The 144,179-nt window shown below is 38.1% G+C and overlaps 1 protein-coding gene across 21 annotated transcripts; it reads right to left on the bottom strand.

Annotated features, from left to right (window-relative positions):
- Nucleotides 1–48,907: 48,907 nt before the first annotated feature.
- RBM26 (RNA binding motif protein 26) lies at nucleotides 48,908–135,368 on the bottom strand. 21 transcript variants are annotated; one of them, XM_051850561.2, is made up of 24 exons: nucleotides 134,818–135,368; nucleotides 113,007–113,125; nucleotides 112,259–112,395; nucleotides 107,909–107,997; nucleotides 107,026–107,243; nucleotides 104,585–104,845; nucleotides 102,646–102,885; nucleotides 102,060–102,230; nucleotides 101,589–101,744; nucleotides 95,459–95,570; nucleotides 94,215–94,374; nucleotides 90,289–90,453; nucleotides 88,606–88,737; nucleotides 87,319–87,390; nucleotides 80,272–80,397; nucleotides 79,853–79,927; nucleotides 77,454–77,621; nucleotides 74,857–74,961; nucleotides 70,678–70,878; nucleotides 67,865–67,951; nucleotides 59,204–59,317; nucleotides 56,385–57,585; nucleotides 55,704–55,762; nucleotides 48,908–51,989 (listed from the first exon to the last, which is right to left on the bottom strand). In XM_051850561.2, exons 1-22 carry the CDS (start codon nucleotides 134,886–134,888, stop codon nucleotides 57,496–57,498), a joined length of 3,069 nt encoding a protein of 1,022 aa, XP_051706521.1. In that variant the 5' UTR covers nucleotides 134,889–135,368; the 3' UTR covers nucleotides 48,908–51,989; nucleotides 55,704–55,762; nucleotides 56,385–57,495. The 21 variants fall into 21 exon arrangements, with proteins under 21 accessions (XP_051706521.1, XP_008258301.1, XP_008258302.1 ...); XM_008260079.4 differs by having other exon boundaries at nucleotides 88,606–88,728; XM_008260080.4 differs by having other exon boundaries at nucleotides 101,589–101,729.
- Nucleotides 135,369–144,179: the final 8,811 nt, after the last annotated feature.

The following is a 144,179-nucleotide window of genomic DNA, read 5'->3' as shown; positions in this document are numbered from 1 at the left end:
GGCTCCTGGCTTCGAATCAGCATAACTCCGGCTATTGCAGCCATCTGTGAAGTGAACCAGCAGATGAAAGACCTCTCTTTCTCTCCACCTCTCCTTCCTAACTCTGACTTTCAAATAAATAAATAAATCTTTAAAAATAAACTTAGAATAATTCCATTTAAAAAGATAATAATAATACAGCTGATAGGGATCTACAACTCACTGCCACTTTCTGGCATCTTAAGAGAATTTAGTATCACATATCACTAACAAAGTACAGTTTCTGTTGAATTCATACAATTTTGCACCATGGTGAAATCTAAAAATCATAAACTGAACCATTATAAATTGGAGACCATTAATACTCCCTAAAAATCTGACAAAATGTAAACCAAGACAGAAGACTTAAAATTCAGGAATCAGCCGGCGCCGCGGCTCACTAGGCTAATCCTCCGCCTTGCGGCGCCGGCACACCGGGTTCTAGTCCCGGTCGGGGCGCCGGATTCTGTCCTGGTTGCCCCTCTTCCAGGCCACCTCTCTGCTGTGGCCAGGGAGTGCAGTGGAGGATGGCCCAAGTCCTTGGGCCCTGCACCCCATGGGAGACCAGGAGAAGCACCTGGCTCCTGCCATTGGATCAGCGCGGTACGCCGGCCACAGCAGGCGGGCCACAGCGGCCATTGGAGGGTGAACCAACGGCAAAGGAAGACCTTTCTCTCTTCTCTCTCTCTCACTGTCCACTCTGCCTGTCAAAAAAAAAAAAAAAAAAAAAAAAGAATTCAGGAATCATAGGATCAAACAAAGGAGAAATAAATAGGATTTCAGAGAGACAATAAAAGGAGTCCCCAATAAGATAGAATTAAATAGTTTAAAGAGAGTCTTAGGCTGGAGCACATTGACGATGGGCTGCAGGAAGGATGATGGGATGGGAGAAGGGGAAGAATGGACTTTTCAGAACATCAGATACATTTTCTAAATATTTATTTATTGATTTGAAAGGCAGAGTTAAACAGAGAGAAGGAGAGGCAGAGAGAGAGGGAGAGAGGTCTTCTATCCACTGGCTCACTCCCTAATTGGCCGCAATGGCTGGAGCTGCACCAACCCAAAGCCAGGAGCCAGGAGTTTCTTCCAGGTCTCCCACATGGGTGTAGGGGCCCAAGGACTTGGGCCATCTTCTACTGTTTTCCCAGGCCATAGCAGAGAGCTAGATCAGAAGAGAGCAGCCGGGACTCAAACCAGTGCCTATATGGGATGCCAGCACTGCAGGCAGTAGTTTCACCCACTGCGCCACAGCACCAGCACCGATCATACCCATTTGATCATTTTAAAAATTGTATTGAGACACCATTAACACTATCGGGAAGAATTTATGAAAATAATGGAAAACATGGTAAAAGAAAAAACTGGAAATTATTTACATCAGGAAAATAAATTTTATTGCAAGAAAATCAACAGCTACAAATAAATTTAATATCTTGGAATAAATTTAATATCTTGGAATAAAAGACCTCTACAACGAAAATTGCAAAACACTCATTTAAGAATTGAAAAAGACACATAAAAAATGGAAAGGCTTGCTCTGTTCCTGGATTAGAAGAATTATTATCATCAAAATGTCCAAACTACTCCAAGCAACTTAAAGATCCAATGTGATTCCTATCAAAATACCAATAGAATTTTTCCTAAAATTAAAACAGAAACCCAGGCAGAGTACAGAGGGAGCTGCTGCTCTAGTCTAGGAGCAGATAGTTGAAAAAAGTAGAAAGAGTAAAGTCTCATGGAAGAGTTAGAGAGAAAACAGCAGAGGAAACTCTACACAAATTGGAGGGACACAGTGGACCTTCGTGGAGGGTGTAGAGGTGCACACCTCAGGACCCCAGCAGCTGAGAGCCTCCACACCAACATTGGAGAGTGAGGTGAGACCAGACTGCAACAGCCCAAGCCATTGGCAAAAAAAAAAAAAAAAAAAAAAACACCTGCAGGAAGAGCCTAGAGGGAATGCAGCTTTGAGCCCCATGGGGGATAGTGTAGCTGCCAAACTATGAAAGAAAAATCGAAGAGGGGAAACACGTTTCTCTTTCTCCAATCACCCTGCATTTGGCATCCTATAACAAGCTGATAGAGAGCAGATGCCATTTTAGACAATGCGTAATAGCTGCAGAAGCCCATGTCCATGTCTAGCAACCAGCTAAGTGGAGAATCCTGAGTCTGGTTGGGAGAACAGAAAGGGGGCTGGATGCCCGTGACTGGGAGGTTTGTGTGCTAGGACTGTGCAAATACTGAAGCTGAGTGGGAGGACTCAGGGTGTGGCTGGGACATTGGGCAGTCACTGTGGGAGCCTCCACACACCCAGAGCTCCCTGGTGAGGGACATTGCTGGGGAATCTGAGCTTACACTGAGGACTGAACAGATTCTTTGTATAGTCCTTGTGGCAGAGCTGATGAATAATATACCCACTGGGGCTAGCTCCCAGGCACTGGTCTCCTTTGAGGAGAGGAGCTCAGCTGAGTCTATGCCAACAGACAAGAACAAACCTCCACTGTGATTTAAAAAAAAGAGAAAGAGATTTACCATGCTAAAACTGGGTGTGTCACCTCAGACACATCCTTCACCCTGCAGAACAGAACAGAGTTCCCTGGCCACACCAACCACACACATCTAGGTATTCACTGAAAGCAGACGCTCCACTAATCCACACAGACATAGTTCAAAGATAAAAGCCACCACAGCAAAAAAAAAAAAAAAAAAAAAAAAAAAAAAAACCACAACAAGTATCTCCACAAATGCCAAATAACAAACACACCTATTCAAGAAATGAGAATAAGGAAGACAATTATGATGCCCCAAAAAGAGCACAATACCTCAATATTGTGAAGATTGTGAAGATGATAAGATTGAAGAAATGCCAGAAATGCAATTCACAAAATTGATCATAGGATTACTTTGAAGTAATCAGAAGCAAGTGCATGAACTAATGAAATCTGTACATGAAATGAAAGAAAATTTCTCTCATGAAATTGAGATCTTAAAGAGAAATCAAAATGAAATCTTGGAAATAAAAAATTCAATAGAATGAATGAAAAACACAGTGGAAAGCCTTAACAACAGAATGGGTGAAGCCTAAGAAAAAATATCCAACTTAGAAGACAAAGCACAGGAAATTATACAGTCAGACAAAACACAAGAAAGAGAAATTAGAAAATCAAAAAACATTGTTGGTAATCTACCGGATACTACTAACTGACCCAACATATGGGTTCTAGGAGTTCCTAAAGGCATGGAAAGAGAGAAAAGATTATAAGACCTTTTTAGTGAAATAATAAGAGAAAATTCACCTACTTTGGAGAAAGAAAGGGACATCCAAGTACAGGAAGCACATAGAACTCCTAATAGACCTGACCAGAAAAGATCTTAACCATTACACATTGTAATCAAACTCTCCACAGTAAAACATAAAGATAAGATTCTAAAATGTGCACAAGAGAAATGCCAGATTACTTTCAGATGATCTCCAATTAGACTCATAGCAGACATCTTATCAGAAACCCTACAGGCAGGGCCGGTGCTGTAGCATAACAGGTAAAGCCGTCACCTGCAATGTTGGCATCCCATATGGATACTGGTCTGAGTCCTGGCTGCTCCATTTCTTTTTTTTATTATTTGACAGGTAGAGTTACAGACAGTGAGAGAGAGAGATACAGAGAGAAAGGTCTTCCTTTTCTGTTGGTTCACTCCCCAACTGCCCGCTACGGCCGGCGCTGCACCAATCTGAAGCCAGAAACCAGGTGCTTCTTCCTGGTCTCCCATGCGGGTGCAGGGCCCAAGCACTTGGGCCATCCTCCACTGCCCTCCCGGGCCACAGCAGAGAGCTGGACTGGAAGAGGAGCAACCGGGACTAGAACCTGGTGCCCATATGGGATACTGGCTCCGCAGGCAGAGGATTAACCAAGTGAGCCACAGTGCCGGCCCCACTGCTCCACTTCTGATCCAGCTCTCTGCTATGACCTGGGAAAGCAGTAGAAGATGGCCCAAATCCTTGGCCCCTGAACCCATGTGGGAGACCTGAAAGAAGCACCTGGCTCCTGACTTCAGATCAGCACAGCTCTGGCCATTGTGACCTATTGGGGAGTGAACCAGTGGATGGAAGACACCTCTCTCTATCTGCTTCTCCTTCTCTCTCTGTGTAACTCTGACCTTCAAATAAATAAAAAAACTTTAAAGAAAAAAAAAAAAAGAAATCCTACAGGCTAGGAGAGAAGGGAGAGATATATTCCAAGTCATAAGGGAAAAGAACTGTCAACTCAGAATACATACCATAAGCTACAAAGCTCTCATTTATGAATGAACATGAGATTAAGACCTTCTATGACAAACAAAAATTAAAAGAATTGTCACCATCTATCCAGCCCTGCAGAAAATGCTTAAGGATGTGCTGCACACAGAAACATGAAAGGAGGTAAAGTAGGAAATTCTCCAGTAAAAGAACAAAGGAAATCTGAAAAAAAAAAAAAAAACAGGAATATTTATGGAAAACTGGAAGGGCAAAGTCTTTACAGATCAATAGTCACCTTGAATGCAAATGGCCTCAACTCTCCAGTTAAAAGACACAGACTGGCTGAATGGACTAAAAAACCCATCTATTTGCTGCCCACAAGAAACACATCTCACCAACAAAGACGCATGCAGACTGAAAGTGAAGGGATGTAAAAAGATAATCCATGCTAACAGAAACCAAAAAAGATCTGATGTACCCATCCTAATATCAGACAAAATAGACTTTAACACAAAAACTGTTAAAAGAGACAAAGAAGGGCACTATATAATGATTAAGGGATCAATTCAACAGGAAGATGTAACTATTATAAATGTATATCCACCTAATAACAGGGCACATGACTATTTAAAAGAAATGTTAAGGGACCTATAGGGACACATAGACTCAAACACAATAGTAATGGCGGACTTCAATACCCCACTTTCAGCAATGGACACGTCAGACAAAAAATCAGCAAGGAATCAGCAGAGTTAATTGACGCTATAGACCAAATGGACCTAAGAGATATCTACAGAACTTTTCATCCTCTGGCTACAGAAACCACATTTTAAAAATGTTGTGGTAACATATACTTCATTATTAACAAAAATATAGAAGGGGTGCTAGATGCCATCACTATAATGAGTATTTCAGAGGAGAGGAAATTGGGGGGGGATGGTCTCTGGACCCTTGTGAGGACAGTTTGATGGATGTGGCTTAAAGCTGATCTCAGCCAAGACTGGGAGAAAAGGCCACTTAACTTTTGAAGGTAGCGGGGTTTGTCTGTAGAGAAATTCTGAACAATCATACAATATTAAGTGGGGGAGAGGACCATCAAGACAGTTCCCAAAGGTGACAGTGGGCCAGAGGTCAAAGCACCAAGGACAAGAAGGGGAGGTCAGAAGACCTGATTTTCCTGTCTGGTTTGCTAACAACTTAGGAAAACATTTACCAGAAGGTCCAATGCCTTCTATAAATTTTAAGAATACATGTATTTGGAAACATCTCTTAAATATCTGACATCGTGTAGCTTGTTTAACCAGCAAATTCAAGCACAAGCATATAAAATATTTTTAGTTTCTTTCTATCAACAAATTTAAAACATTTGATAGAGACTCAGGTCACATGAATCAAAATGTATCCTTGAATAATTTTAGCTGCTTAAATATTTGGGCAATCTTTTATCTACAAGCCAATTAAAATAAAGTTCTTAATCAATTTTCCCATTTAGATATACAATATGTATACACATATAACATAACATAATAGAACAATATAGCAGTTTCAATAATAGCTTTTTAAACTCTATAACTGCTTTTTAATTTATCAATTGATTCAAATTACTTTCTGTTTTTAGTAACCTCAGTTAACCATACCTTCTCTCAGTTGGTACCTTTAATACATTATTGGCTTCATCTGTTTACAGAGTCGTCCCGAAATACTGAATACAAAAGATGTGGCTGGAAAAATTCCGTTAGAACCTATACAAAACTGTGGATGACAAAAGACTTTAGACAGCCATGTTTAAAATTATAAAGTTATTATAAACTCAACAAGAGGCACTTGCTTATTTCACACAGCACTTTTTAAAGCACCTGTAAGATTTTACAGAGCATTTAACCCTTTTAGGCCTCTGGAGCTTTTTCATTAAGATAACCATCATTTCTCGTAACACAAGATCATTAGACTTTTTAACTCTCAGACATTTGTATCAATATCAGCTCAGAGATCCCCAAGGGGAGAGCGAAGTCACTGGATCACCAATGTAAGATTTTCCCAGCCCATGCACCAAGGTTAGGCCTTCACAAAACACACCAAACACTGGAGTAAGGGAAAGAGTTTATTGGGGAAAATCCAGCAGACTGGAGGGAAGGGGCAAAGAGGGAAAAAGGGAGAGAAAGAAAGTATAAGAGAGAGACAGAGAGGAGAGGTGCTAACCAGGAGAGAAGAGAGAGACGAGAGAAGAGGAGAGCAGACAAGAGGTGCCAAGAGACTAAAATTTTTTTTTTTTGACAGGCAGAGTTAGGCAGTGAGAAAGAAGGACAGAGAGAAAGATCTTCCTTCCATTGGCTCACCTCCCAAATGGCTGCCATAGCCAGTGTGCTGCGCTGATCCAAAACCAGGAGCCAGGTGCTTCCTCCTGGTCTCCTATGCAGGTGCAGGGCCCAAACACTTGGGCCATCCTCCACTGCCCTCCCGGGCCACAGCAGAGAGCTGGACTGGAAGAGGAGTAACCAGGACAGAACCGGCACTCCAACCGGGACTAGAACCCGGAGTGCCAGCACTGCAGGTGGATGATTAGCCTAGTGAGCCGCAGCACCGGCCTAAAATTGTTTTTAACCATCATTCTTTCATTCTCCTAGATTCTAAACACCCATAATCACAAGCCCTAATAATAAGAAACACAGGATAGGAAGGCAATCATCATAGAGGTTACTTCTGTAGCACACACTCAACGTTTGTTGAGCTGGAATGGGTGTTACCTTCATTTTGTAGATTTATATTACTTATGAGATTCTTAAGTTCACATATTTACTCTAAAAATATGGAATCTGGCAGATATGAAAGTGTCCATATGTCAGGTGAGCTTTCCACATCTCCAGGATCTGAAATGCAGTAGCAACTTCAATCCCAAAACTAGGTCTGTACAACATTAGATCACTCAGTTAAAGAAAATCTAAACATTTGTTTTAATTTGACAGGTAGAGTTAGACAGTGAGAGAGAGAGACACAGAGAAAGGTCTTCCTTCCGTTGGTTCACCCGTAGCTACGGCCGGAGATACGCCAATCCAAAGCCAGGAGCCAGGTGCTTCTTCCTGGTCTCCCATGCGGGTGCAGGTGCCCAAGTACTTGGGCCATCCTCCACTGCCCTCCCGGGCCACAGCAGAGAGCTGGACTGGAAGAGGAGCAACCAGGACTAGAACTGGAGCCCATATGGGATGCCGGTGCCACAGGCAGAGGGTTAGCCAAGTGAGCCATGGTGCCGGCCCCAAAAATCTAAACATTTTAACAAAGGCAGTAACATCATACAGCAAGTGCAAAACTCACCAAACACCTATTTTCAGATCTCCATAGAAATGTATTTTCATATGGGGCCAGGCTTGGGAGGCAGTGGGAACTGCCTGTAATAACGGTATCCCATATGAGTATTGGTTCAAGTCCCAGTTGCTCCACTCCCAACCCCTCTCCCTGCTAATGTGCCTGGGCAAGCAGTGTTCTGAGGGCCTGGACTCCGGCCATCCACATGGGAGACTCGAGGCTCCTGGCTTCAACCAGGCCCATCTCTGGCTTTTGCATCCAGAGAGTGAACCAATGAGTGGAAGATTTTTTTTTCTGTCTCTCCCTCTCATACTATAATTCTGCCTTCCAAATAAGTAAATCTTTTTAAAAAATATGTTTATTTTTACAAATCAACACAATCTAAAAGGGAGGCCTTGGTTCTCTCCATGGGCGGAAGCTCACCAATATTATGAAATAAGATGAAGAATGAAGCAATAGGGCTTTTGTCTGGAATATCATTTCCTTGAATCTGAAAACATAAAGTGCTGTTAGTGTCTTAGTATTAATCAAAGCAACCTACATTTGGATGCCGGAAAACACATGACAGTTCTTTCATAAAGAGAAAAAGTCATTCCATACTTCATCCTCCCTAGATCTTACGGGGGATTTTGTTTTGGTTTGCTTTTTTGTGGTTGTTCAGGATGCTAAAAAGCATTGAAAACTGGTAGCAAATCAAGTCAACCTAATTTACAGTCTCAGAGTTAACTGACATTACATTAAACAGATGATCAACCATCAAAATTACTACAGCAGTGTTTATTTTCCAGATCATATTTTGTAGTCTTTGAAATGTCAAATATGCACTCCCACTGAGAGGCAAATGTGGCTATACATATGCAAAGATGTCATCAACATGGAGAAGATTGAAAGGAAGTTTACAAGGATTCATCACGGATGTAATCTTTCCTAAAATTCTGATTAAACAAGGGATAGCAGACAGCTTGTTTGATTCTAGGGGATTCTGGTTACTAATTGACTGACGTAGGAACTAGAGCACCTGAATTATTTGACCAAATGGAATTTGGACCTGAATGTGACTTCCTCATAAAGGACACCCATCTACGCATATTTTATCCAAACCGATGTCATGTACTTCCTTCCGACCTGCAACACCCCGGGAACTGTCACCTGAAGCACTGTGTTCCTTCCCATCACATTAAAGAACAAAAAGTCACAAACATGCCTGGTAATGAGTCTAAGTCTCTTGGATACACACAAATGGTGTAGAACTATGACGGGAAATGTTATTCCAGACACAGTGCCAATCACTGATGTTCAAAACTTCAACTTGCCTTAGCTTTCTGGCTTCCGCAACTCCTCCTCAACCCGCATCAGTGACACACACTGTGGATGCATCACCATGACACCCGGGAGGGGCACCTCTCCTGGTAACCACCCTCCTTAATGTACCTTCCCTGCTTCCCATCACAAAACACGGAGATGTTATTTGAGAACAACGGCTGACCTGCCTTCGCACTCCTCATCCCTTTGTCTTCACACTTGGATAGAGAAGGTCACATAGTTTTCTCTTTGAGGGACTCACATTTCACCACAAGGAAACAAAACCAGCCAATGGCCAGGTAATGGAGGAGGACTAGAAAAGATGCCAGCTTAAGGGAGGAGTAAAGAGCAGATAAAGGATGAGAAGAAGAGAAGCAAGCAGGAGGAGCAGAGGAGGGACAAAGGGACGTGGACAAAAAGCACGGGAAGTAGAGGTGCCGCGCCTGCCAGGGCTCCTTGCAGAGCCTCATTTGAGCCAGGCTGGAAGGGACTAGGAGAGCAGTGGGACACAGAAAGCCAAGGGCCGCATTCCCACTCAGGGAACAGCATTTGGAGAGTGCAGCATTTCCTGCAATGATGATGCCGGTCGGAACATACAGGTGGGTTTTACATCACTGAGACTGGAGCGTGTTCGTAGCAAATTTCAGGGATAAATTACCAAAGGTCTTCCACGCTGACCTGGGAATTGTTTTAAAGAATTTCATTCCCTAAGTAAGAAATTATAGTTTTAGAAGTTTCTAAATTAATCTGTTTGTGTTTTACCACATATTCACCTAAGACCATGAAAAGGCTCTTACCTTCATTTGAGAGTTTATAGTATTCACCAACCTATGCAAATACCTTTATTAACCTTAGCTCAAAGGCCCATAAAAGGAGAGAATGCATCTATTCTAAGTATTTTAAGCCCCCTCTAACTCACCTTAGCCCTCAGCAAGTGGGCTGGAAGTGCAAGTTAAATCTGTTCCTGGATTTCTCTGAGTAATTTGCAGCTTTGAGTTGTCTACAAGTAATATTCACCAGAGAAACCTTTAGAAGCCACTCCTTTTTTCTGTTTCATTTTAAGATTTATTTATTTATTGGAAAGGCAGTTTAACACTGGTTCACTCCCCAAATGGCTGCACTAGCTGGGGCTGTGCCAGACTGAAGACAGGCACCAGGAGCTTCTCTGGGTCTCCCACGCAGGTGGCAGGGACCCAGACACTTGGGCTATCTTCTGCTACTTTCCCAGGTTTATTAGCAGGGAGCCAGATCAGAAGTGGAGCAACCGGGCTTGAACCGGTACCCACATGTGATGCTGGATATCCCAGGCATAACACTGGCCCCAGAAGCCTCTCATCTTAGTTCTTCATATTCAGTCATATTTTAGGACAGATATCTCCAAATAAACAATGTTCATATATTTGGACCTTTTGTCCTGCTTTGTGGTTGTGCAGTGTGATGACGCTTCCATTCCTTTTCCATGACTGCCGTCAAGTGGTGCTAGCACTTGATTCTGGGTACATCTGAAACACAGGTGAAGATTATTTTCTTGCATTCCTATGCAAAGAAAGTCTTTACAGAAACTCAAATGCTCAAAAATGTATTCTCCAAGTGCCTGGTTCGGGAGAACTTTCGGCTAATTTCAAAGTAAACAAAGGGAGCAGCATAGCTTCAGACAAGGCCACCTTCCTGGAACAGATCTGACCACAGCACACAAAAATCAGCAGCACGAAAATGAGTCTCTGCAGGTGCTGTAGCACAGCAGGTTGAGCTGGTACTTGGGACACATGCATCCCATATCGGAAAGCTGGCTTCAATCAGAGCTCATTTGAGTTAGAGCTGGTTTGTGCCAGAGAGCAGGCACATTTGCTTCCATTCCAACTTCCTGCTGATGCCATGCTGGGAGGCTGCAGGTGATGGCTCAAATGCTTGGGCCCCTGCCACCCGCATGGAACAACCAGATAGAGTTGTTGTCCTCCCCAGTCCCAAATGTTGCAGGCATTTGGGAAGTGAACCATCAGATAATAGAAAATCATTCTCTCTCTCTCTCTCTCTCTCTCTCTCTCTCTCTCTCTCTCTCTCTCTTTCTCTCATCTGTCTCTCTCTGCCCTTCAAATGGATGCAAATAACTAAAGATTTTTTAAATAAAGAAAGAAAATCAGCCTTTGCTTTACTTCCAGCTGGAGTGAGTTCTCTGACATCGTGGCACCAGGTCCACAGATGTAGTTTATTCTGAAAACGTTCCAGAAGGCCCCAGGAGAAAATCTCTGCTAGGGCTCAGAAGAGCACTGGTGCAGACCTGCAGGTCACAAGTCCGAGGCTAACGCAAGCCACCCTGACAGGCTGAGCTTTTCAGCAACTCCTACATACGCCGCAGCCCCTCTAAGTCAGCCACCGTGCGTCAGCAATGACCTGCGGCCCTGTACTGATGGAGCTGAGGTTCTATCAACACAATCACTCCACAGCTACTGGGTTTTCAGCTTAACGCAGGGTGGCTAGGGAATGGAGCCACTTTCTAAAGCACTGTTCTCCGCCCATCCCATTTCATCCTATTTCATCCTCACAGTGCCCTCACAGCAAGCGATGGCAACCCTGGAGCTGACGAACACGCGAGGCTGAGGAGAGCAGTAACTTGCCTGTCCTGCAGCTTTGAAGGCATGCACTCAGAGCCACCTCCTAGAGGTCTGCCCTGCCCTGCACTGCAGTGTATGCTGAAGCAAGGAGGGCTTAGTGAGGGATCCAGGGCGATGCGCAATTTTTTTCCTCCTGGAGACAGCTTTCAGGTGTGTGATGGGCAGAAGGGAGCAGGAGAACTGACGAAGGGAAAGGCATGGGAGGAGAAAGGAGTGGAGGGAAGAGGAAAAAAGAGGGGAGTTTTCCTTGCTGATTTCCATGTTTCCAAGTAGGCTATGAGATTGACTTGTGCAAAATTGAAAGCACATTTCATTACTGGAAATGCGTCTGGCTTCATGGGGTGCGCACTTGACGCAGGGGTTACGATACTGTTAGGGAGGCTCACATCCCTTATCAGAGTGCCTAGGTTTGATCCTGGCTCCACTTCTCACTCAGTTCCCTGCCAGTGCACTCTCTGGGAGATGACAGGTGATGGCCCAAGTACTTGAGGCACAGGCACCCACATGGGAGATTCTGGGTTCCTGGCTCCTCGTTTTGGCAGTATCCAGCCGCACTATTATAGGCATTTTGGAGAGTGAACCAGCAGTTGGAGAACTCTCTCTCTCTCTCTCACCTCCCTCCCCCCCCATATAGTAAATAAATATTTTAATAAAATGTTAAGCTAAAAGAAGTATGTGTGGTTTCAGACAAGGGCGTAGAGTTTACAAAGATATCGGAGATTTTGCCTATTGATATCCCTCCTTGTCTGCCATGCTGATCTGGTGGCCCTCAGTGACTCAGGGGCAGGAAATTCATGTGACATTCAGGGCTCAAGGCCTTGAATGCTGTGCCCTGCTGGTAGGAGGCGGGGATTCTGAACAATGATGGAGTTAAGACACTAAGACAGGGAAATTGAAAAAAAAAGTCATTAAATTTATCTTTTGCTAGCTAGTTCCTGCAGAAATTTCATTTTCTCCATAACTCCGTGTCTATGAAAAGGGCCACTTTTTCTTCTTTTTATTTTTTATTTCCTTGGAACCCAGGCCTTTTGCTCACGTTGCATCCAGAAATATTTGTAGAGGGACAATTTCACTGAGGAAATACTTTGTGAAGCACAATTGAGACATCCCCACCCTGCTCCATACACGATGAACATCGGAGATGCATCTCAGAACCCTCGTGTTTGGCCTTGCAGCCTTTTGATTCTCGAAGTGTAATAATTAGATTACATAGAAATTACCTTAACTGTGGGGCCAGCAGAACAAAATAACTGGTAATTGGTCTCAACCAGAGTAAATAATGCCCTTCTTTTTACTTACATTTGGTTTTCATATAAACTGCCTACTGGGTTGTGTGGAACTCAGAGGCTAGCAAAAAACTGAATCCCCATCCATCAGTATTAATCTCACACTTTACTGTGGCTCCATCCATTTATCTTTCCGACACAAATTAGAAATTCAAGAGTTTTAACAAATGAGCCTGCAAATGTAAACTTATTAGGCCATATATTTTTACTACACACTGTGCAGTGCCCTCCACAAAGCTGTCCCTTCAGAGAGCATTTTCCTATTTTGTGTTATTGATGGCAGCTAACTAATCACATTTTTAATGTTGTCTTTGGGGAGGGCGGTTTGAGTGAATGTGCAAGCTAAACTACCCAGAATAAATCTACCTTATTAAATGCTTGAAATTATGTGTCTTTTACGATAAAGAAACTCCCGAGCATTGTTACATTTGCTAACCTTCTTTTTGCAGGAATCAAAAGACTGGGATTAATTAAAATAATACATCAAAACTGGGGTGTTGTACAGAATGTGTCTGCACATGAGGAAGGGCCAAGAAAAATTGGTTAATTGGTCTCTTCATCCCTATTCACTCCTCTCCATCTAAATAGCGTTAAGTGTTGCTTTCTGGAATGTTACTACAATAACATGTGCTGGGGAGGCAGAGTGGCTCTTCCTGTATGTCAGACAATGGCCAGTCCCAGCCCTACCCCACCCCTAGGAAATTGGTTCTGGTTCACACAGTGCCTCTCTGATTAACAAAGAACACCAAAATGTTTGGTCCCTAGACCTAGATGCTCTAAAATATATAAAAGGCATAAGTATATTGGGACTTCAACTTGGTATTTCATCTAAGCAAAGATGCATGGATTTAAATGCCTCTGACTTCTGTCATTTTTCACAAGTGTCAAAAGAAAACATCTGGCAGGTAAATAAATGCTTCACTCAAAGCCTAGGTCCTCCTTTCCTGGGCAATCCAACAGTGGGCCTCCCTCAACAATGTACACAATCACTTCATTATTCTGAGATGTTTAATTACTGGCAGGTCCTTTATGACTGAGCTCACGGGCTCATCTGAGCCCTGAGAGCATCTGCTTTCTATTTCTTTGTAAGTTTTGCACTCTCAGAAGCAAAGGCAAACATGGCCACAACTCCAGCCTGTCGCATGCATTTCAAGGATGAAGAGTGATGTGTAAGTTTGAAGAGAGGGTGTGGGGATCATTTGGGAACCAGAGCTCTCAATGGCACAAGTACTACAGAATTTGGAATCCACATCATTACTTACCCTTTAGGACATAAAGAGGTGTAATATAAATCTTTACAGAAGAAAAAGAAAATGTTTGGAGGTTGGAAAGATAAAGCAAGAACCCAATTTTTTGCAAATTATTTTCCATTTCTTGACCATCCCGCTTGAGATGTATAGTCTTTGTGAAACTGACATTGATACACAATAAACATATGCTTTTCATAGACATTAAAGCCACAAGCATTGCAAGCTGATGCAATAGATGGTTTTAGTGTCCCCCTGCCAGCAGAGTCCTCTTTTACTTAGCTTGGAGGAGAAACATAAACTTGATTAGTACTTAACTAAAGTGTGATGGCTGATAAATTGTCTGTAATGTTTCAAAGCTAGACAACTAGGGTAAGGTTGCTTAGAATTTATTTCTTGACTACACAGGCAGGCTCATTTTTCTCACTCAGTCACAAGAAATCAACATTTTAAGGATGCATTGGCTCTCTTGAAGTGCATTTCTTATTTATCTGGGATTATTTGATCAGAGTGAAGATTTAACTCTTACATCTAGCAAAGTTACACTCCAAAGACAAGAACTAATGGACTCATAAGAGTGTCAGGGATCGCTGAGGTGAAAGTCACTGGGCAGGTCTTTTGCATTGGAAGTTGGTTGAAAAATGCAAGAAGGTTTTATTTAGTCACTCAATGAATATTGATTGAGCACCTAGTAGGAGCCAAGCTAGAAAGATAAGGACAATATCCCCGGCCCTCTGGGATTTACTAGAGATGACAACATTTTATAAGCAGGTAATGAAACACAGTGGGCAGTATTTTAGAAACATAAACCAAGAGTTGGGGAGCCCAAAATCATCACAGAACAAATGGTCCTGCCCCTCCAAATTAAACTTACAATGTGCTTAGAATCTAAATTACACTTGCTTTCACTGCATTCTCAGGGAAAAAAAACTATTTGCTGTTATTATTAATGGAACCAATATTCACATTTTAAATAGTTATGTTGGTAATTTCATTGTAGGCAGGTGAAACTCCACAACACAGAAGAGTTTCTACAAATTAACTATAAACACCAATATGTATTCCTTTCAAGTAGGCCATACCAAGGGCTATTTACCCTTAAGGAACACTCTGCAATTAATCCTTTATTTAAGCAAAGACTGCTTTTGCAATAGGAATAATCTGCATATTTACAGCATAAGCCTGGATTTTCATATATTAGATTTGAATGCAAAAATCTTAGTGATAGGTCCCCAGGCAACATGCCTCATTGTCTTCTTAGGCTCTGACATTGCCTGTGCTAGCAATGAATAGAACAAAAGCCATTAAAAGCACTAATCCTCTTGCCCTCAGGATAAGTTCCACGGTCCTTAACCTTTCCTAGATCTGGTCTACACTGCTTAATTCTCCAGCCTGTTTTTGTGTGACATAAGATGATAGTGGGGCCTGCTGTCAGCTGGTTCCTGAGTGACCACATGGAACAGAGTCACCCACACCTGGCCACTGCCCCCTCTTGTCACATTGGATTTATAAGATGATCCATAAATCAATCATGGTTGTGAATTCTCTTGATTCAGGCATTGTTTGTCACGACAGCACAGCCCAGTCCTTCCTCAGCCCTTGGCCAAGCCATAGGGTAGTGTGGTCTAGATCAAGGGTTTCCATACCTTGGGCACTCAAGTACCATCTTCACAAGTTTCTACCTATCTGAATAGTTTTCACTTCAATCAACTTAATTTCATCCACCAAAATATATTTATTTTAAAATAAAACTACATATCACTCCCAATAGGTAGAAAACTAACTGTAAAAACCACAACTTCTAAAAGGAAGTATTTATCCATGTACCCCATTCAAATCTCTAAAGTAACACAGATCTAACCCACTTTTAAAAAGGCTGGCATAGAAAAGAAAGGCATAGGTCTTGATGTCCACCATAATTCAAGTTGAATCCCAACCCTACCACCAACCAACTTACATGAGGACACATGGTTGGTGGTAGGGTTGGGACTCAACTTGAATGTTAAATGAGAAATCGATATAAAATGTCTGACATGTATTTTAAATGCAAAATTCTATGGTTTTTAGTATACTAGTCTAGCACACCTTTAATGCTCAGTAACATTAGATGTGGCTGTTAATAATGTCACATAATCAGAAGGTGGTGGGTGCCATCTCTTAAGGTGCTTATTTATCTAAATCCTCATTTCCCACAGCGCTGCCTTTGCACGTCAGTGGGACTAAATAAATGCTCATTGAAAAGGTCTGCAGAATTAAAGATTTGCCATCTTCCCCAAGGGGATTGTTTTCCATCTTCTCTTGTTTACAATCAACCAAGCAGTTAATTGGTTCTCAAGGTTCAACTGTCAACCCACTGTGTCAAGGTCTTGCCTGCTTCCCAGCTAATCAAGGATTCTCATCTTTTATGAGCTGCTCTCATCCCTAAGAAACAAAAAACATGCTATCTGTCTTTTAGTTTGAAGATTTACTAATTAGTAGCAGAAAATATCTCAAATCTGAAGGTTTACTGAATGTAATTATAACAGAAGTCAAAGCCAGGTTCTACTTTGAGAAGCCACAGGATCCATGACATTTAGTGTCAATTACTGCTTCCCTTTCATGGACACACTGGTAAGCCATTCTGTAGAGTTTGAACATGTGGAATATAAAACCAGACAAGTTTGAGTTTGAACCTTGAACCCACCATGGCCAAGTTTTACTAAACTGCTCTCAAGTCCTTAGTTTCCTCATCTAAAATACACAGGAGCCTCCTCTTTGGATTGTCATGGGCTCAGAGGTGAAGGCGAACAGAGTTTGGATGGGTTTAGGACAGGTAGTGGCATACAGCAAGAGCTTAATAAATGTTAGCTGTTAGTACTATCCTGTTTGTATGCCCAATTCTTGTGATTATAAAAATTTACATTCTGACAAAGTATAAGGACTCAGACTTCGATTCAGTATAAGCATTTCAAGTGACTAAAGAGGCAGTTTTGGGCATCCTACAACTGCCTCTCTCTTATATTTTAGTGTTTCAATTCAGCTATTAATCAAGATAAGCTAGATTATCCTGTAGCAAAAGAAAGAGAGAAAGAAAGAGAGAGAGAGAGGGAGGGAGGGAGGGAGGGAAGGAAGGAAGGAAGGAAGGAAGGAAGGAAGGAAGGAAGGAAGGAAGGAAGGAAGGAAGGAAGGAAGGAAGGAAGGAAGGAAGGAAGGTCCGTCCAACAAAAGTTGTATTTGATGCCCCAGATTTCACTGCTGTGGTGCAGATGAGACAATACACCAGAGTAGCTAGTCCCTCCGTGGGGCCTTTGCTCTCAACTGCTTCAGACTTTGGGACACCTCCACAGCAACACCCAAGTCCGTGACTGATTACTGTGGGAGGGAAGAACAAGTTTAGCAGGAGAGCAAAGAGTCATCACTAACACACTCACTCACCTGGGCCAAGAATACTGCAAGCATAACATGACAATCTTTAGGGGCAGCAGGTGGGCAAAAGCAGCCCACTCAGCTGCAAAAGGTAGAAAAGAAGCAGAAAGCGAAGATGTGTGGTGATACCCACCTTGTTTGTTAATGATCATAATAATCACTCATCCGGTCTTTCAGTCTTGATAGTTATAATGTATCAAAGCTCATTTTTTTTTATCTTTTATTTAATGAATATAAATTTCAAAGTACGACTCATGGGTTACAATGGCTTCCCCCCCCATACCGTCCCTCCCACCCACAACCCTCCCCCTTTCCCACTCCCTCTCCCCTTCCATTCACATCAAGATTCATTTTCGATTATCTTAATATACAGAAGATCAGCTTAGTATACCTTAAGTAAGGATTTCAACAGTTTGCTCCCACACAGAAACATAAAGTGAAAAATAATAGATGATTTTTTTTAAATGATGATGAAATCAGATCAGACCTATTGTCATGTTTAATCCCAGTGAGAGTCAAGTTGGGAATTGATAATTTCTTTTTTTTTTTTTTTACAGAAGATCAGTTTAGTGTACATTAAGTAAAGATTTCAATCGTTTGCACCCCCATAGAAACACAAAGTGAAATATACTGTTTGAGTACTCGTTATAGCATTAAGCCTCAGTGTACAGCACATTAAGGACAGAGATCCTACATGAGGAGTAAGTGCACAGTGACTCCTGTTGTTGACTTTACAAATTGACATTCCTGTTTATGGCATCAGTAATCTCCCTATGCTCCAGTCATGAGTTTCCAAGGCTATGGAAGCCCCTTGAGTTCTCCGACTCTTATCTTGTTTAGACACGGTCATAGTCAAAGTGGAGGTTCTCTCCTCCCTTCAGAGAAAGGCACCTCCCTCTTTGAAGACCTGTTCTTTCCACTGGGATCTCACTCACAGAGATCTTTTTGCCAGAGTGTCTTGGCTTTCCATGCCTGAAATACTCTCATGGGCTTTTCAGCCAGATCTGAGTGCCTTTAGGGCTGATTCTGAGGCCAGAGTGCTATTTAGGACATCCGCCATTCTATGAGTCTGCTGAGTATCTCACTTCCCATGTTGGATCACTCTCCCCTTTATTTATTCTATCGGTTAGTGTTAGCAGATACTAGACTTGTTTATGTGCTCCCTTTGACTCTTAGTCCTTTCATTATGATCAATTGTGAACTGAAATTGATCACTTGGAATAGTGAGATGGCATTGGTACATGCCACCTTGATGGGATTGAATTGGAATCCCCTGGTATGTTTCCAACTCTACCACTTGGGGCAAGTCAGCCTGGGCATGTCCCAAATTATACATCTCTTCCCTCTCTTATTCCCACTCTTATGTTTAACAGGGATCACATTTCAGTTAATTTTCAACACTTAAGAATAACTGTGTGATAATTACAGAATTAAACCAGTCATATTAAATAGAACAGACAAAAAAAAATACTATGCAAAGCTCATTTTTAAAAAGCTGGTACTGCATGGCAAATCCTATATGACACAAAATTCCATAGCAGATGTTAAAGACTTTTAAAGAAGAATCCTACTAAAACATTTTTAACAGTTAAAACATTTTTAATTATACCACAATTTCAGGAATTTATGGTAACTTCCTTTTGCACCCCAAACATCCCCTCTTTGCTCAAATTACCTCTTTGGCTTACACTTGCTTTCATCTTCAAACTACTGAAACAAATTATATCCTCTGATATTCTTGTTGGTTATTTTCCATTTCCTTCCATGTAACTTTCATATTGGATCTCCAGATTTGCAGCTCTAGTCTCAATAACCCATTGAGACACCCTGCCTCACTTTGAACACCTTACTTCACATATTTGGAATCACACTCAGAATCCCAACTCCCCCAGTTTTCATTGTTTCTTAGTTCATCTTTTGCCCAAGTGTGAAATATTGGTGAATGTTGACACCTCTCTTTTAGCCCCCAAATGTATCTGTCCTCAGAAGTATTGATCCTTTTTATATGATGTTTCTTTAATGTGGTTTTCTCTTTCAAATTTTCACCACCATTATACCTAGTGTGGTGCTTATTACCACTTGGACCACTGAAGTCATCTTCTAACTAGTCTCCCTTTCTCTAGGCCACTCTCCATCTTGCAATTTCAGCATGCCACCTGCACAAACACCCTAAGATGTTCCTTTTCTTATTTTAATTTTAGGGGATGGGAAGCTCTTTTGTAGTTGCCACTGCATACAGCATCAATACCAACTTCTTTTCATCATTGGGGTTTTCATCTTGGACACGAGTTTCCTCTTCAATCAAATCTCAGGCAGGATCACCTACCTTTTTCTTCTGACTTTCCCATCCATCACCTCCATCTGGCATATGGCCTCTCACCTTTACTTAGCTAAGCCCCACTAGCCACATACAGTCTAATACCAATGCCTTCCTAATCTTTCTGAACTGCAGTAAATATAATGTAACTTGTATGCAAGTAGTCACAGAGTAGCTTCCCATAGAATGTCCTTCAGAAGTATCTTGTTTGGTCAACACGGTGCTGGTGTTTTGTTCTTGTTTAAAACTAAATTTTGGGGCCAGCACCATGCCAGTGCCGTGACTCACTTGGCTAATCCTCTGTCTTGCGGCACCGGCATCCCATATGGGTGCCGGGTTCTAGTTCCAGTTGCTCCTCTTCCAGTCCAGCTCTCTGCTGTGGCCCGGAAGGGCAGTGGAGGATGGCCCAAGTGCTTGGGCCTTGCACCCCATGCAAGACCAGGAAGAAGCACCTGGCTCCTGGCTTTGGATCGGCACAGCGCCGGCTGTAGCAGCCAGTTGGGAAGTGAACCAATGGAAGGAAGATCTTTCCCTCCGTCTCTCTCTCTCACTGTCTATAACTCTACCTGTCAAATAAATGTTTAAAAAAAAAAAAAAACAACTAAGTTTTAATGCTCCTAGGGATCACAAATAGTCTTCAGTTCCTTTAGCACTTGAGTTTGAAAACCCTGGTCTGTGCCATATCATGCTGGTATTATTGTTTATTTCCTAATCGTTGTGACTTTTTTAAAACAATATGTTTTGTTTATTTTGCCTACTAACTTGCAACTCTCTTAAGGTCGGGGAAATGTTTTATCAAATTAAAAATTTAAGTAGCACAAGAAGAGTAGAAAGCACTTTGTAAACATAATTAGCCAAAGAGGTATAAATAGCTCCACGGCTTTTATCCCAAGCCCTGCCAGCACCAAGACCCGAGGGTATCTCGGAGTCCCTCAGGTACAGAAATGCTTTTATTCACTGGGGAAAGAAATGAACCCATCAATGTCTCTTCTCTTCTTTTTTCCTCTCCCTACCAAACTGAAAACTTTGATCTCCACATTAGTTGATAAATTCCTTCAACCTGTTACCCCTATCCAAGCTTAATACTTGAATAAAAATTTCTTCCTGTTGAAGCATGCACTTGGAAGACTTTCAGATCTCAAATAAAAGAAGAAATTTTGAAGCAGGGAGGTTCAATATAGGGAAAAAAATGAGGAAAGATTACTTCAAAGAACAAAATCAAATTCAGCACAGAGAAAATATTATCTCAGTTGTTTACAATGCTTTGGAAATTGAAAAAGAAAACCACCTGCTGGAAATGTTTTAGAGAAAACAGCAGAAGAATATAGTAATGGTTGAAACAGTAAATAAATGATTATTTAATTGAGTGCCTAATGCCAGCCAAGATTTCACATGGCTGATATCCCAGTAACCCTGCAAAGTTAGTATATGTGGTTGTTCTTACCCCAAGATGAGGAACTGAAGTTCTCTGAGTTTACACAACTTCGTAACTAGTAGCATCAAGATTCAAACTAGGAACTCTTTGACTTGAGGACCTACATTTTTGGAACTAGGCTACAACATCTCACAATAGAATGAAATGGAAATAGTGGGCTTGGTAGATGAAAGCTGGTGTAATAGTTTATTTGCACTCATAAAAACTCAGGGTGAGGATCTGGCATAGTAGTTAAGACGGTCCTTGGGAAGCCTGCAACTCCTATCCCACTGACTGGGTTCAGGTTCATGGCTCCTGCTTCTAACCCAGCTCCCTGCTAATGCACATCCTTGGAGGTAGCAGTTGATAGTTCAAGTAGTTGGGCCCCTGCCAGACATGTGGGAGAAGCAGACTGAATTCCTGGCTCCTGGCTTCAGCCAGGCCCAGCTCTGGCTGTTGTAAGCATTTGGGAAGTAAACCACTGAATGGAAGATTTCTCTCTCTCTCTCTCTCTCTCTCTCTCTCTCTCTCTCTCTCTCTCGTACCACACTCCATCTTTAAAGATAAAATGAAAATAAATCTAGAAGTTTTTAAAAACTCATAACTTGGGGCCAGTGCTGTGGCGCAGTGGGTTAACGCCTTGGCCTGCAGTGCTGGCATCCCATATTGGCTCCAGTTCGAGACCCAGCTGCTCCACTTCCAATCCAGCTCTCTGCTATGGCCTGGGAAAGCAGTAGAAGATAGCCCAAGTGCTTGGGCCCCTGCACCGGCGTGGGAGACCAGGAGGAAGCTCCTGGCTCCTGGCTTCGGATTGGTGCAGCTCCGGTCATTGTGGCCTATTGGGGAGTGAACCAGCAGATGGAAGACCTCTCTCTCTCTCTCTCTCTCTCTCTCTCTCTCTCTGCCTCTCGCCTCTGTGTAACTCTGACCTTCAAATAAATAAATAAATCTTTAAAAACTCATAACTTTAATCAAACAGATTTAGAAATACCGATGAAGAAGAGCAATTTCATTAGATAAAAAATGGCAAAGAAAAATTATTTCATAGTGAAATGAAGAAGAAAGGGGTGTCACACACAGATAAATACAAAAGACCATTATATTATCATAGTTTAGAGTTCTCAACCTGGCCTGTGACTTTGAGATGATGAAGACCAATGGCAGGAAATTCTAGCAAGACCAGCCCTGGTGAGGACAGAGGGTACAGTCGGAATTGTCAGGTGGCTCAGTGCTTTCAGATGATGGCTTTACAGCATTATTCAAAAACCTAAGATGATTATGCCAAATGAAGCAGGAAGCTCACCTCTGAAAATGATGCAGTAAAATGAAAGGTAAGTAAAGGGGTAATATGAAAGGGGGGAGTGGGAGCAAAGGGAGCCTGAATCCAGAGAGCTGCATTTATTTATAAAAGAAAAATTAGGGAGCCTGGCACTGTGGCACCACCTGCAGTGCAGGCATCTCATATGGGTGCCAGTTAAAGTCCTGGCTGCTCCGCTTCTGACCCAATTCCCTGCTTAACGGCCTGAGAAAGCAGTGGAAAATGGCCCAAGTTCTTGGGCCCCTGACACCGACATGGGAAACCTGTATGAAACTCCGGCTCCTGGCTTCGGCCTGGTTCAGCCTTGGCTGTTGCAGCCACCTGGCGAGTAAAACAGAGGATGACAGATCTCTGTCTCTCTCCCTCTTTCTCTGTAATTTCACTTTCAAATAAAATAAATATTTTTTTAAAAACAGTAATATGAATAGTTGGGGAAATAGTAGGTAAACTACAGAATACTAAATGAAGCCATTAATATGGTCAATATGATTGTTTAGAAATCTTAGAGGGGCCAGCGCTGTGGCATAGCGGGTAAAGCCACCACCTGCAGTGCCAGCATCCCATATGGCCCCAGTTCAAGACCAGGCTGCTCCACTTCCAATCCAGCAGTCTGCTATGGCCTGAGAAAGCAGTATAAGATGACTCAAGTCCTTGATGGCCCTGCACCCACGTGGGAGACCTGGAGGAAGCTCCTGGCTCCTGGCTTCAGATCGGCCCAGCTCCAGTCATTGTGGCCATTCTGGGAGTGAACCAGTGGAGGGAAGACTCTCTCTCTCTCTCTCTCTCTCTGCCTTGCCTCTGCCTCTCTGTAACTCTCCCTTTCAAATAAATAAATAAATAAATCTGTTTTTAAAAAAATAAATCTTAGAGAAGTATTGAAATTTGGTAAAGAAAAATGTAAAGCATTACTCTTGAATGCACTGTATTAATAGATACTGTTTTTGAATACTGCTTATCAAATTCTGATCTAAACTATCACACACATTAACTAATTTGAGCTAATAACTTCTCTATGAGAATGGTGTTATTATCACCTCCATTAAGTCGAAGAGAAATCGTGGAGAAGTCACAGCAAGGTTGCCCAAGATCACACAGCTACCATGAGAATGCGACAGGGTTCAAACTCACATGGTCTGGCTCTGAAGTTCAAACTATTAACAACAGTGTTAATTCTACCTTCATACGGATATGGAGTTAAACCAGTGCAAATGTGAAATATCTGTGGACAAGGAATAAGAAATATTGCTGAAGTGGAATTAGCATGACTTGCAGTAGAATGAAAATCGACCAGACTAATTTTGTGGTTGTTGCTCCTACTCTGTACAGGGCTTTTGTACTAAATGTTTTAAGGAGGAATTTCTCTGCTAATGGTTTCATTCAATCCTTCCTGAGGTATTAAATTAATTTTTGAAGAATTTTCTGGGGGCCAGCGCCGTGGCTCACTTCGCTAACCCTCCGCCTGCGGCGCCAGCACCCTGGGTTCTAGTCCCAGTTGGGGCGCCAGGTACTAGTCCCAGTTGCTCCTCTTCCAGTCCAGCTCTCTGCTGTCGCCCAGGAGGGCAGTGGAGGATGGCCCAAGTGCTTGGGTCCTGCACCCGCATGGGAGACCGGGAGGAAGTACTGGGCTCCTGGCTTTGGATAGGCACAGCGCCAGCCGTAGAGGCCGTTTGGGGAGTGAACCAATGGAAGGAAGACCTTTCTCTCTGTCTCTCTCTCTCACTGTCTATAACTCTCTCTCTGTCTCTCTCTCTCACTGTCTAACTCTGCCTGTCAAAAAATAAAAAGAAAGAAAGAAAGAAAGAAAGAAAGAATTTTCTGAACTTTTAGATATATGGAATATCCCATTAGTAATATTTACCATTGTGATTCATATGTACCTAGTCGAAATTCATGCATACAAGCTCATACTGACTTTCATTCACAAAATGAGAAATTATGACATAAAAATCATGAGTTATAAACAAAATATGAGTGAACTTATTCCCCTAGGTCTGTCAAAAATTTCAACACTTAAATTTTTCATGTATATTCCAAAGCATTTCATGCTATAATGTAACTTCTTTGAACTGAAATGGGATGAAACATTCTAAAGATATTTATATACACTTTAATTTTCTAATTAGATTTAATTCCTTCACAACTTGCGGGGCTGCCACAAAGAGAATGACATATTGGGTTTTTCTAGGATTATGAGTGTATAAAATGAAATAGTTGTATGTGTAATACATTCATTTATGTATTTATATATTAAAATGCATATACATTCAAATATTTCTTCCATTAATCTACTTCAGGTGACCTACTAAAAATAAACCTTAAGGGAATAGTGCAATATATGATGATACATCCAATTCTTGCTACATCCAATTTTTGACACAAACCGTCACTGCAATGTCACATCTCATTTCAACTCAAGTTCAAAAGTATCATCTTCCAATTCTCAAAGGTGATTTAAGCTATATTCAACCTTAAAAGGGTTCAACTTAAGTTAATGCCATCTTCATTGATGCTTCAACATTACATATATAAAATACCAGGAACAAATTAATGCAGCAAAGCAATCAGAGGTATTCTCATAAACAAAAGGGACATTTTCTTTGTGACTTCTGGAAAATGAGTTTTTGAGTATGACACAACATATGTATTGTTTTAATGGGTATTTTAAAAATGACCAACTGAATGCCCATAGAAAGAAAATACCTAAAGCCTCTTTATAACAAATATTGAATACAGATTGTGCATACGACACATAAATTTTTGAATTGTCCATATTATGTACCATTTAAAACAGTGCTCCTGTGATTGAGAATTGTAAGCAAAGGAATTTTACCCATTGTTTCTAATACTATTTCAAAGGGAATCATTTGAAACCTTGATTTAAAATGTATACTATTACTTCAGGTCAGGTATTGGGAAATAAGAATGTGCTTTTTAAGATCATTTTACAATCTTTGTTATTTGGAGAACAGAAATAAAGAAAATAACACATAGATTTTTAAAAGAGCATAAAGCTAGATATAACACCCAGCCTGACATTTCTCCTACAAAAAGGTTATATAAGGAAATAAAATAATCAAATGGAACAGCTCATGGAGGCATACACCAGCATTGTAAAAATCAATTTAAGGAGTGCAACTGCAGTTGTCTTTCCTGGGTTTTTAATTATGTGTTTGTTTGCCAGGGTGGCCTAATTTAGTCAAGGAGATGAGCCCACATTAAAAGCTGGTAGGAGAGGTAAGTAATCCCCAGGGTGGGCTGCGAGTGCTCAAGAGTTTAAAAGCTACACAGACAGAGGCAGAAGCCAAGACACATTTGAGAAGGGGGTCCACATGACAAACAGTGAAAGGCGAGCAAATCAAATTTTTCACAATTAGTTGAACAACAACTGTGACAGGTTTAGCGCTTAGCATTTTCATTTGTGTGCTCAAATTTGGTTATCTGTCCTCTTTTATGCAAATGCGATGTGACAGGAGAAGCTGGGAGCATTGGAGCAGGCCAATCACTCACAACAGGGGCTAGGGCTGCTGGGCTGAGGGGCCGGGATTAAATGGACTGAATGCTGATGGATAAATGACAGGAGCCGCACTGAAAGCCTCATGAACTGATTTAAAACTTCTAAGGGAGGATGCCAAGAATATAATTATGCTTTATGCCCTCGCCTAAACTGTCAAAAATAAAAAGATAAAAGAAGAATATAAATTGTACCAAATGAATATTATCAGCATTCATAATTTAACTAAACCCAACATGTTTATCCTACACTGGAAAATAGATAAGATCGGAAAGCTGTATTCTTGTACCACAGGCCTTAGGACTGAAGCAAAGTTTAAAAATTTACAAGCTGAGTACAATGGAGAGGAAATCAGGGCAAGACAGCCTCCTTGTTAAAGAGGTTCCATCTCCAGCGGGGCAGGAGTCCCCTCTGTAAAGTCGGCACAGCCAGTTCATCTTTAAAAGCATCTCTACTCCATTGCACTGACGTGATTCCGCAAAGAACTACAGGGACAGGGAGGCATCTCATTGGCACTCAGGGCCTTGGAGAACAGTCTCTGGCACCTGGTAAACTCTCAAGGGCCATTGCCATGAATTTGTAGGATGTCTGCCCTCTCTGCCTCCTAGCACTAACATGCCATGGGGTCAAAACTCTCCGGAACTTATTAGCTTAATTCCTTCACCTGGGTTTATACCTTTATGCAAATATACAAAGTACTTTAAAAAAACTATTTTCCAATGTGTTTATTTGAAAGGTAGAGGGAGAGAGAGAGAGAGCATTCCTATCTACCGATTCACTTCCCGAAGGACCAAACCAGCAGAGGGCTAGACCAGGCCAAAGTTTGGAGGCAGGAACTCAATCCAGATCTCCAATGTGGGTGGCAGAAACCCAATTACTTGAGCCATCTCTGCTGCCTCTTGGGGTCTGCAATCACAGGAAGCTGGAGGCAGGAGTGAGAACTGGGTAACAAACCCAGCTACTCCAGTCTGGGATACAGGTGTCTTCACCACTAGGCTAAAATTCCTCTCCCTCTACATGTTCTTAAGAGGATGTTTTACAACTCTAAATTTCTTCGGGAGTAGTCCCCTGTCTGAAAACAGGGATCTGAACTGTTGCCCTTGACTTTTCAACATGATTACATTTTCTCTGTTATCACTACATATATACACTAACATAACTTTCTGGGAAGATACCAACCATCAGAGACAAAAAGACAGAAAAATATATATATATGAGTATATGGGCAAATGTAATCTTACACTGTTTTTAGAGAAAGGAAGAAAGCCAAATATTACAACCAAAATGTGAAGAAATAAAAAAGCAAAGACAGCAGCAAATGCAAACTGAATCGAATATGAAATACCTATACCCAATGAAGTAAATACATAATATTAAAAAATAATTTTCCCCGCTACTTAGCTAATTCCATTAGCTAATAAAATTTTTCCATTCCATATGAAACTTAAATTCATGTTTGATATAGAGGTTAACCACTATAAAGGATGTTATAAAATTCAGAAAATACTGATTGGTATGCATACATGTTTTTGAATAAAAATACTGCCCCCTTGTGCAAGAGATTTGACCCTCATGTGCTAATATGTAAGAAATAACTAAACCCATCTTTACAAGACTAGGCTAATATTATAAATAATATTATAAACATCTGTATAAATTATTATAAATTAGTGTATTATATTTATGTTATATTATAAATTATTATATCATATTATAAATGATAATGTGATAATGTTTGTTACAAACAGCCCTTTCCTGAAATGTTTTATGGAAGTAACAATGTGTGTGCAGAAAACTGCACAAGTCTTATGTATACATATGGATGAAGTTTCCTACAACAAACATCTGTATAGGCATCATGCAGACCAGCAAATGGGTGTCACCATCACCCTGATGAGCTGCTTCTCAGTCACTGGGTAACTGCTCTCCTGAATGCCAGCAGTGGGGCTTGGATTTGCCAGTTTTGAAATTCATACAAATCAAATCATACAAAATCTATTCTTTGTGGTCTGACTTCTTGTGAGTGTGGGGCTGGAGGGGTGGGAGACTGAGTACTTTAATCAATATTATGTTCATCGTATCTATTTATGTTCTTGAAGCAGTGGTTGATTCTTTTTTGTTGTTGCATGACATTCTATTGTATGCATCAAATACTCAATCATCAGTGAACATTTGGGTTGTGTTCAGTCTGGAAATAATACAAATGTTGCTATGAACATCCTTGTACATTTACTTTGAGGAAGGTACATCTATTTCAATTTCTGTGGATTATATACCTAGGAGTGGAATTGTTGGGTCTTAGGATATACACATATATTTTAATTTGAATTTTAGTAGATGCTCCCCAAGAGCAAAACATTTTTCATATAGTAACGGAATCTCTCTAGGGCCTGTGAAATTTTGTTTCAGGAAAGAAAGGAAGGAAGGAAGGAAGGAAGGAAGGAAGGAAGGAAGGAAGGAAGGAAGGAAGGAAGGAAGGAGAAAAAGAACAGGCCAAAATTAAATACACACACCACACATACAACTCTGAGTCAGAAAATATCATGCCTAACTTAATGTTCCCTTTCCCTCACCCCATCCCTCTCGTAAATGTGAAAAGAAAGGGGTTATAATGTCGACCGTCAACTCTGATGCAATCTTCTGAAAGAGTTCTTTGACTGTTCTGCAACGTGAGCACATCGTTGACTGTCTTCCCAGAAAGTATGCTGTGAGACTAAAACTAGATATATCTGCCCACAAATCCTAATCTTATGTGGCAGACACAATGTCCAATCTATATCATTCAGAATATGAGCCTCTTTTTACTCCTCCAACACTTCTGGTCTTATCTTTTTATAACAGAAGCCAAGTTTCACTTTTAATCCATAAATGGGCTTTTCCAGTGGGTTGGTTAAATGTACAGAGACCTCACTATTCAGCCTCATAGCTATTCTCACCCAAGAGAGGGCCTAGACTACTCTGTCAGTCAGCCATCATGGCCTAAATCAGCCTCACCTGCTGCCAAATGGTGACGCAAATCCATCTGCTACCTTCACCAGCTGGGCATCCAGCCGTAGTCACGGCTCTAAGCACCAGCAATGGGACACTCTGAGTAATGGTTAGGTCTGTCTCAGGGAAATTTGCAATCAGATCCAGCCCACTTCATTCCATTCTCTTCTCTTTCTCTTCTTCTCTCTCTCTGGCTCTCGCTCTCCACATCTTAGCAGTTTTTATTCTGAATTTTGGAAAGGCAAAAATCAAAATCAAAAATAGTTGTTAGAGGAGAAACAATCTGTCACAAGTATCTAAACACAAGAGATATCTACAGTTAGCATTGCAAAATCACACAGCAATAAACAATGGCTACTAGCAACATAATTTTTTTTTTTCAAAAATAAGAACTCCTTTCAAAAACGGTTTAAGAATGTGTCAAAAAGTACTGAGAGTTAACAGATTATTTGGGTGACCAAAAAAAACTCTGCTAACTTGGGAAGAAGACAACTTCATCATTTCACTGAACAAGGATCCAAACTTCTACTTTTACTCTTTTTGTACAGTATTCATGTAATAATTTGTAATAGATGATTTATTTCTGTAACTCTATATGTACGCATTTAGTCATATATGGAAATAGAAATAAGCAAATAGGCAAAATCTTTAAAATTTTGGCTATAGCTTTAAATTGTAATTAACTTAATATGATAAACCAAATAATGCATATATGATGGTACTTTAAAAAGTTCAGTGGAAAAAATGGAATTAAAAGATGTTGTTGGGGCTGGCGCTGTGGCATAGTGGGTAATGCCTCTGCCTGCAATGATGACAGCCCATATAGGTGCCGGTTTGATTCCCGGCTGCTCCACTTCCAATCCAGCTCTCTGCTATGGCCTGGGAAAACAGTAGAAGATGATCCAAGTGCTTGGGCCCCTGCACCAGCGTGGGAGACCCGGAGGGAGCTCCTGGCTCCTGTCTTCAGATCAGCTCAGCTCCAGCTGTTGCGGCCAACTAGGGAGTGAACCAGCAGATGGAAGACCTCTCTCTCTTTCTCTCTGCCTCTCCTTCTCTCTCTGTGTAACTATGACTTTCAAATAAATAAATATTTAAAAATGTTGTTTTGGCCCCCAAAATTTTCAAATCCATACAGTTTCATCATAATACACAATTTCCATGAACTTTTTGAAAAGCTCTCATACTAATTATCTTCTTGATAAGCTATAATAACTTTTTAATAAACAAACATAAATCCATTTCGTATACATATTATATTTATAATTATTTTTACCTAGTATAATCCCACTCATTCATTATCTTTTTTTTTTTTTTTTTTTTTTTTTTTGACAGGCAGAGTGGACAGTGAGAGAGAGACAGAGAGAGAAAGGTCTTCCTTTGCCGTTGGTTCACCCTCCAATGGCCGCCGCTGCAGCCGGCGCACCGCGCTGATCCTGGCAGGAGCCAGGAGCCAGGTGCTTTTCCTGGTCTCCCATGGGGTGCAGGGCCCAAGCACCTGGGCCATCCTCCACTGCACTCCCTGGCCATAGCAGAGAGCTGGCCTGGAAGAGGGGCAACCGGGACAGAATCCGGCGCCCCAACCGGGACTAGAACCCGGTGTGCCGGCGCCGCTAGGTGGAGGATTAGCCTATTGAGCCACGGCGCCGGCTTCATTATCTTTTTTAAAAGATTTTATTTATTTATTTGAAAGAGTTATAGAGGGAGAGAGAGAGATCTTTCATTCACTGATTCACTCCCCAAATGGCCACAATGGCTGGAGCTGGGCCAATCTGAGGCCAGAAACTTGACCTTCTTCCAAGTCTCCCATGAGGGTGCAGAGGCCCAAGTACTTGGGCCATCTTCTGCTGCTTTCTCAAGCATATTAGCAGGCAGCTGGGTTGGAACTGGAGCAGCTGAGACACAAACTAGCACTCATATAGAATGTCAGTGTTTCAGGCTGTGGCTTACCCCACTGCAGCATAATGCTGCCCCTAGAAGAAATTATTTTGGAGATAATGCCAAAATTCTTAAATTGCCCTCTCAGTGACACATTTTTATTCATTCCTGAACCCTCAACTCAGATGTCACCACCTCTGTGAAAAGTGCAGCAAATTCTTTGAGACTAAGTTACTCATTTCATATTCTGGAGTCACAAATCTGTTATGAGTCATATTGTAATTACCTGCTAGGATGCTTGCTTACCCAACAGGGCCATGATCCCCACAAGAGCAAGGACTGTGTCTTATTCCTCTTCCAATCAGTCATTTCAATTCAGTTCAGCAAATAGCCAATACCTAGCACTGTGTCCATTTCAAAGTTGGTGTTTATAAATGTTTCACAGGAGAATGAGAGTGAAGGTGATAAATTTGCATTATCTCAAAACACTTTCAAAAAGTTCTCGCAGAAACTTCATTTTCCATTCCCACTTTCAAGGAAAAAGTGTGTTTTTTCAAAATTTACATTTAGATCAAGGAACCTCAAGGTTTGTTTTTCCAGATTGCTTGTTTATAAGTTTGAATGATTAATATGTGAATTTACAGTACAGCACAAAAGGCCTGGAAGTAAACCTAGTCTGGAGAGATGGCTAATATGTGACACTAATGGCTCACTTTGTACCACCTGCACCTGTAGCAGATAGCACTAATAGATTACGGCAGTCTTTCTCACTAATTTCAGACTTAACACTAAGAATTCTCAACTCAGTGCTTCACAGGTTGCTTTCTGGAGCTGGTAGTCAAGGTAAATCCTGCTTGCCTTCCATTGTTCTAGTTCATTCTCTTACACTGCAGGTAAGCAAAGCAAGGTCCAGAGATGTTAAACAATTTTGCTTAGGCAGGTTGCAGTGCTCATTCCCATTAGAGCCTGAACTAGAAACCTGGTTACCTAAAGGCTCTTTCCATTGTACCACACTTCAGTTTTGAAATCCATGCATAGTTTCTTCAAAATGCATATTTTTATGAAATTTTTTAAGACCCCTCATATGTATGGCTTGTAGCAATTTTTCTACCAAGGTAAACTTATCATATAATTCCATTTCCCATTAACTTTCTTGAAGTGCTCTTGTATACGAATGAGTATTTTTATGTATGTATGATGTTATAGTTATAGTCAAACATTCAAAATTACAACACAAAGAATTCTAAAACTTGCAAGAGGAAAGCACCAGATCGCTTTTAAAGAAACTCCCCCTTACATTGATAGCGGACTTTGCAATAGAAACCTTACTGGCCAGGAGAGATATAGTCCAAATTCTGAAAAAACAAAACAAAGCAAACAAACAAAAAATAGCCAACCTAGAATAGATTATCCAGCAAAGTTCTCTCTCCTAAATGAAGGAGAAATAAACACTTTTAAAGACAATCAAAAAGGAATTCATTGCCACTGAACTAGCCTTACAAATGATACTTAAGAATATAAGATGCACTGGCATTGTGGTATAGCAAGTAAAGCTGCCGCCTGTGAAGCTGGTATCCTGTAAGGGCACTGGCTTGTGTCCTGGTTGCTCCCCTTCCAATTCAGCCCCCCAATAATATCCCAGGAAAAGCAGTGGAAGATGGCCCAAATGCTTGGACCCCTGTCACCCATGTAGGAGACCCAGATGAAGCTCCTGGCTCCTGGCTTCAGCCTGGCCCAGCCCTGGCTGTTGTGGCCATCTAGGGAACGAACCAGCAGATGGAAAATCTCTCTCTCTCTCTCTGTAGCTCTTTCAAATAAAATAAATAAATCTTTAAGAAAAATAATGTAAGAAACAAAGAAAGGTAACTTTCATCATTAAAATGCGAGAAAGTATGCTATCTGCTAGAAAAGAATAAAGGATACTTAAAAAAAACACACAAGAAATTTTAAAGGAAAAATAGCAAACCCAATTCATTACTTATCAATAATAATTTTGAATATAAATGGATTAATTTTCCCAATTAAAAGATACAGAGTGGCTGAATAGATTTAAAAAAGAAGACCCAAAAATATGCTGGCTACAAGAAACTCACTTTGCCCATAAAGACACACATAGACAGAAAGTGAAAGGATGGATATTCTATACAAACGGAAATCAATATTGGTATCTGATAAAGGCATTTAGGGAGTGGCCAATTGATGGGAGCGCGCGCGCTCGCTCTCTCTCTCTCACTCACTTTCTCCCTCTGTGTGTGTGTATGTTTCTCTCTGCCTCTCAAACAAATAAATGAATCAACAAATAAATAATTTCTTAATATGGTAAACCACAAAGAAATGTAATGAAAAGTAAGCCCTGGTTAGTTTAACAGGGTTATCATTTAAGGCTCTTAGCATATCTAAGACATACTTGGAAAAATATACTTACAGAACTTGGAAAATAAGACTAATCATCTATAGTCTTTCTGTCAATCAGTTATTAACTTACTAGTTTTCATTGTTTAAATTTCAGTCCTCCTCCTCCACTGAGATGGCACTGCCATCAATGCCAAGGGCAGTCATGGGGGATCTCAGGACTGTATTTCCCATACTTTTTAGACTGCTTAATTGATGCAGGTGCCTATCTTTATGACACAAAAATGTTTATGTGTAAAATGTATATATAGAGAGAGGTGGAGAGGGAAAAAAAAAAAAAAACAAGAAATACATCAAGAAATAAATAAAAGCTACTGTTTTCTTTGTCAGGGCATGAGCTTAAAATTTTCTGAAGGGACAGACTTGATTCCTCCAAGTGGGCCAGCAGGGGTATAAGAAAGAAACAGAGAATGTTGAAATAAATTAAAATCTCAGATTCCTCAGTCTCTTTTTCTTTGAGTAGCAAACTGAAAGATTCTCTCAGAGAATCAACACCCAGGACACCTCATTACAAGAAATACAGACGCAAATGAGGAAGAGAGTACAGAAAAAGCAACCCCACAGTCTGAAAATAGATAAAAGATGACAAGCAAAGGTCCTGGATATGGAATCACACAAAGGTAGCCATTTGAGGATAAGAAACGAAATAAACTATTAGCAATAAACAATGAGAGCCTTCAGGAAAACAATTTCTGATTTTTGTCAACCAAGAAAAAAAGTTGTAACAGACCTCTGGCTGACATTTGGGCTACATATGTCCATTTGTGTGACTGCATGATTTACAAGTGTAGAAGACTTATGGCAGTGGTCCTGGAGATGTGCTTCTTCAGAGACTGGGGGTATCAGAGCAAGGTAATAGCACTCCTATTTTGCCAACAATCTCCAGGAGAAATAGTGGTGGCAGCTATGTGAGTTATTTATCTAGTGTCTCTTTGATGCGATCTAATCCAAAAATTTGACTCAGCAACACCAGGGTATTTCCCGGCCTGACCTGACAGGTAGCTCCCAGTTAGGTTCTGCCCATGAGAAGCAGTGTTGGGATACTGCAAAGGGGAGGAGACAGAAAGGGAGCTATGATGCTCCCGGGCGCTCTTGTGTACCTCCCTCCAGTATGCTATCAGTTTCAGAAGCAGCAGTGTCTGGTCCCCTTAGAAGTCCAGTTTCCTGCTGTTAATTGGTGTCTCTTCCGTGAGAGCTGTCTGTTCCCTTCTAGTCTTTGCTCTGGAGACAACACTTCCGCTCCATCACTTATAAGCTGTTGTAACTCACATATCATCATCCAGTTTTGTAAAACATTATGTAAGTTCATGACTGGGAGATAAGAAAGCAACACAACTACATGTTATGCTGTATGTGTAAGAATTGGATAACAGATGCACAGTGGTCAGTAACTGAGAGACTTTGCAAGAAGCAAATAATTGCTCAAGGATGATGGTACGTGTCTCCTATTTACCATGACTTACGAACTCAAGAGATAGCCGTGAAGTTTGTGTTATATACAATCAATCTCAGTTGACACATCATGGTAACTGATTCTGAATCATGCTGTTGGAGGATTGGTGTTACCTGAGTAAACTGTGGTAACATGTTTGTACCCATTGGAACAGTCCAAAGATAGGGTTACCCATGAATATTTTTATTAACACTCAACTATTTGAGGAGTTCTGTGATTTGGATGTGGTTTGACCTTCAATGTGGCAGTGTTGACACGGGAGAACCTATACAAGGAAGGACCTAGTAGATGTGTTTAGTTCACCTGGAGCCTTGCCCTCTGAAATGATTAAGGTAGTTTTCATGGGACCATATTAGTTACCAAGCAAGAGCTGTTATAACAGAGATATCCTGGCCTCAATCTCTCTCTCTCTCTCTCTCTCTCTCTCTCTCTCTTTGGCTTTTTGTGTCATCATGGGATCTTTCCCTCTTGCAGACTCCCACCACGATGACATCACCATGAGGCATCATAAGAACTGGCTTCCTGCAGCCTAGACTTTCAACCTCCAAAATTAAGCAATTAAACCTCTCTGTTTTTTAATGCACTCCTCAGCCCCAGATCTTTTTATATAACTGCAGAAAATAGACTAATACAAATGCTTATAAATTCATTCTTTTTTGAATCGGAATTCATCTATCTCAACAAATATATCTCTGAGATTTGATTAACATTTTCTTTCTGAAACAAATTCATGATAGAGTTTTGTTAAAGTTAAGAGTAATCAGTTCCTTGGCCGGCGCCGCGGCTCACTAGGCTAATCCTCCGCCTAGCGGCGCCGGCACACCGGGTTCTAGTCCCGGTCGGGGCGCCGGATTCTGTCCCGGTTGCCCCTCTTCCAGGCCAGCCCTCTGCTGTGGCCAGGGAGTGCAGTGGAGGATGGCCCAGGTGCTTGGGCCCTGCACCCCATGGGAGACCAGGAAAAGCACCTGGCTCCTGGCTCCTGCCATCGGATCAGCGCGGTGCGCCGGCCGCAGCGCGCCGGCCGCGGCGGCCATTGGAGGGTGAACCCACGGCAAAGGAAGACCTTTCTCTCTCTCTCTCTCTCTCTCACTGTCCACTCTGCCTGACTTTAAAAAAAAAAAAAAAAAAAAAAAGAGTAATCAGTTCCCTTCTATTCTCCATTCCCTTGGGCCATTTACACTGTTCCCAGCATTCACACACTGGAGGAATAGGTGAATCATATCCATTGATCTATTTTACCATGGGCTGCTCTATTCAGTTGCCTTTTGTCTAGGTACAGTTGAACACTAAATGAGACGAAATATGTGATGAGTTGTCTAGAATAAAAGTTGAGTGGTTGCTTACTATTCTTCACAACTTACTGTTTGGGAATTTTACATCCTTATCCTTTGCCATGTGACACTTCTCTATTAGAGTAGGCAGGGAATTCTTACTGCCAAATTAGTAGGTTGGCAGATGGAATTTGGGTGGAGGTAACAAAGTGCCAGAATGGGACCCACACAACTTTGTGAAGACCCCCTACAGTCATTTGCTTCAGTTCACACAATCACTAAACCTGAATTGCTCCAACTCTGTATTCTAGCCACATTATCTACTTGTTTTTAGAAAGCAGTGGCAGAAACCAACTCTCGCCTGGGAAGATTTTCATTACTCTAGGCAACAAGACTCAGTCCTTGAAGGAACCAATTTCGACTGAGAAAAATATTAATTTTGTTCTTACTCATTGCAAGCATAGACAAAACACATATTTCCTTATACCAGGTATTTTTACTGACACTAGGATTTGTTATCCCATCTCTCCTCCCTGGGAGCCACTCTCTCCACTACCCAGTCCTGCACCAATCACTATTTCCCTTCTCCTAATCACCATAAAAACAGAGGGCAACAGAATCCATTTATTTGAAAATGTTTTGATGCTTATGATGCACAAGGAACTTCTATTGAGCAATGTACAATTAGAACATTCCAATTGTGCTCATATTTTTGGGAACTGGTTGCCAGTGACAGCAATTCCCAGCACCTGATACCTCCTCTAGTTCCAATCAAGGTTCTAGTCCCCTTTGGGGCGCCGGATTCTGTCCCGGTTGCTCCTCTTCCATTCCTGCTCTCTGCTATGGCCCGGGAGTGTAGTGGAGGATGGCCCAAGTGCTTGGGCCCTACACCCGCATAGGAGACCAGGAGGAAGCACCTGGCTCCGGATCGGTGCATCGCTCTGGCCGCAGCAGCCATTCGGGGGGTGAACCAACAGAAAAGGAAGACCTTTCTCTCTGTCTCTCTCTCTTTCTAACTCTGCCTGTCAAAAAGAGAGAGAGAGAGAGAGAGAGAATATTCCATCAAAACTGATTTAAAACTCTCTATCCAGTTTATTTCATGCATTTCTGTCAGCCACACCACACTCAGGTAGTCCTCAAGAATGTGGGCTTTGGTTACCATATTCTAGTATATGATGGTATTTTTAAAAGTTTTTGGAAAATATAGTTTCTGAAAATACTATTTAAACATACCAGGGGATTCCAATTCAATCCCATCAAGGTGGCATGTACCAATGCCATCTCACTAGTCCCAGTGATCAATTTCTGTTCACAACTGATCATAATGATAGGACTAAGAACCAAAGGGATCACATAAACAAGAATAGTGTCTGCAAATACTAGCTGATAGAATAAAAAAAGGAGAGAACGATCCAACATGGGAAGTGAGATACACAGCAGACCCATAGAATGGCAGATGTCCTAAACAGCACTCTGGCCTCAGAATCAGCCCTTAAGGCATGCGGATCTGGCTGAAAAGCCCATGAGAGTATTTCAGGCATGGAAAGCCAAGACACTCTGGGGGAAAAAAAAAAAAAAAAAACCTAAATGAAAGATCTCCACGAGTGAGATCCCAGTGGAAAGAACGGGTCATCAAAGAAGGAGGTACCTTTCTCTGAAGGGAGGAGAGAACTTCCACTTTGACCATGGCCTTGTCTGAATATGATCAGAGTCGGTGAACTCAGGGGGCTTCCATAGCCTTGGAAACTCATGACAAGAGCCTAGGGTGATCACTGACATCATAAATAAGAGTGTCAATTTGTTAAGTCAACAACAGGAGTCACTGTGCACTTACTCCTCATGTAGGATCTCTGTCCTTAGTGTGCTGTGCATTGAGATTTAATGCTATAACGAGTACTCAAACAGTATTTTTCACTTTGTGTTTCTGTGTGGGAGCAAACTGTTGAAATCTTTACTTAATGTATGCTAAACTGATCTTCTGTATATAAAGAGAAACGAAAATGAATCTTGATGTGAATGGAAGGGGAGAGGGAGTGGGAAAGGGGAGGGTTGCGGGTGGGAGGGACGTTATGGGGGGGAGAGCCATTGAATCCACAAGCTGTACTTTGGAAATTTATATTAATTAAATAGAAGTTAAAAAATTTTTCAAGAAAAAATTGCACCAAAAATATATTATTTTTCTATTCTATGTTCCCACAAACTTTTCAAAGTACTGTGGTGCTCTTATCACTGTTGTCACAATTTCTTCTCTGCCATTCCTTTCCATGGTATACTCTGAAACATCTACCAATTATAAATTCCTTTACATTTTTAATCTCTTCCCATTTTCTCTTTTTCTTCAGTCCATAAAACTTGCTTATGCAATTTCTTGCCTATGAATTGGGGCCCACCATTCAAAAAGAGAAACAATTTTCATCTTAACTGCTACTCAAACTTCAGTTCTTTCTCTAGAGATTTAAGTCTCTGTCCTCCCTTTATTTTCTGCTCTGGCAATGTTTAGTGTCTCTCTCTTCTACCCTTAAAAACCATCTCAAAAACTTGCCTGTCTTCATATCCTCACTTTCTTTTAACTCCCAAATTCATCGTAAAAAGACAATTAAGGGGAAGGCATTTGGTACAGTTAAATGGCCCAAGTTTCTGGGTTTCGGCACCCACATAGGAGACCCAGCTCCTGGCTTCTGGCTTCAGCCGGACCCAGCCCTGGCCATTGCAGTCATTTAGGGAGTGAACCAACAGATGGAAATCAACCTCTCCCACCACCCCACCCCACCCCCCCCCCGAGTAACTCTGCCTGTTAAATAAATAAATAAATAAAATTTAAGAAATAAAAACACCACTTGGGATGCCCACATCCCATATCAGAGTGCTTAGGTTTAAGTCCCAGCTCTGCTCCTGATTCCATGCTCCTGCCAATATGCACCCTGCAAGGTAACAGGTAATAGGCAACTTCTTGGATCCTTGCCATCCATGCTGGAAACTCAGGTTGAGTTCCTGGCTCCCAGCTTCAGTCTGACCCAACCCATGATGTTGCAGGCATTTGGAGAGTGAGTCTGCAGATGGAAGATCGAACTCTCTTTCTCCCTCTCTCTCTCTCTTATTGTGTGTGTGTGTGTGTGTGTGTGTGTGTGTGTCTGTCTCTGTTCTCTGCCTTACAAATAAAATGAAAACAAAAACTGAAATAAGGCATAAAGTAAAAAGCAACAATAAAAACCCCCACTTCAGGGTCATCAATAAAATCTTGTTGGGGACCACCACATGACCTAAATTCTGTCAAAGGCCTAGATTTTGGAGACCACCACATGGCCTGAATTCTGCTGGAGACATGCTTGGCCAGACTGCAAAGGTGATGGGTCGAGTTATGTCAACGGCAAAAGTCATTTGACGTGACGCTGAGGCAGCTAAGGAAATGCTGTGGGCCCTGGTAAACAGCAAGTGGGGTGTTCACCCCAGTTAATAATTAGTCCCCCTCAAGACCCCTCCACATTGTGAATGCTCTCCTACTCCCAGCTTCCAAGCAAACAAGTCCTTCCTGTAAACACTGAAACTCTCCATTGTTTTCTGTTTCACTGTTTAAACTCCTTCATCATGAAACCTTGTTTCCACGAAACTGCACATTATTTAAGATTTATCGATCATGTCACCATTGATAAGAAATACTTGGAGTAACCGGTATTACTGGGCTTTTGCCTCTGCTTCTGCTTCCCACTTGGCAATGGACAGAGTGTCCACTGGCTTCCCCATATTAAAATCTCACGTCTAAATCTGCTTCCTTAATCTACATGCCACCTTCCTCTTTTGGCTTAACCTGACACCCTGCTGTGCTGGATGCAGCAAAATCTAATGTACATTTTTGTAAATTTCATCTTCGTTTACCTTGCAATGTTGACACTGCTTATCATTCCCTCGTTCCTAAAACATCTTATTCTTACTTTGGCTTCCAGAACTCCCTTTCTGGCGCTTCCTCTTACCTCTTCATCAGCCTATTCTAATTCTTTTTTTTTTTTTTTTTTGCAGAATCAGTCTACACCACCAAGACGTAATGCAGAGTTCCTCACTGTGTTTTACTTGACCCCTAAATGATCTCATCCTTACCCATAGATTATCTTAAGATTTGCACACCAAGGCCGGCGCCTCAGCTCAATAGGCTAATCCTCCGCCTGCGGTGCCGGCACACCGGGTTTAGTCCTGGTCGTTGGGGCACCGGGTTCTGTCCCGGTTGCTCCTCTTCCAGTCCAGCTCTCTGCTGTGGCCCGGGAGTGCAGTGGAGGATGGCCCAAGTGCTTGGGCCCTGCACCCACATGGGAGACCAGGAAAAGCACCTGGCTCCTGGCTTCAGATCAGCGCAGTGCACCAGCCGCAGCGCGCCAGCCGCAGCGGCCATTGGAGGGTGAACCAACGGAAAAGGAAGACCTTTCTCTCTCTCTCTCTCTCTCTCTCACTGTCCACTCTGCCTGTCAAAAAAAAAAAAAATTTGCACACCAATACTTGTCAAATTTTATGTCTGCACTGCAGCCACATGACCTTCTTTCAGTTCTTCAAAGGCACTATATTTGTTCCCTGTATATTTTTGTGAAAACTGTTCATCCATCAAGAATGCATTTCTTCTAATAAACTGGTACTCAGCTCTTAGATCTGTACTCAACTTCTTTGTAGGAAGCCTTTCTGAACATCATCCCAAATCAGATCCATCTGCTTCACAATCCCATAAAACTGTTTCTTTTCTTCAAAGCATTTGATTTATGACTATGCTGCTGTTCTATGTCTCCTCCCCTTCAGGATGATTGGAAGCCTGATGACCTATGAATAGGGCAGGGAGAGCAAGCTTAGCAGCAGCTGTTTTAATACTCAAACACATTTTCAGGTAGGTGAGCTCTGCCATTTCCTGGTCTCATGGCTCTTAAAGGCAGCAGTGCTGATAGAATAAATGAAGCAACATGTGTGAGGGATTCCCTTCATTTACAGGAACTGACTGTAGTGTAACCAACAGGAGAAATAAGGATCTGCAGTGTCTACAGAAATTCTCAGGTATGCAAACTCAATTTATTCCTTATATACCTAAAATTCTTGCTCTCAACACCTCGTCTTTTATAGGGAGCATACATCCTTCCAAGACATTTCTTCAGACTCTACAACTCTGAGATGTAACTGGTTACATGTTACTCTGCCTTTGATTGCTTTTTGGCTTTTTTTCCAAATTCAACTTTTTTGATAATTTTAAATTCACATGCAGGTCTAAGAAATAACAGAGAGCAGGCTGGCGCCGCGGCTCAGTAGGCTAATCCTCTGCCTTGCGGCGCTGGCACACCGGGTTCTAGTCCTGGTCGGGGCGCCGGATTCTGTTCCGGTTGCCCCTCTTCCAGGCCAGCCCTCTGCTGTGGCCAGGGAGTGCAGTGGAGGATGGCCCAAGTGCTTGAGCCCTGCACCCCATGGGAGACCAGGAGAAGCACCTGGCTCCTGCCTGCCGCGGCGGCCATTGGAGGGTGAACCAACGGAAAAGGAAGACCTTTCTCTCTGTCTCTCCCTCTCACTGTCCACTCTGCCTGTTTAAAAAAAAAAATAACAGAGAGCAATCCCAGGTACCCTTTGCCAAGTCTCCCCCCATCCATGGTATTATCTTGCACAACTTCAATGCAACATCACAATCAGAATACTGATAGTGATATAGTCAAGATATAGAATATTTCCACCAAATGTAAGAATCCCTCAAGTCACCCTTTTACGGTCACTCCTATTTCTCTCCTAGCTCCACTACCCCCACAGACTTCAACAACTACTAATCTGTTCACCATTTCTATAATTTTGTCATTTCAAATCTGTTATATAAATGAGATCACTCAGTCCCCTTTTTGTGATGCTCATCTGTTTTCACTCAGTATTACGTCTGGGGTTTCATCCAGCCTGTGGCATGGATCAATAGCTTGTTTGTTTTTGCTCCTGACAATTATTTCCCGAAATGAATACACCAATTTACCCATGTATCTATTGAAAGATGTAGGGCTTATTTCTTTTCTTTTCTTTTTCTTTTCTTTTTTTTTTTTTTAAGATTTGATTTTATTTATTTGAGAGGTAGAGTTACAGACAGTGAGAGGGAGAGGCAGAGAGAAAGGTCTTCCTTCCGCTGGTTCACTCCCCAAATGGCCACAACGGCCAGAGCTGTGCCCATCCGAAGCCAGGAGCCAGGTGCCTCTTCCTGGTCTCCCATGCAGTTGCAGGGGCCCAAGGACTTGGGCCATCTTGGACTGCTATCCCAGGCCACAGCAGAGAGATGGATTGGAAGAGGAGCAGCTGGGACTAGAACCGGCACCCATATGGGATGCCGGTGCTGCAGGTGGAGGATTAACGTACTGCGCCACAGCGCCGGCCCCGATGTATAGCTTATTTCCAATTTTACTACCATCAACAGTTTCTACACGGATTGTGTATATAGGTATTTGTATGAAAATAAGTTAACTAAGAGTGGAAACAGTAATTGCAAATGTGGCTACTTAAGAATCTGCCAAACTGCTTTCCAGAGTGGCTGTATAATCTTGTATTTCGATTGGCAGCATACTAATGATGAAGTTTCTCTGTGTTCTTCAGCATTTCGTGTTGTTACAATTTTTTCTTTTGCAATTCTGGTAACTATATAGTGATAGCTCATGGTTTTAGCTACCATATCACTAAAACCAGGATCTTATTTGCCATCTGTACATCATCTCTGCTGAAGTGTTAATCTTTTTCCTATGTTCACTTGGATTGTTTCCTTTTTACTGTTGAGTTTTGAGAGTTACACATTCTGGATACTAGTGATTTGAAATATATGAAAACTAGATATGTGGTGTGCAAATACATTATTCTGCTCTGTAACTGGTCTTTTCATCCTGTTACCAGGTTCCTTTCTAGAGAAAAGATTTTTCTTTTGATGAAATCCAATTTAACATGCTTTCATGAATCACGATTTTTGGTATCAAGTCTAAAAAATTCTTGCCTAGTTCTAGATTCAAATATTTTCTTCTGTTTTTTTTTTCTTAAAAGTTTTATAAAGAAATAAAAATAATTTTTAAAAAGGATGGGTATTTGGCCTAGTGGTCAAGATGCATGCTGGTTACAGTGCCAGCCTTTCCATATTGGAGTGCCTGGGCTCAGCACCTGATTCAAGCCACCTGCTAATGAACACCTTGAGGGCATCAGGTAATAACTTAAGTAGTTGGGTGCCTGTTACCCACATGGGAGACCCAAATTGAGGTTCTGGCTCCTGGCGTTAGCCTGGCCGGCCCCAGCCACCATGGACATTTGGAGAGTAAACCAGCAGTTGGGAGTTCTCTCTGCCTCTCAACAGAAAAATTTTTGTTTCACAGTTTTACCTTCTACATTTAAATCCATAATCCTTTGTAACGGTTCTGTTCAGTAAGGTGTGAGACTTGGTATTTGTTTCTTATCTATGATGCTCAATTTCTTTTTTTAAAGAATTTTTTTTAATTTGAAAGACAGAGAGAGGTCTTCCATTCAATGATACCCAATTTCTCCAGCACCACTTGTTGAAAAGGCTTAATTTCATCTGTTCAATTTTTTTGTACTTCATCAAAACTCAGTTGCACATTTGTCTAAGTTCATTGTGGGGTTCCATATTCTGTTCCATTGATCTACGTATTTATTCTCCTATCAAGAACCCTCCAACAAGACCATATAGTCTTGATTATTGTATCTATACAATAGGTTTTCAGACTGCACGGATTTCTCCCATTCTTTTTCTTCAAAATCATTTTAGCTGTTCTAATTCTTTTGCCTTTCCACATAATTTTTAGGATAATCTTGTAATTAAAAAAAAAGTCTTCTGGAATTTTCTCTGTATGGTGTTAGACCTGTACATCAATTTAGAGACAATTGACAGATACATTGTTAGGTATTTGATCCATAAACACAGGTTGTCAATTTCTTTAGGTATTGATTTCATCAGCATTTTGTTTTCAGCATGAAAGTTGCAGTTTGTTAGATTTACACCTAAATATGTCATTTAAAAATTGTGATTGGCATTATATTTCTGTGTGTGCAATGCTCATACATAGAAATACAATTGATTTCTGCAAGTTTAATTTTATCCTGAAACCTTACAAAACACTGCGTATAGACAAAAAGGCCAGTTTTCTTTCTTTCCAACTTGTATGGTTTCTTCTTGCTTTATTTCATTAGCTAGAATTTCCAGCACTATGTTGAATGAACAATGATGTGACGTGACACCCTTCTTTCTTTCCCCCATCTTGGTGGGAAAAACTTATAGCTCACCACTAAGTGGAACATTATCTGCAGTTTTATTGCAGGTAACCTTTATCATATTGAGGGAGTTACCCTCTATTTTTGTATTTGAGTTTTTTTTTAAATCATGGATTTTAACTTTTGTGAAGGGGTTTTTCCTTTGATTGCATGATCAATGACCACCACATTTATTTTTTTAGCCTGCTGACAGACTGATTTTTATGTTCCACATCATCGTCACACCCCTGAAGTAAACGCCACTTGGTCTTTTTTTTGTATTTTTGAATTTGACATGCTAAGTTTTTGCTGATGTTCATATCTATATTCATGAAAGGTATTGGTCAGATTTTTGGTTTTTCTTGTACTTTGTTTTGATATCAGGATAATACTAGCATCCTAAGATAAACTGTTAAGTATTCTATTTTCTGGAAAATATTAGGTGGAATTGGTATTAATTCTTTAAATACTAGGTAGAATTCTCCAATGAAACAATCTAGACAAGATTTCTTTCGGGGCCAGCATTGTGGTGCAGTGGGTTAACACCCTGGCCTGAAGTGCCAGCATCCCATTTGGGCGCTGGTTCTAGTCCTGGCTGCTCCTCTCCCGATCCAGCTCTCTGCTATGGCCTGGGAAAGCAGCAGAAGATGGCCCAAGTCCTTGGGCCCCTGCACCCGGGTTGGAGACCTGAAGAAGCTCCTGGCTCCTGGCTTCAGATCGGCGCAGCTCCGGCCATTTACAGCCATCTGGGGAGTGAACCAGCGGATGGAAGACCTCTCTCTCTGTCTCTACCTTTCTCTGTAACTCTTTCAAATAAATAAAATAAAGCTTTTAAAAAAATAAAAGATTTCTTTTGGGGAGTGAGAAACTTGTAAACAGCAAGTTCAATCTGCTTACTGGTTTTAAGAATGCATCCTTTAAACTTTTAGAAAAAGGAGAAATGACATTCTGACAAAGAGGTATGTAGACAAGAGTCCAATGTAACAAAATTGGTGTACAAAATGTGGCACAGAATACCTGGTTTTCAATATTGTAAAAATCATGGGTTCCTTCAGGAAATCTGTCAGGGAATCAACACAAGACCAGCTAGCTGCTCTGGTTCAATCTCAGGTAAGAACATCACATCCCACACACAACCACCTCTCCATTAAAGCAGCACTAAATCTGGAGAGATGCTGTGGTAGGCCATAGCTGGAACTATACACATGAAGGCTCTAAGTGAACACATACGGAGAATTTCCAGGTCCAGCTGAGTAGTCATCAATTTGTTATAAAGTACAGTATAGCAACAATCTTGAGTCACTGAGCCTTGACCATGGCTCTGAAGAGTATGGCTTATACCTCATGTGGTAATATAAATTGTGCTGAAGTGCTCTTGTGGCAAAGAAAATGAAAGGATACACAGGGAAAGCTGCAGCAAAGTGGCCTAGTGTGTGGGCCCCTGCCAACCACCCACGTGGATGACCTGGAAGAAGCTCCTGACTGCCCTGGCCCAGTCCTGGCCATAGAGGCCGTCTGGGGAGCTGGTGGATGAAAGATTGGTATCTCTGTCTCTTCCTAACTCCTTGAAACAAATAAACCTTTAAAAAAATTTTTAAATAACAGAAGCTCTGCTCTTTTAGGTTACCCAAAAAATGGTTATTAGGATTCTGAACATTTTTAAAGTATGTAATTACCTTCTAGTATTATGACATGTTGGGGCCACCATTGTGGCCCAGTTGGTTAATCCCCCGGCCTGAAGCGCTGGCATCTCACATGGGCGCCATTTCGAGACAAAGCTGCTCCACTTCCCATCCAGCTCTCTGCTATGGCCTGGAAAAGCAGCAGATGGCCCAAGTCCTTGGGCCCCTGCACCCATGTGGGAGACCCAGGAGAAACTCCTGGCCCCTGGCTTTGGATCAGTGCAGCTCCGACCAGTGAACCATCGGATGGAAGACCTCTCTTCCTCTGACTCTCCTCTGTGTTAACTCTTTCAAATAAATAAATAAATCTAAAAAAAATGTCAAATTACTATCAGACCAGAAATCAAAGAATATTTTTGTCTGATTTATCGGATATAATCTTTGTTAAGTGCCAGATACCCTCCTTTGCATTGTTTGTTAATGTTACTTTTCAATTTTTAAAATTTATTTAAAAGACAGAAATGGAGACTGCCACTTGCTGGTTCATCCCCAAATACCCCTAACAGGGCTCAGCCACACTAAATACAAGAGCCAGGAACTCAATCCAGGTCTCCCATGTGAGTGGTAAGATTCTAAATGCTTGAGCTATCACCACTGCCTCCTAGGGTGCAGGCAGCTGCAGTAGAACCAAGTATCAAATCTAGGTACTCTGATAAGAGATGTAGGCATCTTCATGGCTAACCTAAAACACTGCCCTCTTTTGTAAAAATTCAGGTTTAGTGAGTCCCGTGACATGGTGGATATTCACCTACATTTACAGATAACCTGAAAAACCTGATTTAAATCAGATCTTTAGGATAAAGACATTTTAACACTAAAAATGTTTCATGAATTTCAGACTTTAATGGCTTTCTTTTATGTGATTAACTTTGTCTCTGAAATCTTAAGTTTGTTGGACTTCTCATTAACCTCATGCCCTAAACTCAAAACACAAAAAAAGGCACACATCATATGGTATACCGTCAGAATCTTAATTCTCATAGCACTGAATGCAAAATGTATTACTGCATATTACAATACACACTTTTTATATTATTAGATGAACCAAAAGCTGAGAATTTAAGAAAATTCTACTGTAACATTACAAATCTTCTAATATTGGAATGTTATACTGTAATTACACCCAAAATGTTCCCATTTTCAAACATTATCTACCATTGTAGATAGCTGATGAAAATATTTATGGTTTGCAAAGAATTTTTCTTTTCAGTAAAATGGATTATCGTTCCAAAAATGGTCTTTCATGTTTATGAGGGACATTAATTTTCTTTCAGTCTATTTCATTCTGTGTGCGTATCAATCTCAACATCATAGGGAAAACACACATTACACTTTTTGAAAAAACAAGAAATTTAGGGATGAAAAATGTGGTTTTTTGGATTATTATTGGCTTTTTTGTATATTCCTCTAGTGAATATAGTACTAGAAACAGAACTTACTATACTGATTCTGCCATTTAATCTTAAACATAAAGATTACTTGCCATATCTTTATGAAAATTCACTAGATACTGTAACAAAATTATTAAAAATCTGCAGTTCCAAAAAAAAAAAAACAAACTCTACTAAGGTATACAGAACCCTGACAATCCTATAGTATGGAAAATAACAGTGCAGCCATGACTGCATTCAAGCTTAACTGCTCTCTCAGCCATAATTCCTATTATATAAATACGGAATAAATTCAGTAAGTTTGACAGCTCCAAAGAAAACTGAAGTTCTGCTATTTTTCAAAGCTAAATTATGAATGTATTGATGTGTTTATACATACTTTGCTCTGTAAAAGATCAAGTTCAAGATGCATTGTAGTTTTAGAAGCTGGTATACTTTGACCACATAGTTCTGAGGATTACATACCATGGAGAAATAATCAAAGGTAGACAGATTTTTAGGGGCACAGTAGCATCATTTATATTAAAGTAATAAACAAAAAAGGCACTAAGTGTCCCAAATGAGAATTGATTACTTGGGGATTCATTTTCAAATGAAGGAACTCTTAAAAATGGTATAAACTTATCATAAGTGAAAAATGGCTACATTATAAATTATATCCCAGTTTTTAAAATACCCAGTGATCATTTATTGTAACAAACTATAATACTATGCCTTTGCTTTAAATTTCTAGCTTCTCTACAATGACATATACAAATTTCATGTGATTTTTTTAAAAAGGATTTTAAAAGGACAAGTTTATTCATACTTTGTGGAGAAATTCTTCTTGGATTAAATAAATAACTTATATTTGCTCAGTCCTCAGGGGCTGGCTATATATACAAGTATGTGTGCTTTAAAATAATTTTACCAAGTGCATTGTTACTGATTAATAATCAAAGTTGTTGACTATTTCACATCCAAATATATTGTTAGATTTTGAGACATGTGTGCTTCTATGATGTGAATGTATTTTTTCACAGAATTGGTATCACAATCAGAAGTTAACAAACTTAATTCACCCATATTACAGATAAAAGGTATATCTACAGTGAAAAACAAAAGAACAAATATACAATACTTGTCATTCAGTGAAGTTAAATACAATATGAACACGCTGAATGCTAACTAAGCAGGCCAAATGAAATCAGGAGGGAGAAAATAAAGTTCAGATAAAAATGGTGAATATTATGAAGCAAAGTTCTCTGAAGGCTTTCAATGGCTTTGAAGACTGACATTATGAGCACTTTATGTCTAACTTCACATCTTGAACCAATGGTATTTTTATACATACAATAAAGAGTACTCCTTGACTACCAAGTGGAATAAAGAGCAAGTTTCCAGCAGTTAAGTTAGGAATTAGAAAGGGTAATGAAGATTTTGTGTATGTGTGAGAAAAGGAGCCAAGGACACATTGGAACCAAAACTGACAAAAACAGTGAGAATGGAGGGTAAAGACAGGAAGAGAAAATGTGGAGCCATTTCTTTTTGTAAACATTTTCAAGGCTCTCAACTGTGAATACCTGACAGATATAAATTTTTCTTTCTAGTCTATGTTAATATAACTGATGTGAGAGGTAGGGCAATTTTAAAACGTTAACAACTGTTTTTAGTAAGACTATTTTATTTTAAAAATTTGCAAAATATAAAAATAATAAACATGAATATTTAACAAACAAAACAAATTCAACTATAAATAAAAATGTTGACAATCTCACATAAACATGTAATACTATAAACATTCTAAGCATACAAGAGTAATTTTCTAGTTCAAGTTTTATCTTTTTCAGTTCAAGTTTTATTATCACTTCTTAAAAATAAACAAAAAAGCTGCTACAGCTTAACCAATTACTTTCCCTCCACTCAAAGAGCAGGGAATTTTTTTTTTCCCATGCCAACACACATTCATGAAATGGGATACTTATGGGCACAGGTATTAAAAACTGGAACAATCCAGTCTCCAGACAAGAAAAGACTCCTTTGGTGTTTTCAGATTCAACAGTCCACAGAAATTGTGTTAAAATAAACCACTTATTAAAAGGAAACCTGGTGCCAGACAGCAAGCTGAAGTAATTATCACACCTCAAACAAGTTCAGGATTCTAAAGAATCAAAAGTAAACATCTATGAATGCTTTGTTGATAACTAACTGTATCTTATGAACATTCAGTTGAGTGCTGGAATGAAATCTTGGGGACAAAACAAAAATCTACACATCAAAGCAAAACCTTTACAATGTAATATACATGTCTTTACAACTCATCAAATGTTCTATAAATATTTAGGAATTACTGTTCTTCCTATTGAATCAGACTGATGGAAATTTAAAGCAGAGCAAGATCATGTCACATTTTAGGATTAGAAAAGTTTTCCATTTGAAATGAGAAAAAGCCCTGCTGTGAGCCAAATGAACAACTTCTTATCAAAATAAACTACTGAGGAGATGGAAACTGGGCACAAATAAGTGTACATTCTGCATCATTTCCTTAAATTATGAGGTGTTTTTAAAGGGCTGGGCTCCTTAAGTGACTCAGCACAAACCACTTTTATAATTATTCTGCTAGATTAGGATAAATCACAAGCAATCATAAATGAAAGCCTAGCAAGGTCTAGACAACAGGTTCAAAATTAATAATGAAATGTTTTGTAGCACCAATAACATTTTCCTAAGACACTTGAGGGGCTAGTATAACTTTAAAGTATTATTTATCTTGTAAACAAGACCAAAAATATTCAGTTGATCTGTATTTTGAGCATAAATATTTATAAACTCTATTTAAAAAAAACAAATATAGCATGACTAGAGCAGCTAATAGTGTAAAATCCAAGTATACCGAAAAATATAAAGATATATAAAAGGCTTCCATAATGCAATCATGCAGAGTTAAATTGCTTCATTCACTTACACAAAAGTGATTCTGTACATTATCTACACACAGCTCCATAAGAATCTTATTCAGGAAAATGAAATAATGAGAACCGTATCTTAAATTTATCAACATATGGGAATTTAAATATGTAACTGATCAACTGGATTTTGGCAATTTTCAAAAAGCACAATGATCTTAATGAGAATGAAACCATACTGACTTCCAACTCTGTTTTTTTCTGTTGTTTTTGTTTGTTTGTTTGTTTTTGGCTTTATTTTGCTTTTAATTTAAAAGCAAAGGGGAAAAAAGGAAGATGCCAAAATAAATTTGAAGGTGATCCACATTCAGAAACCAATCAAAATTGTTAACAAGAAGTATCTCTTCAGAAAATGTTCTCTGGGTTCCAACCTAGCAGGGAAACTACACTGTACAGGGGCAGAGAATCCTTCCTTGAGAATAAAAAGTTCCAAACTAATCTCGGAAAATATTCATGAACTTACTTGCAGCTATTTACTAATTGCAAATGTGAACCAAAACAAAAGTCTACTTAAGAAAACGCCTTGCAGACTTTTAGGACATAATTATTTAGAAGACCTTCAAATATATATACTTTTCCTTTAATCACGCCATGTTTAACCAATGGAGATCAAAATAGATAATTTACGTTAGGACTGATGTGTTCATTACATTTTCTTCTTTATGAAGACAACTGCAACACATATGCAAGGAAAAAAAAGTGTTTGCAGAACAGTTAGCTTTGCACAAAAAAAGGGATAAAGTAAATATGGCTAGATACAAGTAAAAAAGGGGTAAACATAATCTGTGTAATTTGGACTTTTTTCTAATAGATTTACTACCAAAAGTAACTACCAATTTCTAAAATGTCTCTTGATAATCTATGAAAGAACACTCAGAAACTTTGTCAAAAATTTTTTTGATGATGCCCACTATGTATGTGGGTGAATTCAGCATGAGGTTTAATCATATTTGTTATAAGTCTAAGCCATATTGCTTATAAATTATACCTCACTTTTTAAGGAGATGAAAACTATACTCTTAAGATTGTCTTTGATGTCTTATTGCAAGTGAAGAAAACATGAAAAAAAACCCTGTAAAATTAGATATTTAATAGATATTTTAATATTTATATTCCACAGATCATCATCTATTATTTGCAAGAAAAGAAAATTATTCGCTTTGTTTTGAAGAACCAAGAATAAAAAAGAAAATCGGTTGGGTGAGTGGTCTTGGCAACACACATAAACACATTCAGAAGAAACAGGCAAGCTATTACAGGGTTAAAAAAGTACTTTATCATCTGTTCAAAATTTTTTAACTGACTATTAATCCCAGAAATATATATTAAAGCCCAGAAAAATTTAAACCAAACTCATATTTAAAGTTTTTAATTAATTTCTTCATTCTAAATTGTTCACACTAATGAACACAGTATCATGGCTTTATAGATTTCCCAGACACAATTCCCAATTTGGCTGAAACTGAATGTATCTCATATTAGGAAACCAAGAGGCTTGTTCCTTCATAAGGTGTATTTAAAAAAAGAAATGGTTAGAAAGAAAATACTGAAAAATAAGATCAGAGCACACATTTGGATACATTTCTAGACTCAGATGTACTCTCAGACTAACCATAAAGATAAAATGATAATAATGTACATGTGAACATCTAATTAATTAATTAATAAAGGACACACATAAAATGATGGAGTGATATTATTTTAACAGTCGTCTCCAGACAGGAACAGCTCTTGCTCTTGTAGGTCACAAAGCTAAATTCAGGCAATGATGATTTCTCTCTGCTGGAAAAAGAGAAGACTATTAAAAGAAAACCTTTGAAAACAGTAAATAAATCTAAAAATTAAATAATACCATAAACTGACCTCCAATTTCTCTAAATGTTAAAAAAAATCTATTTGAGAAAGGAATAAAAAAAATCAAAGTTGTAGACGAATTACACAGAGGACCATTTTTGGGCTAGAATGATTTTTAACAACACTTCTCTATATCATGCTCCCTTAAGTCATTGAGCTGTGAAGATCAGACAGTTATCACATGGCTATGATCTAAAATTTTTAGCTAGACAATCTAGTAACTTAATAAACAGCATATTTTCACAGAGGTGTGGATAGGCAAAGAAGTTTTAAGAAATCAGGAACAAACTTTAAGACATTGTAAATAAAAGCAAAAATAATTTTCTCAAAGCTTCCCAAATATTTAAAAGTAATTGCAAGGTATGTGTAATTTCCTTTAAATGCCATATGATGATCATTTCATTCTTTAATTACACTATATAATGTGAAATTCCATACCAAGAGCACAAAGGGCAACAAGAAAAAAAGGAACACATCAAATGAGACATTGTTTGGTATAAAGGGGAAGGCTAACTTGATGATGGAAAAATGAATGGACAGATGGAATAAACAGGAAGGGAAGGATTTAGAAAGGAATAGTTATAGAATTGACAGAAAAAAGCAAAATTAAAAATGGTTTCAATTGTATTAAGTAATGAATACATGATACTGATAAACTGTAATAAAAGTTATATCAAATTAGATGTTTTTCTAAGCAAGCATGTTGTCATTAGAAATTACTGAGAACAGTAGCCATTTTCACCAAGATTTCTTTCTGTCCTAGACTTTTAGGGAGCTATTTTGGAAGAATATCTGTTTTATCTGATAAGTATATAATGAGAGAGAGAAAAAGAGAGAAAAGACTCTTCTCTAAAGGCCTATATACATACCTTAGAGCAACTAGCCAGGTCAAGAAGTTAACAAGAACAAGGCAGTTTCTGAAAGCTGGGAAAAGGAAATGTCCTTTCTGCCTCACATATACTTTACACTAGTATTTAATTCTACAGTAAATTTTCATTTTTAATTTATAGGATTTTAAAAGAACAGAAAAGGCCTAAGAAAAAGACCAAAAAGTGAACTAATTTAGTTACCTAGAATTTCATGCAGGACATTGTATTTTAAAAGGCTAACAGTCTTTTCTAAGGGGGAAAAAAGTTTACTTAAATAAATTCTAGAAGGACGAAAATGAATTGTCCATAATTAGTCTATATTACATGTTAGAGGAAAAAGAAAATAAAGATTGATCAAATTTGTATAATACCCTAAAAGCCATTGATATTTCAACATACTGAACAAGAAATTGGTTTCTTTCTGAACCTTCATAACCAATGGTTAGTGTCCCAAAATTTGAAATACAATCCCCCAAAACCTAGTTACAAGATATTTCCTTCAATTAAGTTCAGCCATGCTTTCTATAATTAATCAGCTAAAACAACTTAAATTTTGACTTTATAGTAAACTACTAGGTATTACATTTGATCATAATACAATACAACAAAAGCTATGGAAAACTCCCATTCCTGTAACACATTTTCAATAAATGCGTGGGAATCAGTTAAATAATTATTAAAATGTTACAATTACCCAATAACATTTAAAACAATGCTGCTTAGAGACATAAAAGAGTGAGTAAAATATGTAAAATGACAACTCAACCATCCCTTGAGGTAATCCTAATCAATCTTTGTACCAGTAATATTTTCTCTCTTTTTTTCCCACAGGAGCTGTTTACATTGTCCTCAATCCTTTGCCCACTCCCAAATCAGCCTGTACAGCCCAGTTCTGTACTAAAGCAAAGAATTTGTTAGAAGAGCTGTTGGATTAAAAAATGCATGTATAGTTTCAGGCAGCACATTGTAAAAGGAACAAGCAAAGTAAACTGAGATGCAAAGATTTAAATCCATCTTGGTGGGAGAACTGACTGTATCTGATTACAGGCACATATTTATATTTGTAAACACTGAGGATATAAACAAAATGAAAAGTTAAAAGTTCTAATGGGGAAAGGGAAGTGCCTAGTGAAAACAGAAGTTAGTCTACATAGTTTGAATGGAATTTGTGCTGGCAAATGCAAGCACTTTGGAACACCATATAAAAACTGTACCAAGAGACAGTATATGAATGAACATACATCTAAGTTGTTTCCACTGATAAGATGATAGAAACAACAGCAACAACAGATAGGAAGTATTGATTTAGATATTTTAGGTCAAATGCTAATATAGTACCATGTAAATTTCTCATGTGAAAGTGACCTTAGAGATCATCTAGTCCAACCCTTTTCTTCACAGGCAGGGAAACAATCCTTGATGAGGTAGGACACTTATCTGAGGCCACAAGAGTTAGTTGCATAGCCAGGACCAAAAATCTCTTACCCCCTGGTCCAGTCCTCTACATTAGGCTGTTTTTAATATAAAAACTAGTTGGGTGGACTAGATTGTAGTTCTCAGCCTTTGCAATCATAAGATACAGAAATCAAAAGGCTTTTTACACCTGAAAATGACTGTTAACATTTAATATTTCAAAATATTAATGGTCCAATTATTGTGGAAATGCCACTTGGGATTACATATGTATACCTCCAGCAGTACTTGTCACCCCACTGTGAGCAGCTTAACTGTATCAATTGTTTAGCAAAATGGTTCTAGTGACTGAGTAGACCTTCAAGAGAGATTTTTAGAAAATTGATAAGAATTAACAAGGGAGGTAATTGTCACTCCATTACTGGAGATTTAAATATGCACTCATTCATTACTTCAATCAATAAACATCTATGTGCCCATTATGATCAGGGCTTTATGATAAGCATTAGAGATAAAAAGATGAATAAGACATGGTCCCCTTCCTAGAGGAGCTTGTAATCTAGTGGGGAAGACAGACATATAAACCAGATAAATTAATTACAACATAAGTACTATAACAGAGATATGAACAAAGTGCTGTATTAAAAGGGAAGGAAAAGTAGGAACTACCTAATGACCAAGAACTTCTAATTTTTTGCAGTATCTTTGAGGCAAGAACTATGACAATTATATAAACACAATCTCATGCACAATCCATAACCAGGAAGAGGCAACAATGTGGTGTTAAAAAAATGGCACTGGAATCAGAATGTCTACATTTAAATCTAATCCTTCCATTTACTAGGAGTTAAGTCACTCCATCTGTATTAGCATAAGTTTCCTTACCTGTAAAATGAGAACTAACTACTTCAAAGATGTGTCTTAAGATTTAAACGAGAACATGAAAGTATATGTAGAATATTAGTATTTATAAATATATTCATAAATAAAAATCTAGTAATAACATAATACTAAGTAATATTTATAATTCAAATCATACAGATGCTATAAAGTATAACTGTAAATCTAATCAATGTTTGTGATATTTAATCCCCATAACTTGGGACCAAACTGAAACATATCTTTTAATTTAGTGGGAAAAAAAAAACAACACCACTTAATACATTTTAAATCTAGGCTACTAGAGAATTTTATGATAAGGTAATTGAATGGCTATTTATGGACTGAAATAAACAGAGTAGATCATTTCAGTTACTTTATAAAGGGATTTTACAATAATTTTTAAAATATCAAATTATAAAGCCAATAATCAGTATGGAGCTTTAACTGGCCTTTGAAAGATTTACTTTCTTTATAATACCTGTTTGGTGTAAAGAGAAGAAACGTGAGCCTCTGCCAATTTGGCATCTTTCACGACTACTAAAAAGAAAAGAAAACAAACTTACCTAATGAATCAGAATAGCACATAGTCAACACACAAAAGACTACATAAAAATATATCATAGAGCTTAGTAAAGAAGCTTTTGTGTAAAGTCACTATTTTGACAACTGAAATCTGATTTTGAGATTTTAAAGTATAAACATGTGCACCAATTGTAGCCAAACATTTCTATAAAATGGTATTATCAAGAACATACACACAACTTTAACCCCAAGGGGGGTGTGGGGAAAGAAGAACACCCACAAGTTACTCCATTAACACAAGACCATGATGGTGGCAGAATTAACAGTTTTTGATTGTGAGGATCCCAATATGGAAGAAAGTTATTTTGAATGTAATTTCTAATTTCTAATATTATCATTATCAAGAAAGGAAAAATACTTGCAGCAAAAATGATGAATTTAAAGATAAACATGTCACCTCCCACCCCCTCATGCTACAAAGAATGCATTTATTTCCTAGAAACTGCTATATTAACTTTCAATGATCATGTTCACTTGCCAGAGAAATCCACTTAAAAATCACATTATTGTTGTAAAGGTCAGATTTTTATACAGGTATAGGAAATACACACTTAAAATATCAGACTGAAACACTTACCAAACAGTGTTTTCCTAAAGTAGTATCTATAGTACATTTCTTTATTCATATATCTTCAAATGGTCAAGTTTTCTTTCATACATCCAAAATGTAATGTGATGTTTTCTTATTCACCAAATGTTAGCTCTACTTGAAGTCTGGTTCCAAACTAATCAGCCTGCTTTTAAATTTTAAGACATCTGTTGAAAATTTATAGGATCAAACCAAACTGAAGTGGTATAAATTTTAAACATTGGATTGTACATTATTATAAAGGTACCGGTAACTATTATTATTATTAGGAATAAGTTAGTGATTATAGCTCCTTTTGTGATAATTGGGGGGAAGGGTAGATCACCATCTGGAATGGTCTATGTATTTTAATTTTTTTTCTTTTTCTTTTCTTTTTTTTTTCTTTTTTTTCTTTTTTCTTTTTCTTTTTTTAAAAATCAAGGAACATTGTCTTGGTCTTTTTTTTTTGTCATTGCCTTTTTTTTTTCTTTTCTTTTTTTTTTTTAAGAGACCATTCCACTTTATTTTTTAACATCCAGATGCATAAGGGCTCATATGTAAAGCAGTCATACACCATTATCATTAAAACCCATATGGTAAAATACATACACAAGTCCAACAAAAGGCTAATACATAGTAAAGCCTAGGCGTACTACTATGTAATATTATGAATACATAACTTGGAGACTTTAGTTAGAGTACTATGTTATCTATTCATTTTTGAAAACATTCATTAAGATTTCAAATGCAAATTCATTCCTTATTTGGAGTAAAACAAAATCCTCTAAGTTATAACAAGTATTGGTCATAAGTTTTCAGACCTATTCATTAAATTACAAAGAACCCAAAGAATTCTGTAATGTTCATAAGTATGTAATAAAAACATTGCATATGTTTCTAGTGTGATGTCTTTAGCAATTGTTTACTGAAATAAAACGTAAATATCAATCTTTCAAAATACAGGATCAGAAGGTAGTTTTCTTCTCTCTTGTCTATTTGTGAAATCCATCTTCATCACATTTTACCAAAAATTGTTTTTACAAATATGTAAAAGTACATTAGATAATACTAATGCAACACAGGTAGAGTTCTAGCATATGCAGATCATTGATCAGTCAAATCATCTTCTCCAAGAACGAGATTCATTGTCCTCTTCTTCTTCATCATCATCTTGAAGTAATGAGTCATCCACCAAAGACTCTTCCTGAAACTTTAGGTTAAAATGTGTTTAGGAATTTACCCAAAAAAAAAAAAAAAAGAAAAGAAAAAAGGTGACACTTTTGAATATTGAACTCTCTCAACAGAGCTGAATACAAAAGGTATTTCTATAGCTAGAACATTCAAGAAATAAAGAAAAGCAACGTTTATCCATTTAATGGTTTTCTACAGTTTCAACTGCTTGCATGAAATAGGCACCAAAGAAATACCATAATAAGCCTTTGTACATGCCATTTCTCCTGCCTCTCTTTACCAAATTATTCCACTTTCTACATATTCAAAATAGTGCTCAGCATTTTTGTAAAAAAAAAAGTCATAAGTTTTCTGACTTATACTAACCCTGAACACTAATGAACCAATAACTTGCATAAATTCTACCGAGATTTCTATTTCTTTTCTGCTACATGTAACAAACATTTCCTTGTATAGCATTCCTTTCTTTCCCACATTCCCTTTATTAAGTTTCTCAGACTGCTTTTTCAAACTTTTTAAAATACCTAATACCAGGAGCTCTCCTGCTTTTCTCCCCATTGAATTCAAACTCATGGAAGGACAAAGGTATAATCTAAAATATAAAATGACAAATCATGTATATGAGTTTCATAATACACATTTTATTCTTGCATTTGACTATGGATATGTATAACAGCCTTGAAATGCTCTTCAAACAAAATGAAGTGCCATTATGAAATCTAACATAGGTAAAATATGGACATATTACTTTCCTTACCTTAAACTTAGAAACTTTTTCCTACAGTTGTTTCATGATTAAACAAAACAGTTAATTACTTTTAAGTGTTTGGTTTCCAAGGGCTCACTTTTTTCACGGTTCTGCATGCCCACATCTCTCAGTCATCAAACTAACTACTGATTCCCAAGCAAAATGCACTTCTCCAAATCTATCCTAAAGCTTATCACTCTGCCTGAAATCTCTCTCTCAACTACAATTCCCAGTCCATTGTTGCTAACAGAAGGCTATTTTATCACTTAGGGTCCAGCTCTACTGTCAATACCTTCTTTAAGATTCTTCTTGACAGTAACAGTTACTCCTTAATCAAGGTTTCCACAGCATGTTGTCCAAATCTGTATTCAGCATATCAGTCTGCCTTTTCTTATAATTAATTTCTTATATATCTGCCACAACCCCTCTTTCCAGATTATAAGCTCCTTGATAACGGGACCGTGTCTTATTCATTTTTGTGCCTATCACCATATCTACCATATAGCATTCATTCTAATGAACTAAAATGATATGAATTAAAATAAAAGAAAGCTGAAATGTTAATAAAGCAAATGAATAGAACTGATATCCTAAAACTTAAAAATGTTACAAGATTTCCTGTGGATAAAAATCTAATGAATAATTATGATGTTCTAAGAGTAAATGAAACTCAGTATATATGTGGTTTTCTTATATTCTCTTTGGATTAGCAATCCACAGTTCTTCTCATTAATCCAGAAAATTTAGTTGTCTGTATTTATCTGATACCCCCTGCCTGGAATATGGCTCAGGAATAAAAGCTTATGTTAAAAATCACAGCCATAAAAATCACACTTTATATAAAAACTATAAACAATTAAGGGCAAAAACAAGTGGGAAAAAAACATACTTCCTCTTCATCAGGTTCAATTTCCTCTGTTTCCACTGCTGAAATATTAGCTATTGGTTTATTCCATGCCAGTTTTAGATCCTGCCCTTTGAAACGGGCTCCATGAACTGCAGCCTAAAACAATTAAGAACATTGGAATATAAAACATTAGTTATTTCTGAACAAAAAAATAAACACAATTAAAGACAGCTTCCTATTTTCTTTGCAACGATTATTCATCTCTAAATTTACTATGTTATTATAATTTATTATACTTATATAATTTACTTTTTATGGTTCTTTACTTCTAAAACTGGATTAGTGATTGGAAATAATTTTAAAAGGAAAACAGGGAACAGTTTAACTCAGCAGAGTTATTTCATCACTGGTTAATATTTGACCAGAAAAAATGTCTATATGTTTACTATATAACAATAAGTATTTAAGATAGCAATCCCAGGGCATTTCAAGATCCTGGATGTGACTTCAGAAGCAATGTCTAAGTCAGGATTGTATTTTAATTGCTGATTTACAGAGATTATATATATATATATTTATATTTATATATATATATAAACTATTAGCTAGAAACCTTTAACAAGTATAAGAGCAGTTTTACATTTGTAAGGTATCTCATTATTTTCAAATTATATCAAATGAACTGCTGTAAAATGTCTGATGTGTAATATGAAACACAGATAACTCAATAAATGGGAAAAATCCTTGACCTTTTCTGTTGCAAAATACAGATTTCCTCAAAGCTTTTATAACTCAATATGAAAAACTTTGAATTTTGGAAACAGTCAATTCTAAGTACTTGCTATCTTAAGTGCCTGGTTTGGAAACAGTGCATTCAAATTAAAGTAACACAAAGTAACATAAATCAATGTTAGCAACATACCGAAATAACTCATAGTCACAAAAGATTTATAGCACAATCTCAAAGTATGGCATAATATGAAATGTAGAAACAATTACAGGTTCAGTGACATCTGAACATGAATTGTGTGATATTAAAGTCCCTAGGTATAAATTTTAAAACTGCACATATAAATTTATAATAAATTTAGAAGATTTCATGTCCATTAAAATGCAGCTTAAGAGTTTTTAATCTATGGTTTCATCACAATGTCATTCAACTAGAATTTTTTTAAAGTAGTCACATATATTTAAGTTCAGAAACAAATTGCAAATTTTAAAGCTATAATTATTACATAAAAATACATCATGCTACTGTAAGAAATTCCAATTATTGCATGCAAAATTATATTCATAAAACTCATCTTTCGATTCAGTTTCTTCTAAAAAGCAAAAAATGTTATTGACATTTTCCATAATTTCTTAAGAAAAATTTCTCATGAACTACTTTACACATCTTTATATTCAGCACACAATTCAAATTTATAAGATGAGCCTACACTTTCCAGTGGCACAGCAGGTTAAGCCATGGCATAGGATGTTCACATGCTGAGATCAAATCTGCCTCCACTTCTGATCCACCTTACTGCTAATGAGCCTGAGAAACAGTGAATGATGGCTCAAATACTGAGTCCTCGCCACCCACATATGAAAAACTAAGTACATTTAACTTTTTAATAACTTTGCTCCATTGGAAACCCGACTATTAGACTATGTAAATCTTTGAAATAACTGAGTTTTTGCTTAATGAAGATGTAAATGTAATTCAAGAACAAAAATTCCTAATGTTATTAGAAACATTATTTATATTCCATAGTTACTTTCACTTTAACAACATTTTATAATAAACAGAAAATTTAATAAATAATATTTCAGGTAATTTACAACATAAAATCTCTAGACAAATCCTTCTGCAGCCCACACATTTTTTTTTAATTCAAAATTTCAGACCATATAATGTAAAAAATTCTAACACATGGTTATCCTATCCTCAAGAGGTAACCACTATTCTATGGAGAGTTTGGAATAAAATCCCACAAGTATTTTTCTACATATATACCAGAAAACTTTGTGTACACAAGTATATATGATATGTTTATGGGAACATATTTTACTAATTTATATCTTCTTAAATTATTACAATTGATTTTTCAGATACTTTTCAATATCCACATTATATGTCATTTTTCTTGAATGAATGGATATATAATATACATATTATACGCACATGTGTGTTTATATAATTAACAAACTCACTTCTATTGACATGAACAATTTTGTCTTTTTGTAAATATGTGTGACTTTCTATAGGAATAAAATACTTCTTTACTTCTCAAGCAATGGCCTGTCTATATTCTAATTGAATGGAGTTTGTCAAATGTATGGCAACGTTATCTTCCTCAGCTGGATTCCGATTCTGTTTATAATGTATGCTTTTACTGAAGATGAAAGGGTGGTTGTTCTTTTTGTTTTTTTTCCCATGAAGTTTCAGATTTTCATATATTAGAATTTGTCAACATTTTCCTTTTCGAATACTGTACCATATTTTTAAAAGCCCTCTCTACATTTACTATTTTCAGAAATTCCCCAGCCTTTTCTAGTTTTATTAAAAACAGAAAAAGAAAGAAAAAAAAAAAAAAAAAACCAGGCCGGCCTTGTGACGCAGTGGGGTAATCCACCACCCAAAATGCTAGCATTTCAATGAATGAGCACTGGTTTGAAACTTGGCTGTTCTACTTCAAACTCAGCTTTTGCTAATGCACCTAGAAAGCAGCAGAAGATGGCACAAATGTTTGGGCCCCTGCTACATGCATAAGAGACCAAGATAGGGTTAAGGCTCCTGGCTTCCATCTGGCCCAGCCATGGCTACTGCAGCCATTTGGGAAATGAACCCATGGATGGAAGATCAATCTCTCTTTTTGCCATTCAAATAAATAAATAAAATCATTTAAAAAAAAAAAACCTCTTATTCAATTTGAATTTATTTATATATACAAAATAAAAGACATAATGCCCTTTTCCCCTCAAATAAATAGTGGGCTGTCCTAACACCACTTAGTAAATAATCTGTCTTTATTCCTTGTTTTATTCAAAATAACTCCTTTGTGATAATACTAAAACCCTTACATATACTCAGAATAAAAGAGTACAGAAACAGATCTATCATCTGTTTATTCCATACCACTTCTATATTTTTTTAATTTCATAATAAATTATTCTTCATTCTTTTCACAATATTCTTGGTTATTCTGATGCTTTTTTGTCCTGTGACCTTCAGAATCTTTTGGCCAAGTGCAATATCATATTGTCTCTATCACCACTACATAATAATTAATATGAACTAGATCAGTGCTTTTCATAACAATGCACTGTGGCAGTCAAGACTTCTGCAAGCATTTCACTAAAATTCACTTGGAAAGACAAACTACATTATCACTTATAATATGTTAATAAAGAACACCATTTTATATTCCATAAGATGTCTACTTGAGCAAGGTGGAAGTAGTCAAAAAGGTAAAAGTGGGGTGAAATGCTAAATTCATAAACTAAGAAAGGAAGTATGTGGCAGAAATAACCTCAAATGAAGATAAGATTAAATTTGTTCACCTTAATTAACAATCCAGATAAAAAAATTTTTTTGGAAAAACTACCAAAGTATAAACAAAGTCAGCATAAAAGTGTATACAAATACAGCAAATAAAAAGAACATTTTTTAAAAAACTTTATTTATTTGAAAGGCAGAGTTACAGAGACAAAGAGAGATGGAGAGACAGAGAGACCTTCCATCTGCTGGTTCAATCCACAAATGGTCACAACGGCCAGAGTTGGGCCAATCTGAAGCTAGGAGCTTGGGCCATTTTCCACTACTTTCCCAGGCGCCTGGATCAGAATTGGAGCATCTGGGACTCGATGCCTTACCTGCTACAACATGGTGCTGGCCCCCCAAAAAGGCTTTTTAAAAGATTATGGTGTAGCAGGAAAAGCCACTAAGATGCCAGCATCCCACATGAGTGCAGGTTCAAGTCCCTGTTGCTCCACTTCTGATCCAGCTCCCTGCTATTGTTCCTGAGAAAGCAGCAGAAGATGGCCCAAGTGCTTGTGTACCTGCACCCACATGGGAGACCGAGAAGCTCCTATCTCCTGGCTTTGGTCTGGCCCCGCCCTGGCTGTTGCAGCCATTTGGGGAGTGAACCAATGGATGGAAGACCTCTCTCCGTAAATCTTTCAAATAAATAAATCTTTAAAAAAAAAAGGTATGTTGCCCAACACCGCGGCTCACTTGGCTAATCTTCTGCCTGCGGCGCCAGCACCCCGGGTTAGTCCCAGTTGGGGCGCTGGAGTCTGTCCCAGTTGCTCCTCTTCCAGTCCAGCTCTCTGCTGTGGCCTGGGAGTGCAGTGGAGGATGGCCCAAGTGCTTGGGCCCTGCACCCACATAGGAGACCAGGAGGAAGCACCTGGCTCCTGCCTTCGGATCGGCATAGCATGCCAGCCGCAGCGCGTCGGCCGTAGCAGCCATTAGGGGTGTGAACCAATGGAAAAAGGAAGACCTTTCTGTCTTTGATTGTCCAAAAAAAAAGTATGCTTTAAAAATTATTTCACAGATAAATTCCTATAAACTTTTAAGAAACATATCTACAATGCTACTTAAATTATCTCAGAGTACAAAGAAAAATGGAAACATTTCCATTTTTTCAAAAAGTAAAAGTAATATTCATTTGTACCTAATGAAAATAACATTCCTCCCAAAATCAATCTTAAAAATATGTATTTTAGAAGTAAAAACAAAACAAAAAATTGAAAAAAAGGACAGACTTCAGTGACTTATCAAAGAAAAATACAATGGGATATACATCAAAAGTAAATGGCTAGTACAGTAATAAAAAAGCATATAAATAGATGAAAGGAAAGAAAAAAAAACCTTCATCATCCTAGAAATATACAAACACAGGATAAAATCCATTTTGGATTAAAAAAATCTTTGGTAGTTTTTAATAAAGCATAGTTTGTATTCGACTTTAACACAAAAAGCCAGCATCTAATACTAAAAATACTAGAAGCATTTTAATATATTTTATCAAGATACTATTACTAGTGTTTTTAATATTTTTCTGAAAGTACTAACAGTGCGAAGTGTAGAAATGTAAGAGATATAAGTAAAACTATTATTTTAATGAAGTTATGATTGAATGACTACTGAAAAAATCCAAGAGAATGAAATTACAACTATCAAAAAGTAATTAACATGGCAGTTAGATATCTAATAAAAACAGATGTTTGTTCTTCCTACATACAATCAGTATGTATATTAGAACATATAATGAAAGAGGAGCTCTCATTTAAAATAGCATTGAAAAGAGGAGATATCGGGGAGAAATTTATAAGCATTTATGATCTTTATAAAGAAAACTTTAATGTTCTTAAAGGATACAAACAGACTGGAGAACTTGAAAAGCAATGCCATTCTCGAGGAAGTTATAATATTATTAAGATGTTGATTTTTCCATAAATTTTTCTATCTCTTTAGAACCAAATAAGGTCATTCTAAAATTTATATATAAATATATTTTTAATGACTTATGTATTTGAAATGTGGAGTAATGGGGTGGGGGGATAGAGAAAGATGCCTGCATCCCATATTGGTGTGCCTAGGTTCAATTCCCAACTCTGCTCCCAGTTCCAGCTTTTGCTACTGCACATCCTGGAAAGCATTCAGTGATGGCTTGAGTAGTTGGGTCCTGCCATCCATGTGGAAGACCCAAATGGAGTTCCTGGCTCTTGGCTTAGCCCTGTTCCAGCATAGGCTCTTCAAGGTGTTTGAAGAGAGAAATAATAGATGGGAGATCTATCTGTCTCTACTCTCTCTTTCTGCCTTTCAAAAAAAAAAAAAAAAAAATTGGCGTCCTTATGTCAAACATATTGATTTTTTTAAAGATTGTATTTATTTATTTGAGAGGCAGAGTTACAGACATTGAAAGGAAGAAACAGAGAGAAATGGCTCCCATCCGTTGGTTCACTCCCCAAATGGCCGCAACAGCTGGAGCTGCGCCCATCTGAAGCCAGGAGCCAGGTGCTTCTTTCCGGTCTCCCATATGGGTGCAGGGGCCCAAGGACTTGGGCCAACTTCTGCTGCTTTCCAGGCCACAGCAGAAAGCTGGACTGGAAGAGGAGCAGTCGGAGCTAGAACCAGCGCCCATATGGGGTGCCAGCACCGCAGGCAGAAGATTAACCTACTACACCACAGTGCTGACCCCAAACATATTGATTTTTAAATTTCTATATATTATTTCCTTGAAATCTAGAAGCTTGAAAATCACTAGTCTATATTCTGCTTGCCTGAGAAAAGCTTCAACTGAATTTTATATTCTTTTCAAAATAGAATGTTACAGACTTTTAAGAAACTTTTTGGGTTAAGGATATGTTGGTAGTTTAACAACTTTTATTACTCAATTTCAAATGTTTATCATAGCAGTAGTAGTTATTCTCTTCAGCCTACTGAGTAAATCCAAATAAAATGGTATTTACCTTGAAGAGGTAACTCTTTAGATCTAGCTTTCATCTTAGTTATTCTTTTTTTTTTTTTTTTTTTTTTGACAGGCAGAGTGGACAGTGAGAGAGAGGAGAGAGAGAGACAGAGAGAAAGGTCTTCCTTTTGCCATTGGTTCACCCTCCAATGGCCGCCGCGGCTGACATGCTGTGGCCGGCGCACCACGCTAATCCGAAGGCAGGAGCCAGGTGTTTCTCCTGGTCTCCCATGGGGTGCAGGGCCCAAGCACTTGGGCCATCCTCCACTGCCTTCCTGGGCCACAGCAGAGAGCTGGCCTGGAAGAGGGGCAACCGGGAAAGAATCCGGCGCCCCGACCGGGACTAGAACCCCGTGTGCTGGCGCCGCTAGGTGGAGGATTAGCCTATTGAGCTGTAGCGCCGGACTCATCTTAGTTATTCTATCACTTATTCAACTTTCACATAATTCAGTGTTAAATCTTTATTAAACCGGGTATTTTTACCTGACACCTATTCATTTTGGAAAAAAAATATACATCATATATGAAAGCATAAAAATACACATGTAAGGTAGAAAAAGCAAGACCCAACAAAAAAGACATGTGTCACTAGGTCTGAACAACAGGAAACCTCCAGAAATTATTTAAGCAAGAATTTTTTTTTCTTAGCCATGTAAGTAAACAGGGAGTAGTACACATGTTTTTGAAAGTTCTTAAAATATTTGTAATATTTTAACCATTTGTACATTAACAGTTAACATTACCTTATAATAGCATTACTTAAAAAATGAATGACACATTGAGATATGCTACTCAAACTACATATGTAACGATGGAATGAAAATCATCATTGAAGCCACCAAGAAAGAAAGCTTATCTAAACTTGTACTCAATAATACCTGTAAAAGAAAACTTGATCAAGTTCTAGTTTTTCAATATAGCACACATACAAGTTTACAAGAAAGTTCCAAACTCTTGTCAAGTAGAAATTACTTTTCATTTTTGCAAATGATTCTTAAATGAGAATACTTAACTAGACTTTAAAATAAAAAACAATAGACCATCAGGAATCTATTCTAAAAAACAACCCACTATACCTCCTTCCACTACCAAAAACAAGATTGCTCCAGGGATCCAGTTGAACGTTTTTCTGAGTTATTAGCTTCAGATTTATACTAGTTAAAATGCCTTAAGAATAACTCCTACAGTGAAGTCTTCAACAACATATCATTTTAATGGCAAAAAAAGATTCACTACAAAGAATATATGTCAACTTAGAAGGTGTTTCAAAACTGATTTAGGTCACAATCAACGTAAAGCTTCTGAAAAGTATCTCAATCTTCCCAAAAAAACAGAGTTAAATGTTTGGAAAAATGATTTTGTTCTTGAGGAAAAAAAAAAAAAAGACATGGACAAAATAGTTACTTTATCTTTTCTACAATTCATGAAGAAAAAATACAGAAGACTATGAGTCCCCCACACCTCTTACACTTTCGTTTTTTTAATCATTTAAGCCCAAATTAAAAACAAAGTTTTGTATATATTTGTATTTATATATTTCTGGTCAGTCCTTGGAAGGGCAATTAAGTATATAGTTCAAGACAACTCTACTAAGTATCCTAAAAGCTAGAGCATATATGTGTTTTGGGTATAATATAGCAAGTAGTAGAGATCTTGTTGGGGGGTATGTTGAGCTACTGGAACTTCTCTACAGCCATCAGATAAGGATGGTTAAGGATGGACATCAAGATTAGTCAATTTTTACTTGTCCCTCAACACTCAAAGCAGATCTTGCTCTGCGCCAGTTGAAGAAAAGAATAATGGAAAGTGTGAAGACCCTATCTCCTATAAAAAGAAAGAAAAGGAAATTTTTGGTCTCAAGACAATATAATTTGCCACTGAACTTGGCAAATGACCATATATGTTCTAATTATATATTATATATAGACTTGCCTAACTGCATTAGGCCATTCCTATTTCATAGACTCTACCTATTATTGAAACATAATTACTCAGTAAGTAAAAAAAAAATTAGTCTAAAGGAAAAAAATGGAAGGAAGAATGTAAGAAGGAAGGACAGAGGGAGGATTGTGGATAGAAAGGGAAAAAGGGTAGTACGGTTAGCTTAGAATTGTATCTATGAAATACACGAGATCTGTCCTCTTTATATTAATAAAAATTATCTAAAATTAGTCTATATTAAAACTTAAAAGCAGTGTTTATACATTTAAATTTGAATTTTTGATAAGTTTTTAATACTTACTACTTCAGCGTCTACTCTTGTCTTGAATGTAATTACTGCATGAAGTGAAGAGTCATCAATCTGACAATCTTCAATTTCACCATATTGCTTTAAATTAAAAAAAAGTATTTCCCCCAAATAAATATTTTGAAATATCCAAAAAAAATCCTAATGGCATTTAAAACATTAAATACTAATAAATATAACAGAGAATATGTAACAATTCATACTGGTTAACAGAAAAGAATGGTTAAAAATTCATTTTAGTACTTTATAAGAAAAAGGAGTGGTCCTACCTTTCAATATTACTTATAATTCTATACTTTCAAGAATTAGTAAAACTTACATTCTATTGAAATATTTTTTAAATGAAGGAAACAATGGTCAAAGCCTGAATTTCTTCTTATATTCATCAGTCCAATCTCAGGATATCAAATTCTTAGATTATTTTATGAGTTTTTAGTATCATTTCAATAAATTGGAAAAAGATTCAGAAAATTTAAATAACTTTCCCAAAATAATAATAATAATAATACCAAGATGAGAGTCCAGATTTTCTGATTTGAAAGGTTGACATTCTAACTGTGCCATATGCTCCACTACACAATATACTATTTTAAGGGTATTTAAAAGCTAATCACATTACATTAGGACTGTTTTTGGTGTGGACTTTTTTTTTTCATGTATAGGAAGACTTTTCTATATGACCAAATAAAATTCTAGTCCTTTATATATAATTAGTATGTTCCTTTTTACCCCAAAATAAAATCACATCCATAATCTCATTAAATATATATACAATACAGAGAAAATTTATATAAAAAGAACTCTCTAAAGACACCCAGATCTCAACTCTGCCAATTAATATTAGCTATGTAAACTTGAACAAGTTACTTCAATCTCTTGTTTCATTTTCCTCATCTATAAAATAATGGGCATAATAAAGGAACCTACCTCATATGATTATGCAAACTACTCACAATAAGTTATTATAAAGTACTCATAACTATACCTGCCACAAAATAAGGGCTCCACAAGTTTTGGCTGTTATCTTTTATTACTACTAATCCCAGTGGGTAACTTAAGGAAAACATTTTGTTCATCCCAATGTTTATAGTCAATTTTGAAATGTGAATTATCACTGCTGACTTCTGAGTGGAGTTTGACTCTCTAGGCGCATGTAAGAATTTTCTTCTCTGAATATTTTTCAAATCAAAACCATATTAGGGGTTGGAATTTGGCAGTTATTAAATCACCACTTGGGACACCAGCATCCCTTCTTGGATTGCCTGCTTTGAGTCCCAGCTCCCCTGTTTCCAGTCCAGCTTCCTGTTTCCACACACCCCAGGAGGCAACAGATGATGGCTCAAGTGCTTGGGTTCCTGCCATCACGTGGAAATCCCAGATTGATTCCAGGTTCCCAGTTTTAGTCTGGCTGTTTCAGGCATTTGGTGAGCGAACTGTTTTGTGGAAGATCTATTTGTCTTTCAAGTAAAATAAATTAAAAAGAAAAATTTTTAAATCTTAGTCTCACCAAACCACAATCATAGCAAACTCACCTTGCTTGTTTGCATTATTTTAGCAGATTTATTTCTAGTTTCCTGATTAGCTTCACAAGACACTTAAGTTACCTGGATCTCTTTTTCTCTGTGGAAGCGTATGAAAGTGGGATGCATTGCAGGAAAGAGCTGGGCTATATTATCTCAAACTTTTCTAGCTCCTTCCTTTTTCCCTCTGAGTCCACTAAGCACAGGACTTCCTAGATTCCTCATCCTTAAATATTAATCATTTTAGTTATTTCTTAAATCATTTCTTTCAATACCTCTTTATGTCCTGACAGAGTTGTAAGCCTTTCTACAGTTAAATCTGACTTTTCACAAGCCTAAATTTTTTGTGTACCTATCTACAAAAGCTTACCTATACTTTAAGATCTAACCTCCAGTTTTATTACCTCATTAAATTTCCTCTATTATTTCTTCCATCGTATGCCATTATAAAAGTTACTTCCCTAAGTTAATAAAGTACTTATAGTGTTTAATAAATTTAAGTTGATTGCAAATTATCTTCATAGTTTACTTTAACTGGTTTTGTGAAACCAATATATGTAAAAACCTTCAGGATAAAAAACTGATTATTTCCTTCATCTCTCTGGAGCAATTACCGTAATGCTGAGGGTAAAACTGATGCTTAGTAACTAATCTTTGGGATACCACTAAGAATCACAACTTTTAAGTCAAAAGGGCCTGTAGGCAGGTGTAATCTTCTTCATTCTGCAGATGAATCTAATGAATCCCAGAAAGTACAAATTAAATAATAGATTAGCAGTGACTAGAATGCCATTCTCCTTTCTTACAGATAAATTGATTATAAGTAGATAGACTCCTTAATTAAGCCCTGACACTGCTTATAAGGCAACTTCAAGATCTCATATCAAAATTTTATCTTATTTTCAATCTGGGTCAGCTAGATCAAGACCACAGTATCAACAAATAAATTCCACTTTAACATAAAAAAAAAATGAAAGGTAACATGTTAACTATCTCCTTAAAAATAAATATGAAATAAAACTAACTAAAGGAATTTCCTCTCTGAAATATTAAAGTTTAAGTCATTCATTTCACAGTATTTTAAAAGCCAACTAAGTGTAAGAGTTGTGACATTTTTTCCAGAAAATTAAATTAAAATTAATAAAGATTATCATAGATTAATCAAACCCTTTGTTCAGATTACTGAGTTTAAATTACTCATGTCTTTTTCATAATTTCCTCTTTAATCATATCTATTATCCTCAATGATGATCATCAGTATTTGTTTGTTGGGTAGTAAGAAAGTACCGCAAAATGAGGAAGAAGATCTTCTCTATCACTCTCTGTAAATGCAGAAATCTCCAATGCCCTGGGACGGTGATCCACCACAGCATGACCAGGCACACCTCGCCCTCGACCTCGACCCCTGCCTCGGCCATGAGCTGTACCTCGACCTCTTGAATGTATTCCTCTACCCCGACCAGATGAAAGAATCCCTCGTTTTGCAGCCTAAAAGAGATCAGATACACAGGTTAACAATTCTGGATTTTCAGGCTGAATATCTCTTTATATAAAATACTGAGTCCAAAAATAACTCAGATTTTAGCTTTTCAGATTTTGTAGTATTTGTACAGTTTCCCAGCTGAGCATCTCTAACCACAAAATTCAAATCTTTGGAGTATTTTGAATTAGAAAATGTCAACCTATACTAACAGAAGCAAAGTGTTATACTCTGGCAGAGGTGTCAAAATTTTAAGCAATATGTCATCATATTCAAATAATACCATATAAAAGGATCAAATAGGGGCCAGCATTGTGGCGCAGCAGTTAAGCTGCCTCCTGTAACACAAGCACCCTACCTGAGTACCAGTTTGGGTCATGGCTGTTCCACTTCCAATCCAGCTCTTTGCTAATGCACCCAGGAGGGCAGCAGAGGATGGCCCAACTGCCTGGGTCCTTGCCACCTCCATGGGAACCCAGACTGAATTCCAGACTCCCAGATTTGGTCTGGCTTAGCCCCAGCCACTGCAGCCATTTGGGGAGTGAAGTAACAAATGGAAGATCAATTTCCATCTCTCCCTCTCTTACGTGTAACTCTTTCAAGTAAATAAATAAATAAATATTAAAATAAAAAAGATCAAATTATATAAGCCACAGTTTTAGTCTTGAAAATCAAAGCAATTTTAGGCAGCTAATGAATTCAGACAAAATTTTTAACATTAAAATTCTGAAATTATTAAAAGCACCTTTCTCTTGTTCTAAGTTCTTGTTCTCTAAATCATCAGGGTATATTACAAGATGATCAGTGACTTTAGATTTATAAATAATATACAATATTAAATATAATTACAGAAGTAAATATACAGATACATAATACCTACACATAATAAACCTACTTTGCCAGTTTTGATGTTCAAATATAATGTTTCTCTTTCTTTGCCTGTTGATTCACAGTACTCTTAAATTCATCATTTTAATCATTTATTACTAACATGATTATGAGACCAATGTAGCATACTATTTTATATGATATGAATATGAAAAGTATGAATAGTGTACCATTCCTTTAAACCACAAATATTTATTGAACACTTCCTGTTTAAATTCTTACCCTCATGAAACTCAAATCTTAGAGGGGTAAAGAAACATTAAACAAGTTACTTAATTATATCAATGAGAAATTACTCAAAAAGCAAATGACTTACTTTAAAATAATGTAAAGATATGAACAGGACAGAACTTCAAAGATGTGCAGTGAACTAAACCACCCTGAAGGTGTTTTTATCTGGTTTAGTCTCTGCTTTATTTCCAACACCTACAATAGTACTTAAGCTACTGTTGAATAAGGTTGAACTTAGTATTTGCTCAACAAATCAATGAAGAAACAACAAAAAAGCCTAGAGTAAGAACAATGGAATCAAGGTTAAAAAGGATATGGTTTTACAAATACTGAATAAAACTCAGTGCAACTGGACAGATGAGGATGGAGAGACAAATTCAAATCATGCACACATGGGGCTGGCGCTGTGGCACACTGGGTTAACGCCCTGGCCTAAAGCGCCGGCATCCGATATGGGCCCCGGTTAGAGTCCCGGCTGCTCCACTTCTGATCCAGCTCTCTGCTGTGGCCTGGGAAAGGAGTAGAAGATGGCCCAAGTCCTTGGGCCCCTGCACCCACGTGGGAGACCCGGAGGAAGCTCCTGGCTCCTGGTTTCAGATCTGCGCAGCTGCAGCCATTGCGGCCAATTGGGGAGTGAACCATTGGATGGAAGACCTCTCTCTCTCTCTGACTTTCAAATAAATAAATAAATCTTTAAAAAAAATCATGCACATAACTTAAAGGATTTTGACTTTTATCCCAATAGCCATGGACTTTAGGAGTAAGTAATGAGAATAATTTTGAACATGTTGACTGTTTAAGATGTTTAGATTTACAAGTGGAAATGTCAAGCTGGCACAACAGTTGAATCTCTACTACTATTTTAGTTTCTTATCTCAAAACAGTTAATCTTAACATTAGCTAAAATAATGATCTGAAATCCAAATAACAAGGCTAAGTGAAAGAAATGTCTAATTGCACCCTTTCCTTCAGTGTTCATATCTAGTTAATTAACAAGTTTTACCTAATTCTTTTTTCTTTTTTCTTTTTGAAAAGTTAAAAAGAGGCCAGGCACAGAAATACAAATACTGTATGACTTCACTTAAATGTGGAATCTAAAAAACTGAACTCATAGAAGCAGAGAATAAAATAGTAGTTATCAGGGTTGTGGGTATGAAGCATGGTATGTTGGTCAAAAGAGAGTTTCAGTTAGATGGAAATTCTGGACATCTATTGTACAGCATGGTGAAAATATTTAATAATAACATACTATATACTTGAAAATTGCTAGTAGGGATCTAAATCTTCTATTTTCATAAAAAATTAAGTATGGGAGGAGATGGTCATGTTAATTTGATATGATAATATGTCTGAGTATACGCACATACACACAAATTTCTGTACAGACATCCCCAACTTTTTACGTCAAGTAAAAAATAAACTATGAAAAAATCTAAATAATACACTTAAAGGCTCATAATAGAGCAGCATACATAAAAGTACACTCAGGAATATTCATCTCAAAATATTCCTTGAAAATAAAAGTTCATGGACAAAAAAGTTTGAGCAACACTTAATACATATTTTTGGAGATTCACAAATTAAAAGCCTCTTCAAAAACCTATAGTCAAAAAGGATGTTTAATATAACCCTTACCAAATTTACTCGACCTCAAAACCTTTTTTCACCACATCTGTTAACAACTAACAGAATTATTGTGATGAATGAATACACTCATTACTGGTACACACTAAGATTAACTGCAAAATAAATAAGCTATCATAAAAGAAAAAGTTATTCAATGTTTAGTTATATCAGAAGAAAGGAGTCAAATTAGTAAAGAATTTTGGTACCACTATTATTTATTTACTAAAATTATGGACATGAATTTTGAAAATGGTTTTTTAAAGTAGCACCAACACTAGCATAAAACCTCCAAAAAGGGAAAAACACAATTTCTGCATTAACAAAGAAGAAATCTTTTCCAAAACCTATTGTCTTGGGGAGAATACATATGCAATTCCATCTAGTTCTCAAAGAATGCAAATTTTTGCAGGTTTAAGACAATATCCTATGGCTTCTTAAGACTTTCAGGCAAAATAGGGCCTTAAGACAAGTCTGGTCACTGCTAAATGTCAAGTCTTTAATATTTAGAAGGCAGTGCTCAACATAGATTTCTTCTATGCCAAAAAAAAAATTATTGTCAATAAATTTGAAGGAAAAAAACATTTTCAGGCTAAATAAGATACAAAACATTAAAATCATTGTGTCAAACAATGGTTAAATGCAGACATGTACCAAGTATAGTAATGACATTAATGTCTATTCTATATTCAAAATATAACTAATTTTTAACCATCTTTTTGCTAATTATTAAAAATTGTCATTTCATATAATAGGACATAGGTTTCTTATATAAATAACCATCTAACAAAATTAAGTTTATTTTCTTTTATAAACACCCACAGCACCATCTATAGGCAAAACTTAAGCTAGCATGTTTTTCAATACAGTTCTAACACTGAAAGTCTTATTCTTAAAGCAACTTAATATGCCTGTATAGACAAATATATATATATATATGCATCTCCCTAAGAATACCTGAAAAGTCTAATAGTTTTCAATCCCAGGAAGAATATACTAAAAATAGAAAGGAAAAAAAATCCACTAGAAATGGAGGGGCTAATGGAAGTTTATAGTAGAATTCACGTTAAATGAGATTTTCCTCCCTTAACTCTGAAAAATTTAACCACCTTCCTTTATCAACATCCCTATATGAATACCAATCAGCAATTGTTGACTAAAATGAAGAGAACATATTTTCAAATTAACCACTACAACTATATCTGCTCCTTTTAAGTATATTGTATATATGTAATGAAACATACTTCCAGCTGTAATTCTGTATATTTCCTCCTAAGTTCAGTGACTTCTTCTCCAGCTTGCATCTTCTTATATAAATCCAGTTCTGTGTCAAGCAATTCTTTTTGCATCTAAAAAAGAGTGATGAATTAGTATTCTTGGCGACAATAATCAATATTCCATATTTCTGTCAAACTTTTTATAAGGAACTTTTAAACATTCCCATTTAATACATATACATATATATTTAATCCCCAATATTACAGCACTCTAGTTTAAGCCATCAACTCTCTGATTCATAGTATTGTAACAGCCTCTTAACTTGCTACTACTTCTACTGATTTTCCCATAATTCATTTTGAGTACAGTAGCCACAGTGAGATTTCTATGTGATGATATGGAATAATTTTCACAGAAAAACTATGAGAAGAAAATGGGGTGGGGGGCAACCACAAAAAATGCAAGGTTCTAACAAGCTATATATGTATGTATGTTTATGTGTGTGTGTGTGTATTTTAGGTAGGAAAAAATACTTACACACAAATTGACATATGTACATATATCTATAAAAAGAATCATTAGAAGGATCAACCAACAATTAATAATACTGGTTACCAATAAGGGATGGTTAGGGATAGAGTATCAGAGATCAAAGGGGAAAGGTCTTCAACCATGCATGTTTTTTATATAGTGACTTTTGAACCATGTTAATGTCATAGTTATACAACAAAACAGCATTAAATCAAGAAGCATTGGGGTCATAGGAAGGGGAATCCAAAACTGAATACAAACAGAAAGAGACTTAACTTTATAAATTGATAACATACATACACCAAATGAATTAAAAAAGTACTCCTAGGGCCGATGCTGTGGCGTGGCAGGTTAAGCCTCCACGTGCTGGCTGAATAACTTTGGTTCCAGCTCCCTGCTTGCTAATGAGCCTGGGAAAACAGCAGAAGATGGCCCAAGTGCTTGGGTCCCTGCACCCACATGGGAGACCAGGAAGAAGCTCATGGCTCCTGACTTTGGCCTGGCGTAGCTTGTTGCAGCCATTTGGAGAGTGAACCAGTGGATGGAAGACTTCTTTCTCTCTGCCTCTGCCTCTCCCTAACTCTGCCTTTCAAATAAGTAAATAAGTCTTCAAAAAAAAGTAATCCTATAACAGAGTTCTGACTTTATATCCATAGTGGAATACAGATGTTTTGTTTGTAAAGAATGCAAAAAAATTTTGGTTTAGTTATTCTTTGTTCAGTCAGTTGTTGGAAATAGTATTGTTGCATCAATTTTAGAACTATCTTGAATGTATTACGAGACTATCTACGAATAATATTAAATTAATAGGTCCAACCTGTGCTTATGGAACCAGAAGATAAAACCCAAAATGAGAAAGAGGAACCATATGGTTTTCGATTAGAATTAATAATATTAATGATTTTATATATATACACTGGGTATAAATATTGTATAATCCTGCATTTTTTCTTTAATCACTTATTACAATCTGAAATCAACTTATTCACTTATCTTTACCTAATTAAGGCATCTATCTGAATTTTCCTTCCCAATCTATCTCTATTGCTGCCAGAATGTTACTTCTCTTTCATTAACCTTTAAATCACCAAGTACTTAAGTTCAAAGGCAGGTGCTGTGGCATAACAGGTAAAGCCGCCAACTGCAGCACCATCATCCCATATGGGCATTGGTATGAGACCCAGCTACTTCACTTCCAATCCAGCTCTTTGCTATTGCCTGAGAAAGCAGTAGAAATGGCCCAAGTCCTTGAGCACCTGCACCCATGTGGGAGACCCAGAAGAAGCTCCTGGCTTCAGATTGGCCCTGCTCTGGCTATTGTGGCCATTTGGGCAGTGAACCAGCAGGTGGAAGACCTCTCTCCCTCTCTGCCTCTGCTTCTCTGTAACTCTGCCTTTCAAATTGTCGCTCCCCCTCTTCGTGGAGGAGCAACACTGAACCCTGCGCTGTTCTTTCGTCTGCTCGGCCCTCCCCGGGTTTGCTGCTGGTTCTTCCCGGGTTGGCTACTGTCCCTTCCACCTCCGTGGAAGGGCGGTTCCCCCGCCACATTCCCCACTTCCGCAGGGGAGCGGCACACCGCCGGCCGGCTCTCTCGGGGGCTGCACAGGTGTTCCTCCAGATAGATGTTCCCCTTAGATGTTCCCCTTAGATGTTCCTGGTGCATGCCGTCTCTCTCCTCCTTTATAGTCCTCCTCCGCCAATCCTAACTAGGCTGCCCACACGCCGAGTACGCTGCTCTCCTCCAATCAGGAGCAAGTCCTACAGTTTATTAGCTGAACTGGAGGCAGCTGTGTAGAAACTGTTTTCTCCTCTCCCAGCGCCATATTGTGGGAGAGCAGATGCATAGAATAAGTCTTAATTCCAGTAACAGTCTAGTCCGGGTTGCTCCCCACACAAATAAATAAACAAAATAAATCTTTATAAGACTAGTAGAGTTTACTTGTTTGTACTTATTTATCAATGACAGAGGAAAACAGTAAATATAAGGGTCAGATTTTTAACAAAGGTTATTACCTGAAAAAAAAACTGAATCCTAAAAATTTAATGTTTAATATTATCTACCAAGTAGAAATATGGACATAAATTAAAATACCTGAGTCTTGGTTTTTATACTTTTTGGAAGACAGCGTCCAGGAGAAGCAGCTTTGACCTCATCTTTCAACTTGGTGATATTTTTTGTCAAAACCTCCAAAGTTTTCATGATTTCTGCTTTATCTTCAGATTTCATTGTTTTGTTTTTCTCCAGTTTGGAAATTAACATCTGTGGAATTTTTAAAAACAGAAAAAATCTGAACATACTCCTACTATTAACAAAGTGAACACAGTAAGTATATATAAAAGTAAATAATACCATTCTTAGTTTATATATTCACAACAATGCTAACAACTATTAAATATTTAAAGGTAGTACGGGGGCTGGTGCTGTGGAGCAGCGGGTTAACACCCTGGCCTGAAGCGCTGGCATCCCATATGGGTGCCGGTTCGAGTCCTAGCTGCCCCTCTTCCAATCCAGCTCTCTGCTATGGCCAGGGAAAACAGTAGAAGATGGCCCAAGTCCTCAGGCCCTTGCACCCACATGGGAGACCTGGAAGAAGCTCCTGGCTCCTGGCTTTGGATCAGCGCAGCTCCAACTGTTGCAGCCAATTGGGGGTGAACCAGAGGACAGAAGACCTTGCTCTCTCTCTGCCTCTCCTCTCTCTGTATAACTCTGACTTTCAAATAAATAAATAAATCTTTAAAATAAAAAATAAAAAAAAGGTAGTAGGACAGCAGACTTGGTGATACTAACTATACTCAATTCAAGTGTTACTCTTGTTTTTTATGAAGAATTATATTGCTATTTGGAACTCTCAAAATTAGCTCAAATCACACAACCAGCAGAAATTCAATTCAATTCCTGAAAAGCTGTCAATATGAAATGTCAAAAATTTTCCTTTTTAAAGTAGTACAAGATGGCCCAAGTCCTTGGACCCCTACACCCACATGGGAAATCCAGAAGAAGCCCCTGGCTCCTGGCTTCAGATTGGCACAGCTCCGGCCGTTGCGGCCATCTGGCGAGTGAACCAGCAGATAGAAGACCTCTCTGTTTCTCCTCTCTCTGTAACTGTTTTTCAAATAAATAAAATAAATCTTTAAAAAAAATTTTTTTCTTTTTTAATCTACTTGTTAATATTACTACCTCTAACTATTCCCATGCCAAATTTAGCATGCAACCCAGAATATGCAGGAGGAAAATTTTATAGACCGTATCACATAATCAAGTGTTAGAAAAACTGAATGCTTAATTACTTTATCATAGGTAACAATAACTGATATCCCCAACATGGATAGCAAGATAAGAAATATAAAATGGGCCAAAGAAACCATGTAATAAATAGTACAGGTTCTCTGAGTCAAGAAGACTTTGATTTTAGGTGTAAAGCTTTATTGATTTCTTATCAAGTGTATCCAAATTTGAATTTAAAAAGACATACATTTCAAATGGTTTCTATATTTTCAATCTTCTGAAATGTTACAGAGCTAACCTTCATTGCCAGACAAAAACTGACAATGACAACTTATCAATTAAATATCAAAAATTAGAGCAACAGTGTCCAAAAAAAATGTCAGTCACATAGATTATCCGTAAGTTTCCAGGAGCCACATTAAAAATAAACAAAATTTCATCATATATTTTATTTGACCAATATATCGAAGATTTTACAAATACCATGATTTTACTTTTTCTCTTCATCTTTAAAATCCAGTGTGTATGTTACACTTACATCTCGATTTGAACGAGACATATTCCATATACTTAGTTAGATGTGGCTACTGACTACTCTACTAAATAACACAGAACTAGAGGATATCAAGCAAGTAAAAAAAAAAGGTCATTGAGAAAAGGGTTCCATTTCATTATCTGCTGATTAAATTGCTATGCAGCAACAGCTGAATGACCACTATCTTATTTCCACTTCATGTTGATAACCACAGATCCATTTAAACTACATTCACCATTTAATACATGCTTTTCAACTTCAATACAAGGTTACCTCAAAAGTTCATGGACAATGAAACTAAAAGATAAATTTTTTTCTGTGAACTTAAGATCCCTCATTCGCATGAATTTCAAAACTTTTTTCCACCAAAATCAATTTACCTTTTTACTCCATTTTCCATGAACTTTTTGTAATAGCCTTGTACTTCAAACTAGCAGAAATTCAGTTCAATCCCTAAAAATTTGTCAATTTAAAATATCAATAATTTTACTTTCTAAACTATTTGTTGATATTGTTGCCTAAGTATTCTTACTCTAAATGTAGTCTGCAACCCAAACTGTATTTACATTGATAATAAAACACATTAGACTGATAATAAAATATCATTGATAAATATTTCATTTTATCAATTATAGTAAACCTGTTATCTCAGGACTATGCATATTTTCAGATTAAATTTACCACAAATTATGACATTTGTAAATATATTCTTCCAAATTTAATATTTTACCTTCTGTGTTTCAATGTGCTTTTCTAAAATTTCTTGTTTCCTTTTCCTTACATCTTGCTGAAGTTTCAGTGCCTCCTGGAGTCAGGGACAAAAAATACCATTGGCATATTACTAAGGATAAAAAAATTATTCAAGAGGAGCAGTATGATTCCAATTGTAGAAACATGACAACAAAAATTATTTGCAAACTTTTGCAATTTAGAGTTTAAATATGTATGTGTGTTTAAAAGAGCAATCAAGGGAAACTTTCAAAGAAAAAATTAAGTTATTTCTACACTATGAAAAATAAAGCTTCAGTGGCAACTAATGTACACATTTTTAGTCTTTTAGTCTTATTTATGATAAGTACTGAAGCAGCATTTGCACAAAGAAAAACTTCCTTATTTGCAAATTCTGTGCACTATACTCAGTGTTCTTACCTGTTTTTTTTTCTGTGCTTCATTATTATCAACTGCAGAAGTAGAAACAAGTAAGGATTTTTGTGCAGCCTTCAAAGCAGCCGGGTTATACACTGTTTTTGTTAGGCCAGTTGATGTAGATAACACCTATCAATACAAATTCAATTTCTTAGGAAAAAAAAAATCAATGATTTATGATTTCCTAAGTCCCATTTTCTATAAGCATGTCTCTAAACTCTAGCACATTGTACTAAATGCACTATATACATATAACTAAATTGCAACTGATGATTTGAAAGGCATAGAAAAGAGAAATAAGCTCTAATGTGAAAAAAGTTTAAATTACCAAATACCTACAGGAAAAAAGCAAAGACAAACATACAAAATGCCAAATCAAGAAAAAACATTACCATTGCTGTATCACTCAGAAAATATTAGTTGCTGAATACCTTACTGCTATTCAAAGTGACTAAAGCAAAAACTATACACAAAAACATGGCACAGGAAGAAATTGGGTGCTGTTGTCATCAAACAATCTATTCTATTTTGCAATCTGCAGTTCTAAAATAAATCCTGTTCTATTAATTCTCTAATTCTTTTCTAGCAATGTGCCTTTGCCTCAAGTGATCTTATCTCCTTAAACCTAGCTTGGGTTTAACATAACACAATCAAGACATCTATAAATCCCTATACATTTCACTCTTCGACCCTAAATCCATGTATAAAATTTTATTCCTTCAGCTATTAGATAAAATCCTAATAGCTATTTTTAGCTAGCATTAGCAACTTGGTAAAAAGGAGTTAGGTATATTAATTTATGTGTCTTTCTGTTCACTATTCAAGGACCTTGCAGTAAAGACCATACCTTTTTCCTTTTTGTGCTTCTTCCAGTACCTAAGTCTTGCTACATAAATAAATATGAGCAGAGATAAGATCAAGCACCTTTTTGTGGCTGTCTGCTCATCTATAAAATCAGGAAGCTCAAGGTGATGGTGTCTGAAATTCTTATAAAACCCCAAATTTCATACCACAAGGATAGGATTTTTTTTTTTTTTTTCGGCACAAAAGCCCAGCGCTCTATTTACAGCTATGGCTGGCACCTGCCCACCTGGCCAGCTGCCTGCAGGGAGGGGTAGGAGAGGGGGTCAGCCACATCGCAGGCGGGGGTGGGAATAAGGCAGGAAAAGACAGAAGGGAAAGGGGTGGGGGCAGAGAAACCAGAGGTGGAGAAATGAAGACTGGAGACAGCAGCAGAAAGGACCCTCCCTCCCCTAAGGATCCAAAGCTCAGCAGGAGGAGGTGGGGATAGGGGCGGGGCTTGCAGAGAGAGAGAGAGAGAGAGAGAGAGAGAGAGAGAGGGAGGGAGGGAAAGGAGACGCCTAGGGGTTGGGGAGGGGCAGTCCTGGTGGCCAAAACGGAACCAACCCCAATCCCGAATCCCCCCCACCCCCACCTGCCCAGCTCTGCCGCTTCCCTCTAGGCTGCCAGCACATCTGGTCTCCACAAATGCCACGCCCCCACACAAGCCCCCGCCCCCCCTCCACCCCACCCCTGGACCCAGGCCATCCCCACATGGTGGGGAAGTTTTCTTTAGGTTAGCATATTTGCAAGCCTGCCCCAGCTCCGCCCTCGCAGGGACCACTAGAAGGGCAGGTTGGCCATGCCGCCCGGCGCGCCGGGCGGTAGCCCATCTGGCTGTCCAGAGACACGCTGCGCTGCCGCAGGGGGTGGGACACCATGAGGTTCTGCTGGGGCGGGGGGCCCATGAGGGAGCCCTGCGGGGACAGCATGTGGGGAGGCTGGCTGTAGACCTCGCCCCCCAAGCCCCGTTGCTTCATCAGCATGAAATTCTGCTGGGCCATGAGGCCTTGTGGGGGGGACATGACTCCCTGGTGCAGGCCGTGGGGCACCATGCCCTGCTGAAGGATAGGAATTTTTGCTGTTGTCTCTGGTCATTGCTATATCTTAAGTTCATAAACAGTGCCAGGGCACATGAAAAAAATTTCAATAAACATTTTTTCACTAAAGTGAAATGACAGTAAGTTAAAAAGACAATCTTTCTTACACAAGGATCAATTTTTTAAAAAATGAAAGTTTAAAATAAAGCCCGGGGGGGGGGGGCGGTGCCGTGGCGAAGCAGCCCTGGCGAAGCAGGTGGAGCAGCCAGCCGCCTGTAGTGCTGGCATCCCATGTGGATGCTGGTTCGAGTCCTGGCTGTTCCACTTCTGATCCAGCTCTCCACTGTGGCTTGGGAAAGTACTGAAGAATGGCCCAAGTCCTTGGGTCCATGCACTCGCATGGGAGACCCAGAGGAGGTTCCTGGCTCTGGCCATTGCAGACATCTGGGGAGTGAGTCAGCGGATGGAAGACCTCTCTTTCTATCTCTAACTCTGCCTTTCAAATGAATAGACAAATCTTTTTTTAAAAAATAAAAGATTTTATAGGCTCCCTTTATTTCCTTCAAAAGAAAAGCAATTCTAAAATCCATGGAATAGCAACTGGTTTGTAGAAAAGCCAATGTATCCTTTCAGTGAGATCTACGAATGCTATAAAATATAAAAATTAAACATGAAACTGATTGTGTGAACACTGTAATTTTTCAGAGGCATAAACATTGTTTCTAAAGTCTTAAAGGAGTTTATAACCTAAAAAAGGATGAAATAACCACTCAAATGCAGAGTAATAATGAGAAAAATTGCACTTTTAGATAGTTAAATGTAAACATCTGGGTACATCATAGTAATAATCTAGAAGCCAACTCATACTCTTTCACCATGAAATTAATTAAGAAATTTATTTATTTGAAAAGCATAGAAGGAGACAGAGGGATAAACAGTTCCTGTTTGCTAGTTCATTCACCAAATATCTGCTACACCTGAGACTAAGCCAGATCAAGACCAGGAGCCAGGATCTCAATCCAGGTCTCCGACAAGGGTGACAGGGACCTACTTTCTTGAACCATCACCTGTTCCTTCCCAGGCTCTACTTTAACAAGAAACTGGAATGGGAAGCACAACTGGGTTTCATATCTAAGATACCCCTAAATAGGATGCGGGTGTCCCAACTGGTGTCTTAACCATGCGTTAATTTTTATTTCATTTAGAGACTGACTTTCTTAGAATAGTGATGAGTTGCCAAAGCACTAATTTCATGGTGAGCTAATTTCATGTTAGGCTAAGCCTCTGCCTGTGGTGCCAGCATCCCATAGGAATACTGGTTCAAGTCCTAGCTGCTCCTCTTCTAATCCTTTCTGCTTATGGACTGGGAAAGCAGAAGATGGCCCAAGTCCTTGTGTCACTACACCTGCATAGGAGACCCAGAGGAAGCTCCTGGCTCCTAGCTTCAGATCAGCACAACTCTGGCCATTGCGGCCATCTAGGGAGTGAACCAGCAGATGGAGGATCTCTTTCTCTCTGCCTCTCCTTCTCTCTGTGTAACTCTGACTTTCAAATAAATAAATATTTAAAACAAAAAAAAATTTAAAAATAAAAGTTCTTAAATAATACAAGATATGCACCTGATTTGATAATTTCCTTTCAATGATAGGGCCATTACCTAGCTAGGTATCACTAAAAATACAAAATGGTTGCATCATTAAAATATAGCATGAACAGATGTAATTTGTAGTACTACTTCAATGACCATTTTCTGTAACTCTAGAGAAAAATTTCTTTCATGCTATTTTACCATGTGAAATGTCAAACATTTTGTACATACTTTATAAGGGCAGAAACACAGAAAACAGACTCTGTTTCATAAAGCTGTGATCAAAAAAGATTTCTATTGTCAGATAAGTTGGAAACAATGAATATCCTAACCCCTCTCTCCAGGTTCAATGGTTATTATCAAAATAAAAGCACTAAGAACATTAGAAGTAAAAAATCCATGTAATTGGTTTAATTTAGTATTTCTCCAACTCCAATGAATAGGAAATATTCTTTTTCAAAGTATCTTTAACATCTGAAATTAAACTAAAGAGAGCTGGCTCAAAGTGAATGAAAGTATTGGCAAGAATGAGAAGATACTTTTATTCCTAGAAGCATTCCTATTCCATTTTTTTGTTGTTGTTGTTGTTTTGTTTTGTTTTGTTTTTTTTTTTTTGGTTTTTTTGTTTTTTGTTTTTGACAGGCAGAGTGGACAGTGAGAGAGAGAGACAGAGAGAAAGGTCTCCTATTCCATTGTTTTATCCAGGAACTTTCTTCTCTAAAAACAGAACTTCAGCTTAACATATTTAATTGAGCCTAAATCACAATGTCTATAAAACACAATATAATTTTATATAGCCATACTATAATAAAAGGCCACCAATTATAACCATAAACACCAGCAACTGTATGTAGTCTAATTTCAGATTGTTAAAATATAAAAATAAAATTATTAAAACAATGAATATAAATATTGCTCACTATGTAAATCTATTTGGTTATAGCTTTGGATAGTAAGAGTTTGAATAGCAAGAAAAATCTTTTTTGAAAAGATGAAAACCTATTAATAATACAACCAGTGGAGGGAAGCGACAAATCCAATAGAAAAGATGATGCTACAATTCCTTGGAACATATTCAAGGCATGGCAAGTTGCCTTTCCAAGCAACCATATCTCTGTATTTCCAAATGGGATTCTGCATGTTTCAGCAAAACAAACACTTTCACATAAACCTTATTTCCTATAAGAAAAATAACCCAGGTAACATCCTGAGACAGGTTGATACATTAGTAAATGAAAACTTAAAGTAGTAACAGTTATGAAAGGGAAAAAAAACATAAGAATCCTTTATCTGTGTATATAAGGTGGTAAAGTTTTTAGAAAAACTGTACTTTATGTAATGAAACAGCAAGTAACACTTGTTCTCTACTTATACTATGAAAGCTGCTAAATCAATAGCTGAAGTCGCTACACGATATATAGTGTTCTTTCAATTATACCACACAATTTCCTTTTCAAAAGTTCTGTGGTATAGCTGTTAACATTTCATCATGCAAAAAGATCAAAATTTTTAGACTGCAAAAACAGTAGGTGGGATATTCAAAAAGTTCAAAGAAAATGTATACTACAGAAAAATGCATGGATTTCAAAATTTTTTGCACCAAAAAAGTTTTAATTCCATTTTTCATGAACATTTTGAAGTTACCCCATTAGTAAAGTTAAACTATCAATTCCAAATTCATATCCATTTATTCCAAAGGTACTCAAAGCATCTTTAAAAATAAATAATAAAAGCAGCAAACATACTATTTTGTAAAAGTTATAATTAGAATAAACTTCAATTTTAGAATCCAAATCTTAACATAAACAGATCTTAAACATAATCGTATATTTAGATGTCTCCAGAACTGCTCAATAGTATACAAAGTATAGCGGATCTTTCAGTGCTTTAATTCCTGAACTACTATCAGAATATAAATCTAATCAAAATAAATATCTGATATGGCTACAATCAGTAGCACAGACTAAATCACACAGAATCAGAGGGGGCCATCATATGGAAAAATTTGGTGGTTTCATGGGAGATGATAAGAGATTTTCAACTGTTATAGAATGGTTAGAGCTGTTAGGCAGACAAAAGGGGAGAGGGGGCAAAAAAGGTGGGGTGGGGAAGGAAAGGGCACGAGGGACATTAAGCAGAAAAGTACTTGCTAAGGTAAAAAGGAAAGACTAGAGCAAAAGCAACAGAACCAGAATAATTGAGGAATTGATGAGTTGTGAATCAAGCAAAGTAATTTAGCTGAGAAATTAAAAGCTTCTACAATGAACTATATTTAAAGTAAACTTTAGAATAGGATGGCAATAGTATAATTAGAGGAGGGGAATTTCAGGATGCCAGCTAAGACACTGCATCCAAAGGCCAGTGACCTGAAGGTGATAGAGAAAAAGAAGTGGACTACAAACAAATAAATAATGATTATACAGCTTAGAAAGTAGTCATATCACTTTCTGAGCTGGTAGTTAGAAGTTAATTTTTATGGGACATAATGAATTCATTTTAGGCATGTTATGCCTGAAGTCAATGCCGAGATGCCCAAAGGAGAGTTTGATGGACAGAATAAGATTCAGATTTGAATTCCTAGAATTGCCAGGTTAACACAGTAAGTAAGGAAAATAATATACTAAAGAACAAATGAAGACAGCAGGTCAGCTATCTCACTGGATCTTTTGTTCATCTGTGAAGTCAATTTCTATTGTAATCTTCAGAATGGTTAGGAGCTGTGGACTAGAAACAGGAGACCCAGATTCTAGTTCTAGCTTAGTAATGCACAATGTATAGTGTAACTCATAAGACTACTTGGGTCCTGCTTTCCTTTAAGTAAATATGTAGAATTGAGGGAGATTTTCTAATTCTAACATTCTGTAATTCCACATACCCCAATTAACACTAAAGATCATAGTATACACCAACACCCAAACAAACAAAAAAAGCACATCTACACAGAAAGAACATAAGACAGATCCATAAACGGTCTTAAAATAATCAGTATTTATGCCTTCAATCACTTAAAAAATGATTAAATATATTATCAGACTGTATCAACAGCAGTGTGAGATTATAAACATTTATGTTATCCTTTCCAGTTTACAAAATATTTTTAAATTATTTACTCCTTATAAAACCCAGTGAGCAAGACAATTACCATCACCATTTTATAGATGAGTAAAAAGATTCAGAAAAGTAAAGAGCACTGCCCAACATCATGCAGTTAGTAAGTGAAAAGCCAGGGATCAAACTCAGGTAAAACTCCTCTAATTCATGGTCCTTTCTAACAGACTGTCAGAATTTTCAAATTAAAATGTACAATATCTCTAAAGAAAAGTAAATTAAAAAAAAAAAAAAAACAGAGAATGGAGCACATGAAAATACAGTGAGGCAAGTATTAAAATGCTGATGCAAAAATGTAAAAAAAGGTAAGCAAATATTTTTCTTTTTCAGCAAATGGAAAGCAAAAAGGTAGGAATAAGAGATACAGATACTATTAAGAAGCAAGTTTGGAACTATGAAAAAAAATTAAAAATTAAGATGCCACCTGAAAACATTTATGAAGCCAAGACAAACACATCATGCTATTCTTCTTACCTTTTCAGTTGCTGAAACAGATGACTTTGATACAAAACCCAACCTGTCCTTCACAGATAACTTAGTTACATTCTAAAAAAATTAAAATGGACATATTCAGTGTTTTCCCAAAAATATCTCTGTTGGGATTTTGAACATTCTGATTTTATTAATATATTCTGAGTCTAGGAATACTAATACTAATCACAGAAATGTGGGCCTTTTTTAAAAGAGACAGAAAATGTGTGTGGAAAAACAAAAATAAACAGTATGCAATATTACTCCAGCATGAAAAAGTATGATATAAAATAAGAGGTCTGAATCTGGTGTTTGTTGAAGTCCCTTCCACTGATAGAGAATCCTAAATTCTTAGGGTCCTATGTTAACAAGCAAAAAAATCTTCATTTTGAATAATAGATTTGAGTAATTAAAATAAATCCCTGCTTCTACAGCCTAAAAATAAAATGTCATTCTTTGCTAAAGTATGTTTGCTTTATACTCAAATACACTGTATTTGGTGATGTATAGGATATAAGGGTTTAGGATCTTTTTTTAGGATAACTTATCAATTTACATTCTGGATATTCTTATAAGATCTCAGCATCTTACTTCTTGGAAGACCATTTTAAAAAGGTGGCATCTATTAACTAAGTAAGATACTACATACTAATTATTTTACACAGCAAATGATGAACCATCTGGAGACAAAGGAAAGCTTTATTTCAGAGACTGAAAGTGTAGAAACAAGAACCTGTGTTCTTCCTATGTGGAAAGAAGTAGGGAGGAAGTGACATTTTGAGAAAAGAATCCCAGAATCAGAAATAAGTGATGCAAAGTTCTAACAAAGTTGCATTAAGTACTTAGAACAGCGTAATATCAAGCATGAGTAACCTGATGTTTTATGCCTTCCCATCCCAAAAGTTTTCATGTCAGTCTACTGCACAAGTATATCTGCAACAAAATTCTAATTAAGTAAAAAGATGATGGGAAAACAAGATTCAGTGTATTAAACTTCATTCTTCACCTAGTTTTGCTAAAATATATTTTTCCCACAAGGTAAAAAGAAATCTAACAAATATTAATTACAGCAAAGAATTTAAGACTCAAATACTTTAAGAAAAGTAGAAACTGAAAATGTTATGGCAATGGTAAAAAGAAAAAAATAATTGATAAGTGAGGTTCAAATATGTAAAGACCATCATATTTCTATCAAATTAATACAATTAACTATAATCAATCACCACAGAAAATTGGTTTACTGAGAATGTATAATATGTGACAAGAACAATAGTAAAACCTTCCATATACCTGAGGAAGTTCTGAACTGGCACTCTGGGCTTCTGCTGGTTCAACGGTACTTGAAGGTACTGGACCCAATCGCTCTTTGACTGACTGCTTCACAACAGGCAGAATGGGTTGCTGGACTAAAGGCTGCATGACCTCAGAACAACCAAAGAATTTCAAAACAAGCCAATTAGTTCAGGAACTAAACTAAACTTCTGGTATTTTGTAATAAATTATTCAAGTACAGAAACTTTTTAAAATGAAACTTATAGCTGAAACTGCCTTTCAATTTCGTTCACACAAGGATACATATTTTCTTTGAATAAAATCATTCATTTATAAAGAAAAAAATTTAAATCTACCCTTCATTATTTCAAACAATCAAAAAACAAAATTATCACAATAAACCTCTAGAAGGAATCAATCAATTGAACATTATATGGTAGTTCCTCTCTTATTCTTGGGAGATATATTCTAAAACCACTGGTGAATGTTTCAAACTTCATATAGTACTGGACTATGAACATATTATGCTTCACTCTTGCTATAAATCTTAGCAACTCTGGAATACAATTTTTTTCTATCCTTATTAAGAACTTCCACCTTGGGGCTGGCGTAGCAGGTAAAGCCACCACCTACAGTGCCAGCATCCTGTATGGGTGCCAGTTTGAGTCCTGGCTGCTCTATTTCCAATCTAGTCCCCTGCTATGGCCTGGGAAAGTGACAGAAGATGGCCCAAGTGCTTGGGCCCCTGCACCCACGTGGGAGACCAAGAAGAAGCTCCAGACTCCTGGCTTCAGATTGGCACAGCTCTGGTCATTGCAGCCATTTGAGGAGTGAACCAGTGGATGGACGACCTTTCCCTCTCTCTCTCTCTCTGCCTCTGCCTTTCTGTGACTCTGCCTTTCAAATAAATCAATGTTTAAAACAAAACAAAACAAAAACTTCCACATTTTCAATTAAAGGAAGCACCTGGGCTTCTTTTTGGTATATCCGAATTGCCAGTATCACTGCTCTTGCATGTTGAGGCCATATTAAGTAAAATAAGGGCTACTTGAACACAAGCATCATAATGAATCTGATAACCAAGATGGCTACTAAATCATTAATCAGCAGGTAGACTACATCATGTGGATAAGCTGTACAAAGGGATGATATACATCCTGAATGGGACACATCAGACCTTCTAAGAGTTCACTGTGATACTCAGAACAGCACACAATTTAAACCTTATGAACTGTTTATCTCTGGAATTTTTCATTTAGTATTTTTGGACCACCACTGACTGTAACTGAAACTGCAGAAATTGAAACTCTGGATAAAGGGGGATTATTGTATACTGACTGATTCAAGGAAGGAACAAAGAGAAGTGAAAGAGGAAAAAAGAATTTCCAGGATGAACCCACATTCTGAATTTCTGGAATGAATCTAAGTATAGCTACCACTTGCTGAATGTCTATGACTTGACAAGAACTGTTCCATATGTTAGCTTTACACACATCATCATGATTCTCTAAATAAAGAATTAACTTCACAATTAAATAAAAGGTTTAACTAGAGTAGTTAAATAACTTCCTCAAGTCTACAACATTAACAGTAGTAGAGACAGGGTCTAAACTCAAGTATACTTGATTTCAATGCCTCTGCTCTTAAACACTTTGCCAAGAGCTGTCTAAGTATGTAATTTCACATAAATTTCTCTCTTACCTTTGGGGAAGTAGTTTGTAACTGTTGAGTGCTTCCTTCTCTGTGCCAATAAACCTTAATAAAGCGATTATTTAACACTGCTTCTGTACTTGATATTGCTTTCTTTGCTTCTTCATACGTTGCAAATTGGATAAGGGCACCTTCAGGATCACCATTATAAGCAACCTAAGATTTAAATTATTAAGAAGAGTGAGTTTTCCAATGGAATCTGTTGCTTCCTTAAGTAAAACTGCTCAAGAAGTTAAATACTAGCACTTCCAGGAGGAGACAATCTTCATATTTCCTTCTATTGTGATAACTGTCACAGTTTACTTTAACTCCAGAAAGAAAAATAGTAACAGGATTGTTCACAGTACAAAAAAAGAGCCTTCTCTGTGTTAACAGTAGAGAATGCTGATAGCACATGTTACATACAAGAAGTTGAAACGTTCTCTTTTCACCCCTAATTTAATGCTAATTATGAAAAATGATACCTATCTGTCAATGAGTGACATGGCCAAGAATTACGTAGTCTGGAGAAGGCAGTAAGCTATTTTGGAAAGCGTTATCTTTAAATAAAAATTACAGAAAAATCCATTTGTACAATATCCTAGATTTGTAATTCTCACAATATTTGCAGAAGCACAAGAAAATTTAAGAACATACATAACAAAAGGATCAATCTTATTTGCCATATGAGGAAAGGAATTCAAGGAATATGATCCTACAGACACATACAACCAATAAATTATAAATCATGAGTTTTCCTATCAAATTTATTTTCAATAAAAAGAATGTTTTCAAAGTGTGGCACACCACTGGTGGTGTGCAGCGATACATAATAAAGACTGAGAGTACAGTCTGATTCAACTGCCTGGCTCAAACTTTGTCTGCTATTACCACATAAGCATGAATCAGTTATTTAACTTTTCTTGCCTCAGTTTCTTCTTCTGTAAATGAGAATAACAACAGTACTCATTTTGTCGTGTTATTTTGAGAATTAAATAATTCATGTAGAACACAGTAAATAGCAAATATTCAGTAACTATCATAAGGAGGATTTTAGGTAGCATTTCAGTAATTATACAATTATTAGAATGTAAAAACATCAAGTTGACCATCACGTTTAATTAATAAACAGGTAAAGGTGTTTTTTCAGTTGATTTTGAAAAACATATACTTCATAAATAATAATACAGGTAAATTTTTTTTTTTTTTTTGACAGGCAGAGTGGACAGTGAGAGAGAGAGAGACAGAGAGAAAGGTCTTCCTTTGCCGTTGGTTCACCCTCCAATGGCCACCGCGGCCGGCGCACCGCGCTGATCCGATGGCAGGAGCCAGGTGCTTATCCTGGTCTCCCATGGGGTGCAGGGCCCAAGCACTTGGGCCATCCTCCACTGCACTCCCTGGCCACAGCAGAGAGCTGGCCTGGAAGAGGGGCAACCGGGACAGAATCCGGCGCCCCAACCGGGACTAGAACCCGGTGTGCCAGCGCCACAAGGTGGAGGATTAGCCTAGTGAGCCATGGCGCCGGCAGTAAATGTGTTTTTTGTAATTGATTTTGAAAAACATATACTTTATAAATAATAATGCAGTTAGTATACAGATACAGCAAAAGGACCAATAAAGAGACGGTATCGACCTAATAATTAATGCAAACAGAAACAATAGTGAGATATTATATTTTGTACCTCAGCTTTGCAAGATTTTTTAAACTAACATCACCACCAGTATAATTGTGTGAGGAAAAGAATATTCTGAGAACTTTATTATGTCTAGATATAAATGTAGATCAAACTGAACACCCTCAAAAACATAGTCAGAGATTATTTAAGATTAAGGAATCAAAAGGTAAAATGTGTATTATGGGCCAATAAAAACCTGTGTAGGTAGACACAAAAATATGTAACAAAAAATCTAGAAGACACAGAAATTGAGATAACAATTTAATTGTATATGGGTAAGGAAATGTGTGGGACATCATGAGTTGAAGGAGAAATGATTCCTTTAAATTTTTTAGACACCCAAGGCCGGTACTGTGGCATAGTAGAATAAGCTACCACCTGCAACGTCAGAAGCCTATATGGGTGCCAGTTCAAGTCCCAGCTGCTACATTTCAGATCCAGCTCCCTGCTAATGTACTTGGAAAAGCAGCAGCAGATGTCTCAAGAGCTTGGATCCCTGAACCCACTTGGGAGACCTGGAAGAAGCTCCTGGCTCCTGGCTTCAGCCTGACCCAGCCCTAGCCGTTGCAGCTACCTGGAACCAGGAAGATCAGGAAGACCTCTCTCTCTGCCTCTCTCCCTCTCTGTAACTATGCCTTTCAAATAAATTAATAAAGAATAAAAACTTATACACTTCTATTGCTCTACTCAAAGAGAAGCTTCATTTTTTTTCCTTTATTACATTTATAATAGGACTCTCTAAATGGCAAGAAAACAAAATTTTCTAAAATACCAATTATAGCCTCTAAAATTTATAGATATTTTATCAGATTATAAAATTATTTTTGAAAACAAAAATACCATACAAACTATAATATTTTCAATACTTAAATATATCACATAATGTAAATTTAAATCACTAAAAAAACATCACAGGTTATATACAACCAAGCCAAGTCTAATTCTAGGGGAAGTCAAATATAAATTATACTGTAATTTATATTGAGTGATGTTCAAACAGAGTAAAGAAATATGTGTAAAATAATTACAGGGGCCAGCCTTGTGGTGCAGCAGTTTTAAGCTGGCACCTGTGACACCAGCATCCCTTACAAGCTCCAGTTCAAGTCTGGCCTGCTCCACTTCTTATTTAGCTCCCTGATAATATGCCTGGGATGTATAAGACCTGGATTGAGTTCCAGGCTCCTGGCTTCTGCCTGGTCCAGACTTAGCTGTTGTGTCCATTTGAGGAATGAACCAGTAGATGGAAAAGTATCTTTCTCTCTGTCTCCTCCTGTGTCACTCTTTGGGAAAAAAAAAAATCTTAAAAAAAAAAAAAAAAAACTTTATTAAAATCAATAATTACAGATTATATGGTACTTGGGACCTGAAAGTACCTAATAAATGCTTTCCCATTATAGAGGTGGTAAAAAGAAAGTCTGAAGTATAGTGTTGCAATGATATTGAAAAACCGAGAAATTAAAAACTAAAAAATAAGATTTACCTGTGTGATGATTTAACTTTGTAATTTACAACATTTATCATTTACAACAATCTCTATCAGGTAAAAAGTTTATAACATTATAATCAATCCAAAGTCCTGTCTTTTAAAAAAATCTTACTTAAAATCACACATTTTTATATCTGATCTTAGCCAAAAGGCCAAGAGCATTAAAATAACACATTTTCCTAAAAGGTAAAGTTTCATTTCAAGTCCAATTTTCCAAATGTATACTATTAACAAATTTCTGGCAAAACAGAAGAGTAATCCTCTCATCTTCATGTTTTTGCATTTGAGTTTGATATATTGCTGTAAAGGACTTTGGGGGGTGATATTAGATGTGGTAACTGTAATTTTATTGAAGCAACTGCATTGAAATTCACTTGGACATTCTCTCCATTATCAGATTCTATTCCCAACAAGTGTTCTATAAATCCAAATGGATTACCAGTGTGCTATAGACTTATGGAACAGCATTCTGTATTTGGTGTGCATTGAAAATAGTTTGCATAAGTTAGTCTTGGTTACCATTTAAAATATTTTTAAATGTTCCTTACATAAAAATTTATGTTGTATTTTTAAACTTTTAGGGGACTTTATCTATTTTTCTAAGCCAGTTAACTGTACTTTTTGAAAAAGTATTTTGTATCTACTTTTGTAACTTCATCAAAATAAAATATATTGAAGCAAAAAATAAAAAAAATAAAAAAATAAAAATTTCCCATAATATTCCTTACTATATTAAGTTCCCTTTTAAATAATTAAGTAGAGATAACAGCTCTCACCTGTAGGTTAACCAAGGTTCCAAATCGACTAAAATGTTCATTAAGTTTACTGATATTATTTAATTCTGGAGGAACTTTTCTAAGTTCAAGTTTGGTGTTCTCATTTCCAAACTGAACCTTCTTCTGGAAGCCTGGGCTGTTTGTTCTGTTAAAATTTGGCCTATAAACAAAAATCAAGTTAATTAATACATTTTTAAGTCTTAACCTCTACCAAGTACAAGGGAATAAAGTTTTACTTGCAAAATTAATATCAAGTTCAATTCTCCTCCCCTACAAAAAATGATAAAAGAAAATTTAAAATTTCTCTCAAAGAACAAAGTTTCCAAATTAGAAATAGTAACATCTTTCACAAAGTCAACTTACAAGGGTCCTGCCATGTCATTTTAACTTTCCATTTTTGATCTGCTCCTACTTAACATTCCTAGCAAAACAGGTTCTATTTCCCTATGTCAATCAATTTGCATATAATACCTTATTCTATTTCTGCAAAAACTAATTTACTGAAATGGGTTTAAAGTTTTGGTTAAATGTAAAATTTGAAAATGCATTTTCTTTGATGCAAATAATTGCTGTCTCAATCTCTTTTCCACTTAAAAAATGAATTACTAGAAATACAGATCATACATTTGACACTTAAATCACAGATCTAGAACTAGAAACTAGCCATTACAAAAGATACTAAAGCTCTGTGTGATCCCAGTCTCCCTTCACAGCAGATTTATAAATATATCATCACATATACCCCCCACCATTACCACCAACACCCAACATTCTGATTCCTTACCACTTGATCTAAAGCCCTTCCTTGACAATTCAGTGCCTATCCAGCTTTTCAAACTCCATAAAAAGCCCTTTCTAGCTAACAGGAACTGCCTATATGCTAGTCTCTTCCCAAACCTGATCCACATCTCCTTCTTGTAATGATGAGATATTTATGACCATCCTGGATATAGTTTGTATTCAATGACATATCTAAGTTACATAAGAGGAAGTTTTCTGGAGAAAAGGAAAGTGGAAAGGGGAAAAATTATATCCTCATCCACCACACCATTTTTCCAAGAAAATTCCTTTATAGTACCAGACAACTAATTTCTTGATTTTTCATTTTTTAGAAACTTCAGATTTAGTTGGTGATTCTCTACATAACAGAATCACAGTTTTTGAAAGAAAATACTGTATTCTGGTCATAATACAATAACAACTGCAAAATCAGAGCACAATAAAATTCATCAATTTTCTCTTACTTGTCAAACCAAGTCTTTTTTGTAGGAACTCCAGGCTCCCCAGAACCAATGGTTCTTTTCCTTGATTCTGAATCCACTACTATCCTCATACTGCTTTTATTAGGTGGTTTTTCTGTTTTAAAACAAAAGGAAAAAAACCCATAGATTAGTATTTTCTGTTGATTATACCTACTTCCTTAAAGTCATACTGAATAATTCCGGTTTTTTGTACAAATATATACATTTTAGAACAAACATAAAAATTTATGTTCAAGAGCAGGCATTTGGCCTACTACTTGAGACACTGGATTCCTATATCAGAGTCTACCTGGGTTCAATTCCTGGCTCCAGCTCTTGACTCTAGCAGATCCCAGGAAACAGCATGGCTCCAGTAATTGTGTTGCTGCTGCCCACATGTGAGACATGGACTGAATTCCCAGCTCCTGGCTTTAGCCCAGCTGAGCCATTGCAGACATTTGGGGAATGCATCAATAGATGGAAGCTCTCTGTTTCTCCCTGTCTATCTCTTTCAGTCTCTCAAATAAATAAATAAATAAATAAATAAATAAATAAATGAAATGTATATTAAAATACAGCAATCTAAGGGATTTTCAAACTATTTCAAATACATTCTTTCATCTCACATTTAACTGTAAAGAAGAATCAATAATTCTCACATGTCAAATCAAAATGTGATTCTGCAGATCACTTCTTTGGAGTAAAGCACGTGTCACTGTTCCCATTGGCCATTATACTCAACACAAATAAATATGAAAATATTCAAATAAACAACAAATACATCATCCTGAGACTCAGTTTTGAAATCAAACACACAATCTAACAGACTCAAAATGTAACAATCCAATAACCTTTCAGAATCACTAACAGAGTTGAGACTGAAGTGAACTGCTTATATAAACAGCAGCATATTAACATAATGAAAATGTACTAGATTTAAAAAGGAAAATATGTAAGACTGGAATCCAAGTACAAATTATTGCTAGTTTCAACAATTTATATTTACTTAGAATTTGATGAGAATGGAACATTTTAACCTGTTTTCCCCAGATGACTTTAAAGTTCAAAACATGCAAACTTCAAACTATACAGAATTATATGGTTTTATATTTAACCAAAAGAATTTAGGATCTATTTCAGCACAATCTATTATGATTACAACTATGATCTCCATGAAGGAGAACATATCAATTTCTTATCACCCAGGAATGTTTGCTGAAGACTAGTCTAAATTTCTAACTTCTTGATTTTCTCTAGTGAGTTTCTTCTGGAAATCCTACGACTATCTGAAAACTCAATAGGTACAATATTCAAATTACCTTTATATTAAAATGTTTTTATATTTAGACCAGTGTTGTGGTGCAGCTGGTTAGGCTGTTGCCTGCAATTCTGGCACCTCACGTGGGTACTAGTTAGGTCCCAGCTGCTCCACTTCAGATCCAGTTCCCTGATGGTACACCTGGGAGTACAGCAAAGGATGGCCTAGGTGCTTGAGGCCCTGCTGCCCACACAAGAGACCTGGGTGGAGTTCCAGACTCCTGGCTTTGGCCTGGCACAGCCCTGACCACTGTGGCTATTTTGGGAGGTGAAGCCGTGGATGCGGTATCTCTCTCCCACCCCACTCCCTCTCTCTGTGGCTTTGCCTTTTGGATAAATACATCTTTTTGAAAAAATTAATCTTTCTTAAACATTTATATTAATTCTACCACGATTTTCTCAAAGACCATAGTCAATCATATTTCATTCCTGATACTCCCCATATCACTTCAACTAATCTTTTATGCATTTTTTCTCATTTTAAAAATATCTCTAGTGTAAACTTCTCTTACTTTTGATTAAGTCTATCTTTCTAACTGGCCTTTTATGTCCAGATTCTCCATCAATTGATTTTTCCCACACAAATAAGAGTACTTCAAAAAGTGCATGGCAAATGGAATCGAAAGTTTCTCTTGGTGCAAGCAAATTAAATGCAAGAACATGAGAGGTCTCCAAAATGTTCATGGAAAATGCTACTCTGAAAAAAGATTTACACAAGGTTTTCAAAAGTTTTTGTACTGGGGCCAGCGCTGAGGTGCAGCAAGTTAAGCTACCATCTGCAGAGCCACATCCATATGGGTGCCAGTTGGATTCCTGGCTGCTCCACTTCTGATCCAGCTCCCTGCTAGTGCACCTGGGAAGGCATCAGAAGTTGGCCCAAGTCCTAGAGCTCCAGCACCCATGTGGGAGACTTGCAGGAGGCCCCGGGTTCCTGGCTTCATCCTGGTCACTACAGTCATTTGGGGAGTAAACCAGCAGATGGAAGATAACTCTCTCTCTCTCTCTCTCTGTCATTTCTTTCAAATAAATAAATTAAAAAAAATTTTTTTTGTACCAAATTAAACTTACCTTTTGGAACCTAACTACTTTCCTCCATATTCAGCTTTTCCCACAACACAGGTGTTTCTCATCAATATTTAAACATTACAGCTCAAATTATTCCATTTTTAAAAAAGAAAACCTCATGAAACCAATTTCTCCTTCAGCTACCTCATTTTCTCTCCTCCTACCTCCATAGCCATTTCCTAAGAAAGGCCTACACTTGCTAACTTTGCTTCCTTTCCACCTACTCACTCACAAATCCTGTGAAAGTTGCCAGCTGCTCCCATTACTGCTCTTAACTTGGTTTTATTAAAACTGCTGTTCAAATTTGTTACTCAAACTTATGAAAATTGGGGCCGGCACTATGGTGTAGTGGGTAAAGGCACCGCATGTAGTGCTGGCATCCCATACTGGCTCCAGTTCGAGTCCCAGCTGCTCCACTTCTGATCCAGCTCTCTCTGCTATGGCCTGGGAAAGCAGTGGAAGATGGCCCATGTCCTTGAGCCCCGGAAGAAGCTCTAGGTTGCTGGCTTCGGATCAGCCCAGCTCCGGCTGTTGTGGCCATTTGGGGAGTGCACCAGCAGATAAAAGACCTCTCTCTCCCTCTCTCCATCTGCCTCTGTAACTATGCCTTTCAAATGAATAAATATTAAAAAAAAACTATGAAAAGTTCTCAGTACTTCTCTTACTTGACTTCTCAGAGGGATCTGTTGCTGCTGATCACCTTCCTCTCCTTAGATATTATCTTCCCTGAATTTTCAGGAATCTCCCCTTCTGTGTTTGTTGCTTTTTGGTTTTATTCTTTCAGTCCTCCATGTTAGCTCCTTCATATACTTAAGCTTTCTCATCTTACTCCACGCAATACCTTTAAGACACCATCTTTCCTATCACTTGCCATAGCTTCATTCATCTTTTTCAGTGATGTAGGATAAGGGGGAAGGAATGGAGAAGGGGCAGTAGGATAGTAAACACCCAGGAGAAAGGCTTTTATACTCTATGTAAGTCACACCCATAGACTTTGCTGTGGCTTCTTTCAACTCCCCTTACCTGACGAACAGGACAGAAGAAAACAGTAAGAACCAAAGTCCTGGCAGCAGTAGTCAGCCCCTACCTAACCTGCTTGCCACTGCTTCCTCGCAGTGTGTCCAATAAGTATAGTCCTGCTCACTGGAAAAGAATGAAAGTCCTACCTATTTCAATCACAAAATCTGTACTTTCTAGTTAAGTGCCTTTCACGGATCTCAAACTTCCACATTTTATCTCCCACCTAACATTTTTACTCAAATGTCCCCTGAAGGGGCCCCTGCACACTGCTGTGATGCACTGGGTTAATGCCCTGGCCTGAAGTGCCAGTGTCCCATATGGGCACCGGTTCTAGTCACGGCTGCTCCACTTCCGATCCAGCTCTCTGCTATGGCCTGGGAAAGCAAAAGATGGCCCAAGTCCTTGGGCCCCTGCACCCACGTGGGAGACCTGGAAGAAGCTCCTGGCTCCTGGCTTCAGATCGGCGCAGTTCTCGCCGTTGCGGCCAATTGGGGAGTAAAGCAGCAGATGGAAGATCTCTCTCTCTCTCTCTGGCTCTCCTCTCTCTGTGTAACTCTTTAAAATAAGTAAATAAATATTTTTTAAAAAATGTCCCATGGACAAAACAAACACATCCAAATTTATCTTCCTATCAAATCTATTGTTTCTAATGAATGATATTATGATATGCCTAATTATCCAGGGCAGAATTCTCATATCTAATTTCACTCATTCCCTTACTCTAATCTCCACAATTAACTACTGTCAATTCCTTCCACTAAATTTAAATCTTTGAATTCACACTTGCTTATTTATTATTTTATGTGAAAGGGAAACCAATGGAGAGGGCAATGGGGCTGAGTCGGGGAGGGGGAGATCTGATCTTCCATCTACTGGTTCACTTCTCAAACAGGTTCACTTCCTGCAACAGTCATGGCTGGGCCAGTACTAAGCCAGGAGCCAGGAACTCCATTAGGGTCTCCTACCTGGGTAACAGGGACCCAAGTACTTTGAAACATCATCTGTTGCCTCCCAGGGTGTATGTCAGCAGGAAACTGGATTGAAAGCAGAGGCATTCTGATATGAGATGTGAGCATCCCAAGCAGTAGCTTAACCTGTTGCACTACAACACCTGCCTTATCACTTCCCACTCTTTTTGTCTGAGTTTAGATACTAAAATTTCTATTATAGAATTCTTTAAATATCTTTAATTGGCCTCTTACCTCTTTCACATCCCTTACTTCTTCTATTCCAGTCACAAAGTTCTTTTAGTTTCTACAAATTATCACAGGATGCCTACAGTTTGTCTACCCCCTCTCCAATTATGCTGACTTATTCCACATTTCCAAAGCCAATCAAGTGGAAACATCCTGCATTTAGCATTGGTCACAAAATATAGTGCTAAGTGGCACTTTCTTTGTCCAGTAGTACCTTCACTACAGTTCTACAACAAGACTTTTGCTCCTAAAAATGCCTCCCAAGTCTGGTTCACTGGCCCTCTTAGAAACTCTAAGCCATCTAAAATCCTGCTTTACTTTTAGTACGTTCTGTATCTGAAAGTTTACTAAGAAAGATAGTAATATCCTGTTCCTCTAGTAACTGAGATGGGTTTGATCCAATTCATTTGTATTACTTCACTCAGATTCCCTCTCACCGATATTTATTTATGATGGAGCAATATTAAAACCACAGAGCAAGTTCTTCCTGGTATATTACCAACAAATATGTCTTGGTAGTTTATGAGTTTTGTTCTCAATGTTCTTTTATTAAATTGTCAAATGTTTTTCTGCTTAAAATTGAGAACACTGGTTTTGATGATTATTAATGGAAAAATATTGAAATCCTTTTGTCTTTATTGAATCATGGCCAGCGCCACAGCTCACTTGGCTAATCCTCCGCCTGCAGCGCCGGCACCCCAGGTTCTAGTCCCAGTTGGGGCACCGGATTCTGTCCCGGTTGCTTCTCTTCCATTCCAGCTCTCTGCTGTGGCCCAGGAAGGCAGTGGAGGATGGCCTAAGAGTTTGGGCCCTGCATCCACATGGAAGACCAGGAGGAAGCACCTGGCTCCTGGATTCGGATCGGCGCAGAGTGCCAGCCGTAGCGGCCATTTGGGGGAATGAACCAACGGAAGGAAGACCTTTCTCTCTGTTTCTCTCTATCTAAATCTGCCTGTCAAAAATAAATAAATAAATATATTGAATCATGCCAGTATCTACCAAGTTCTCCTCTTCCTTAGAAATCCTGAAAAGAATTATGAAGTCTCTGGGTCACTTTTAAATTAGTAATAATACCAAGTCATCAAATGTCTACACTATTTTCATTTGTTTAATAAGGGTAATTCCCCATAAAGGTTTAAAATTAGTAGACATAAAGGTCTAACATCATGACAAACTTAAATCAAGGCCATCTACAGGCTATTAGAAATGTATAATAATTATATAACAAACACTTTTAGAAACTGTTTATGTGTCACAATACAGGACAGTGACTCTGGAACTCAAATAGAGAATGCATCAGAACATAAGGGGGGAGGGGAGGAGGGGCGAGGGAGAGATAGCAATAATAACATAGACAATCCTCAATTTAAATGGGTTGCTAAATAAGTTATTTGATACACAAAAACCATGCTATTAATGAAGAATATATTTTTAAATCAGCTCACAAAAGAAGTACGTGATATATGTATGCAGTATAAAAATTATCACTATGTATTACACAACAAAGACTCTATGAGAAAAGATGTTCAAAGTACCTCTGGGTGGCAAATCCATATCCCCTGATGTTAGTCCTATTAAGTTAGGCCTCTGTGCATGCACTCTGTGTCTATACATAGGTCTGGAAGTATTTGTTATACTTGGGGCTTCAGGATTGTAGCCATCTGTGTCATATGTATCTGGTAATACAAAAACTGCAATTAAAAAACATTATAAAACTCCACTTGGTAATTTTTAATACTGATAACAGAAAAAGCAAACCATATAACTTACACATAGCCAACACATTTTATATGTATTAAAACTTAATGTCATAAGAATAAAAATTACATTTTTTAAAAAACCATAACTGGGAATTTATTTATAGTATATTCACCATGTTTATATTATATGCTATATAATTTTAGTAAGGAAAATACTTCTGATAGACCAATTCACTATCTAGACATTTTTAAATTCTTCATCTAAACCTGTATTGTATTATCAATATAGTGAGGGCAAAACTGCACCTGCAGTAAAAAGAGAGGGTGGAGCTGGAGGAGTTTGATGATGAATGCCAGTTGTTACTACAGTAGGAACAGAACTGGTCGCAGAATTTGGGGGAGCATCCATGCCAGATGGTTGCAAAGGAGGAAGCGGAGGTGGTGGTCCTGTCAAAACCAAAGAATAAGAAATATCATCTGAAAGCAAACAAATAAAATGAGTTATTATATATCCAAACATGATATTCTTATTATCAATACATAATATATCCAAACATCAACCAAATTAATTATGACTAAATTAATTTCAAAGGTAAAATCTCATTTTAATGTGTTCAAAAATAGGTTTTCCTTAAGCTATAAGTGATTCTCAACAGCCAGGATTTATCAGTAACATTCATAACTCATAGGGCCAATCTAAACCACAGTAATAGGTCTGGCATAAGCTGAAAAGTGGAGGCATACTCCCAATGCAGTATGTTGCTTATAATTTCCACCAATGATTAATGTTACTACTTGAGGTACTTGTAACAAAATCAAATATCAAACTATTAAATTTATAAAAAGACTATGCATGAATACATAAATACAGAAAACACACATATTAACTTACCTGTGACAGGTGGAAGACTGGGTGGTAATGGACCAGGAGGTGGCACTGGCGGTCTAAGATTCACAGGTGGGGGTGTAAGAATTGGTGGGGGTGGGGGGAGTCCAGGAGGAGGTGGTCCTTCAACAACAGGAGGCTGTGCTGGAAAAGGCAGCATACCAGGAAGATTCACATCTTCTACAACTACTGGGTCACTTCCATGATCAAAAGGGCACATGTCTCCTCTCATACAAAAACCCTTTTCTGTGAGCAAAGAAAAAATTACAAACAAATGTAAAAAGCACTAGAAATATAAATTTTAAGTTAACAAAAGGTGCTTAAAATATAAAGATTAAAATATATTAGGGAAACACATACTTAACTATTTCACAAGGGATACTTGCTCATTTTCTGTAATATAAATATTCATCAAGTAATATTATATCTAATATACACATGAAAACAATATATCACCAAACTAAAGAGTATCTGGCTAGGAAGATGATAAAAAATATATAATCTCTGTCTTAAGAGACATTACCTTTCATTTAAATCTCCCATTACTTATAAAACTTTTACAGCATATCTTCAAGTCTTCAATTCAGGAGCCCGTAATGTGGTGTAGCAGGCTAAGATAAACCACAGTCTGCAGTGCCAGCATCCCATATGGGCCCTGCTTCAAGTCAAGGCTGTTCTACTTCCAAGCCAGCTCCTTTCTAATGTGCCTTGGGAAAGCAGTAGAAAATAGCCAAAGTGTTTGGGTCCCTACACCTATGTGGGAAACTTGGATGAAGCTCCTGGCTCACAGTTTCAGCTTGGTCCAGCCCTGGCCATTGCAGCTATTTGGGGAGTGAACCAGCAGATGGAAAATCTCTTTCTCTGTCTCCTCCTTTCTGTAAATCTTTCAAATAAAATCTTTTAAAAAAAAGTATTCAATTCTTTCAAAAAATCCTAATATTGGTGATGTTTACACTTGGAGACCCTTACATTCAAGTAATCATTTCTAAAAAATGAGTTTTATCAATAATGTTTAAGAAGCAGATTCCCGGCCGGTGCCGCGGCTACATAGGCTAATCCTCCGCCTGTGGCGCAGGCACACCAGGTTCTAGTCCCGATCGGGGCGCCAGATTCTGTTCCGGTTGCTTCTCTTCCATTCCAGCTCTCTGCTGTGGCCCGGGAGTGCAGTGGAGGATGGCCCAAGTGCTTGGGCCCTGCACCCTCATGGGAGACCAGGAGAAGCACTTGGCTCCTGGCTTCAGATCAGCGTGGTGCACCGGCCGCAGCACCAGCCACAGCGGCCATTAGGGGGTGACCCAACGGAAAAGGAAGACCTTTCTGTCTCTCTCTCTCTCACTGTCCACTCTGCCTGTCAAAAAAAAAAAAAAAAAAAAAAAAAAAAAGCAGATTCCCTCCCTGATAGAATATTTACTCATTTAGTGAGCTCCAACAATATATTAGGACTCAGATGCAAATAAACAGTAGCTTTAAATTGATAACTATCAGTACAGACTAATCAAAGTTTCAGTGAAATTTCCCACTATTTCCAGTCTTTGAGTTACTGTGTACAACCTAAAGTTACAGAATGCAGACAGGTGTATTACTTTAATACTCCACGTGGGGGCTGGTGCTGTGGTGCAGCCGGTTGACGCCCTGGCTTGGCGTACCAGCACCCCACATGGGCGCTGGTTCAAGACCCGACTGCTCCACTTCCAATCCAGCTCTCTGCTATGGCCTGGGAAAGCAGTAGAAGATGGCCCAAGTCCTTGGGCCCCTGGACCTGCATGGGAGACCTGGAAGAAGCTCTTGGCTCCTGGCTTTGGATCGGCACAGCTCTAGCTGTTGCGGCCAATTAGGGAGTGAACCAGCAGATGGAAGACCTCTCTCTCTCTCTCTCTGCTTCTCCTCTGTGTAACTCTTTCAAATAAATAAATAAATCTTAAAAAAAAAATACTCAAAGACTTACCATCATAGTCTCTACAACGTTTCTTTGGCATCGGTGGTCTTACATAAGAGTTATGGTCCACCTGATCTTCATGAAATTCAGACCAGCTTTCGGTAGTGTTGTTACCATGATGAGTAGGAGCAATTACTGTAATAGTGCTGCTCAAAGTAGGTACAGGATAGTGGCCAGATGAAATATTAGGTACCGAAGAGACTGGAGTATAATTATTTTCTAATGGATCTGTTCTATCCAGGTCATATTTAGGTTTTACCAGATCTCTTTCTGCAATAAAATATGCATTACTTAGAAAATTATACTCTATTATAAAAAAGTCTTAGATGTAAGAAATTATATTTTTTCTTAACAGAAAAAAATTTTATATTTTGCACAACTTTTTCATTTTAAAGCTATTTAATAATAAGCAATACTCCGAAATCAGCTATTTAAGTATGACCTAAACCATAAAATCACACATACACCTGCTTTTTGGGGCCAGCACTGTCATCCCAAATGGGTGCCGGTTCAAGTCCCAGCTGCTCCACTTCCAATCCAACTCCCTGCTAATGTATCTGGGAAAGCAGTGGAAGATGGCCCAAGTCCTTAGGTCCCTGCACCTATGTGGGAGAGCCGGAAGAAATTCTGGCTCCTGGCTTTGGATCGGCCCAGCTCTGGCTGTTGTGGTCTTTTGGGGAGTGAGCCAGCAGATGGAAGATTCTCTCTAATTCTACCTTTCAAATAAAATAAATAAATTTTAAAAAACTAAATAATGTTGCTTTTCATTGGAGTTTTGCTTATACAAGTAAGATTTTCCCATTTTCTTCACTGCAATCTTAGTCTCATAACTGTAGCCCACAAAACAAAATATGCAATAAAAGTATGGCTCTTTTCCCTGTGATGAATACTTGTTACCTTGCATCAAATAGATCAGTAAGAGAATGAGTGGGCAAAGAGGAAGAGAAGTTCATGTTAAACATGAGCCAAGAAACTAGGCTTTATATGGTCCCTACGAAAACAGTAAGATATTAAGGAAATTATGTAAATGAAGCAATGTGCAAAGGGACCTCCTTTACCTAGATCTCAGTGGGGGAAAACACTCTACGAAAAATATAACAGGGGCCGGCTGTTATAGCGGGTAAAGCTGCCGCCTGCTGGCATCCCACATGGGCATGGTTCCAGTCTCAGCTGCTCCACTTTTGATCGTTCCAGTCTCAGCTGCTCCACTTCCGATCCAGCTCTCTGCTATGGCCTGGGAAAGGAGTGGAAGATGGCCCACGTCCTTGGGCCCCTCCACTCACATGGGAGTCCCAAAAGAAGCTCCTACTCCTGGCTGCAGACTGGCCTAGCTCTGGCTGTTGCGGCCATCTGGGGAGTGAACTAGAGGATGGAAGACCTCTCTCTCTCTCTCTCTCTTCGCCTCTCTGTAACTCTACCTTTCAAATAAATAAATAAATATTTTTTAAAAAAGAAAAATATAACAGAATATACATCTTACACAAAGGCCACAGTATTAATTAGAGTAGAAAAAAATCTCTAAATTAGAGCAAAGGTATTTTACTCAAAGGTATTTTACTTGTTTTACAATGTTTTCCTTTCAATAATACGCATTCAAAGTAAAATTACACATATTAGAGATGACATGCTCCTGCAAATCATATCTGAAATGATAAGTGTTACACAATGAATTGCACATGCTTAAAATGTACAATTCAATGATTTTTTAATCCACGTATGCCTATGAAACCAATACAATTCAAAATGAACACACTCATCACTCCTAATCCAGGCCTCCTTTAGTACACTAATTTGTTTTCTACCATAACAGATTAGTTGATATTTTCTAAAATGTTATATACCTATGTATGTTTGACTTCTTTCACTCAAATTAGTTATTTTGAGGTTCAGTCATTTTGCTACATGATTTAACAGTAGCTCTTTGCTTTTTATCCATACTACGATACAAATATACTAAAATGTCTTAATCCATTTACATATTGATGGAAATTTCAGTTGTTTCTAGTTCTGACTATTACATGAACAATTCTGTATAAGTCTTAGTGAGTAGACTTATATTCTCATTTTTTTACTAAATACCTAGGAGTGGATTGGCTGAGTCATATGCTAGGTTTAGGTTTAACATTTTAAGACAGTGACAAAGTGTCTTCCAAAGAATTCTGGTTTATCTACATTCTCACCAGCACTGAATATAGTCAATCTTTTTCATTGTAGCCATCCTGATGAATGTGCAGTGTTAATTATTTGTGATTTTACTCTGCACGGAATGAAATTTCTTAAAGAAACTTTTAAAAAGCTTTTACTTAGACCACAAGACACAAGAACAACATAGAAGAAATGAAGATAACAGTGGCAAAATGTTAAATAATTTAAAATAAACCTTACATTTGGAGTTTTTCATAATAATAAAAGAATGCTAACCAAAATATACACATGTATGTATTATTTACCCCTGCTTCGTGTTCTGCTTCTGCTTCTAGTTCTGCTTCTATCTCTATCCCTGTCACGAAGCCTCTCTTTACTCCAACTTCGACTTCGACTCCTGCTGTAACTGCGACTCCTCCCCCGTCTTCTGTTGTACCGGTCTCTGTATGAATCTCTTCGAGGAGGGTTTCGGTCATAATCTCTTTTGCGAGAACGATCATCTTTTTTCCTTTCATCACGACTTCTAAAAAAATATATATAGTTGCTTTTATGTTTATAGACAATTTCAAGTGGATACAAGAAAAACTCTTAAGTGCCAAAGCTGTATGTAATTCTGATAACATTATAACTTTTTACCCTACCACACATTTGTATTATATGCCAATTACTCAAACTGGAAAAAAAAAAAAAAAACCCGAGTTTAAATATTCCAAAATCCTTTTTAAATAAAAGGAAACCTTTAGTCTTTAGTCTTATTCTTTAGTCTTAGTCACAACAGCATCTACACATCAGACATTTGTACCTAAAAGCATCAATACATGTCTTATGGTACATACTGTCTTGTACATATATTCTCATAGGCCTATCATTTTCACTGTACTCTACACACTTTGAAAACTTTAAAGAACAAAATAAAAATAATCTAATGACACTAAAGGGAAACTTCAGCCAAAAAAAAGTCTTACATTAAAATTCCACTGGATTTGAAGTTAGCAATAAAAATAATAACTAACATATGCCAAGCTTTATTCTAAACCTTTTACCTTAGAGCTACAAAACAGACCTAGGTTTTCATGGTAGAAAAGCACCTAGTTACTTTGCTATACCAACAAAAGAGAGCACATTACTTGTTCCTATGCATAAGGCAACCAAAGTCTAAACATTAAGCATGGTTCAATAACCACTTACCTATTTTCTCTATAACGGGAACTTGACTGGGGAGGACTGTGATTTAGCCTTCTAGAAAACTTCTTCTCTCGTTCTTCCTCTTTTGTGATCTTACAAACCAAAAAAAAGAGATACTCTTCTTTGCCATGTTACTATTTCAGTGTTTTAATTATTAAAATTATTAATAGAATATATGAAAACTATTATCTCCTAAATATTCAAACAAAATAAACTTCTTTACTAGTTAGAATTATTCAATTATTTAATTTAGCCATAAAAAGGCAATCCACTCAAAGTTGAAACAAATGGTAAAGAAAAATCATAAGTATGTATCTTCAGATAAGAACATTAAGCAAACATTTAAAATATCCTCATTTTAACATAATTCATGGAAAGTCAATTTTATTCCTTCTTTTAAAATACTAATATGCACTTATGTTTTTTTTTTTTTGGTGGGGGGGATTAGTCTTGCACTAAACACATCAAGGAACAAAGGAAAATACATTTGAAATATTCAAGTCATCAAAAGAAAATAGTTGAAAATCAGTAAATCTGTAAGACAAAATATTCTACAGTTTCCCGTTACACTGGGTCTTACAAGGTGCCTCCATTCATAAATACTGCCTTGATTAGTAATACTTTCTCCAGACTATAATATCTACAACACTGGTTCTGTAAGACATAAACAGATATGATTAGAATAAAAGGCTTTAGAGGTAAAACAAACTCAAGAAATACTGAACACTAACTTTTGTAAATACAAAAGGGCTCAAGATTTTGCATTTTTAATAAGACTCTTAAGACATTCTGAAACAGAGTATCTACAAACAGAGTACTCATGTTATAGTTTATAGCAGCTTTTCTAGCATCCCTTTAAGTAACAGCTTCTTTCTGTCAAAAGTGTGCCACTTGGATTAGATAAATTAAATGGAAACTCTACTAATACACTGAACTAGAAGAAACACTCTTTAAAGCCTTCTTTTTTTTTGACAGGCAGAGTGGACAGTCAGAGAGAGAAAAAGGTCTTCCTTTGCCGTTGGTTCACCCTCCAATGGCCGCCGCGGCCAGCGCGCTGTGGCCGGTGCACCATGCTGATCTGAAGGCAGGAGCCAGGTGCTTCTCCTGGTCTCCCATGGGGTGCAGGGCTCAAGCACTTGGGCCATCCTCCACTGCACTCCCTGGCCACAGCAGAGAGCTGGCCTGGAAGAGGGGCAACTGGGACAGAATCCAGCGCCCTGACCGGGACTAGAACCCGGTGTGCCGGCACAAGGCGGAGGATTAGCCTAGTGAGCCATGGCACCAGCTAAAGCCTTCTTTCAATAGCTTGACATTTTAAAGCACTTTTATTATCTTCCTATCCACACTCTCTTCCCAATCCAGACAAAAAAAATTGATACAAATACATTCTTCCTGATGCAGTTTTTCCCTTCTCTTTACTTCACTGCATTCTTGGAAGTTAATTTATGTTGACAGAATACCATATTCCATAGTACATGCTTCTCTGGGAACTTTTAGTACACCCACAGCATTTAAAAAAATGAGACTGCCATCTGTCATTTTGACAATTCTGAAATATCAAGGCTAAATATCCTCCACAATTAAGTCAAGAAAGCATTGATGTTATACTACTAAATCAATAAATGTAAGACTAACCAATAACCTGCTTTGATGGAAGACTGCTTCTCAAACCCAAGGGCCTATCATTTACTCAAATTTTTTTTAAAAGATTAAAGCATAATTTGTAATAGTAAAAATCTGAAACTAATCAAAATCTTCATTAGTGGTCAAAACTTAAATTACTATATTTTATAAACACAATGTTCATTGTCCTAACAGAACCTATATCCTTTTAGGTATAAAATAAGCTCAGTTATAAAATTATACTTTTGATCTCTTCTTGCAGATAGAACTATCTGGGATGTTGGGAAAACCAGGTATAAATAAATAAACACACACACATATATCCATATGTGTAAATACATTTAGATACGAGGTAGATATTTGAGAATTATTACATATTATAAATATATATTATTTCATAATAAATATATTGTTTATATAATCTGGGGAAAAAGTATGAGGGGGAAAAACAAAGGTTACAATCATATCTCCCATCACACATATTCTCAACAATGATAGCAGCTTTCATTTACTGTGATGCTACTGCATCCCATACCAGACACTATGCCAGATTTTACATATATTTTATTTTCTTCACACCACTATAATATTTCAACGTCTCAGTCAAGTGAGCCTCAGAAAAGGAATGTTTTCAATGTCACAAGGCAATAACTTGAAAAAATCAAAATTTAGGCCCAAGTTATTTTTTTTGTTTTTTGTTTTTTTTACCCAATGCCGGGAAATGGTATAATGACTTAACGGCCAACATTATGATAGCATTTCAAAAAGTTCATAGGGAAATGGCATTAAAATATTATACACACTTTCCATGATCTTTTTGAAGACTTCTTATAATTTTCCTAAAATTTCAATCTTTAAACATTAAACTGATAAGACCTGAAATACTATATTATATACCTATTAAATAAGAGTGAATGGAGAAGATTATAAGATATAAACATTTAAAAGTATCTTAAAGTATGAACATTTCCATTGTCTTGTGAAGTCTTGCATTCAACAATGTTAAAAATAGTCCCATGGAGCTGGAGCTGTGCTGTGGTGGGTAAAACCACAGCCTGCAGTACTGGCATCCCATATGGGCACCAGCGAGTCCCAGCTGCTACAACTCCAATTCAGCTCTCTGCTATAGCCTGGGAAAGCAGGAGATGATGGCTCAAGTCCTTGGGCCCCTGCACCTGCATGGGAGACCTGGAAGAAGCTCCTGGCTCCTGGCTTTGGATCAATGTGGCTCTGACTGTTGCAGCCATATGGGGAGTGAACCAGCGGATGGAAGACCTCTCTCTCTCTGCCTCTCTGTAACTCTGCCTTTCAAATAAATAAATAAAAATAAAAATAAAAATAGTCCCTTAACGGAAAGCATTTAGCCTTGTGGTTAAAACACTCTCCTGGACACTGGAGTGCCTGGGTTCAGTCTCTAACTCTGGCTCCCGACTCCAACTTCCTGCTACCGCATACTCTAACAAGCAGCAGTGAGATGGCTCAAGTAATTGAATTCCTGTCACCCATCTGGGAGACCTGGATTGAGTTCTCAGCTCTCAGCTTCAGCTATGGTCCCAGTCCAGCTCAGTCCTGCCAGTGAAGTCATCTGTGTTGAAAACCAGTAGATGGGATCACTTGCTCTCTTTGCCTCACAAATAAAAATAAATAAAATAGAAAGTCCCCTACAAAATATATGTAGGACAAAAGCACATAGATTTAAACTCAATCTAATAATTTTCATAGAACACAGTTAAGACCCCATGTCTGTAAGAGAAAAGAATTAAAAGCAGACTTGAGATGGCTATCTTTAGAGAAGCCTGCTTATACAACTGGCTGCTGGTTGGCTTCTAGAAATCCTGAGTTCTGCAGAGTGCTCAGCATTTCATGGTAAGAATGGCTCACTCTACTTGATTTATGAGAATAACATGATTTATGTTGAACATCTAATTTCCTTTTGGGAGTCTGATATATTCTAGGTATACAGTGCCTAAATGATCAGCATCAAATAAAAACCCTGGCATTTGGCTCTAGGCAGCTTCCTTTAATTCACATGTACTAAAACAACTTGTTGCTAGGGCAAGTGCATCCTGCAATACTGCAAGGAGTTTGGAAGCTGTTTTCTACCAGATTTTCTCATAGATTTTCTCTTTGCTGACTTTGCTTTGTATCCTTTTGCTGACTTTGCTTTGTATCCTTTTGCTGTAGCTAAAACACAGCTATGAGTTATAATGACTACACATTGAGTCCTTTCAGCACTCCTAATGAAATCATCAAACGTGGGTGGTCCTGAACACTCCTAACACAGAGATAAAATAAAACTCGGGGCCTGCGCCGTGGTTCACTCGACTAATCCTCCACCTGCAGCGCCAGCACCCCGGGTTCTAGTCCCGGTCGGGGCGCCAGATTCTGTCCCAGTTGCTCCTCTTCCAGTCCAGCTCTCTGGTATGGTCCGGGAGGGCAGTGGAGGATGGCCTAAGTCCTTGGGCCCTGCACCCACATGGGAGACCAGGAGGAAGCACCTAGCTCCTGGCTTCAGATCGGCACAGTGCCGGCCGTGGTGACCATTTGGGGAGTGAACCAACGGAAGGAAGACCTTTCTCTCTGTCTCTCTCTCTCTCTCACTATCTAACTCTGTCTGTCAATAAAAAATAAAAATAAATAAATAAGTTAAATTAAAAAAAATTAAAAACTCGGTTTAATTATTCCTTGTATGTATTTAAAGAATGTATAAGGTCTATCAAAGATCCTTACCTCTTCCTTTTTTATATCTTTTTCTTGGTGCTGAAAAAATTCTACCTTCAGGCTTCCTGATGATGGCTGCTCCGGAGGAGGTAGATAACTCTTCGTATTCACAGCATCGAAAAGCTTTTCCACAAATATCTGTGTCTCTAAAAATAAAAACAAAAACCACAGATAAAAAAACATTTGCTAAGATATTAATTCTCCACTTCTTTACATCAGATCTCTAATATCATATATATGTACTTTTATAAACCTAGAAATTATACTGAGACCAATAGTTTCCCAATCAGAGTGTCATGACACAAAATCCAAGTTTTCAGAGTGGTGGGGACTTGAATGGCCCAAGCCTCTGGAGTACTTGCTTCTAACCACAACTAGTCTTCCCCATTCAGTCCCACTCATGAATCAAACACAAACAGTTTGTTAACCTAGGTGTCAGCAAAGTGCAAAAAGTCGGAGAGCAATAAAGCGAAGTAGCTTCCCAAGTAGTACCATCTTCAAATAAACAAACACCTATCCAGTCATGGTCTTAAACTGTAAACCTATGTAAGAAAAAAATACCACCATGCTTCTAAAATGAACATTAGGACATTAATGAAAAGAAGCTCCCATTTTAAATCAATTAAGGATATAATCAGTCATGATATGCTTTATTCAACTTCGATACAGTTAGAACCTGTATCTTTATTGAGTTCTTTGAATACTCTGTGGACAACCTTAAGCAAACAAAGTAGTATCATAAAACAAAAGATTTTACCTTTCTGAAGAAATACATCCAGCTGATCAATACATAATGCTTTTAACTCTTTTTCACTTTTGTCTTTCTTTACCAAAGCCAGAACGTATTTTGCTAGGGCTGATGGATCTGCATCACAGCTAAAGAAAAAAGCAAAGTTGAAGGAAATTTTGCCATGTATAACAGCCATATACAACTATCCTGGAAATTCCAGTTACAAGTGAACTTAGTAGTGTAATAAACAAAATTAAGTAACTAAGTTAATACATATAAAAAGCACTTGAGTCAAGGACAGCACTAAAGAAACACGTTCTCATTATATTTGTATCTTATATGCCACACATAGCCATCATCTCTTAATAACATACCACACGGTATATTATATAGCAGAAAAGAAAGTCTAGAAATAGAGCCAAATATATTAAAAATTTGATTTTATAATGTGGCATCCAAATCAATAAAGAAGTTAAACTATGCAATAAATGATTGAGACAACTTAGCAGTTACATCTTAAAAAACTAACTTGAATCCATAATAGTCTATCTACTACAGTATATATAAAACTATAAAAACATGAAACCATTAAAGAATTATTTTGTAATGAGTTATTTTGTAACTGCAATAATGAAGACCTTTTCAATTATAATGCAAAATCTATATCATAATATTTTGATTTTTGTAAAAAGGACAACCTGCAAGATAAAAAAGAGTCAAATAACAAATGAGGAAAATGTTCAGATAGTCTTATTCATCATAAAAAGGCAAATTCTTCTAAAACATAGTTTCTATCTATCAAGAGCAACAATGTAAAAGAAAAAAAAGACTATAAACACACACAAAAAATGGAAGCCAGGGGTGTGGCACAGCAAGTTAAACTATTGCCTAAATGCTGTAACTCTGTATGGATGGTAGTTCCTATCCCTGCTACTTACTCCATTTCTGATCCAGCTCTCTACTAAAGCACCTGGGAAAGCAAAAGAAGACAACCCAAGCACTTAGGCCCCTGCCACCAATGGGAGAAACCTGGATGGAGTTCCAGGCTCCTGGCTCTGGCATGGCCCAGTCTGGCCTACTAAAGCCATCTGGGGAATAAATTAGCAGATGGGAGATTCTGTCACTCTACCTCTTAAATAAAATAAATCAATCTTTAAAAAAAAGAAATGAGGGCTGGCGTCGCGGCTCACTAGGCTAATCCTCCGCCTAGCGGCGCCGGCACACCGGGTTCTAGTCCCGGTCGGGGCGCCGGATTCTGTCCTGGTTGCCCCTCTTCCAGGCCAGCTCTCTGCTGTGGCCAGGGAGTGCAGTGGAGGATGGCCCAGGTGCTTGGGCCCTGCACCCCATGGGAGACCAGGAAAAGCACCTGGCTCCTGCCATCGGATCAGCGCGGTGCGCCGGCCGCGGCGGCCATTGGAGGGTGAACCAACGGCAAAGGAAGCCCTTTCTCTCTGTCTCTCTCTCTCTCACTGTCCACTCTGCCTGTCAAAAAAAAAAAAAAAAAAAAAAAGAAATGAAAGTGACTCTTAAATGTGAATAAATTTTACAGGTCAGTAGAAGGGAGCTGGATGGGAAGTGGAGCAACTGGGACTCAAACTGGTGCCCATGTGGGATCCCAGTATCACAGGCAGCAGCTTTACTCACTATGTCACAACACTGGCCCCTAAAGATCATTTTACAACTTAAAGTAAACTGCAGTGGAAAAAAACAGCAATGTTAACCACTAACATTTACTAAATCTGTCTGTGCCATGCACTCCACTCCTAGCTGTACATACTCACTAACCTCTCAATTTACTGATGAAGAAAGAGACTTGGGAAAAAATTTGGCAGACTGACCAAAACAACACAGCAATTATATAAAAGAAGATTTAAACCTAAATCTCATTCTCCAAAGTTCTCTCCTCCCTTCAGAGAAAGGTACCTCCTTCTTTGATGACCTGTTCTTTCCGCTGGGATCTCACTTGCAGAGATCTTTCATTTAGGTCATTTTTTTTTTCCACAGTGTCTTGGCTTTCCATGCCTGAAATACTCTCATGGGATTTTTAGCCAGATCTGAATGCCTTAAGGGCTGATTCTGAGGCCAGAGTGCTATTTAGGACATCTGCCATTCTATGAGTCAGCTGTGTATCCCGCTTCCCATGCTGAATCGTTCTCTCCTTTTTAATTCTATCAGTTAGTAATAGCAAACACTAGTCTTGTTTATGTGATCCCTTTGACTCTTAATCCTATCATTATGACCAATTATGAACTAAAACTGATCAGTTTGACTAGTGAAATGGCATTGGTACATGCCACCTTGATGGGATTGAATTGGAATCCCTTGGCACATTTCTAACTCTACCATTTGGGGCAAGTCTGATTGCACATGTGCCAAACTGTACATCTCTTCCCTCTTATTCCCACTCTTATATTTAACAAGGATCACTTTTCAGTTAAACACCTAAGAATAACTGTGTGTTAATTAAATAGTTCAACCAATAGTATTAAGAAGAATAAAAAAATACTAAAAGGGATAAAGTAATAAGTTGTTCCTCAACAGTCAGGACAAGGGCTGATCACGTCATTGTTTCTCATAGTGTCCATTTCACTTCAACAGCCATCCCACTCCTTGGAATTTACCCAAAGGAAATTAAATTGGCAAATAAAAGAGATGTCTGCACCTCAATGTTTATTGCAGCTCAATTCACAATAGCTAAGACCTGGAATCAACATAAATGCCCATCAACAGTAGACTGGATAAAGAAATTATGGGACATGTACTCTATAGAATACTATACAGCAGTAAAAAAAAAATGAAATCTGGTCATTTGCAACAAAATGGAGGAATCTGGAAAACATCATGCTGAGTGAAATAAGCCAGTCCCAAAGGGACAAACATCATATGTTCTCCCTGATCGGTGACAACTAACTGAGCACCAAAAATGAAACCTGTTGATTTTACAAGGATATTAAAGACAAAAAGGCTCAGCAACAGCTTTGTAAAAAAAGAAATAAGATATTGGGGGAGTCACAAGAGAGACACACAATTTCAAATGAGTAGTGAGGAAAAGAATAAATAGTTCATTTGAAGAAAAACAGATTCACACATGATACATGTGACACAACATCCTTCAACTCATTTTTATTGCTTGTTTTTGTAATAACTGTTAGCAATTTTAACTCTAATATAAACATGATACAGATTTCATGTTCTACACAAAGTTCAAATGCTAAAATATTAATAATCTATACACATTAAAGCTAGAAAATAATGCAAGACATACCAAAATCTTTTAATTCCTATACATATCTAAAATATAAAAGTTCAATAAAAGCATAGCAATAATGTCACTAAATCAAAGCTATACCTTAAATACAGTGAAGAATTTGGGATATACCAACAGAATCACCTACAAAAAAAAAAAACCTAATTGCAAGTGAACAGGTATAATTCAACCATCTTCAATTTGTTTTGTTGTATTTTATAAAGGTTCCACAGGTTATAATAGTGTCAGAGTTGAGAACTATTTTATTAAGGAACTAGAATAGAATTTATCATATAGAGTATAAGACTTCCTTATCTGCATCATTATGGTGATTTTAAAGTACTTCCCAAATTCTTTACCCCTCCCTTCAAAACTGTAATTCCCCACCCCTTGAGAGTGGGCTCAATTTAGTGACTTGTTTCTAACAGAATATGGCAGAGATGATGGTATGTCTGACTTCTAGAACTAGGTCATAAAAGGCACTGAAGTGTCCTCATTGTTCTCTCCCTATTATGTGTTCTAGAGAAATCAGCAACAGCGTCCTAAAGACACTTAAGAAACCTAATGGAGAACACCCAGTGGCAATGAAATAGGGTCCCAGCCAATAGCTAGCAAAGAATTGAAGCCTCTTGCCATAGACCAATAGTTAAGTGAGCTTGGAAGCAGATTCTAAAGTCCCAAAAGAACCCTAAGACTGCTTTCCTGACTGATAGCTTGCATCTCATGAGGTCAGATTCCCAGCTTATCTGCTTCTAAATTCAGGAACTCTAGAAACAGGGGAATCACAAATGTCTTCTATGCTACTAAGTTTCAGGGTAATTTGTTCATCAGCAATTATGAATCAAATCTTCTCATAAATTTATTTCCATTTATTTACAAAAACTTTATGTGAGTTTATTCTAAACAAAAAGCTTAAGAAATCCATTTCAGTGCTACATGATTTTTTAAGACTTCCACTTTCTTTCAAAAATGTACTGGAATATACTTATATCAAGAAAATTTTCAGCCAGCACCGCGGCTCAATAGGCTAATCCTCCACCTAGCGGCGCCGGCACACTGGGTTCTAGTCCCAGTCGGGGCACCAGATTCTGTCCCAGTTGCCCCTCTTCCAGGCCAGCTCTCTGCCATGGCCCGGGGGTGCAGTGGAGGATGGCCCAAGTACTTGGGCCCTGCACCCCAGGGGAGACCAGGATAAGTACCTGGCTCCTGCCTTCGGATCAGCGCAGCACACCGGCCGCGGCAGCCATTGGAGGGTGAACCAATGGCAAAGGAAGACCTTTCTCTCTCTCTCTCTCTGTCCACTCTGCCTGTTAAAAAAAAATTTTTCATTACAATACAATGAAAATTATTTAGAGTTTCATGTTTTATCATAATGAGCATGGAAATATTTGTCTATGATGAAATAACATGAAAACATGGGGCAAAAACTTCATGATGTATCTAGAGAGGCAAAATATGCTAGCATTTAGCAATCTGGTAAAACTGTTATAACGGACCATGAAACAATACTTATATGTTAAGCAACTGAAATGTGCACAATTGACCAGACATCAACTGAGACATCAAGCTAAACATACTTCAGTTACTAGAAATCATGATACATATTACTATTACTGTTATAATGTTTTATTTTAATGGCTATTATCAAATTTGGAATCTCTACATTGAATCCAGATCTTAACATTTGATTGAATATCATTTGATTATTGTGAATTTTCAATTTAATAGTGGCCTTTCTTAGGACTTGTCATTTTCCATTTCTCTTAAATAAATACATTTATTCCATCCTCACAATCATTTCTCAAATAGGACACTCTAAAAGTGAGTTAAAATGTTAGGAGCTAATACTCTGAGAGAAAAATTCTGTAAATTTTGGAATTATTGTGGTCCAAAAATTAGTTCAATACAGCAAGCCAAAAAATTCTGAGCCATCTTTGATCAATATCTTCTGCAGGAAGCAATTTGAACTGAATCAAAAACCAATAGCCACAACAAGAAACTACCATACACAGAAATTCTAAATGCTTTAAATAGCCTGAAAGGCATATTTAAAAAATCATTTATTTATTTTAAAGGCATAGTGAGAGTGAGAGAGTGGGGGGGGGGGTGTGTGTGAGAGAGTGAGAGTGAGAGTGAGAGTGAGAGAGTGAGAGAGTGAGAGAGTGAGCGTGAGAGTGAGGCAGAGACACACAGAAAAATCAATCTTCCATCTGCTGGTTAATTCCCCAAATGGTCACATGGGCCCAGACTGGGCCAGGCAAGTCATGAACCTGGAATTCTATCCTGGTCTCCCATATAAGTGGCAAGGTTCCAACCACTTGGGCCACCATCAGCTGCTTTCCCAGGTACATTAGCAGGCAGTTGGATAGGAAGCAGAACAGCTGGAACTCAAACCAGCACTTGAATGAGATGCCAGCATTGCAAATGGCAGCTTAACCTGCTTTGTCACAGGGCTGGCCCCCAGATAATTTTTTAAAAATTTGTTACAGTTCAAATTGTATAGTAGAAGCAAGACTCATAATTTCACACTTAATAGCAAAACAATAGAATTTGCATTTGGGGGGAGTGAAATAGCAGGTGGGAGTGCTCCCTGCTCTCTCCCTTTCTCCCTCTCAAATAACAATTTTTTTTAATGTTACTGAAATCTTCATGTATATCACAAAGGGTAGGGAGGAGTAATCATATTTTGAAAATGTTTAAGCATTAAGAAATAGTATTAAAAGTCTTTCTACCTACTTAGAATTTAGACCAAATTCTCACTATGTTCCATTACTATTTCATCTCTAAAAAAATAAAACAAAATCTGATCATGAGTGATAGTGACCAAAGAGCACTGTAACTCGAATTACTCTTCTGTATGAATGCATTGGGAATGGGGAGGAGGGGGTCGAGAAGACCAAAGAAAACCAGAAAACTACAAAATAAGAAAGGCGTGAAACCTGACTTACCAATAGCATTTGTGGAAAACTGATGGGTGAGGGTAGGGATGAACACTTTGAGTATTTTAATTAACAGTAACTTATATGAAGTAGTTGGGAGGAATGGTAAGTCATAAAGATGCAATAGAAAATAGAAAACTGAGAATTAGTGAGAGAACAACGCTGCAATAGAGCACTACGATTTTAGTTCTAGATACCACCTTTTATAATCATGAACAAATTCTTAGAAAATGATCATAACAGTAAAATAGATGTCATTATAATACAGCTTACTAGGAACCCACAGCCTGAAGAACTGAATGTCTGAGAAAAGTTGGTAAGTCTTCAAAAAAGTGAAGGACTACCACAAGGAAAAATTATTATACTAATTCAATATATTTTCCATGTGTATATCATTAGAACCAGTAAATAGAAAAAAAAAATTGGCCTAAAATAGAGACAGACGTTAATAATCAGAGGCCTCCCAAAGGCAGAGTAAACTACCTGGAGCAAAGGAGTTTTCTATCATTAGAATGGTTTTAAGCATAAACTGAAGAGGCCTTAGCAAGATAAAAACTGGAATGGCTGGTGCCGTGGCTCACTAGGCTAATCCTCCGCCTTGCGACGCCAGCACACCGGGTTCTAGTCCCGGTCCGGGCGCCGGATTCTGTCCCGGTTGCCCTCTTCCAGGCCAGCTCTCTGCTGTGGCCAGGGAGTGCAGTGGAGGATGGCTCAAGTACTTGGGCCCTGCACCCCATGGGAGACCAGGATAAGTACCTGGCTCCTGCCATCGGATCAGCGCGGTGCGCCGGCCGCAGCACGCCGGCAGCGGCGGCCATTGGAGGGTGAACCAACGGCAAAGGAAGACCTTTTTCTCTGCCTCTCTCTCTCACTGTCCACTCTGCCTGTCAAAAAAATAAAAAAATAAATAAAAAAATCTGGAATGGACAATAAATGTCCTACAAATCCAAAAAAGTATAATTTTCAGGTTTAATTTTGTTCAAAAGATATTGTGCAAAAACCTATACAAAATACAATATTCTTTTCCATTACTGATTATATATTAGAAAACTAATTTTTAAAAATTATCTATACCTATAGGTAAATTGCAAACTATAGAAGAGCTTTATCAAAAAAATTATGGGAATTCAAAAACAGAACATCTTACTAATGTGTGCAGCCTCTGGGCCTAACAGTACCTGAAGGAGAAGGAATACAAGAACTAATCTCACTAAATCAACAGTTCATTTCTATCAAAAACTCCTTTTCCATGTTCACAACACTTGGCTTTGTGACTGGTTATTTGGGGTTTGGTGATTATCTTTCAAATACTGCAGTCATAATTCAATAACATTTAATCAGCACCTATTATGTCAGATGTTATTCTACACCCTGAAGACACAACTCAAAAAACTAAAGCCCTGGCCTGAAGCACCAGCATCCCATACGGGCGCCGGTTCAAGACCCAGCTGCTCCACTTTCCATCCAGCTCTCTGCTATGGCCTGGGAAAGCAGTAGAAGATGGCCCAAATCCTTGGGCCCCTGCACCCACATGGGAGACCCAGAAAAAGCTCCTGGCTCCTGGCTTTGGATCAGCGCAGCTCCGGCCATTGCAGCCAACTGGGGAGTGAACCAGCAGATGGAAGACCTCCCTCTCTCTGCCTATCCTCTTTGTGTAACTCTTTCAAATAAACAAATCTTTAAAAAAACAAACAAACAAACAAAAACTAAAGACCATCTCCCACAGATTTATACTGGGGAGGAGGAGACATACCCTATGTATATATACACATATTCATACACATTATAATGTATTGTCATGTACATAACATAAAGGGATAAAATGTCGTAGAGGAACAAGGATAAGAGGGAAAGATGGAAGAAAACAGAAGAGAGGGAAAAAGTGATTAAATAGTTACTATCTTAGATAAGATCATCAGGGAAGGATTCCGATGAAGTGACATTTAAACAGGGATCTGAATTTAGACAGGGATTGGAATGGAGAACAAGCATGCTTTCAGATTCTAGAAAAAGACACCCCTGGCCAAGTTAACTCAACACAAACAGTTGAGGTGGAGGCCTAACAGAACACATATGAAGAACAAGAGTACAGCAAAATGCAGTAAAGTTATTACTAAAAACATCTGAATAACATGGCTCACTCTTCAAGCATCTCAAATAAACTGCCTTAGCAATCTTTGACAAATTAAATATGCATATTACTATGAAGTCATTCAAACCATTGATTTTTATAGGCATAAAAATAAAACTTTATACAGCTAATAAAACTTCAATTAAAAAAAAAGTGCACACCCTTAAAAGCATAGAAGAGATCATTTATGAGGGTTAATCTCCCCTAGCTGTATCTGGGAAGGGAACTGCATCTACTAAATAAGTTAAAGAAACCGAAGTAATCAGAAAGTCAAATGTTATAATAAAACCTCCCAAACCTCAGTAGTTTAAATACCATGATTCAAATCACTCCTAGAAATAAATTCTAACACACTTGTCATTTTTGTATGCTTTAGTTTTAATTTAGGATTTTCAAAATAAGATTGAGACAGCAAAGTAAAGAAAGCTAAAGCACTCCAGTACTATATTCCAAAAAGAAGTTTGTTTTGCTCAAGTTTCTTGGAAGCATTAGAAATTCAGTAGAAGATGACTGATAGAATTGAACCCAAGCTTCCATTTTCAGTAATCTTGAAAACGAGGAGCTGGAGGTGGTAGTGGGAATTAAAAATTAAATTTAAATATGTTAACTCAGTAACTTTAGAACACGGATATACACCCACATCTGTTCCTGCCAAATTTTCATTTTATATTCAAGAAAAATATCTAATTTGCATCAAAGTCATGATTTCATATTCTTTTTAAGACCTATTTATTTATTTGAGAGGCAGAAATAATAGAGAGGTATCTTCCATCTGTTGGTTCACTTCTCAAATGTCCCCAAAAGTTAGGGCTGAGCCAGGCAGAAACCAGACGTAAAGGTGGTAGTTCCTCATTAATGAGGAAGCTGGATCAGAAGCACAGGGTAGCCAGCAGTTTAACTGGCACTCCAAAAGTAGGATGAGGGAGTCCCAGAGAACAGCTTAACCTACTGTGACACAGTGCCTACCATCATAATTCTATATTTAGTATTAAACTATTAAACCTCCAAATTTCACTATGACAAATAATACAGACACTGAAATTTTTTATTATGTCACTTCATTCAAATAAAAAGGCAAAAAAGATCATTTGTTTATGATGATTAGTTGTAGCAAAGATTTAAGTTCATTATACAAAATAAAATCACCACCAAAATATCTGAACATGACATATCCCCATGAGCATCACACAATTCATTTCTTAAAACACTGCTCAAACTTATCACAATGAGTTATCATAACACTGAAAATTATTTACACAGTTCTTTTATTCTCCTCTCAACAGTTTTGGTTTCAGGATCCCTCTATGCTTTATAAATCAGAATTCCAAAGAGCTTTTTACTTTAACAGATTCTATCAATATTTACAATATTAAGAAAACTGAGAAAGTTGTTAGTTTAGAATAACATTACATCCATTACAACTTATCATATATATAAATATATTTTTTTTTCTTTAAACTCATCTTTCCCAGCTTGGGTCATGTCCCCACTACAGCTCAGGGATAAATAGCACTCCATTACTGACAGCCTCAGCTGAAAGAAAATACTGGGTTTTTTACATGAAAAAAAAAAAAAAAACCCTTTATTTTCTAAAACATTTTATGAGAATAGTGATATTTCACATTTTTGCAAATATCTTTAACACCTAGCCAAACAGAAGATAGATAAGTCTATGTCTGCTTTTATAATTTATCTGCTGTGCTATTTTGTTTGAAGTACCTGAGGAAACCTGGCCATATACATAAACAAAAAAGAAAAATCAGGTCTTCACAAGATTCCATAAAAAGATCACAGGAGTCCTCACACACACCTGAGAAGCACTGCTTTATGTAAGTTACTTACAAATTACCTATTAAGTGTCTAAATCAAAGGTAAGTCAATCTTCATACATTCCAAGATTCAATAATTAGATCACAAAAAATCAATGTAAAGGCTTAGTATTCAGGGCAAAGAGCGTAACCCAAAGGGCAAAGTACGGACCCACAGTAACACAGAACTCTCTCAAAAAGGAAAATCAGAAACTACAAACAGGAACCAACCAAAAAAATTCATTTAGAAATATATTTTATATTCCAAGTCATATTCCAAGTTGAGGAAGAGGTGGGTTCTCTGGGAAAGAGGCTGATTTCAAAGGCCACCACTTCAGTTAACTCACATTCTACCTAAAACTAGATTATCTGAGGTACATCCCTTCAGTTACTAAGAGGAGAAAAAAGGCCAGGGGACATTTTCTTTCATGAACAAGATAAAGCAAAGTTATCCGAGAAATAACGCCAATGACTAGGGGGAAAAATACACACACACACACACCCCTAATGCTGTCATTCTGTTATATCAACTTGGCTGAGTCAAATAAACCCATTAGGCCTATTTCTCAAATATTTAAAAGTAAACAAACAAAAGGCCTGGCTAAAACTGTGTAGCACTAAATGGTACACATTTACTTCTAAGTTTCCTTTTTTTAATATTGCTAGCGCAATCATGTTAAAAAATTTTTCCTTAAAAAGGAGAAATTGTTAGACTCATTTCCATTCACAAATCTCAGGACTAAAGTTTAAGTTTCTTCATCTGAGATAAATTGTTCTGCTAAATCAGAAATTTTAAATATGATTACATAAAAAGCATTTTATGAGCATACTTCTAAAAGCCAATGGAAAATGGAATTAAAGACAAAATTATCTTGGTGCAAAAAATAATCTCTGAAATCCACACACATGCAGGGTCTCCAAAAATTCATTTTCATGAATTTGTGCATTATGTGCATTATGCATAATGTGAATTATGAAGAAACAATGCATGGATTTAAAAAAACTTTTATACCAAAATAACTGTCTTTAAAATATTTTAAACTTATATTTATGTAGTTAAAAGGCGGACAAACAGATCTATCCACTGGTTCACTACCCAAAAGCCTGCAACAGCCAGGAGCCCAATCCAGGTCTTGCAGCTCATTGCGGGCTCTCAACTATTTGAGCCATCGTCTGTTGCCTCTCAGGGTATGCATTAGGAAGCTGGAATTGACAGAGGATCCCAGGCACTTAGATATGGGATGCAGGTGTCTCTAATGGTGTAGTTTGTTTTTTTTTTTTTTTTAAGATTTATTTATTTATTTGAAAGAGTTACACAGAGAGAAGGAGAGGCAGAGGCAGAGGCAGAGAATCTTCCATCTGTTGGTTCACTGCCCAATTGGCTACAATGGCCGGAGCTGCGCCAGTCCGGAGCCAGGAGCCAGGAGCCTCTTCTGGGTCTCCCACTTGAGTGCAGGGGCCCAAGGACTTGAGCCATCTTCTACTGCTTTCCCAGGCCATAGCAGAGCGCTAGATCGGAAGTGGAGCTGCCGGGACTTGAATCGGTGCCCACATGAGATGACGACTCTGCAGGCGGTGGCTTTAGCCACTACGCCACAGCACCAGGCCCACCAATGGTGTTTTAACTGAACACCTCCACCAAAACTTATTTCTTAATTCTACTTTTCCATTACCATCTGAATTATGCTCTATTAAACTGCCAAACACAATAAACAAATGTTAAGAGATTACTAACGAATTATATTTAAAATTATAAGAAGGAATACACCTGGCTCCTGGCTTTGGATCAGCGCAGTGCCGGCCATAGCAGCCACTTGGGGAGCAAAGCAACAGAAGGAAGACCTTTCTCTCTCTTTCTCTTTCTCTCTCTCTCTCTCTCTCTCACACTGTCTATAACTCTACCTGTTAAAAAAAAAAAAAAAATTCCAGGGTTGAGGCAGGGGGAGAAGGGAAGGCTGGCATCATGGCATAGCAGGTTAAGCCACTGACTACAATACCAACACCAGCAGCCTACATGGATGTCAGTTCAAGTCTCGGTTGCTCTACTTGTGATCCAGCTCCCTGTATACAAATGCTCCTGGAAAAGCAGCAGCAGATGACCCAAGTGGGAGACATGGATGGCATTCCAGGCTCATGGCTTCAGTCTGACCCAACCCTGGCACTGCAGCCATTTGGAGAGTGAACCAGTGGATGGAAGCACACATGTGCTCTCTTGATTGACCTAAATGCCTTTAAAATAAATAAATCTTACAAAAAAACAAAAATTCCTGGCCGGCGCCGCGGCTCAATAGGCTAATCCTCCACCTAGCGGCGCCGGCACACCGGGTTCTAGTCCCGATCAGGGTGCCGGATTCTGTCCCGGTTGCCCCTATTCCTGGCCAACTCTCTGCTGTGGCCAGGGAGTGCAGTGGAGGATGGCCCAAGTGCTTGGGCCCTGCACCCCATGGGAGACCAGGAGAAGCACCTGGCTCCTGCTTTCGGATCAGCACAGTGCGCCAGCCACAGCGCGTCAGCCGTGGTGGCCATTGGAGGGTGAACCAACGGCAAAAGGAAGACCTTTCTATCTGTCTGTCTGTCTGTCTGTCTGTCTCTCTCTCTCTCTCTCTCCACTCTGCCTGTCAAAAAAAAAAAAAAAATTCCCAAGGGTTGGTGCTATGGCACAATGGGTTAAGCTGATGCCTAGGCCTCTGGTATCCCATATCAGAGTACCAGTTCAAATTCCAGCTGCTCTGCTTACAATCCACCTCCCTGCTAATGTGCTTAGGAAACCAGCAGAAGATGTCCCAAATCCTTGGGACCCATGTGGGAGACCTGATGGAGTTCCAGACTCCTGGTTTCAGAAGGCTCCTGGCTTATGCTTAGACCAGTCCTGGCTGGTGTAGCCATTTGGGGAGTGAACAGAAGATGGAAGATCAATTTCAATCTCTCTACCCCTTCTGTCACTCTGCCTTTTAAATATATAGTTTTTAAAAAGGAAATGAAAATGTTGAAATAGAAAAAAGCTCACAGTGTTCCTTAAAGATAAATAGCATTGACAGACCACTAGCAAAATTAATCAAGAAAATAAAAGAATATGATTATAATTAAATAGTTAGAATTAAATAATTAAAGGGGAGACCACCACAATAAACTCAACAACTATTAACTAAATAATATGGGGCTGGTGCTGTGTCTTAGAAAGCTAAGCTTCCACCTGCAGCATCAGCATTCCATATGGGCACCAGTTCAAGTCCTGGCTGCTCCTCTTTTGATCCAGCTCTCTGCTATAGCCTGGGAAAGCAGTAGAAGATGACCCAAATCTTTGGACTCCTGCACCCACATGGGAGACCCAGAAGTAGGCTCCTGGCTTTGGATCTGCTCAGCTCTGGCCGTTGCGACCATCTGGGGAGTGAATCAGAAGATGGAAGTCCTTTCTCTCTGTCTCTCCCTCTCTCTGTCTGTAACTCTATCTCTGAAATAAAAGAAACTGTAACTCTAAGAAAAAAAATACAGCATTCAAAAAAATAAACTTAGCAATTTAAGAGAAAAATCATGTTGCCAAAAGTGTCACAAGAAACAGAATACTTACAAACCTATACCTACTACTAAAGACAATGATATGTAAATAAAATTCCTCATATAAAACAAACAAACCACTTCAGCCCCTGACAGCTTCACTGGCAAAGAATATCAAACATTATAAGAAAAACCTATAATAATCCCATATAAAGCTATACAGGAAAAAAAAAAAAAAACAAAAAGACAGAATACTTCCCCCACTTGTTATAATATAGCAAATCAAATCCAACAATATCAATTTAAAAAGACAATACACCAAGACAAAGCAGGATTCATCTCAGGAATGTAAGGTAGGCCTGCCATCTGAAAATAAAAACATTTAATATGCCAGTTCACAAAAGGAGAAAAAATTTCATATATTCATCTCAAAAAATGCAAAAAAAAAGAAAAGATTGTTACAAATTCAATACCTTTTCATGACAAGAACAACAAGTTCAGGGAAAGAAGATAATTTCCTTAACCTAGTAAAAGACAACTACAAAAAAATTAAGGCTGATATAAATTAATAATGAAACAGTAAACTCTTCCCCTAAGACTAGGAACTAGAGCAGGATGGATATTCCTTCTTACCACTTCAACTTTGCAGTTTCTAGCCAATGTAATGAGAAAAGAAATGAAGGCATAAAAATCAGAAAAGTAAAACTGTCATTTTCAGATTATATGAATGGTGCAATAAAACCCAACAGAATTTATGAAATAACTACCAGAGCTATAAAAAGTACTTAGTAAAGTTGCAGAATACAGGCCAATACATAAATATCAATTATATTTCTATGTACTAAAAATAAAAATCGGAAAATATTTTAAAACGCTGCTTGTAAAGCATCATAAGCCAGGTTAAAAAAAATCTAACACAGATTTTAAGAACCCTACACAAAAACTGCAAAACATTGCTTGTATATAGATACAATACCTCAGGAAGAATCACTGGGTAACAAATCTTAAACTTACTCCATGATGTTACAGGCAAAAGATACTAAATATAACCCTAAATTAAAAATAAACGTACCTATTTCAGAAGTTACTGCTTTTGTAAACTAAAAAGGATTTTCCACAGAAATAAAGTAGTAAGAGGGCGAAAGTGTTTGGGAGGGTTTATCGTTACAAATTTCTCTTTCATTCTTTTCTCTAAGACAAATTGTAAGAAAGAAAGAAAAAAATTCCTAGAAGCTATTTAGCTCAAGCTTGAATTAGTCATTCTCATTATATATACACACCAAACATGAGAATTTCTTATTTTTCCACTTTGCTCATAATACTATCCCTGGTTTTTGGTTTATACATATAAAATAATTCTATTTGAGAAGTCGTATAAGCCAAAGTGCTAAAACATATAAAAAATGCTAAATATATTTTAATGAGTTAACACTCAGATGGAAAAGCTACATAAGACTGCAGCAATGAAACATGGTAACGAGAATGAAGAGAGTACTGAAAAATATTTTAGCCACTAATTAACTGCAGAATATCAACTCTTCCACCAACTAATTCATCGGATTAGGAATGGGCAGTTAGGCTAGCACTTAAAATATCCAAGACCCAAATTAGAGCACCCAGGTTTGATACCCCGGCTAAGCTCCTGACTTCAGTTTCCTGCAATGCAGACTCTGGGAGATACCAATGATAGTTCAAGTAATGAGGTTCTGCCATCTGCGTGGGAGATCCCAGATTAAGTGACTGGTTGCTAGCTTCAGCCTGAGCCTGACCCAGACCTGACTCTGTGGCACATCATGTATCTCTGAAATAAATTTAAGGCAGGGTAGGATGGACTTTATAGTTTTGCCTAAATAGCTACCTCTTCTGTCTACTTACATTATAAATTTGCAAACTAGAAATTTCCACTAAAAGCATTTAATACTCATGTGCATATTTCACTCAAGGCTCTGTCCTAGGTGCTGTACAGAACAGGAAGAGAGATAAATCTTAAGAGTTGAAGTCTGCTTTTAAGTGCCCAAGACTTTAATAATGAAGTTAAAACAATTAACTACTACAAAAGGCAATAATAATAGGATATAAAGAAGGGTAGGTTGGAGCCAATGCTGTGGCACAGCCTGCAGTGCTGGCATCCCATATGGGCACTGGTTCGAGTCCTGGCTGCTCCACTTCTGATCCAGTTCTCTGCTATGGCCTGGGAAAGCAGTGGAAGATGACCCAAGTCCTTGGGACCCTGCACCCATGTGGGAGACCCAGAGGAAGCTCCTGGCTCCTGATCAGCATAGCTCTGGCCATTGCAGTCATCTGGGGAGTGAACCATAGATGGAAGATATCTCTCTCTCTCTCTCTCTCTCTCTCTCTCTCTGCCTCTGCCTCTGCCTCTGCCTCTGCCTCTGCTTCTCTGTAACTCTGCCTTTTGAATAAATTAAAAAAAAAAATAGGTTAGGCATCCATGTCAGAAGGGGAAATGTGGAAAAAGGAACAGACAGGGAGATTTGCCAGGAAATAAACTCCAATAGTTTAGATAAGGAGTGTGAGTTCTTTACTAAGCAATATCAGTAAGATTAAAAGATAAAATCTGACTAAATGAAGAGGGAACAAGGAGTAGAAGAAAAGCCAAGAAATAAAATTTCAGTATTTTTCATGGCTACTGTCACTGAGTTTATCTTCTTCAAGGAATCAGAAATTAACTCACTATGCAGAAAGGAGCCAGTAGAGATGGACAAGGAAAAGATCAAAGGCGGCAAACAGAATCAAAAGTTAAGGGGTAAAAATTTGCAAACCCATAAGAACACTCCTGATAATACACAAACAAAAATAAAATTCTAACATGGCAGTAACAAGCATGGGTGAGGCAGAAGATACAAAAACTCCAAAGAGGTTTCTGTCTTAAACTCTTTAAAACATCAATAACCACGACACTTTATTTAGAACTTTGACTATTTCTTAATGGTAGTTCCACTATGAAAATGTAACACTAACAAAGCATATACAGCAACTGGAAAGAAAATACCAAGGCTGCACACTTAGTAGTAGTAAACTAAAAACGTTTTTGGTTCCAGAATCCAAAAGCTCAAGTTTAGGGGCAGGCATTTGGCCTAATGGTCTAAATAACACTTGAGACACCCACATCCTACACAGGAGTATCCGGACTTCTATCCCGATTCCAACTTCTTGCTAACATGCAACTTGGGAAGCAGAAAGTGATGGCTCAGGTAGTTGAGTCCCTTGCCACACATGAGAGACATATGGATTGAGTTCTGGCTCCTGGCTTCAGCCTGGCCCATCCCTGTCTATTGCAGGTATTTGGGAAATAAGCCAGCAAATGGAGAGAGTCAATCAGTTCCCACCCCCCCCCTTCCTGCCTCTCAAAGAAGATAGCTTGAATTTAAATCATTATGGGAAAATATCTTTAACTTCAACTTGAATTTAAATCATTATGGGAAAATATCTTTAACTTCATGCTTTAGTACCTCAGTGTCATCACCTGCAAAACGGAGATTACAATGCTTACCTCACCAAACTTAAAAGTAATATGAAACATTTTAACAAGAATGCACACAAATGTTACATGATAGTAACAAGAGTGGTGGTAACAAGAGTAACAGTATCAATACTAATGTAACATACTTCTGTTTAATCAACCAGTATTTGAGGAGGAGGGAAGAGCTAGGCTCTTAAATATTCATCTTATTCAACTGCAGAAGAAAACAAAATTCTCCCTCTTATGTCAATAAAGAAAAGGGAGGTTCATTTGCCTACATTGCTCAAGTAGTAAATGGCAGATCTGAGATTTGAACATTTATCTACGTGGAAACAAACCCTGTTTTCTTTCAACTACACAATACTACCTCTACAGCACTACAGAGTAGAAGAAGCAAAAAATCAGGCATTCAGTTACTACTAAGCTTATAAACACTGGGTATGCCACTAGGTCTATATTCCTCTCCATTTTATTTTCTTAAAAATTATGGAACTGGATAGTTCTTGAGGTGTCTTTTCAGATTTTAAAAAAGTCCATGACTTTATTAAATTACCACATTTAGTTACATGTAAGCCTTTTTTTTTTTTTTTTTTTGGACAGGCAGAGTGAACAGTGAGAGAGAGAGACAGAGAAAGGTCTTCCTTTGCCGTTGGTTCACCCTCCAATGGCCGCCGCGGCCGGCGCACCGCGCTGATCCGATGGCAGGAGCCAGGTACTTATCCTGGACTCCCATGGGGTGCAGGGCCCAAGCACTTGGACCATCCTCCACTGCACTCCCTGGCCACAGCAGAGAGCTGGCCTGGAAGAGGGGCAACCGGGACAGAATCCGGCGCCCCGACCGGGACTAGAACCCGGTGTGCTGGCCAGCCTATTTTAAAATATAGAAAAACATACCTGCTTAAAAAAAAAAAATTACCTTTAAAAAAAAAAAGAGCCTAAATATTTTCCAGGTCTTCATACTATCAAAAAGAAATGAATGTCAGCAAATGGTAAAGGTGAGAAAACATCTTAAGTATCTCAAATGACAAGTATAATATTTACATTCTTGATAATGCATTATAAAGTCAAAACCCTGTAGAGAACACAAAATCAAATAAAATATAGACTTACAGAATTTTATTTTGTGCTGAAAATAGAACCAGGCTTTAAAAAAAAAAAAAAAAAAAAAAAAAAAAAAAAAAAAAACCCTTGGAAAACTCATCTGCCTTAAAGTCTTGCACTGATTTCCCCTTATAGCAACAAGTCCTGTGTGATCCTCTCTATCCACTGCTATTCTTACCCTTGCTCTTTTTTTCAGTATCTTTCAATTCCTCCAGAAAAATCTTTTTTTCTTTGATTTTTAGGACCTTCACACAATCTGTTCCCTAAAACCTAAAATGCTTTCACAGGTTTCCTTTCCCATCTTTTTGTCCCAACAAACTGTTCTTCATCTTCCCAAGCTATGATAAAATGGGAAGTCTTTCCTGACCTCCCCCAGACATATATTCTGGCCTTCTTCATGATACTCATGAGTCTTGTAATTACTTGTTCAACAGCTGTACTCCCTGCTAAATGGTAACCAATAACACTATGCAGCACATTAAACAGTTTTCTGAATTAACACATTCAAAATTCAGGTAAAGTTAAAAACCTTAGTAGTAAAAAGTTCTACTTAAGTTTCAAGTTATAGCTTATCATTGGTCCCTCATATACTCCTTCTCTGGCAATTTCAATGTTAAAGTATAACCACACACACACACACACACACACAAAGACCCTTTAGACAGCAAACAGAGCTCAAAATTTCACAAAACCAAGTTTAGAAACCATTAGTCTTATTTGGGATTAGCTTTTATAAGTCATCACTCAAAGGAATCTATGTGAAATGCAATTTAATGGACAGGAATTTGGATAAGGGCTCAATTTTATCACATTAGAAAAGGATCATAAAATCACCCTACACTGAATTCAACAAATAATATGAAGAAAAAAACACTCTTAGTGTAGTGTTAATTTTATGAGTATAGAGTAAACTGAAAATAGATCTTTGTAAAAATTAAGAGCAGGAATAGGAGAGGAAGGGAGAAGGGTGGCAGTGTGGGCAGGAGGGAGGGTAGGATGGGAAGTATCACTATGTTCCTAAATCTGTATATATGAAACACACAAAACGAATACCTTAAATAAAATTTTTTTAAAAAATAGATAGTATCTTGAACAACAAAAAAGGATCAACAAGCATAAGCAGTGCCTTTTTTATGACAACATAAATGACTGCAGCACTACAGTCATGTAGGCTCTAACACATGAATTATGTTTCATAAAACTCAGGAAAAATTATACACATGCACACTATTAATGGCTTTCTCTTTTAGGTTAGTGAAAAACAAAAAAATGTAATAAAGCTGGTTTGAAACTGAAAGTTTAAGTTTTAAATTTGAAAACCAAATGCTTAGAAAATTTGGGAAAAAAGGCTATTTCAACAAAAAGTTTCCAAAATTTTCTGGCCACCTAACTCGTATTGAATGCTAATTATACACAAAGCACTATTCTAAAATTTTCTTTATATTTCATTTTATCCTTCATTTAACAGAATAGGACATGGAGGCAGTTACTTACCCAATACTGCACAGCTGGTAAATGGCAGCTGCAGCATTCAAAGCCAGCCACTAGGCCCCAGAGTTCTCCCTGTCAACCCCTATTCAAGGCTACACACTTTAGTGAGCCTACTGAAACGGGTTTCTATCTGTACCACTCCTGCCAATGAAACTATTTTGTTAAGATCACCCATGGTGTTCACCCTGTCAAAACTAAGGGTCACTTATCTGCCTACATTCTGCAGCATCCCATCAAATTAACTCCGCTCTTACTTCAGACATTCATTCATTTGGCCCTTTCTTGAATGGGGAAAGTTTCCTCCTACCTTAGTCTTGGGCCCTCTTCTCTTCCCTATCTACACATTCTTTCTAAGATATCTCCCACAAGCACATGGCTTTAAATACTAGTACTATCTGCATGACTCCAAGTTTCTCTAGTTCTGGTCTAAATTCTAGACTCAGATACCCAACTACCTGAAGCCTTATTTAGATGTATGAACCATCTCAAACTTAATGATCAAAACCAACCACCACTCCTCTCCACTCTGAACTTGTTCTCTCTCAGCCTTCCCTACCATCACCCATTCAGTTCCTCAGTCCTAACTTCTTAGGCATCATCTTTGATTTTCCCTCTCTCATTTCCCAAAACCAATTACCAATTCTATCAAATCAACTTAGAAAACATATTTGGTTCTCCTCTTTCTCCAGTGCCAACTATCCACAACCTTCCCTGCAACACCCTGCAGAAAAACCTCCTTGCTTCCTTTCTTGCCCACAAAGCAGGCAGGGTGAAAACAAAACCACATCAGTCCTTACTGCTTTAAATCACTTAATGTCTTCTCATTACACTTTAAATCAAAACCTCACTCTTGACCTAGGCCTAAAAGAGCCTATATGACTTCCATCTCCACCACCACCACCTTCTTCAACTTCATGTCTTCCAAATTCTCTCATCAGAAAAGCTCCTTGCAGCCACACCGCCAATTTTTTCTCTTCCTGAAACTCACAACCATTTCTGCTACAGGGCCTTTGCATTTGCCTTCCTTCGGCAAAGAAGGTTCTTTCCTCCAGTCTTTCACCTAGATGGTTCTTTCACCTCCTTAGGTGCTACCCAAACGCCTTCTACTAAGAGGACTTCCCTGACCATCAAATGTGAAGTGAAGCTCTCAATCTAATTACCCTTTTATATGATCCTCTAGTTCTACAAAGATCATAACTCTATATCTAAAATGATCTTATCTGCCTATTATGTCCTGTTTATGCTGAAATTTAAAACCTCCATCCTCAAAGCCTCCCACAGTACACACTAGGTGATTAATATATTGTATTAGTAATATTAGAACATTGCATTTTGGTTCTTTATTGTAAACTAACCAAATCTAATACAGCATTTGGTCCAAGATATATTTTGCACTAATAAATCCTTAAACCAGTTCTTAAATTTTCAAATCTAAAGATATTTCAGAGCTCTTAACTCCCTCTTACTCCCCACCCCTGCCCCCAGTTCCTCCATAGCCTCCACTTAAAACTGCTAAATTCCCCATATGGACGGAGATTAAATGTTCTTCCTCCTTTCCAAGCGATTGAACGTGTAGGCGGGAAAGGGGAATTTTACTGGGCACCTTAGCACCTGTTACATCTTCAGTCAGTTAAGAGAGGTGCAGACGAGCCAGATGGCACATGGGAGACGTGGCCTTTATTTCAGGGACTGTATTTACGTGAAACGTGAGCGATTAAAACCAGGTCTTAATCCGTACAAAAAGGCAGGCAATTCATTTAATGAAACAAGGTAAAATAGCCTGTAGGAAGGAGATTATCCTCGAATTCACTAAAATAATCTGATTTTGAGGCCCACAGAAAATACAGGTGTGTGTTGGGGGGGAGGGGGAGAGGGTCAGACTACATATAACGGAGAAACATTAGCAGGAGGAATGGACGGGTTCGAGGCCCAGCTCCGAGATAAAATACAGTTCAGCTCAGATTCCCAGGGGTATCTTGAACCTGGGAAGCGAAGGTGAAGGGGGAGGAGAAAACACAAGGGCCCTGGGACCTCGCTTCCCCGCTTCGGCCTCCACCATAGGCACCTGGGGAAAACTGCACAGATCCGTGTGTCCGCCAGTCTCCCAGGGCCATCCCTGCAAGAAGCTATACCCCGGATACTCACATGGGCTCGAGAGTCTTGCTGAGCCAGGACTTGAGTGCCTCGAAGTTTTCAATGATCATTTTAGAAACCATCCACAGCGGCCCCGAGGCCGGTCACACTCCTCCGCCCGCCCAGGTCGCGGCCGCTACAGCCGCCGCTGCCCCCGCCCCCTCCTCCGCGCGCCGCTCGCGTGGGCCGCGGTGGGAGGCGCCGGTGGCAGGTTCCCGCGAGTCCCGACCCGCGAGCAGCTCCGTGGGGACCGCCGCAGGCCACGAGTCCAAGGGGCGCCAGGAGCTTTTCCCCTCCCCGGACCCGGGCCCGGGCTGAGGCAGCAACGGTTTGCCCCGGCCCTCCCCCTTCTCCGGTCCCCAGCAAGCCTTGCCGGAGCGGGAGCGCGACACGCGCTTAGACCCGGCCTTTCTCTCAGCTTCGGGAATAGGTGCTTGTTGGCAACGCAGAAGAGGCAAAAGTTAGGGGGGAAAAAAAAAAGGCGGAGACGAAGGACAGCTCAATGGGAACGATTCGGGGGGTCTTCCCGGCTCCCAGCACCCCCAAGAAGATGGCTGCCGATAAATCTCGCGAGAATTATTGAAGTCTCGCGGTGACTCCCAGAGCCTGCTGGGAAGAGACGTAAGATCGACGGGAGAGCCCTGAGCGAGTGCGAAGGTTGGATTTTTGCGTATTTGCGTAACTTGAGGCCTTTGTGCTTTTTCACGGTTGAGTCCCCTTAATGAGTAAAAGTTCTCTTTTTAAACAAAAGGGGAAAGGCCGCTGACTGCTGGAAAAGGCGGGAGCCGCAGCCTCTCCTCTAAGACAGTAGTGGCGAGTGAGCATGAAGCTACCTTGAGAGGCAGAGCTCCATGAGAGCGTCTCCATCAGCCGGCCGGCCCCGGTTCTAGGCGTCCTGCGCGATACCCCATTAGTTCCACGCTCTGTGTGTGCACAAGATGGGTGAATACAGGCTGGTCTGATTAAGCCACTGAGGCCTCCAGAGCATTTCTGTCGTGTCCCAAGTAACTTGACCTGTTGACAGAGCCCTAAAGACCTAGGGGTGCCCCAAGAGAGAGGTGAGAGAACTTTGCCAGCTCTGTTTCCAACCACCTTTTCCCCAGCTACAGGTGAGAAAGTTTTGTCTTTATTTCTCTTCAGTTAGAGCAAATTAAGCCCTATCAGAATAGTATCAAAAAGAGAGAGCCTTTGTACCAGCATCCCAAGTAAATTTCCCTTCTGGGTGGTCAAATAACTTTTGATGCTGCCTGAATTCCATGTATTATTATTCTCTACCATTAAGTGCTAAGTGGAATTTTATTAAAAGATCTAGGATCCGTGAATTAAAATGGAAAAAATGAAAATAATTCACAATCTAAAGACAATAAGTAGACCAATAGAAGCTCATTATGGGAGTCAACAATGGTAGACTAAATTATCCTTATGAACACTGTGTTTGCAATTTACCAGAGTGAAGTGTCCTTGGGCACTAAGTGGAAAGATTATCAAGTACAAAGCTAGACGTTTGTTTGAAAAAAAAAAATAGTATGTAGAGTGGGATGCAAATTAGAATCCAGCGACTGAATAACTAGGGTGTTGATTAAAGTGATTTAGTTAAGTGAAATAAGCTAGACACAATGGGACAAATATGATTTCACGCATATGAGATGTCTGAGTAGCCAGATTACAGACAGGAAGTCAAATGGTGGTTACCAGGAGTGGCCGGTAGAGAAGGGGGCATGGAAAATGGGAAAAGAAAGTTACTTTTCGGTGGATAGAGTTTTGGTTTGGAATGATGACAGTTCTGGAGATGGGTGATGTTCAGGATTATGTGGACATACTGATCTCTGCTGAAAGAGACACTTAAAAATCATTGAAATAATTGCTTATTGGCCTTTTGGGTAAGATCAAGTATAACAATCATTGAAACAGTAAATCTTCTGTTTCTTTTACAATAAATATTTATAAATTCGATGTTACTAAAACTTAAAATCATAATTTTTTAGTCTTTATGTTGTACAACCTTGCCACAGGCTAACTGCACTAATACTTTCCACCTTATCACCAACTATTCCACAGCTCTGGCCCTCTGTTCCAGTCCTCCAAACCTTCTGTCAAATACTGTATATTTCAGCTAACTTGATTTTCTCTCCACATTTACCACAGAGAATAACTGCACTTCTTTTCCCAGTGGCTCAGCCTCTTCCCCTTCTGTTTAAGGTCTTCTGTTCTCCCTAAACAATGACAGTTGCCTTGAAATCTCTCTTTTAGGCTGCACTCCTCAGTGCATCTTCTGTTGCCTTCATCATTGCCTCCAACAGCAGATAATCCTAAAGTTTAATCATGTCATTTCCTTGCTTAAAATCTTTGTCAACTTCTGCTTTGTCTTCAGAATGAAATTTTTTACATCTTCTAAAAGGCCATTTTATAAGTCAAACCTCTTAATGTTTGCCTGAAAACTCCTTTTAATACCTTTCAGTCTGCTTCTACTGTCCTAAACTATTTCGAGTTCCTGAAAAGACAGGTGTTCTCCCATTGAACTGAGTGGATTCCTCCTTATCTACCAAGATTCCGTGCATACAACATAACCTTTGGAAATCCATCCCTAACTCTTGCTGTAAAGCAAGAGACCTCTGAGGTTTCCTTACATCAGCCTCTCCTTCAAGCCAAGAAACAACAAAAAGAGGATTTTAAAAAGAAAAAAGAAGAAGAAAAAAACCTCTGTACAACCCTCACCTTTTCCTTCCCCCTTTTATTCTCTAATTGGAGTAGGAGAAGAATGAATAATCTTTTGAAGATCCACTTCTGCATGCTATTCTTGGTAACAGAGCCCTTGAGACAAACTGTTACAAAGGTAATCATGTAACTTAAATTAGGTCTTTTAAAATCCGTGCCATTATTGGAAGCCGGAAACTGAGCACAGGAAAACAACCAATAATGTTAGAATAACAAACATTAGTCACAGTTAAATGCCCTCAAGAAACACTCCAAAGTTTTAAACCTTCATTGTCCAGTAACTAACCACTATCAATATGTGACAATTGAGCACTTACATTGTGGCTAGTCAAAATTGTGATATGCATTTAAGTATAAAATATCCATCGGATTTCAAAGACTTAGTAAGAATCTCAACCAAAAAAGTAAAATAGCTCAGTATTTTTTATATTCGTTGTACATTTAAATATTTTAGATAATTAGGCCAAATAATTAATTTTACCTTTTATTTGTTTTGTTTTGTGCTTTACTTTTTTAAAATGTGGCCACTAGCCAACTTAAACTTGCCTTCAATTACATGTAGATTACATTATATTTTCATTGAATGCTGCTTTTCTAGAATGTGAAATAAAATAAAGATTCCAGTGTACTAATAATACAACTCCTAGTCCTTCTATTTTATACTGCTTTGGTACATTTTGAAAACTCTCTAGTAAGATACTACTGGAAACACCATTGGTGTTGATTCAGTTTGAGAAGTTCTGGTATATTATTTAGGGAGGAAAGAATACTTACAGAGTGCCCTGCTAATGTGAGGGCAGAGTGGGAGCCACCATATTCCCTTTTATGAATTTTTTTTTTTTTTTTTGACAGGCAGAGTGGACAGTGAGAGAGAGAGAGACAGAGAGAAAGGTCTTCCTTTGCCGTTGGTTCACCCTCCAATGGCTGCCGCGGCCGGCGCACCACGCTGACCCAATGGCAGGAGCCAGGTGCTTCTCCTGGTCTCCCATGGGGTGCAGGGCCCAAGGACTTGGGCCATCCTCCTAGCGCTTAGGCTAATCCTCCACCTTGCGGCGCCAGCACACCGGGTTCTAGTCCCGGTCAGGGCGCCGGATTCTGTCCCAGTTGCCCCTCTTCCAGGCCAGCTCTCTTCTGTGGCCTGGGAGTGCAGTGGAGGATGGCCCAAGTCCTTGGGCCCTGCACCCCATGGGAGACCAGGAGAAGCACCTGGCTCCTGCCATCGGGTCAGCGTGGTGCGCCGGCCGCGGCAGCCATTGGAGGGTGAACCAACGGCAAAGGAAGACCTTTCTCTCTGTCTCTCTCTCTCTCACTGTCCACTCTGCCTGTCAAAAAAAAAAAAAAAAAAAAAAAAGAGTGAATACCTACCAGCAGATAAATTACGGGATTATTGTAAGTAAGAATGAATAGTCACAAGCAGGTAAACTATTTCGTGGAGATAACACTCACTAGCAGTATGGGGCCTCATAGCTTCCCTGATCTCTCTCTCCAGAGGATATTGAGAGATATAAACCTACTCTAATTCAAGAAGGAAGAAGTTGCCACAGCTACTTGACTTTAGGAAGGGAATCCTGTATTTAGATTTGTGAGGAAAATATATGGAGCTATGAAAGAGGAATGGTGTAGCAGAAATGCAATGGGGAGTTGTATAAGAGGGAAAGACAGTAAGAATATCCTAATGATCTACCTTAGATGTTGAAGTTTAGACTGGGATGTTCATGGTGTCAGTCTTTTTAAAATGGTCAGTATCTTGTGTCTCTCATTGATTTGAAAAAAATAATTTTTTAGCTCTTTATCAGCCACAGATCTGCTTTCAACCATCATTCTATTTCTGATTTCTCTGTACAGGCAGTTATTGTTTATACTGTCTTTGCTTCCTCCTTTCCACCACTCCAGTTCAATGTGAACTAGATTTTATCTCCATCTTTTTTACCAAAACACTTCTTGCCAAGGTTGTCAGTGACATCCTGTTACTGATGTTAACTAAATCTGTTATCCACATTCAGTCCTACATTGTTTTATGCCTTGTTCACATCTTCATATCTTTTCCCCATAGTTTTGCTTGTTTCACACTCCTATTGTTTTCCCCCTTATTTCTGTGGGCACGCTACTGTTTCTTTCCTGACCTTCAACCATATTTCTTATCAATTAAATCTGCCTTGTAATTCCATTGTTCATTGTTTTCTCAGTCTGAATGGTACCCGTGGGCCATCTCATGCTGATGATTCTGAAATATGTTTATATACTACCTATAGCTCTCATAAATTTATTTCTGTGCATCTAAGTATTTTGCAGTCTTCCAGGCATTGCAAATCAGTGATCCAAAATCCAAAACTGAATTCATCTTCACTAACCAATTTTCCCCTTTCTTGTGATATTACTTGTGGAGAGTCACCATCATCCAACCAATTGCTCAAGTCAAAAATTTAGGTATTGAGGCAAGAGTTATGGCACAGAAGATTAAGTAACTAATCGGGGTGCCAAATCCTAGATTGGAGAGTCTGGGGTAAAGTCTCAGACTTTACCATACTTTTGATCTCTACTTTTTTTTTAATATTTATTGATTTATTTGAAAGTCAGAGTTATGCACAGAGAGAAGGAGAGGCACAGAGAGAGAGTCTTCCATCCGCTAGTTCATGCCCCAATTGGCCACAACAGCTGGAGCTGTGCCAATCCAAAGCCAGGAGATAGGAACCTCCTCCAGGTCTCCCACAAGGGTGCAGGAGTCCAAGGACTTGGGCCATCATCTACTGCTTTCCAGGCCACAGCAGAGATCTGGATTGGAAGTGGAGCAGCCGGGACTCAAGCTGGCACCCATATGGGATGAGGACACTACAGACAGTGGCCTTACCCTCTATGCCACGATGCTGGCCCCTGGTCTCTACTTTTGATCCAAATTCCTGCCAAAACACCTGGGAGGCAGCAGGTGATGGCGCACATGCTTGGATTCCTGCCACCCACATGGAAATTCCCGATGGACTTTTGAGCATTTGGAGACTAAACCAACAGATGGAAGATCTCTTTCTGTCTCTCTCTCCCTCCCTCTCCTCTGTCACTCTCTCCTTCTATTACTCTGCCTTTATTTATTTTAAAATAAACTTAAAAAAAAATCTAGTATTGGAGCCAGCATTGTGGCGTAGTGGGTTGAGCCACCACCTGTAGCACCAGCATCCCACATTTATGGGCACCTGTTGGAGTCCTGGCTATTCCGCTTCCCATCCAGCTCCTTGCTAATGTGCCTGGGAAAGCAGCAGAAGATGTCCTAAGTGCTTGGCTCACTGCACCTACTTGGGAGACCAAGAAGCTCCAGACTTCTGGCTTTGGCTTGGTATAGCCCCAGTTCCAGTCATTTGGGATGCAAACCAACAAGTGGAAGATATTCTTTCTCCCTCTCTCCTCTCCTCTCCTCTCCTCTCCTCTCCTCTCCTCTCCTCTCCTCTCCTCTCCTCTCCTCTCCTCTCCTCTCCTCTCCTCTCCCTCCTCCTCCCCGCCCGCTCTGTGTGTTTATGTGTGCATATGTGTATCCTTCCCTCTCTGTAACTCTGCTTTCAAATTAATAAAAAATAAACCTTTAAAAATAAAGAAATAAAACAGAAATACAGTATCATCCTTCTTCAATTCTGTCTAAGCATTAATCTCTATTTAGTAGTTCTCCCAAACACCTCTGGAATCTACTCATTGTCATTCAATCCAGACTATACACTGCAGCTGAAAAAATCCATTAAAGCCCCCTGTAATCATACCAATGTCTATTTAAAATCTTTCATGGGGGCACACATGGTGGTGCAGTGGGTTAAACCACCACTTGGGATACCTGCATCTCATATTGTACCTAGTCCCAGTTATTCCACTTCAGTCTGACTTCCTGCCAACGTGTACCTTGGGTGGCAGCAGATGTGGCTCAACCACTTAGATTCTCGTACCTAGATGGGAGATCAGATTAAATTCGTTTTGGCTTCAGCCTCACTCAGCCCCAGGAGAGTTAATGAGTGATAGAAGATATCTCTCTGTCTCTGTCCCTTGTTCTGCCTTTCAAATAAGTAAATATATATATATTTTTTTAAATAAATGCTACCTTAGCTTCATGCTTCCAGGCTGAAATACAAATTTATTAATAATAGTACCTAATTGAAATTAAGTATGTTTTATGGCATTAAACATTGTGCTAAGTGCTTTTCATTGTGTGATATTTATAGTTTAACATTCCTGTTTCACAGCCAAGGAAATTAAAGCCTTGGGTTGCCCAGGCATATACAGTATGTAGCAGGTATTGAACTCAGGTCAGTAAACATCAAAAGACTGCCTCTTTAATCTCATACTTTGCTGGGTCATTAGCTGACCTCTGCAGGCCCTCCAGCTTTATCTGTCAGTATTCTCCTATCACTGTATGCTGCCAGTCCCAAGAATCTGCAGTTCCCCAAACAGTATTGTGTTATGTAATAGACAAACTGATATATGCTGAAGAAACCATCAAACAGGAACATGAATGTATTTTTAGAGAATTCTGTATTCTTTATAAAGTATCAAACTAAATATAATGAGGAAAATTAAAATCGAACATTATTTTATGTGTATTTTGTAGTCAGCACAATTTTTTATTTTAATTTCAAATGGAGCATAGGGCCTATAAAATCTATAATCCATTCCTATAAGTGGGCCATGTTATCATCTTTCATTCTATTCTTTACATAAGGTGCTCCTGTTTAGCCATTTATCATACCCAACCCAATTCAGCTAACTCCTAATGATCCCTCGGGACTGATACTAGAAATCACTATCTTCAGGAAGTCTTCCCTGACTTGGCTAAGAATTCAGATTGTTTATCTTTATTATATCACACTATATTATTAATGCTTGTCTATCTACCACATTGGAAGACTGCTTAAGCAGAAGATGACGTCCTAAGTGTTTGGGCCCCTGCCACCCTTGTGAGAGACCCAGATGAAGCTCCTAGCTCCTGGTTTGGCCTGGCCTAGCCCTGGCCATTATGGCCATCTGGAGAGTGAACAAGTGGATGGAAGATTTCTCTCTCCCTATTTCTCTGTAACACTGACTTTCAAATGAATAAACAAAATCTTTAAAAAAGAAAAGATAGATTAGATTCCTTGAAGTCAAAAGTTTATTCTATACACAGTTCTATTCCCACAATCTAACACATAATACATTTGTTAAATAGACATAATCTCTTTCCGCATTGTATTCACCTTATTGACACGTGTGTTTCATGAATTGAAACATTAGTCCATAGAGAGAATATTTTTTTAAGATGGAATTTCTTTGATATTTGTCTTTCAAAAAGAAGAAATATAATAAGCTAGTTTTAAGAAGGAACTATAGAGGTTTTGTTTTTCATCTTATATTTTAAGGAGCTGGAATGGTAGAGGAGATTAACAGTGCTCTCTCATATTTTCTAAGCACCTAGTAAATTGCTATTGTAATAGCCTCACAATTTGTTCCTACTTCCTGTATCTGTACCTTTGAGCAGTTTCCTCCCATGCTGATTGTGTACTTGGCCATATGGTTTGCTTTAGCTAATGAGATTAAATACAAAAAGATAAAAATAAATATCATGCAAGTAACATCTTGAAAATTGCTTGTACATTGTGGCTTGCCCTCTTGGAATGCACTGGAACCCTGAAAACTCTGAAACTGTCATGTGAAGAACTCCCAACAGTAGCCTGCCAGCCACCAGATACATGAATGAGACCATCCTAAACCACCCACTTGCCTAGCCAATCCAAAGTAAAAGAACTTCCCAGCAGCTCACAGAATGTTAAGAAATAATAAGGATTTATAAGCTACGAAGTTTGGGAGAGTTGGCTATATAGTGAACACTAATCGATACAAAGCTCCAGAAACACAAAGGCTTATGGTGGTGACCAGCATGGTGGCAGCTGGTTAAACCACGGTAGCATTGGCATTCCAAATGAGTATTGGTTGAAGTCCTGACTGTTCCACTTTCGATCCAGTTCCCTGCTAATGCATGTGGAAGACAGCAGAAGGTGGTCTGAGAGCTTGGGACTCTACCACCCCTGTTGGAGACCCTGCAGCAGTTCCAGGCTCCTGGCTTTGACTTGGTCCAGGCCTCAGTTCATTTGGGAAATGAACCAGTGGATGGAAGATCTACCTCTGTCTCTCTGTAAATCTGATTTTCAAACAAATAAATCTTAAGGCTTGTGGTCTCTATCAACATATATTTTCCTTGTGACACAGTCTTAATTTTTACTATATGAATTCAACCATTATTCATATTTGGATTACTTATTTTGAAATAGTACTTTTTGCATGAAATTAAGTAATTTAACATCAAGAGAAATACTGAAAAACCTTCAGGTCAACAGGATCCAACAAACCTCTAGGAATTGTAGTAGTCAACATTTGTTCCTAGTTTTGAATGACTCAGTAACAATCATCCTGGGCACCTCTGTTCAAGATAAAAATTGGGACCAGCACAGTGGTGTAGTAGGTTAGCTTCCATCTGCAATGTCACCATCCCATAATGGCACCAGTTTGTTTCCTGACTGCTCCACTTCCAATCCAGCTACCTGGTAATGGCCTGAGAAAGCATCAGAAGATGGCCCAAGTGTTTGGGCCCCTGCACCCCTGTGGGATAACCAGAAGAAGCTCCTGGCTTATGGCTTCAGATTGGCCAGCTCTGGCCA

The sequence above is a fragment of the Oryctolagus cuniculus genome, chromosome 9, assembly GCF_964237555.1.
Source record: "Oryctolagus cuniculus chromosome 9, mOryCun1.1, whole genome shotgun sequence".
Lineage (NCBI taxonomy): Eukaryota > Metazoa > Chordata > Mammalia > Lagomorpha > Leporidae > Oryctolagus > Oryctolagus cuniculus.
This window is presented reverse-complemented; position numbering and strand designations above follow the sequence as displayed.

Coding starts and splice junctions, on each gene's coding strand:
- RBM26 (XM_051850561.2), bottom strand. CDS start 134,888: ATGGTTTCTAAAATGATCATTGAAAACTTCGAGGCACTCAAGTCCTGG. Junction 67,952..70,677: donor ATCTTCTTCCTCATTTTGCG/GTACTTTCTTAC, acceptor TTTAATTTAAAG/CAATATGGTGAAATTGAAGA. Junction 57,586..59,203: donor TTGAACCTGATGAAGAGGAA/GTATGTTTTTTT, acceptor TTTAACCTAAAG/TTTCAGGAAGAGTCTTTGGT.